The sequence below is a fragment of the Schistocerca nitens genome, chromosome 4, assembly GCF_023898315.1.
Source record: "Schistocerca nitens isolate TAMUIC-IGC-003100 chromosome 4, iqSchNite1.1, whole genome shotgun sequence".
Taxonomy (NCBI): Eukaryota; Metazoa; Arthropoda; class Insecta; order Orthoptera; family Acrididae; genus Schistocerca; species Schistocerca nitens.
In genome coordinates, this window is record NC_064617.1 from 669689607 (window position 1) to 669833785 (window position 144179).

Genomic DNA, 144179 nt, shown 5'->3' on the forward strand with positions numbered 1-144179 from the left:
TGTTGTGCTTTCACAGTTCCCTAAATCACTACCAGAAAGTGAGCTGTAATCATTCCTGGACCTTCCCATACGTTAACACCAGGTGTGACGCCTCTGTGTCTCTCCAAAACAGTAACAGAATGGGACCTCATCCAAAAGTTCCCACCGTACTTCCAGACGCCGGTCATCCTGGTTAGCGCAGAATTACGATTCATCACTGAACACAATACGACGCCATTCATCAGCTGTCCTTGTTACCCAGTCACAACACCAGTCCAGACGCAGCAGTTCGTGTTTAGGTGTTAAGAGATAGCATACACGTGGAACGCTAATTTCCTAGTCCTGTTGTTGTTAGTTTCCGAACAATGGTGTGGAATGACTCGGGATCTTGCAGGGAGTCCATTACTTATTCTCGGATGGCTGGTGCGGATGTCAAGAGGTTACGATGTGCTGGGTGCACAATAGCCTACAGCATTCCCACGTTGTGATGGTCAGAGATGTTCGATCGGAGTGTTGGGGACTAGTTCGCCTGCCCTCGAATTCCCACGCAGTCTAACATCGGGCTACTGTAACATCCAAATGTTTCACAAATCTGGATAAAGCACGATTCGACCTTCCGTCCAAAGGAGACCCACAAAGAGGCCAGCTGCTAATAAGGATCTCGCGAACAAGTACGCAGCATCCCCGTGACCTTCACAGAGATAATGCAATATTTAATGCAATTCACACACCTTATATACCCTATCAGTCGTAGTACCGTCACTAGAAACATGTAACACAAATGTACTCTGGTGGCCGTTATACCTGCCATTTTCATACCTGCCAGTGGTATGGACGTGTACGAAGCTACGATGACGTCCGACCATGTCTTCAGGGTATTCACTTTTTTCTCTGGCAATGTATATATTTCTTAGAACTATTAAATGGAAGATTGATACTTTTTTGCTGTTATTCTTTCTCGTACGTCAAATTACTCTTCTTACACCGCCTCCCGACTACCGTTTAATCCCTGTAAATTTGGTGTTATAAATATTATATACTAATATTGGTGTGAAACAGTTTTCACGTCGATTCTGTTAACATCCTGAAATCAAGACAACCATGCGACTGGATGGAGTTCTAGACCAACCGGACCTCATTGAGAGAATCAATAACCATCACGTTGCTCACAGGACGAAGTTTTGAGTCGAATGTTGCTTTATTTTTTATTGTGCATTAGATAATACATTACGGTATTTAGTTCGTACGTAATTTTGATAATGGATATCTAATGATCGTAGTATGTATTATTATTATTATTATTATCATCACTTTTTTGTTATGCCCTTGAAGAGCGCATTTAGACTAAACTTCATGTCCATTTCCCTGTTGTTTTCTCTTTGTTCTGCCAAACTTCCCTCATTCGTGTGCTGTTTCTGCTTCCGTTCTTCGGTCCACTTTAGGTCCTGTGGTTTCTTCGGCATCTCTTTTTTCCTGTTCGCCCAGTGTTCCTTCATCCTCTGGATGTGTTCTTGTCGTCTCTGTTCGGTCCATTCTGTTCGTTTGTTGTGTGGTGTCTCTTGGGTTCCTAATGAATGTTTTTTTTTTTTTTTTGTATTGTTCCCTGGGTGCCGTTGAGTTGTTCCGTGTCATTTCTTACTTCATTGATTTATTTGTTGTTTTTCCTTGTGCTAACCCAAGCCAAGATCTGTCTCGTTATCCTATATAATGCCATTCTGCTGAGGTGCCCGTAAAACTGTAGTCTTAGTTTCCTGATTTGGTCTATTATTTCACTGTGTGAACGTATAGTACTTACCTTGGCCTGTTTATCCATACCCCGTCTTTTTGCGTCGCCCCGAATATTTTCCTGAGTACTTTTCATTCCGTTTTCTCTATCTATTTGATTCATGTCTGTCCTTGTACTACTGTTGTCTCGGCTGTATATAGTGCGTTTCTGGTAGCACCACCGACGCGTAGTGTCGCAGCTTGGGATTTCGTGATATAGACAGTTTGTAGGCCTTCTTTAGTTTCGCACTCCTCTCTTCATTAGATACCTTGAGTCGTACGCCTTCCTGAAGTAGACGAAGATGATGGTTATGTTCTGTGTTGCACTATCATCTTAAGGTTCCATATCTGTTCAGTACACGACCTGTGTCTACGAAACCCAGCCTGGTATTCGCCAATCAGGTGGTCTGTTCGCTTCTCTAATCTATTTAGCAATGCTTTCGAAAATATCTTATATGTGACAGGTAACAGAGAGATGCCCTATAGTTGTTTGGGTCCGACCTATCCCCTTTCTTGTGTAGAGGGTGTATTAGTGCTGTGCGCCATTCTTTCGGTATCTCTTCTGTTTCCCGTATCTGTTCATGATGTTGTGTATGTGTTCTGTGAGATCAGGATCTTATAGCATCCAGAATTCCTCGATGACTCCATCCTCTCCTGGTGCTCTATTGTTCTTGAGGTTCTCAATGATTCCTCTTACCTCTTCTATCAGTGGCGTTTCGCTGTCTGTGTTTGGTGTGGGTTCCTCTGTATCCAGTTTGTCTGTTGGTGATTCTGCGTTTAGAAGTTTCTCGAAGTACCTCGCTAGGAGCTTACGGTTGTTCTTGGTATTGGTCTCTAGTGTACGTATAGTTTCGATTGAAAGTTCCTTTTTCTTAAATCTACGGGTAACATTCCATTGAATTTTGTCAGTCAGACCTGTTATACAACGTTTCCTTTCTTGTGTGAGTTATTAATTACAATGCTCACCTGTGTCCGACTACAAATAAGTCTATTGACCACATCTTTTGTGCTTTCATTCATTGCTAACTAATTCAGAAGGCGGAAATCCTTTCAATGTGATGCTGTTGCTCTAACTTTCCTGGTGATGTACGAGTATTAGTGGAAAATGTTATTGAATCAAAGAACCGAGAAGAGGGAGGTGTAGAGACGTAATACAGGATCCGATTGGGAATGAATTTATAACATACCGTCAGTGACACTTTCGGGCCGACGCTTCCTATTCTTTGCGATGAGCTATTGGCTAGTTTTTCTATCTAGCTTGTCAGCAACATGGCGACTCATGGAACAAAAAGGCGATTCTTGAAGTGAGCGGCTAACCAAAAACAAAACTCCGCTGAGTAGAAAAGTCGTCTTAAGAGTATAGGACAGTCTCGGTAGCAATCCAAACCATAAACGTAGTACAGGCAACGTCAAAACTATGCCGTTAAGTAGCGTGTAAGTGAAATTTCAGAATTTAGCAAGAGACTGGCTAGCAGTATTTGCGGCTTCCTCGCGTCATCAGGACACGTGACACGCTTGCGGCAACGACAGCGTTTCGTGCAGGAGCAAGCTGAGGCCGGAATATGTGAACCGAGTATCTCTGAGGTGCTCTTTGTATCGATACTCCGACTGGACGGGAAATACGAATCACTGACGGATACTAAATTAGGGAACCACTAAAGAAACTGGATCTGGATCGCGAGTTGAGTGCGTGATGTCACAGGCGCTATACCTTCTCTTTCGGCCATTATAACAGGTGCTACGTTAGTTAATATGAAACTAAGTGTTATTCTCTGCATATTGGTCCTCAACATAGTAATGGTTTGCCAGCCTTTTTTGAAGAAACAAAAACGAACTGTAAATTGTGTGTATTTGTTTTGACTTTCGGTAGAAAAATCGAGGGAGGGTGGAAGGAGAGTGAAGGAAAGTCTTCAGACGTATGTTAATAAGGGAAACTGAGAATATCAACGGACAGAGAAATACAGTGGATGACGTCAAGGTCATACACCGTGGTGCAGTTTCGCTTGAGTATTCGCATTGTGGGGTTGGTAGCTGGAACAAAATTATAAGGTAAGGAATATTATAAGATAACGAAAGGATAGGTTGTAAAATGTGTGGAAGCAGAGTCCTTACATACGTTTCAAGAAAATCATCCATACACGTTACACTAGCATCGAAAGAGTCCCTGATATCAAAATCTAATATCTCGAAAACTAAGATCGGTAGGTGAATGTGATAAATGGTATGTTTATTACGGAAGCTGTAAGAGGTTTATATAGAGGTTATACGAAAATGTCGGAATAGATCGAAAATCTGCTAGAAGATGGCGATGTAATCGCAATGCATAGTGCCTATAAACAATATGCTGCAGCTCAGAGCGGTCAGATTCACGGATGATGCGTGAAAGGCGGTTAGTGTACAGAAAGAAGAGGTTGAAATCATGTATACCATAGAATACAACAGGTTAGAAAACAGTCCTGGTCCGCAGCTCGTGGCCGTGCGGTAGCGTTCTCGCTTCCCGCGCCCGGGTTCCGGGGTTCGATTCCCGGCGGGGTCAGGGATTTTCTCTGCCTCGTGATGACTGGGTGTTGTGTGATGTCATTAGGTTAGTTAGGTTTAAGTAGTTCTAAGTTCTAGGGGACTGATGACCATAGCTGTTAAGTCCCATAGTGCTCAGAGCCATTTGAACAATTTTTTTTGAAAACAGTTCTGCGGCAACAGTAACGTGTTTCACACTCGATATAGCGTTCCAAAAGAACCCGATGAAAAAACCATTCGCAAGCTCATCGCCAAATGCCAACGGACAGACTGCGTGGCTGATAATCCAGTGGGTAATGTCGGAACCAGGTAAACTGTAGTTACTTCTGAAAATATTGCCACAGATTCTGGAATTATTCAGCAAAATCCTAGGAAACCAGATCGAACAATTACAGCAGAGACTGGTTTGAACTATTCCAGCACGCATAAAATACTGTGGCAGCACCTACACAAGTTTTCATTCTAATTGCAAAGCCATCAGGACATACCTACAGGAGCTGTGCAGTAGAGGACTTCGGGAAGGGGGGAGCCCAAGACTGGTAAGCGCCGGACAGAATTTTTAAAATTAGTAAGCACGAATTGTTCTGTTTTCTAATCCGATACGTAATTTCTGAATTATTTACCTGAAGATAAAAATCCACGCCTTGAATTAAATTATTATTGTTAACTTTCAATGCACCAAATATACTAGAGTCAGACACAACTTTTTTGAGAAATTAAGAGCGAATTTGAAATAGTGCGTGTTTGGTTTGATTCCCGGTAGCAAAAAGGGAGGGTGGTGTGAGAGTGGCAGGGACTCTGCAGACGTATGTTAATACAGAAAACTGAGAGTATCAACGAATTGGGACATATAGTTGATGACGTCAAGGTCATACACCGTCGGCCGGTTTCACTTCACTGTTCGGAGAGGAAGAGCAAAATTATAAGTCAACAAATACTATGTTAGGTTTTAATAAGTACTGTCCCTACATTCGTTTCAAGAAAATGTTCCACACACACTATAACTCTTCAGAAGCTACGATTTACTTCCGGAGAGAATGTCGTACATAAAGTCGCTCCAGAGGAGCAGTGGATTATGTTGCTGGCAATTCTCAATGAACAGGTGTTCACAATAGGCTTTTACCTGTGTGAGCCGATTATATAGGGTCCAGTAATTCTGGACATGCACCTATTATATTTCAATGTTGTTTTTGTGTGAATAATGCCATCTAGTTCGCTTAACACATTTCTAATTTAAAATGTCGTTTATCAGATCAAAACTTATAACTTGTAAAATAATTTTAAGTGTCAGTATCAATGTAACATGTATCTTACCGGTACGATCTGTAACTAGACGGCTTTATCCAAAAAGTATCCACAATGATCACAGATTCATTTGGGAAATTTCTTTCATTATTAATAAATCTAATGACCACATTCTGTCGACCTTTTAATTTAAAACCCAGAATACTGATGCACTATCGGCAAATACACTGTAACCTATGACGAAGAAGTCTGTTAAATTTATTAGTAGATCAGAACTGTGTCAAACCGGGACTCTAACTCGCAACTTTGACTTTCATGCTATATGCTTTCACGGTTCTATTTGTTGTTTCTAGTTTCTAAATGAATAAAGAGACAATAAATTCCGTTACGATGTGAGCATATACAGAATGTTAGAAACAGTCTGAAAAGCTTGTAAGGATGTTGCAGGGTGGGTTGTGCTGAGACATAATCGTTAAGAAATACATTCGTTATGTTCCACCGGTTCCGAGTTAATTGGCATTGAAGCTAGCCAATCAGGTCTCAGCGCGAGTAAATTCAAGGGGCCGCCGGATGCAATTACTTTAAGTTGTTCTCATAGCGTGGATTCCTTACTGTCGTTCTACGTCCAATTTCCTTAATCTCTTGCTCGGTTTTAGGAAACCAAACGAAGAACATGTTTGGTGACATCGTCTCAGCGGGGCGCTTAAATTTGAGAGCGCAGCGTCCTGATTGGCTAACTTCAATGTTAATTAACTCGGGAAAGGCGCAAAATATTGAATTTTTTTCTTCAGAACCCACCCTGTAATACCTTTACAAGCTTCTCAGACAGTTACAGACCGTCCTTAATAAAACATAACATAACAGAAGGAAACAAATTTTATATGGGTATAGTAACCTGTTTACTTTTTTGTTTATTTTTAGGCACCATTCTGGCAGGTTTTCATCGACGCAAACATTTTTTTTCCTGCGTATCAAAGAACAATTTCACTATCATGTGCTTTGGATAACAGTATTTCAACAGTACCTGTATCTCATGAGTTTTCTTCAGCTAACTGGTAGCGTCCAAGTAACGTTGTGTAACGAGCTTGAGGGCATACTGGTGCTAGTGAGAAATGCAACACAAAAGGTAAAGACACAAAGAATATGAAACTACAGGACATTTAAAGTTGATCATAAAGATGTACTGGTTATAAGTACCAACGTGTTCTGAATGAAATACGTTGAAAATTCGTTCATAAAGTACATAACGAGTTGTAGACGAACGCTTACCAATTTGTATCACTCCCTCGTAGCATTTGATGTTAACAGAAGTTCAGTATGCCCTTTAAGAAGGTATTGCAGTTCGATTCGTGAAGGGGGGTGGTGGGGGAGGGGGGGTTGGGATGGTTGGGATGGAGGGGATGAGAGGCTGCGACGTAGCAGCTTATGCCCAAGCCACTGAGTGCTGTGTATCAGACGGATTCTGAAGTAGAGCGCAAATGTACGTATAAACGAGATCATTCTATAGGATTCAGAGTATCTGTTAGGAGATTATTTCCTAACCCTTTAATTTTAATCTGTGAAAATACCAGTGTATGCAGGATGTTAACGTTCTAGAATTGTTTAGAAGAAGAGGAGGCTAACAATTTGTTGCAGGACACTTGAAGATCAAGTCTTCAAACTACCACAAATTAACCCACAAAATTCTCCTAAGCTACAGCTCATGCGCGCTGTGCGAGATTTTCGGTATCTCTCGCTTTCTGTGTGCAAATTATTGGTCCCAGTGAAAACATGAGTACAGTTTTTTTTTTCAGTGCGAACTTGGGGTAGATTAGTGTTGTACTGAAATACGTTTCCGCTATACGCCGCGTTTGTCGAATTATTCAAGAAATACTTACAAAATTTACCTTCACATTTTACCCCCACACTCACCCTCGACTGGTTAGGCTCTCTGGTCTCTTGTTCACAGAGCTTCCTCCATCCCCCACAAAATAATTTGTGGCTTCACGAGTTAGTTATCACATTCGAACTTTGGGGTCATCATTTTCCGGACTGTTATCACGCCTCCGGCTTAGCTGTATAGTTACAAAATATAGAATTGACGTTTGTGTTAATTTTACCTAGAAGTTTTGTGAACTTTAACTGCATAAGACGAACGATTAAATCGTTTTATTTGTCTGGTATTATAACTACAAAACTTCCGTGCTTCTAGTGATTAAAAATATCGAATTACGAACGTAATTAATATCTGTGTAACGTGTACGACACTTTTTTTCCCTTTTCCCACACAGGAAAGTTCAAGTTATTGATGTTAACGAAGTAGTCGCCTGAACCGGTGGCGTAATAGACCAGACAATAAAGACCGGAAATGATTCTTGTAGTCACAAATTCTATACAGTGGCAGGATGGAATGCCATGACCACCACACTACAATTTTGATCGAAGGTGGGTAAGTGTGGGGCTGGGGGTCCATTAGAAAGTCACTTTTGTACGTTATTCAGTGTACAATTACTTAATATACAAACCCACACGGAAATACAAGATCATCTAAAAATTGGCCAATGATGCTCACCAGCCGCTGGAAAATGCAGGAATTTGTAGCATTCTATATACCTGTGGGGTGGTGTACGTGGTACTACAAAAATAACGGTCAAGAAAGACTAGAAGAGCACAAAGGCAATTTCAGAAGAGGAGAGAGTGACAGATCAGGTGTTGTGGAGCATCTTTACAGCCACGCGACCACCACATTCATTTTGATACTACTCAAGTTCTGGCAGTTACAAGCGGATACTGTGAAATCTTCAGGCTACAGAGAGACCATAGAGATTATAAAACGCCACAGGAATTCTAATAGGAGGCGGAGGGGGTGAAACTGAATGATATCTGGATTCCGGCGCTGAAGAACACCGCGGAAGCGGAGTTTTGATGTAGTCAATAGCGAGCTAGAATGTGAATCGGACATTCAAAGTAGCTACGATCCCCCTTGAAAATGTCCTCCGCAGATGGGGACGAAACGTTAGTTTTAATGTGAAATCCTTTGGACCATGGCATAATAGGCCGGAACACTTTATTTGTGAGGGGAATGACTGCCTACTGTTACTGCGTTTTTTGACGCCAGCAGCAGTGGCGACGATAAAAAAAATCGTGTCTGTCTCAATAGCGCAGCTACAGCCAACAGAATCCATAGAATGAAATTTTCACTCTACAGCGGAGTGTGCGCTGATATGAAACTTCCTTGCAGATTAAAACTGTGTGCCGGACCGAGACTCGAACTCGGGACCTTTGCCTTTCGCGGGCAAGTGCTCTACCAACTGAGCTACCCAAGCACGACTCACGACCCGTCCTCACAGCTTTAATTTCTCCAGTACGTCGTCTCCTACCTTCTAAACTTCACAGAAGCTCTCCTGCGAACCTTGCAGAACTAGCACTCCCGGAAGAAAGGATATTGCGCAGACATGGCTTAGCCACCGCCTGGGGGATATTTCTAGAATGAAATTTTCACTCTACAGAGGAGTGTGCGCAGATATGAAACTTCCTGGGAGATTAAAACTGTGTGCCGGACCGAGACTCGAACTCGGGACCTCGGGACCTTTGCCTTTCGTGGGCAAATGCTTTACCAATTTTTTTTGTTCCGTTCCGGTACTTGGAATCGAACCCGGGCCTCCTGGGTGAAAGCCAGGTATCCTAGCCACTTTTTTTCCAACGCCTTAATCACTTTTTTTTCTGGATTCAGACTCAAGAGTGCTAACCCTTACACCATTTTTTCTGCCACTTTTTTAACCCATTTTTTCTCTTTTTTATTCAGAAAATTGTGCACTGTCACACAACGCATTAATCATGTACAGTAGTTGTCCTTTTTTTTTTTTTTTTTTTTTTTTTTTAGGAAGGTCAGTGCGTGGTACACGCCGCACTGGCAGTGGGGTCTCTTCACGGCCACGGCACTGCCCCCTGTTGGGTCATAGCACTAAGTGTGCAGAAATCTTAACACAAAACTCCCATTCTCCGATGTAACAAAGACAAAGAAACCTCTTCTCTGAGTAGAAACTGAACACTGGTAAAACTTAAAAAATCTTATTGAATCACACAAACACTTTGGAAGTCGAACACGAGTAATTCTGAACAAAATGTTTTGAGAAAACTCTTCGTGTAACACAGAAGTTTTGGAAGCAAGGTAATACTAAATAATAATAAGAACACAAGTGACTTCTAATTATCTTCTATACGTTCTCGTTCAAGGTGTTGTAGTGGGTCCACATATTTAACCGACACCCATTCTTTCAAAAATTATCTTCAGCATGTTTCCGTAGTGCTTCTTGTGGTTGTGATACATGCTGATTTTTGCGTATTCACACTTTATGTAAAAGTGGAATTCTGTCTCGTCGTCCGACCCAAGTTTGTTGATGACATAAGTAACATATTTTCCCAGTAACCAGCTAATGGCGTTGGTTTTTAATTCCGGAAAGTACGTCATTTTTGGTCTCAGGAGGAGCGATGGCTTTATATATTCCGTCGAGGATCTGGTGAGAAAGGCGATTTGTTGCCTGATCTGCCACACACCGTTGGGTGGCTTGCGGAGTATGAATGTAGATGTAGATCCAATTCCAGTTATTCACATTGCCGCCACAGGTGAATCTGTGGATGAGTGTATCCACCAGATTGCATTTTCCACAAAGGTGTGTCTGGTTTAAACCGATCCCAAATAGTCTCTCGTTGGTGCTGATGAGATTGTTAACTGTTTTCTACCGTGCGAAAATAGCGTCTGTAGATAGCCCGGCATAATTGATGTTCCGCCATACAGCTTTCCAGTCACAATTAGGGAATTTCTTTGCAATTTTGTTTCTGCCCTCATTTAACTTCCTTTCAAGTATGATGTCGCGCGCTGTGATACATGTGTTGCTTCTGATTTCGTCACTCAGATAACTTCCTTCCAGGAAAAATTTCGTCACATACTGCAGACGGGCATTACTCCTTCGCACATCAGTCAGTGCTTGCAGGCTATGGGGTGTCACAGCCTAAAAGAGCTTTGCGGTTATACATTGTGGAAGTTCTCTGAGTATATCGAAAGTCCGTTTGAGGAACAGACCAGACGCTTTATTTCGAATATCCACCAAACCGAGGCCCCCGTTTCTGACATCTAGTATAACAGTAGTCGCACCAACCCAGAATATGTCTCCTCGCCATAAATAATTGGTAACAGTGGACATGATCCCTTTCGCTACTAGTTTGGGGATTGGAAATACTTGCGCAGTGAAATACGCTTTAGACAAAATGCAGGGGTTGATGAATCTGACTTTTTGCACCTGGTCCATAGTTCGATGGATGTTCTCCATTACAGCACCATAACTTTCCCGCTAGTTTCCGTCCTGTTAAAACCAGCCATCCTCATCGGACATGCCATTAAGGTTATTCCCAAAGTCTTATGTTTGTTGTCTTGTTTTGCCCATGCCAGTCGGAGGTAATCTAGGCCCCTCAGATTCAATATTTTACTTTTGTTTTCATTTGTTGTCGCTCCCGACGCTAGACAATACTTTTGGATTTTTCTTTCCAGTGTAACTATCTCCACCTTATTCCTTATTACAACACCCACGTCATCAGCATAAGCTCGTATGACACTTTTCTCACCACTCAATGTTATGCCTGTTAATCTAGCGTGGACAGTGCGGAGAAAGGGCTCTAAAGAGACGGAAACTAAAAACATAGATAAGGGAATGCCCTGTGGAACCCCTCGCCTTATCTGAATGGGTTTAGATGTTTGGTCATTGATTGCTATTTTCGCATTTATACCTGTTGCAATATTTCTTAGCATGTTGACAATCTGAGGGGCCAACAGAGCTACCCAAGCACGACTCACGACCCGTCCTCACAGCTTTAATTCCTCCAGTACCTCGTCTTCTACGTTCCAAAATCACAGAACTTCTCCTGCGAACCTTGCAGAACTAGCACTTCTGGAAGAAAGCATATTGTGGAGACATGGCTTAGCCACAGCCTAGGGGATGTTTCTAGAATCAGCGCACACTCCGCTATAGAGTGAAAATTTTATTCTAGAAAATCCCCTAGGTTGTGGCTAAGCCATGTCTGCGCAATATCCTTTCTTCCAGGAGTGCTAGTTATGCAAGGTTCGCAGGAGAGCTGTGATGTTTGGTAGATAGGAGACGGGGTACTGGCGGAATTAAAGCTGTGAGGACGGGTCGTGAGTCGTGCTTGGGGAGCTCAGTTGGTGGAGCACTTGCCCGCGGAAGGCAAAGGTCCCGAGTTCGAGTCTCGGTCCGGCACACGATTTTAATCTGCCAGGAAGTTCAACAAACTTCATTATTTGTCTGCGAAAGAATTTGTCGTCAGCATGTTACGTGAGCTGCCGCCATTCGAAAGGGCGGTTGGAACAACAACAGAATTGCGACCTTTTAATGGGACTGAAATAGTGTATATAGGTGGCTGGAGTCAGTAGTAAACGAAGGGGTATCATCACCAGCATTCTCCCCTCTCGCGTTGGCATGGAGGATGACGAAGTTTTCTTTGTTAAAAGTGTTAATTTGGAATAACTTAAGTATCAAAATAAAAATGAATATTTGATCAGCTTAACGCATATTTCCGTGCTATCATCATAACTGAATTATATGAATGCATGGTGTCTGTTCTTTTGGACAGGTCCGTAAGAACACACATCACACGGAATCCGCACCTGTGATACTGAATGTGGAGGGGGGAGAATCGAAACGAAAGGGAAGGAACTGATGATATCAGCTGCATCAGGGTTTTATGCGGAATCGGTGGCGACGAGCGAAAATATGAGTCGGTTCGGGATTGGAACTGAGGACCTCCTGCTCACTAGGCGGACATCAGCGTGATGTCTGTTCTTTCGGGCGTTTCCCAAAAAGCAGATGCCACGCATTCATATGATTGATTCGCCTCGGCGGGTAATGAACACACCACCGTCGTAGCGGATGCACAATATCGTTCGACCTCCGGCGGGAATTTCAAATTAGGGAGCATGGAGGATATGGACAGGGACGGCGCGCGGGTGGCGCTAGGTGGGAATGTGGGTCAGCCGGGGAACGCGGCGAGATAGTCCGTGCATTTACGGTTAACACCTTGTCGAATGGCGCTGTAGTTGACGCAAGCTGGAGATCCTGGGTTCGAGCTCAGGGCCGGCACGCATTTTCTCTCGTCGTTATCTGATCCACATAAAATCACGGTGCGGCTGACATCATCATTTCTTTTCTTTCCTTTCCTTTCCCCCCTCACAACCTTCACCTTCAATTAACATAACTGAACATTCTTCTTCCGCACCTCCTTTAGGTGCCGCGCTGCCACGAACAGCGCATGTTAGCGTAAAGTAGGGACCACCCACTTCAATAGGCAACAAACACTTCTCTCGCCTATCGAGAAAAGTAAAATGGTCGTTTCCCCCTTCCCACCCAATAAATAATTCTAAGTGCGAGATGGCGGACGCTACTAGCACTTCCCCTGCTATCACCCGCAGCAAGACTGCAACACAAGAGGCGCGAGGATCGACTGCACCCGCCGAAACTCGCGCCCCGCCCGCTACCGAAGGCAAGGGAGCGGCTGGCGACGCTCGACAGCTTGGCGCGAAAGCGCAAAAGCAGCTCGAGTCGCGCCGGCTAATCACCGAACTTTTCGGGGCGGATGTCTCTCCCACCAAAACAACTACACTTAACATCACTTTACACCCACCTGTCACTGGACAGTCATGTACCATACTCCCACCGGCGCCGCAGCCTCAAGAGACCGAGGCAGCGGCGGCGGATGTGGATACAGAAAACCACTACACAGAGCCCTGGCAGGTGGAGGGCCCAAAACGCAGACCCAAAAAAACACCAGCACAAACAAGCGAGCAACCAAACTAGCTAGGCAACCGAAAGGCGCTGTTGCCTACACCCACTAGCTCATCTCAGGCTAGCAACATTAACACAAAACAAAACGCAAACACAGTTGTGGCAAACAACAACAAAGCACACAAAGCCACAGCAGTGCCCACACAACACAAGACTGGTTTCCCCCCAGTTGTTATACAAAACTATGGGAACCTTAGTGCCCTTAACACTGCATTCGCGGCAAGGCACATAAACAGCACATTACATGCAAAGTACTCGGGGGATAGGGCCTCACTGTACGTTGCCACAGACAACGAATATAATAATCTTCTGACCTTCCTCAAAGATCGGAAGATCGAACATTACACGTACAGAACGCTGGACGAGAGAACCCAGCAGTACGTGATCAAGGGTGTGGATCCCAGTACCCCCAACGAGACAGTACATGCGGCCCTTTGTTATCTGGGATTCGACTGTGCCTCCCGGATGACAGGGTTCCGCACACACGCACCGCTACCACACTACATGGTTGAGTTAGCCGACTCGGCTGATTCCCGCGCCATCCTGCAGATAAAGAGCTTTCTGCGGATGGACGTACGTGTAGAACTTTACGAACCACCCAACGTCCCCCAACAATGCAACAACTGCCAGCGGTTTGGCCACTCGGCCTTCCGCTGCGGCCTGGCAACTCGCTGCCGCGGATGCGCTGGCAACCACAGATCCAACACTTGCACACAAACACAACCAAACCAGCGACGCTGTGCCAACTGCGGTGGGCCCCATGCGGCCAACTTCAGACAGTGCAACTCATACAAACAGGCGCTGAAGCGAAAACAAGACAAAAGCAGGGTACTGTACGACATACCACGCCCAAGGCCAGCGCCGAATCCAGTAAGGAACGGCGTAACGTTTGCCACGGTTGCACGCCCTGGCGGAACGGCACAGGCTGCTGAACCTCAGCGCCCTACACACACACGTGAAACAACCGCTGCAACAGCCAGACAACAGCCACAGGCAACACCTGAAACCCAAAAAGCATCGGTACCAACACCTATGCCCCCAAACAACACGACCCCACTCCCGGAAATCACGTGCTGCGAAGAAACGCACCATATACAGGAAAACACACCCACACAAGAACCCCCCGAACCCCAAGCCCAGAGGAGGAATAGACGTACACGCAAACACAGGGCGGGGAACACAAAATCACCACAACAGGCCACACAGCAACAACAGATCAGCAACACACAGGAAAACAGTCAACAAGACACCGAGACTGTAACTCACACTGCCATCCCCCTAACCACAGAAGTAACACAGGCGCCACAACCCCTGTCACAAAGCACAAATGCCGCTCCTAACAACACACCAACACCCGTACAAGCGGCCGCTAACTCCACAACAGCACCTCATGCTGCCACACCCAACACCAACACACCACCTGGGGGAATACTGGAAACACTATTCCCCCGACACACGACCGTTCAAATCCTTACCAAGGTGCTGACGGCCGTCACTACACTCATCACCCAGCTCATGAGCGCCGAACCCGGGCAATACTGGGCTGTCATACACACTGCCATGACAACACTCTTTCACACTCTTACATGAATAATATGCCACACCCGGCCCATAACGCAGACCCGCATACACTATCACAGATCCTGTTCTGGAATGCAGACTCGATCCACAACAAAAGGGCAGAATTCGCCGCGTTCATGGAGCGCAAGGGAATCCTTGTCGCGCTACTGAGCGAGACTAAACTTAAACCGCACAAACAATTTAACTTTCCTGGCTATTGTGTCTATCGTACCGACCGACCAGGCGACGCCGTGGCAGGTGGAGCTGCAATCGTCATACACAAAGACATTGAGCACACAAACATGGAGCTCCCTGAACTGGAAAAAATCGAGACTACGGCCGTCAGAGTCAAGTTCAACGGAGCCTACACCACACTTATATCGGTATACAACAGCCCTGTAGGCATCTCAACACGCGATATCAGCACATTACTCAACATTTCATCGCGAGTAATAGTCGCTGGAGATCTGAACTCAAAACACCCAGAATGGAATTCACGCATACGAAATCCCAACGGCAAAAAACTGTACGAACATTCGCTAGGCAGAAACTACATTATACTAGCGCCGACTGAACCGACGCACATTCCCTATCAGAGGGGACACAGGCCAGACGTGATAGACATGGCCCTCATCAAGGGCATTACAGCGGCACTCAACGTTGCTGTTGAAAACGATCGCCCGCATCTCGTGGTCGTGCGGTAGCGTTCTCGCTTCCCACGCCCGGGTTCCGGGTTCGATTCCCGGCGGGGTCAGGGATTTTCTCTGCCTCGTGATGGCTGGGTGTTGTGTGATGTCCTTAGGTTAGTTAGGTTTAAGTAGTTCTAAGTTCTAGGGGACTGATGACCATAGATGTTAAGTCCCATAGTGCTCAGAGCCATTTGCACCATTTTTTGAAAACGATCTGCCCTCAAACGACCAACCTGTAATACTATACATTGAGGAAACACTGCAGCACACGGAACAACGCAAGATGTTGGACTACGGGCATGCGAATTGGACATTGTTCAAGCAAACGCTTGATAGCCACATCCCACCTATACACGAAATTAACGAAACAGGACAAATTGACGAGGCAGTAGAAACCCTCACTAACGCCGTCCGGGACGCAATGGCAGGCACCATACCTGATCGCACCTCACAACAACGCAGTGCGGCCTTGCCCCTGGAAATCCTGGGCCTAATCTCAATGAGAAATCGCCTCAGGAGACAATGGCAGCGCACCAGGCGTCCATACTTCAAACGGCACATTAACAGACTACAGGACATCATACACGATAAAATACAAACACATAGAACACAACAGTGGAATCAAAAACTCGAAGGGCTGGACACAGCACGACCTGGCGTGTGGCAACTAGCCCGACACTTCACCAGGGAGAAAATATACACCCCAACGCTTCAAGGGCCTGACGGACCTGCATACTCAGCGGAAGAGGAAGCAGAACTAATGGCTCGAACACTCGCAGCGTCATTCACACCGAACCTGGTACCATCAGATCCAGTGTTCACACTTGCTACTGACCAAGAGGTTACACGCATTCTAGCCCAACCATCGCGCGACGACATTCGACATGCTAGCACAGCCGAAGTCTCCTGGTCTATAATGCATTCCGCTGCTAGGAAAGCCCCTGGTCATGATGGCATTCAAAACCGTGTCCTCAAAGAGTTCACGGATAAAGCAACTGAGTACCTAACACACATAACGAATGCCATACTAAAACACCAACACTTCCCCGCCTTTTGGAAGACGGCCAGGGTCCTGCTGTTCAGGAAGCCGGGGAAAGACCACAGCCTCCCACAAAATTACCGACCCATCAGCCTTCTGAGCTCGCTCAGTAAGATTGTTGAGAAGTTGATTCTCAAACGCATCACTAGGCACTGCATAACAAATGACATCCTGAGACCGGAGCAGTTCGGATTCAGGAATCACCACTCCACAACACAACATCTCCTACGGGTCGTTGAACATATAACCATGGCTTCAACATAAACAAAGCTACAGGGTCAGTGTTCCTGGACATCGAAAAGGCTTTCGACCGTCTATGGCACAACGGCCTCATCCGAAAATTCAGCGACGCGGGATTCCCTGACGGGCTGCTGCGTCTAATACACTCATACCTCATAGACAGGAGTTTCAACACTGACGTGCAGGGAAAACAATCAACACGACACGGTATACACGCGGGAGTACCCCAGGGAAGCATCCTAGGGCCCCTACTGTTTAAACATCTACATAAACGATCTCCCAACCACACACAACACAATGATGGCAATCTACGCGGATGACACAGCCATCCTTGCGCAAGATTGGAAACCATCAAACATTACGTCACGCCTACAGACTGCACTCAAAGTGGCCGAGCCTTGGTTGGAGAAATGGCGTGTTAGAGTAAACGTCGACAAGTGCGAAGCCGTTCTGTTCACTAGAAGACCGAAGCAACTGCGCAAACACCGCTACTGCAGACCAATAACTCTACATGCTCGTCCAATACGTCTCCGAGAGAAAGTCAAATACCTCGGTGTCTGGCTGGACCGAAAATTACTCTGGGGGGACCACATACAACACATGACCAACCGAGCTAGCGCGAGGCTCAAACTGCTCTATCCTATGCTCAACAGGCGTAGCACTCTGAACAGAAGGGTGTCGAGGTCCATGTACATGAAACTTATCCGACCCGTGATGACGTACGCAGCTCCTGTCTGGGGATACGCTGCGCCTACACGCCTGCGCCGTCTGCAGCTCATACAAAACAAAGTACTCAAAATCATAAGCAATGCTCCACGATACACACGAATCGCGGACCTTCACCGGGAATACCGACTTGGGACTCTCACGGAGGTAATCCACAAACTCACCACAAGACTATACAGAAACTCCAGACATTCGCAGAACCCGTTTATTCTGAATCTCGGGAACTACGACCACAACCATAGATGGAATCATAAAAGACCAAAAGACATACTTGTAAGGACATAACATCTATGGCCAAGCATACGCAAACATAATGGCACAGGCGAGCCCCTGTTAATCAGACGCCATTACTGGATATCCAGCTGAAATACACTGTCGAATAACTGGCACCACACAGGGAAGCCGTACCGTACACTGCATGCAAACAAGCTCCACACATCCCCCACACAGTAAGATGATCTATGGCCGATCTCCCACTACTGTATAACGATCTTGATTGTTCAAGGAATGTAGCAGCTGCAGCAACTGGGACACATCGCCATCGTTTGTCACGGTAATGATGCATGATACCTATACTAACAAATCCAACCTTGCATGAGCTATCGCAGCTAGTAAGCCACTACTGCTCTTACTACCCATCCCACTGTCGCAGAGGTTTTTTTTTCCCACGGCATGAGCCATGGCACTTTTTTCCCTCTGCTCTTCTAATGGCTACCCTCACTCGCGTTTCGTCCACTATCTATCACCTGATGGACCGTGTTAATGCGTAGCCTTACCCAGAGGTACGGACAACATCACAGCCCAGCATCCTGTGATCCACTTACTAGACAACTAACATGTCTACGAAGGAGACAGTAGAACTTTTGGTTTGGTCACCACGTTGGTGCGGGCGTGGAGGGGCCCCATCTCTTTTTTTTTTTTTTTTTTTTTTTTTGTCCGTCAGCCAAGCGTTCAGAAACAGCAGCACCTACCTGAGATGCGGCTGGGTTTTACATGTCGAATAAAGATGCAAGGCTTTGATAGGAATCTTCTGTGGAAAAAAAAAAGAAACGAGGAGTAGCAGCAATTCTTTGCTTCACAGGAACTGCTCCTCTGAAATGTATAACTTTTTTTGAAACAACCTGTTCTGTAATATTCCCAAATCCAGCTCACACAGGACGCCATTCACGCTACATATTTTGTAGTATGTTTCTGTCCACCGGCGACAACTACGTCGTTTCCTTAGTCTGTTTATTTCGTAGATTATTGTTAATGCAGCACCACATACTATTAAATCTTTCTCTTCGCTTGTTGTAGCGTAGCTCTCGATGCGAATACGCAATGCGAAATGTTTGCTGCCAATCCAACGAATACAAGTCTTGAAATATTTGCGGCTAGTGTAGACGGCGACGCGAACAATGTTGCAAAATTTTGCGGAACAATTTGCAAACAATGTTGCCAACAAACTACGGGAAGCTCTCGGTCAGCACAACGATGTGTGAGTTTACTACACTCTGTGCATACATTACCTGACGTACTCGTAGATCCACAGTGCCTCCTTCCATTCGAAGTGGTAAATGCCGAGTGACAGTGCTGTTCATGCACACATTCCAGTGGTATTATTTTATATATCTAGACAGCGTGCAAATTTCTTACTACAGCACCATCTCTATCATTTGCCAGAATCCTAGCACCGTAAATCATCACAGGCAGCCGTGTGGAAGTGTCTTCTATCGTATTCCATGTGAAGCACATCACCTTCGTTTCTTGTCTTACTACACTATGAGTTATCATAGCCATTATCTATTATTTCCAAAACTCTGCGAATAGTGGTATACACCAGCTATCTGAGAAATTTATAAAAATTACTCATATGAACTGCAGAAATATGTTGTACCTGTAAATAGTAATTGACCGGTTCGATGTTTATCATAGGTAATTTCTACATGAACGTCTCTGTAAACAGCATTTCTCTCCATCCTTAGTCCCTATTTGCCGTTCAACTCATAGCCATGAACGTTTATAGAAGTCGAACACAAGGCTTGAATTTAAAAACGTATACATTCAAATACTTTTTAAGAATAGTTCTTACAAGATTAATGGAACGTAACAAAAGGTTTATACAAAACTACCGTGTTTAATTCCACATAAATTGAAGATATACATGAAGTCAACATTCCATAGACATATATAATACAATAAAATTTATGTTTTCAATCTACTCCAGTTCTCATTAACATTCAGTCATTTTCACTGTTCATAAAAAACTCCAAAAATCTTCTAAACCATGACATCAAGAGTGTTTCGCTGCTGTTGATTCTTCGTCCATGTACACTGTTTTCTTGCTGGACCATACTGAAAGCGATCACCTTAGACTCGTAGTTCGCGTTGTCACATGATGTGTCATCGTTCTTTACGGAAATCCACAACAATTTATACTTCTGTGTTAGCGTGGAACTTCCGCCTATGCTCATTCAGTAAAGTCATTGCAGCATTAAATGAACGAAATGTGGAATTAATTGTGGAAACTCCAAAGTGCATTATAACTGCGTAGGCTTCCGCGCCCAGAGTCAGTTGATACAAAAGTTTTCTGAGTATCGTGCCGCGTCATAATGTAAAAAAATTCACTGGAGGAACCGACGTTTCTGCCACGGTTGTAATGGCTTTCTTCTGCGTCTACTGGTGCCTCTTTTACAATATGGCGAAGTAAGATACTCCGAAAACTTCTGTGCTCCTTGCATCTGAATTCCCCTTAGTTTATCAGTATCACAATCTTTTGACAGGACTCCCTGCATATAATCATATTGTTTTAATCGGAAACCGGTTTCGAGACGCCGGAAAAAGAGTATACTTAAGGTAAATCCAGCCAACACAAATTCGGCCAACACAACGCCAGCTTGTAATTTAAAAACGGTGGTTCGATACAATGATATGTTAATGGTGAAAAATAATTTATCTTTACGAACCAAGTTTGTTAGGTTATACTGTTAAGAGAGATAATATGATGTCAAGAGGTATCGCCTTTGTACAACGTACTGATACATGAAAAACTGGTGCGAAAGTAAGCAGCATCAAAGAATGGAAGACCATCATTTGGGTGTTAACTTCGCTATGTCTAATTATACGCAGAAGCAGAAAATATGTACTAACGTGAATAAACAATGCGCTAATTCCATGTTATATAGCCATGCCACTACAAAAACTGACATATATGACTGAGATAGGCGGGAAAGAGCCCTGAACTATTTTACAAAGTAACCACTGCGACTGAATATACCTTAACAACACAGCCTGTTTCAATAAGGATGTTACTTCTTTGCAGCAGAATGTACGTTTTTGTGGCACCTCACAGAGCCGGTTCTGGTGTCTATTTTTCGAATCACATTTCAAACCGTTAATGACACAATTACCGACCTTATTCTGTTTGCATCGGAGCCAATTGTATCAGAATGACAGCTTTCACTGTCACTCTGTGTGCTTGCTTTGTGTTTTGCTCAGAATAATCGAGCATTGCGACAAACATGAAACAGTGTTCTTCCCGTGCAAAGTCGATTGTGTCCAGCAGAACTATAGCCATCGAGAGAGAAGAGTGGTTTGTTCAGACAAGCTGACCAGGAATGCGTAACAAATTCATAGGTCGTTATCAATTATCACACGATATATGGAGACCCAGTTTCAATAACGGTTCGACAAAGTCGGACTGATATTCATTTTCGACTACTTGGCGCCAACTGAGAGTAAACATTTGCATAATGCAGATGAATAATGGTGCAAAAACAAAAATTATAGATGCTCATTAAGTGTTTTGCAAGAGGTCTTCTGAAGAAATGTTAATCATGTTGGATAAAGAAGAGGATGAAATACTACCATACATCACTGGAAACTTCTGGATTTTCTGAACCATTGGTATCTAGGTAATTAGATATCTCAAACTAAAAACGTTGCACGGCTTCACCTGACACCATTTGAATTACACTTCCGTCGATTTATTGAGGATTTCTTTTTTAATTACGCCGACAGCTTACGTTTACAGACCTCAAAGCAAAAGTGTTCGCCGAAGTAAAACACATAATGTCCTGCGGCGAGTATGGAATTGAAGGAATTTTAATAGGTAAATTTCACGAATTAACAATGCCTATTGCCCAGAACCTTAGGAAACTGTAAGGAATTTTACTTTACTTTAAAATATGTCACTGTCAGTTATTTTACAAAGCATTAATGCAAGTACCGGCTCTGAGAGTTATCACAATAAATTTACATGAAATGCCAAAGCTGTCCTGAAGCACCATCGACAATCCACCAACTGCTCTTCTGCAGCAGCACTGTCTGCATCACAGCAGTGAAGAAAACCTGTAAAGCTTTCTCTTTTCTTGTAAGGATTAAGTATCACAATCGTCTTCTTCCACAAACGTCGCTTGTGTCTCAGCTCGCTCTACAGTACCATCGGTGACCCTTGCGTTCGCCAGCTTTTGCAGGTCTCCTTTCACCAAGTTTTGTACTTCTTGGGAGCTAGCAGAGACCCACGCCGTAACCACAGCTCGACGAGAAGCAGAGCAGAGAGGAGGCCGTCAGATGGGCGTGTGCCTGCCGGCCGGGAGAGTGCCGCAGTGCCCCGCGGTCAGGAGCCCACGTAAGTGCAGTTGCCGGCCGCGCCCTCCAGGTTGGCACTGGCGACGAAATCCTCTCCCGGCGTCACGGCTGCCAACCGCCATTTATCTCGCACCTGCAACAACATGGGCAATTTAAGCTCCTATCTGTGCCCTCCTCGGTGGAAACTGGGATGACGTTCTCTTCAGGAGTCAGGTTCGCCAACTAAATTCTCTCATGTCTCTGCAAAAACGTACTGTTACGTCTCGCATACTTTGCTCTGACAAGGAATCAGTAAGTGGATCGAAATAGCATATCCAGACACTCTGGGATGATGATGGCATTGAAACAGAGGATGACACGCGTAAAGCTGAAATACTAAACACCTTTTCCCAAAGCTGTTTCACAGAGGAAGACCGCACTGCAGTTACTTCTCTAAATCCTCGCACGAACGAAAAGATGGCTGACATCGAAATAAATGTCCACGGAATATAAAACTGAAATCAGTTAACAGAGGAAAGTCCACTGGACCTGACGGGATACCAATTCGATTCTTCACAGAGTACGCGAAAGAACATGCCCCCCTTCAAATAGCCGTGTACCGCAAGTCTCTAGAGCAGCGGAAGGTTTCAAATGATTGGAAAAGAGTACAGGTAGTTCCAGTTTTCAAGACGGGTCGTCGAGCAGATGGGCATAACTATAGGCCTATATCTCTGACATCGATCGGTTGTAGAATCTTAGAACATGTTTTTTGCTCGCGTATCATGTCATTTCTGGAAACCCAGAATCTACTCTGTAGGAATCAACATGGATTCCGGAAACAGCGATCGTGTGAGACCCAACTCGCTTTATTTGTTCATGAGACCCAGAAAATTTTAGATACAGGCTCCCAGGTAGATGCCATTTTCCTTGACTTCAGCAAGGCGTTCGATACAGATCCGCACTGTCGCCTGATAAACAAAGTAAGAGCCTACGGAATATACAAGCTGTGTGGCTGAATTGAAGAGTTTTTAGCAAACAGAACACAGCATGTTGTTATCAATGGAGAGACGTCTACAGACGTTAAAGTAACCTCTGGCGTACCACAGGGGAGTGTTATGGGACCATTGCTTTTCACAATATATATAAATGACCTAGTAGATAGTGTCGGAAGTTCCATGCGGCTTTTCGCGGATGATGCGGTAGTATACAGAGAAGTTGCAGCATTAGAAAATTGCAGCGAAATGCAGGAAGATCTGGAGCGGATAGGCACTTGGTGCAGGGAATGGCAACTGACTCTTAACATAGACAAATGTAATGTATTGCGAATACATAGAAAGAAGGATCCTTTATTGTATGATTATATGATAGCGGAACAAACACTGGTAGCAGTTGCTTCTGTAAAATATCTGGGAGTATGCGTGCGGAACGATGTGAAGTGGAATGATCATATAAAAATAATTGTTGGTACGGCGGGTGCCAGGTTGAGATTCATTGGGAGAGTCCTTAGAAAATGTAGTCCATCAACAAAGGAGGTGGCTTACAAAACACTCGTTCGACCTATACATGAGTATTGCTCATCAGTGTGGGATCCGTAGCAGGTCGGGTTGACAGAGGAGATAGAGAAGATCCAAAGAAGAGCGGCGCTTTTCGTCACAGGGTTATTTGGTAAGCGTGATAGCGTTACGGAGATGTTTAGCAAACTCAAGTGGCAGACTCTTGAAGTGAGCCGCTCTGCATCGCGGTGTAGCTTGCTGTCCAGGTTTCGAGAGGACGCGTTTCTGGATGAGGTATCGAATATATTGCTTCGCCCTACTTATACCTCCGTAGGACATCACGAAGTAAAATTAGAGAGATTCGAGCGCCCACGGAGGCTTTCCGGCAATCGTTCTTCCCGCGAAACATACGCGAGTGGAACAGGAAAGGGAGGTAATGACAGTGGCACTTAAAGTGCCCTCCGCCACACGCCGTAGGGTGGATTGCGGAGTATAAATGTGGATGTAGAATAAAATACCTTGTAAACAGAAACAGTGTAATATACACTGATATATTTTCCCATTTTCTAGATTATTTTTGATTAGATTTATCGTGTTTCTAACATTACGTTTAAGAGTACAAAAAAATTGTATACAGGCACAAGTCAGGAGCAAAAATGTGCCCCGATTATGGGACAGGTTTACGGATATCATACAACACAATAACGAGCAATAAAAGCACACTACCAAACTTTTCAAAATAAGTTTTGCTGGCTTTGGAAAACAATAAGTTTTTAACGAACTTCCACCTGCTGGCGTAATACAGTCATTATAGAAATCTGAAGGACATAAAAAGCAGACTTTCACTGGCAAAAAGGGAATTTCTGGCCAAGAGAAGTCTGCTAGTATCAGAGGTCTTAATTCGTGGAAGAAATTTCTAAGAATGTACGTTAGGAACACAGCACTGAATGGTAGTGAGACATGGACTTAGCGAAAACCGGAACAGAAGAGAATCGAAGCATTTGAGTTGTTGTGCTACAGATGAGTGTTGAAAATTATGTGGACTGATAAAGTGTGGAATGAGGAGGTTCCCCGCAGTGGTGGCGAGGAAAGAAACCTAAGAAAGTCACTGGCGCGAAGAAGGGACAGGAGGATTGGACATCTTTAAAGGCATCTTGGAATAACTTCCTTGGTACCAGGTAGAGTTGCAGAGGATAAACGTTGTAGAGGAAGACACAGCTTGGGACACATCCAGCAAATAATTGAGGTTCGAAGTTGCAAGTGTTACTTTGAAATGAGAAGGTTGGCACAGAAGTGGAATTCGAAGTGGGCCGCATCAAACCAGTAAAAAAGATACAGAGCCCATTTTGTGTGTATTGTGAATTAAACTGGGGACCTACAAAGGACGGAGAGGGCTCGTCCCGCCATAGCCCTCAGTGGTTCACAACCTCACAACAGGCCACAGCAGTCATCCCACCCCACCTCTGCCCCACACTGAACCCACGGTTATTGTGCAGTTCGGCCCCCAGTGGACCCCACCCCCGGGAACGTCTCATTTCAGACGAGTGTAACCCCAATGTTTGTGTGGTAGAGTAATTACGGTGAATGCGAACGTGGAGACAGTGTTTGTGCAGCAATTGCCGACATAGTGTAACTGAGGCGGTATAAGAGGAACCAGTCCACATTCGCCGAGGTAGATGGAAAACCGCCTTGAAAACCATCCACAGGCTGGCCAGCACAATGGACCTCGCTGCTAATCGGGCAGGTGGATTCATGCTGAGGACCGGCACACCTTTCCGATCGGGAAGCAGCGCGTTAGATCGCGTGGCGGGCTCACTGAACCCTTTCTTGACTTTTTTTTGTTAGCGGTATCGTTTCGAGCAGTAAATACAAAGCCAATAATCACCCTCTTCATCAAACTGCTGAAGATTGTAAGAGAAAGGAAGGAAAGCTAGATTTGACGTTTGTTGAGACAGGAGTGCTTAGTGCTTGCTGACGAACGCCATGGAAGGACTTGTCTGTGAGAGGCGATTGAGAGGAAGGAAAAGATACGAGACGATATACATAAACTAATCTTCTTCTGAGCAGACTTCAGAAGGCCCAACGGTACACACCGACAGACGAGTCATCCTCAGCCGATAGGCGTCACTGAATGCATATATGAAGGGACACATGGTTAGCACACTGCTCTCCTGGCCTTTGTCAGCTTTCGTTACTGGAGCCACTCCTCAATCAAGTAGCTCCTCACTTGGCCTCACAGGGGCTGGGTGCACTACGGTTGCCAACAGCATTCGGCTGCAAAAACGGTCACCCATCCAAGTGCTAGCCAAGCACGAAAGCGCTTTATTTCGGTGACCTGACTGGAACCGGTGTTAACCACTGTGAGAAGACTGTTGCCTACAAGACGTAATGGCAAGTGGAAATTATGAGGCCTGAAGAGGGCGGCAGAAGATAGGGGAGAATGGAGAGTTACCATGTGGAAATCTGCCTTTGGGCAGAACACTAATGATATCAAAAGTATACTTTCAGAAAAGTTACTGTGTTTTAGCAAATTAATTCGTTTAAGGAAGACTGTTTTTTATTCACTGCCAACAAGGGATATTTTGCTATCCACATTGTACCTTGTTCTAGCTTTTAGGAATTTCTCGCCCATTTTAGTCCTTACCCTCAGACAATTAATTCTTCCAGCTTGAGATTCATTAGATTCAAATAGCCTTCATTTTTTAGATAGCGTTTTCTTTTGCTGTTGTCTTAAAGTTTCTTCTACTAGGCTATCAGTTAGGTTAGTTAGGATAGCAATGGTAAATAGTGTGTAAACCCGTCCCAGCTGAACTGAGTAAACGTCCCCCGTAGCAATGAGTGAATGATTTTTTAAACTACAGTAGTAACTTTCAGGCCTTCAAATCATGCTAATGTATACTGAAAAGAAGAATAATCTGCTGTAAACGAAAACCTATTTATCTGTTCTCTGTTCTAGCAAGTATGGTGACTGATAGCTTTGACATTTGAGTAACACAGTTTGCTCAATGTGCACAAAAACACAAATTTACGGTTCCATGCCGCTATTCTTTTTGATTCGCTACAACAATGAATTAATAACAAATGGTAATCATATATCAAAAGACCCATTCTCCCTCCGCACCAGTTCAGCAACTAGATGTGAAAAAGGTACTGCGGTTGTGTCATTTATGTGGTGATGATGATGAGTCCCATACTTCTTTACAGAGCGTAGGGGAGCGACGCGGGAGACCCCCGCCGCCTTACTAGGCAAGGTCCTTGTGGAGGTGGTTTGCCATTGCCTTCCTCCGACCGTAATGGGGATGAATGATGATGATGAAGACGACACAACAACACCCAGTCATCTCGAGGCAGGAAAAATCCCTGACCCCGTCGGGAATCGAACCCGGGACCCCGTGCTCGGGAGCGAGAACGCTACCGCGAGACCACGAGCTGCGGACGTCATTTACGTATTAATGTATTATATTTCGGTGAACATAACAGTGTCGGCATATAACATTGTCATTAACGAAATCATTACCATTAAAGGAAAATAAATAATTCGTGATTATCAGTAATTAAAAACAAAGCCATGATTGGTATCTTAGCTGATCTTATAGGGTGTATGTGATGCAGTGTAATTCTGTCTGGTGAATTCAGTTATTCAATCGATATGGAGCCATTAACTTTCTTTAGTGGCCCTGAATCTGTAATTTCAACTTGGATATTTTTCCAAAGATTAAATACATCTTAGATTACGAAAAAGTCAGATCTATTGTGGAACGGTACCACCATATGTTGTGGACTTCAGTCCAAAGATTGTTTGATGCAGCTCTCCATGTTACTCTATCCTGTGCAAGCTTCTTCATCTCCAAGTACCTACTGCAAACTACATCTTTCTGAATCTGCTTAGTGTATTAATCTCTTGGGCTCCCTCTATGCTTTTTACCCTCCACGCTGCCCTTCAATACTAAATTGGTGTTCCCTCGATGCCTCAGAACATTTCCTACTACCCGATCTCTTCTTCTAGTCAAGTTGCGGCATAAACTCCTCTTCTCCCCAATTCTATTCAGTACCTCCTCATTACTTACGTGATCTACCAATCTAACCTTCAGCATTGTTCTGTAGCACCACATTTCGAAAGCTTCTTTCTCTTCTTGTCCAAACTATTTATCGTCAATGTTTCACTTCCATACATGGCTACACTCGATACAAATACTTTCAGAAACGACATCCTGACACATCTATACTCGATGTTAACAAACATCTCTTCTTCAGAAACACTTTTAAAAAGGTTCAAATGGCTCCGAGCACTATAGGACTTAACTTCTGAGGCCATCAGTCCCGTAGAACTCAGAACTAATTAAACCTAACTAACCTAAGGACATCACACACATGCATGCCCGAGGGAAACGCTTTCCTTGTCATTGCCAGTCTATATTTTATATCCTCTCTACTTCGACCATCATAAGTTATTTTGCTCCCCAAATAGCAAATCTCATATACTACTGTAAGTGTCTCATTTCCTGACCTAATTCACTCAGAATCACCTGATTTTATTCTACTACAGTCCATTATCCTCCTTTTGCTTTTGTTGATGTTCATCTTGTATCCTGCTCTCAAGACACTATCCATTGCGTTCAACTGCTCTTCCAGGTCCTTTGCTGTCTGTGACAAAATTGCACTGTCATCGGCATACCTCAAAGTTTTTATTTCTTCTACACGGATTTTAATTCCTACTCCAAATTTTTCTTTTGTTTCCTTTACTGCTTGCTCAATATACAGATTGAATGGCATTGGGGATAGGCTGCAACTCTGTCTTACTCCCTTCTCAACCACTGCTTCCTTTTTATGTCCCTCTACTCTTATAACTGCCATCTGTTTTCTGTACAAATTGTAAATAGCCTTTCACTCCGTGTATTTTACCCCCACCACCTTCAGGATTTTGAAGAGAGTATTCCAGTCAACATTGTTGAAAGCTTTCCCTGAGTCTACAAATGTTAGAAACGTAGGTTTGCCTTTCCTTAATCTAACTTCTAAGATAAGTCGTATGGTCAGTAGTGCCTCACGTGTTCCATCATTTCTACGGAACCAAACTGATCATCCCCGAGGTTAGCTTCTACCAGTTTTTCCATAAGTCTGTAAAGAATTCGTGTTAGTATTTTGAAACCGTGATTTATTAAACTGATAGTTCGGTTACTTTATCACCTGTCACCTCCTGCTTTTTTTTGGAATTATTATATTCTTCTTGAAGTCTGATGGTACTTCGCCTGTCATACATTTTGCTCACCAGATGGTAGAGTGACATATAAATGTGATACTCTGTTTGGTAAATTCGTTGCGCCTTATAAGACGGCATCAACTGAAGCACCGTTGATTATGATCTGTAAACGAAAATTTCAAACGATTCAACCTATAACTCATTTAAGATACACCCCTTAGCAATGCGCAACTGACCACTTGATTTCAGGAGAGCGGATTCGCCAGCATAAAAGGAGGCGTTAAGTATTTTGTTGTTAGTAGAGAATCAGTTAACTGCCGAATGTGTCGGTCAAGAAAGCCCAACTGCTAACTGAATGTCACCCGAGTAACAAATCCATCGACCTCTCTAAAGCGACTTAAGTTGACTGTTGGTGTTGGGATTGTGAGGTGGAGACGTGAAGGAACAGCCACAGCCGAAGCAAGATCATGCATAACTCGTGTACTGACGGAAAAGGAACGTCGAGCATTGCGGCGGCTGGTTCTACAAAATCACGTGAAGCCAAAGGAAAGTACCGCACTCGTGGGTTCCAAAATGCCACCAACAGTCCAGCTATCACAATGCTGTTGCGCAGAGAGTTAAGTCGCGCAGTTCATAAGCCACGCGTTTCTGTATATGGTGCTAAGTGATGCTTGAGATGGGGTAAAGAGCGATGTCACTGGGTGGATGGAAAAACGTCATTTCGAGTAATGACTCACGCTGGCAAAATCAGATGGAAGAGATCAGGTTTGGCAATGAATGGGGAACACAGGTGTGATGGCAAAAGTCAAATATGGAAGAGTTGGTGTGACGTTAAGGGTGCAGTTTTCGTGGTTAGTGTGTGGACCCTATTTGCACTTAGGAAAACGCTAAATACAAAAAAACATGTACACATTTCACGGCACTGTGCACTGCCTACAGTAGAGGAAAATTTCGGAGAGGATGATTTTCTGTATGAGCATGATAAAGCACCCTGTAATAAAGCAGCATCTGTGACACAATGGTATATTAATAATAACATTGCTATTGACCTGCCAAGGGTTCCGATCTGAACAAAACTGAACAACTTCGTGAGAATTTAGACAACAACCTAGCTCCAGACCCCAGCATACGACATTACCACCTTCTCTGGTATCTGTTCTTGAAAAGGAATGGGTAGCTGTTCCTCCAGAGATATTCAGACAAGTCATTAAAGGTGACCGCATCGGATTTGAAGACGCTGTAAAGGCCGGGACCGAGTGCACCCCTTGTCAAGTGACGAGTATCTGGAGCCTTTTGATGAGGTAGCGTATGTTCATATCTTTTGGAAGGAGAAACAGCATTGGTCGTATTTTTTTTTGTTTTATTAATCGCAAAATCGATTTTCGGTCACTTAGTGACCATCTTTGGTGCTGTAATATATAATTTAAATTGGTAGGCACTGGTGGCAACAGGCTTACAGCGATCACATAAACTGAATTTATATATTACAGCACTGAAGATGGACACTAAGTGACCGAAAATCGATTTTGCGATTAATAAAACAAAACAAAAAAAAATACGACCAATGCTGTTTCTCCTTCCAAGTACACCCATTATCTGGTCGTGGTGCACAGGACACTCCATGGAGTCGCCAATCAATAAGTTCATATCTTTGTTACGAGTAAAATTAAAATAAGATAACTGCAAATGTGCCCTTACTCTGGTTTTGGTTTCATCTTTAGACGAGCAACTGAAAAGTGTTACGTATATTGACGGCAAAAATTAATCGCTAATATTAAAATATTAATGGATTCTATATGTCACTGAGAGTAAAGTTTGCTTTGACAATTTATGTATCTTATTTTTATATTTACACACATCAATACAAGTATTACGTCACCTCGTTACGGAACCTGTACAATAAATTGGAATAGAGATCAACATCAACATCATTTCCGCCCTTTTTATTGCTCATGAAAACCACTCATTGCGTGTTGTACTACCATACAGCGATACCTTCAGAGGTGGAGGTCCAGATTGCTGTACACACTGGTACCTATAATACCTAGTAGAACGTCCTCTTGTGTTGATGCATGCCTGTATTCGTCATGGCATACTATCCACAAGTTCATCAAGGCACTGTTCGTCCAGATTATCCCATTCCTCAATGGTGATTCGGCGTAGATCCCTCAGAGTGGTTAGTATGTCACGGTGTCCATAAACAGCCGTTTTCAATCTATCGCAGGCATGTTCGATAGGGTTCATTTCTGGAGCACATGCTGGCCACTCTAGTCGAGCGATGTCGTTATCCTGAAGGAAGTCAATTCACAAGATGTGTACGATGGGGGCGCGAAAAAAATGTTCAAATGTGTGTGAAATCTTATGGGACTTAACTGCTAAGGTTATCAGTCCCTAAGCTTACACACTACTTAACCTAAATTATCCTAAGGACAAACACACACACCCATACCCGAGGGAGGTCTCGAACCTCCGCCGGGACCAGCCGTACAGTCCATGACTGCAGCGCCCATGACCACTCGGCTAATCCGGCGCGGCTGGGGGCGCGAATTGTCCTTTAAGATGAGTGCCTCGCCAATATGCTACCGATATCGTTGCACTGTCTGTCGGAGGATGGGATTCACGTATCGTACAACCGTGACGGCGCCTTCCATGACAACCAGCGGTGTACGTCGGCCCCACGTAATTCCATCCATCCCAAAACATCATGAAACCTCCACCTTGCTGCATTCGCTGGACAGTGTGTCTAAGGCATTCAGCCCGTCCGGGTTGCTTCCAAACACGTCTCCGACGATTGTCTGGTTGAAGGCATATGCGACACTCATCAGTGAAGAGCACGTGATGCCAATTATGAGCGGTCGATTCGGCATGTTGATGGCCCCATTTGTACCGCGCTGCATGGTGTCGTAGTTGCAAAGATGGACCTCGCCATGGACGTCAGGAATGAAGTTGCGCATCATGCAGCGTATTCCGCACAGTTTGAGTCGTAACACGACGTCCTGTGGCTGCACGAAAAACATTATTCAACACGGTGGCGTTGCTGTTAGGTTTCCTCCGAGGCATAATCTGTAGAAATCGGTCATCCACTGTAATAGTAGCCCTTGGGTGGCCTGGGCGAGGCATCTCATCGACAGTTCCTGTCCCTGTGTATCTCCTCCATGTCCGAGCAAAATGCCTTTGGTTCACTCCGAGACGCCTCGACACTTCCCTTGTTGAGAGCCCTTCCTGGCACAAACTAACAACGCGGACGCGATCGAACCGCGGAATCGACCGTCTAGGCATCGTTGAACTACAGACAACACGAACCGTATACCACCTTCCTGGTAGAATGTCTGGAACTGATCGGCTGTCGGATCCCCTCCGTCTAATAGGCGCTGCTCATGCATGGTTGTTTACATCTTTGGGCGAGCTTAGCGACATCTCTGAACAGTCAAAGGGACTGTGTCTGTGATACAATATCCACAGTAAACGCCTAATTTCCGGAGTTCTGGGAACCGGGGTGATGTAAAACTTTTTTGATGTTTGTATATGAGAATAATATAACTTAATATTCATTATTTTGAATTATTACTGAATGTGTAGTGACACATTTGTATTTATTTTAGTACAGCTATGCACGCGAACTGTTATTCTATGCGCTCTTCGTCAGGAAGCATTGATGAGTCCTCTTTTACAGAGGTATGTGAAATCTGATGCGCTCTAGTAAGTATTAATTACGAGTTAAATAATGTTAATTATGAATTTGGAGACTTTTATAACCACAGATTGACGTAGACGTGTTTGACTGTGGGGAATATTTCACAAGGTGGATCGTATTGCACCACAATGGTCAAAATCACGCTGCAAAGCTGCAGTGGCTATAGGTGGGTTCTTAGTGCACAAACTGCAATATTCAGCTTACGTACCACAGAATTATCAACACGAGCTCCAGGCCAACAGTCATTTTATGTAAAGATTCTTATGAAACATTAGGAAAACTTGCTGACTAACAATCCCGAAAATATACACATCATACGTGCAACTGGATTAATGCAAGGGGCAGTAAAATGAAAAGAAAGCAGACGGAAGAAAACAAGTCAACTGTTAATTATTTTAAAAGTAATCGTGATTGCTGTTAATTCATTCATCCCACTGTAAGAGAAGACGATCAATACCCTCTTGGAAAACTGTTTGCACCAGTTTGTCAGAAGGAAATCCATAGTCACCAATGTCTTCCTTCGGAGCTCCAAAGATATGGATGAGGATTGTATGAAGGACGCGTAAGGGGTTTCCAGGTCTCTTTTACATTCTACTCGAAACAACGTTAGCAACATTTGGGTGGCGTTACATATCTTAAATAAAGTCCCGACCTCTGCGCATGACATTTCCTAATTTTTGCAGCCTTGGTGGCCGTTTATATGCTTTGCACGAAGAGGAGTGCGCGTGAGTATAATCATGGTCCCGTAGGCTATAACTAATATGTTTCCGTGAAAAAACTGACCGTGTTGCCTGCAGTGGGATAAATATATCAAGAGTGACGGTGATTACTCCTGAAGTAATACACACCTAACTTTCCCATTTGTTTCGTTTTTATTTGACTGCTCCTCCTTAGTGATGTCGTATGAAGCAAAAATGGTGGGGGAAGACACGTTAGAATTAACAGAACAAGTAATTATGTAAGTAATTACCATTTGGCTTTGAAGTAATAACAGAAATTAGATTTAATATATGTAGTATAAAGCATTGTCTGTATAGTGTGGGGAGTCTCCGGTTGCCACAGGGAGTCTTATAGTCTACCATAGTATGAACTTGTGGGGTGGTCTGCCAAATGTCTGAGGGTTTGTTGCTCTCTGCATTCAGGTAGAGGGAATGATAGCTCAGCACACTGGTATAAAATCTGCCGTGTTGGATTTAAACTCGATTTAAATTCACTGACCACATTTTTCATCGCAGGTTAGATCCTGGTGATTTTGTGTGAAACACGATACTTAAGATGCTCCACATTCTGAAATAAATAGCAGTAAATTATAGGGGAAGGCGGGTATTGTACAATACGTACAAGGACCAAAAGGAAACAATAATAATGGAAGATCGAGTACGACTCCCTCGGATTAAAAAAGATGTAAGACAGGGATGTAGTCTTTCTCCACTACTATTCGACGAAGAAGCAATGACGTAAGTATGTAATGAGCTATGTAATTTGTGCAGAATGTGGACTGAAAGTAAATTGAAGGAAGACGAAAGTAATGAGAAGTAGCTGTTATGAGAACGGCAAGAGACTTAATATCAGAACTTGGCTTCTCAGGGTAGACGAAGCTGAGGAATTCTGCTACCTTTGGAAGAAAATAACACATGCCAAATGAAGCAAGATGGCACAAAAAACAGATTAGCACAGGAAAAGAAGGCATTCCTAGCTGTTAATCTCAAACATCGGCTTTTTTCTAAGAAAGAAATTTCTGATAATGTACGTCTGGAACACCAAATTGTGCGATAATGATTTATAGGCTGAGGAAAAACTGCATGAGAGAAGAAACGAAGCGTTTGAGACGTGTTGCTGTAGAAAGATAAGGTAAGAAATGAGGAGGTACTCCCCAGAATCGGTAAAGTGGGGAGCATGTAGAAAACTCTTGACAAAAAAGGGGGCTAGGTGGTAGGGCAATGGTTGAGACAGCAGGCAACAATTTACATGGCACTAGAGGAAGCACTATGTGGAAAGAATTAAAGTGAAGACAAAGAGTGCAGATGCCACTGAGAAAAAGAGCACAAGAGAGAGATTCATGCATTATCACAACCAGTCAGAAAACTGATGACATGAAAAAGCGTGTCATATTTGCAGTTCAGCCCTTCCTTGAATTCATGACTTAATAAGGTAGAACTCATTGTCTACAGCGAACCTTGTTGTTCGTGCGGTTCTAGGCGCTCCAGTCCGGAGCCGCGCTGCTGCTACGGTCGCAGGTTCGAATCCTGCCTCGGGAATGGGTGTGTGTGATGTCCTTAGGTTAGTTAGGTTTAAGTAGTTCTAAGTTCTGGGGGATTGATGACCACAGCAGTTGAGTCCCATAGTGCTCAGAGCCATTTTTTGAACCTTATTGTTTTTATTGAAGGTTGTCTAGAACGGAGTCCAGTGGTTAGCATCATTGGTATCTTACGAATTGAGAGCTTTCGTTATCTACGATCTTTTTTTACTCGTTTCTGAGGAGCAGTTGAGGAGGTGGATTGTGGTGTAATGCTAGTAGCTACTTCATTTGATAACACCAGCAGTTCCTGTTTCTTGGAAGAATCCATTACACTACGGCTGACCGATCTCCCCCGCAATATTCTCTCTCCCAATGGTGCAAATCCCATAGCCTAAGCCAGAATACTTTGTGAAGTTTAGGAAATAGGAGAAGAGCGGCTGGTTGAAACGAAGCTGTGAGGCCGGGGCGTGTCTCGTGCTTGGTTAGCTCGGTCCGTAGAGGCAAAAAACGCAGGTTGCTAGGAAATTTTATTCTCATGGCGTTATTTAGGTGGACGTTTATTTTTTGTCTATGTGGGCTACTGAACAAAACTGCCTCGCAATATTCTGCGTCTGCAAAGACAGGCACGTGGTGTAAAAACGCTATGTGGATACTGATGCTTCCAAAGTTGTACTAAGTGGCTTTTGGCAGAAGCTGTTTCTTGTTTTCAGTTTTCGGCTGTTATTGTCAAGCATTTTCTGAAAGGTAAGGTTCTGTCAGTGGTTAGGCCCAGGCTGTTAGGTTCCCAAACTACATACTGAATTTTTTTCAGGCTGCTTTTCTATTTAGGGAAATGCAGGAAACTTCCGTTCCTGTGGCGCTAGGTTGGAGTCTCCATTTGCGAAAGCACTTTCTCACAATGTCTAGATCCACCTTTAGGATTTCTTCTGACAGCTCAATTACTGATCTAGACCATTTTGCAGGTATCCAGTCGTTGGCGAAGCCAAACTTCTTTGATTTAGTTTCTGGAGTCTCAGCAATGTACAAGCCGAAAAAATTTGAAACAAAAACTGACCAAAGTGGTAGATTCATTTTGGATGCTATGACTTATTCTCACAATCAATCGTTCAGCATTCTTTCTATTATTGAACAATACCTCTGCAAAGAGATGAGCGGAGAATCTAGTTTATCATGTTTTCCTTCAACACTGTGTCTTAGGTCACCAACAGGTCAACAGACGTAGCTGCGATTTTTTCTTTGAAATCGTGCCGCAGTGTAGGTGCTGAGTGGCGGAAACGTGATCTGTGCAGCTTCGTTTCAGCCCAATGGCAGTGTCTTCGACCGGTATTTCTTCAGGTAATGTAGCGATTCTAGTATCTTGTAGATTACACAGATAGCAGGGTTGGCCTTCTCGTGAGCTGCCAGGTTAGCGATTACTTTAGAGGTAATGTTCTTTGTTGTATAAGGGGCGATCAAAAAGATTCCGTTTGACTGCGTTGCCGCAGTGTGTATGAAACGAAGCGCAACTACGATGCTGGTATATAATCACCGATATTTGTGAAAGGGATTGGTGTGCCATTTTGTACTTTTAACGTGCGTGCAGTAAATGTAGAAACGTAAATTATGATGACGTTATTACCAAATGCGTCCAAACTGGACCAACGTGCTATTATTCTTTTCTTGGTTTCCTAAGGACAACACTGGTAGACATCCGTAGCAGAATTAAGAATGATTATGGGGCAACATTTGTGTCGAAAAGCATCTGCGACAGAGGGTGCTGCAAATTTTGTGACACCTTAGTTACACAAAATTCAAGCGGAAGACACAAGAGCACCCCCTTGCGATCATCGCATCTTTGGCCCCTTAAAAAAGGCGTTGAGGAGTCGACGATTCCTGTCTCATGAGAATGTGGAGCAGGCAGTTTCAGACTTCTTCACTCAGCAAGACACGGTGTTTTAACAAATGGGTACCTTCAACCTACTGCTTTGGTGGCAAGATTACCTCAATTCTGACGGGGATTTTGCCTCATTGGCATACCGACTCGGGACTGCACGGCGTTCAAACGGAAACTTTTTTATCGTCCCTTACATATTGCCGCTTTGCATAATCTCACTGAAAAAGTGAGAATTTACACGTTTCTGTAGATTCCATAGTTCATTAGGAAGTCAGGGTTGAAACTGTCAAACCCTGCAGTCTCCCAGGCTTCACTTCCTTAAGCGATGTCGAAGCGTTTCCGCAGGTGGAAGGACGAGATGCCTGAGTTTATGTGGCTTCACCTTTAGAATCCTGAGTTCTAATTTCCCCTTCACTCTATGCTCTCTCTCTTTTGATGCTCTGGATGTCGCAACTAGATGTGCAGCAACGTGTTTTTCATTGGCTGTTGATTTCGCATTTCATGTCAGGGTGCCACTCCCTGCTTCCCTTAATAACGACCATGCTTGTCTAATCAATGTCTGGCTACTCAGGCTTTATACTGTCGTCGTCAACTTTTGCCGTCTCGCTGCATCTACTCTCTAAAGTAGTTCTTCTACTATTCCTCGATCATCATTTTAGATGAATTTTTGGTACAGCTCCTCACTGTTTTGGGACCAGCCAGGGATGTATTATCTTACTATCGGCTCTTGGTATACAGAGTGCCCCAGAAACCACCGGCAACGCTTAATATGTTGTGCGGTAAGGCACACAGATCGGTTTTCAAGAAGAAACCTGTGTCCAGAAATGCACGGCTTGGCTTTGAACAGCGGCGAAGTCTGAGACGCATGGGCGTTGCACATTATGTTAAAAACCCCAACTGAGTAGCACATCGGGTTGTCTGCATTACAAACGGGCTTCGAACTGCGTACCTCCTACGTAATGCAGAACCGACATCAGCGGTGCTAAGTCTCATGCACATGAGCCAATAATATTGTGGTTGTTATTAAATGCAACAAAAAGTTCACTGTTACCAGTCACCGTTTTATTTATTTCCACGACGCGTTTCGAAGGTTTAAACCTCCATCAACGGGTGGATTTACATTAGTAAGTATTTTATTTGTGTGTGTGTTGTGTTACGATTTTTGGAGGAACTTGTGGCACTGCCTAGTGGAGAAACGAGACGCTATTTCAGAACATGGTTTAGGATTACTTTTGACAAAAAATTAAACTGATATCTAATGGTAAACATTAAATAAGTAAACTACAGTACCTTCAGTGATCACAGGTTCCTTTTGCTGTCGTAACACATCACATGTATACTGCCACATTTGTAAACAAATATGGCGTCTGGAATCAGCTGGGTGCAAGGTTCGTATAGCAGAAGTGAAGACATAATCGCAAAGTGCAAAGAATATACGTCATAACAATATTATTACAGAATAATTGCTTTAAGCATTTAGCGGTGATTGTTTTGAGGTGTCAAATATATGTGTGTGTACTTCAGGTGGTATATAAATCCAATTCTGACAAGTTAAAACAGCAAACATTCGTACTCGTTTATACAATCAGGTGAAGTGTTAAAATGGCTTAAACTTCATACTTATTGATAACAATTAGGTGAATGTTACAGACTATAATTACAATGATCATATTGGCTACAACAGTAAAATCATACATACATTACACTCTTTGATTGGGGTTAATAAACAGATGTGAAGTGTGGGGCTGGAGGCAGAAGGAGAGGTAGAGAGAGAGAAAAAGTGTGTGTGTGTGTGTGTGTGTGTGTGTGTGTGTGTGTGTGAGAGTGAGTGAAAGGGAGAGGGAGAGGGAGAGAGAGAGAGAGAGAGAGAGAGGGAGAGAGAGAGAAAAGAGTGATTATATGAGAGGAAACATTTACATGGGAAGGAGTCTTAAGATTGCATGGTGCATATATTAGCTGCCTAAAGGTTGGGGTAATACATTGGTTAATGCTTTAAAATATGCAGATAGATATACATTTTTGCCAGTAGTTGATGTACATACAGTTTTAAGCTGACAAGGGGAACAAGCTGTTGGTGTGATGAATTATCTGTGAATGAGGTCAATCTCTTGTAGTCTTGGCAGCTGTCAATATTTATGGTAAATATTAGGTGTGTGTGTGTGTGTGTGTGTGTGTGTGTGTGTGTGTGTGTCTGTGTGTGTGTGTGTGTGTACAAGTGTGTCTGTCTGTGTGTGTGTGTGTGTGTGTGTGTGTGTGTGTGTGTGCATTTTTATGAGTGTAGGCAGTTGCTGAAAACGGAGATGATACTATTGTAAATATTGTCATTTTTGTCATTTAAGATACATTCTGGTTGTTTCATTTGATGTTTGTATATTTGGAGTGTTTCAAGGATGTCTAGTTTTCTGCCTTTTGGTTGGATGTGTAAGATGCTAATACTTGTGTTGTTAACATAGTGTTTTGTATCATGCAGGTGGTAGCTATTGCTGATGTGTGATATTTTTTGTTTTTTAGTGGTGCCATGTGTTCCTTGAACCTAATCTCAAATGATCTGCCTGTTTGGCCTATGTAGAAGCAGTCACAGTCCAAACATTCTATTTTGTACACACCTGTGTGATGAAGTGGGTGTCGTGTGCCGATGTCTTTGGACTCTCCGTGGACTCGAGCAGTAAAGTACTCCGCTGAAGTTACAAGTGTGCCACACACTACTCTTCATACTGCGTTAACGAAAATAGCACACAGGTGTTATATCTGGTGACCGTGCTGCCCGTGGATCTAATCCATCCACACCGATCCATCGACTAAGATGTGCGATGCTGAGCTGAATCCGCATAACGACATCAAAGTGTGCTGGAGACGTCATGTTGCAGCCACATGTCCATCCGAACATTCAGTAACACTACAACCAATTGGTTAGGCACAACATGTCTAATAAATGTGAGGTAGGTCAGTCACGTTGGTCTGTTTGGCAGCATATCGTCCAGCGATATGGCCACAAATTATTCCGGGCTGGAAGTCAATACTGACCTTGCATTGGTGATTTTGAATCGCCTCCGCACGCGGATTTTCGTCCGCCCAAATATGCGCCATGTGCGGTTTTAGTATACCGTGGCTGATAACTGTGCTTTCATCCGCAAATAACACCAAGCTCGCGAAATGTGGCTGCAGTATACATTGCGGTAAATAACAATGTACTTGCTGTACCCGTCCTGGGTATCCTCCTCACGTAAAGCATGAACTTCCCGCAGATGGTAAGGATGCAACTGGTGTTTATGGACGTCACGCCACACAGCACTTTCACCCGTTTGGAGCACCAGTGAGACCTGCCAAAAGCTGGTGGCAGTGTACACTCCCATCATTGTCAGCTCGTCCTCCTCCACCTGTAATGTTTGAGCCGAGGGGATAGCATTCGCATGTACCAACCACAAAGTGTTACCACTTTACTGTACAGTGGACACACTTCATGCAGAAAATATCTACGCTCAACCTTTCGGCTTCTCTGAGGTGTCTCTAGATGGCCGCGAACGTGGAATGATGTGCGGTAGATCTGTTTGGATAACGTTTCGCGTGCAATCTTCCAGCGGCTCTTCCATTGCAGTCCGCTTTGCCGTATGCAAGCGCCATGTCGGTCATTTCCGCAGCACTGCTGTAAACAACGTTACTCCACTGACAGACCACACTAGGTCTGCACTAGGATGAGCAGGAGGGCTGTGTGGAGGAACGCAGCGCGTGTGCAGGAATGTTATTGGGCTCAGAAAAGTTGGTCGCAGCATCTCGTTCTCAGACTTCGACGCTCTCCACCGTCCAAGCCTTTCGTTTCTGGATACGGGCTCCTTTTTAAGAGCGGTCAGTTTGTCTTCCCTCACCACATATTAACGCTGTCTTTTTTATTCTGGTACAACCTATATACTTGTTGGTAGTGCTGAAAAATCTTTTGTAGTTTCATCCTAAGCGTTTAGTTCCGTAAAGAACTTTGACCCTCTTTAGATTCCCTTGTGGGTGACGGATGTACTTGATTAGAGGGATTTGTGTTCCTATCTCTTTTATTACTTTTATGTGTTGATTATGTGGGAAGACCTCAATGACTTTTTTGAGACTCTTAGTGACTAGTCAGTGTCGTTAGCCAAAACAAAAGATAGATCACCATTGTCTGTGCCCATCTCTGCAGCTGACTTAAAAGTTAGTCTCTCTGTAGAATCGAACACAAGCGACCGATATTCGTCCACCGTCCCTTCTGCGTGGGTTCCCATTATTATCACAAGCTCTGTATTTCTCAGTCTTCAGAAATTGTGCCATCAGTGCAACAGCTTTTCGGTGACGGGGCAGGAATATTTCTAATCGGGAGACAGTAATGTATTATGGTAATCAGAATCCGATCGCCAGTAACGTGACACAGAAGTTAGTAACGACCATTGCTTAACGACAGTAAATATGCTGTACGAAAGAGTACATTTTATGTTGTATCTGTACGGTAGTTGCTGCGTAAAAGTGACAGCTCTCGACACAATGTTCGATGCAACGCGATTTAACCAATGACTGCTATCTCTTTCTCAACACTCAGTACCAATCATTTGTCGTTTATCGCGGCGGTAACAAATGATTGCTTCTCCTCAACGTTGTATTCAAAGGAATATCCTTATTCACTAATGCCGTATCAGTGGGACACTCGTTAAATGTACTTAGACTACGATCACGAAATACACTATGTGATCAAAAGTATCCGCACACCTGGCTGAAGATGACTTACAAGTTCGGGGCGCCCTCCATCGCTAATGCTGGAATTCAGTATGATGTTGGCTTACCCTAAGCCTTGATGACAGCTTCCACTCTCGCAGGCATACATTCTATCAGGGTCTGGAAGGTTTCTTGAGGAATGGCAAGCCATTATTCACGGAGTGCTGCACTGAGAAGAGGTATCGATGTCGCTCGATGAGGCCTGGCACGAAGTCGGCGTTCCAAAACATCCCAAAGGTATCCTGTAAGATTCGGGTCTGGACTCTGCGCACGCTAGTCAATTACAGGGATGTTATTGTCGTGTAAAATGTTCAAATGTTTGTGAAACCTTATGGGACGTAACTGCTAAGGTCAGCAGTCCTAAGCTTAGACATTACTTAATCTAAATTATCCAAAGGACAAACACACACACCCATGCCAGAGGGAGGACTCGAACCTCCGCTGGGACCAGCCGCACAGTCCATGACTGTAGCGCCCCAGACCGCTCGGCTAATCCCGCGCGGGTATTGTCGTGTAACCACTCCGCCACAGGCCGTGCTTTATGAGCAGGTGCTCGATCGTGTTCTAAGATGCAACCGCCATCCGCAAATCGCTCTTCAACAGTGGGAAGCAAGAAGGTGCTTAAAATATCAATCTAGACCATCACATAGGAATTCCAAACTGCATCAGGATCCACAACAAGTACTACGAAAGTTAGGCGAGAGGTGAGAAAACTTGGATTTCATAGTCCAGCGGCCTGTGCTGTGCTAGTTTCACGCAAATCAACAAGAGGTGCAAGCCCCCTCCATGAAAAACACGACCATACCAGAACACCACAATCTCCGAATTTTACTGTTGCAGTACACAAGCATGCAGATTACGTTCACCGGGCATTCGCCATATCAAACCCTGCCAGTGGATCGCCACATTGTGTACTGTGATTCGTCACGCCACACAACGTTTATCCACTGTTCAGTCGTCCAATGTTTACGCTCCTTATACCAAGTGAGGCGTCGTTTGGCATTTACCGGCGCGATGTGTGGCTTATGAGATGCCGCTGGATCATTAAATCCAACTTTTCTCACCTCCCGCCTAACTGTCATAGTACTTTTGGTGGATTGTGATGCAGTTTAGAATTTCTGTGTGATGGTCTGGATAGAAGTCTGCCTATTACAGATTACAACCCTCTTCAAGTGCCGGCGGTCTCTATCAGTCAACAGACGAGGCTCGCCTGTACGGTTTTGTGCTGTACATGTCCCTTCACTTTTCCACTCCACTGTCACATCGGAAACAGTGGACCTAGATATGTTTAGGAGTGTGGAAATTACGCGTACACCAGACTACTTCCGTGGAGAGCCCCGTTCTGCTCTCAAGATGTCTAATGACCACTTATGTCGCTCATATGGAGTACCTGGCAGTAGATGGCAGCACAATGCACCTAATACGAAAAACGTATGTTTTGGGGGGTGTCCGGAAACTTTTGATCACATAGTGTATATCTACGCAGAGTTGTAGCGATGAAATGGAAATATCAGGCAGCTTCCGACCCAATCACAAGCAAATCGTAAAGCCATAGGTCACAGGATGACTGCACACAAGAAAGTAGCGACACAGCAGGATCGTATTCATGGACAATTGGACTGACTTGGCGTTACCAAGGTATTTCCAAGGTTATTTCGAGTACGCTGCAAAAGTTTCATTAGAATGGCCTAACACATCCTCCATATTTTTAGAAGCCTGTAGTAAGACATTTGTGGCCGTAAATTTGCTTCAGGCCAAGAGGTGCAAGCCTGGGTATCATCTTGGATCCGTACCGCAAACAATTTTCCATGAAGGCACTGATCGTCTTGTGTCATAGTGGTATGAATGTACTAACATTTATCATTTTACTTACTTTTATCAACGTGTCTCGATTTCATTTCATTGTCATCTTGGTGTCTTAATACAGGCCATATCTTCCTGTACATTCTTATAGTAGATTCTGAGAGAAATATTTTCTATCATTCCACTAACATTAAACGCACGCTCTCCAGTTCTGTTATTTTCAGTTCTCTTCCATAATCCACGATTCCCTCCCACAGAATCCAGTGCTCCAGACCTATAATCTCCGAGACTTAAGTTAAGGTGTATGACTCTTTAATAGAAGATAGCATTTCGTGAGGAATGCTCCTTGTGTGTGCTACTCTGCTACTTGCATGTTGCTTCGTCCGTCACTCGTCACTACCCTTCCGCGGTAACAGAATTCATTTACATCATTTACTTGGTAGTTCCCAGTTTTTATCTTAGTTTTACACTAAATCCGTTTCTGCTATTTCCATATTCAACCGATCATGTAATTCCAAGTTAATGCCATCGGTTAATCCCTCAAAATGGTTCAAATGGCTCTAAGCAATATGGAACTTAACATCTGAGGTCATCAGTCCCCTAGACTTAGAACTACTTAAACCTAACTAACCTAAGGACATCACACATATCCATGCCCGAGGCAGAATTCTAACCGGCGACCGTAGCAGCAGCGCGGTTTCGCCCTGAAGCAGCTAGAACCGCGCGGCCACAACGGCCGGCGGTTAATCGCTAATCCTTTATATTCTTTCACCTGATCTTTTATCTCATTTATGAACCTTTCTTTACATTTACTATTTTTACTATTTCTTCAATATACAGGACATACAATATAGGCGAAATATTACACCTCTGCCTTATGCTGCTTTTTATGTGGTCATTTTCGTCTCAGTAAAACACAAGAAAATAGAAGTAACTGGAACAAACATCTCGAAAGAATGAGTAGAGACAGATTACTTCCCCAGATAAGGTTTAACCCAGCTGGTGGTAGGTGCCAAAGAAAATCAGGGAAGCTATGGCTATGGTAACAGGCGAAACTAATAAAGTTTAATGCTTGAAGTGAAGATGATATCCTATTATATTAGTTTTAAAGTACTGAATCAAGAGCGTGTTTGACAGACGGGTAGTACTCCGGAATTGCTGGCCATTCTTTTTGCTGGACGCCGAGGGCTGTAGAGCAATACATGTTTTAAGTGGAGCAATACCTTATACGCTGCTAGTGTTTGGTAACTGCATGGAATATAATCGCTCAATGCAGAACGTCGTAATGCGTTTGCTAATGTTGCAGTTGGCTCTGATTGACGTCACGGATAGGACGAAAGAAGTTGTGTGGAAGCGTATCCAGTAATAAGATAAAATTGCTGTCACCTGCAATATTTCTGTACACATGGTCATGATTTATTCCTGAGATATTCTTGAACGTGTCTGTGAGAAACTTCAGCAACATTACTAGACTTAACTATGTGATGCCAGTATTTACTAACGTTATTACGATACTGGGTCGTATAAGTACTCTGAACTTACTCGTCCAATAACGAACAATCAAGAATAATTCCCAGCCACTCATACAGATAACTAACCGTTTTTAAATATACAGTGCAAATGGTTATTTTATTGAAGAATTTTCGCTATCATAAGCGACTGTATTGCTAAGCTTGTGAATGTTACTCGAAACTCATCTTGGTACTTACGTCATTAACATTTTCACTACCTGTTTCACTTTGGACAGTAAGTGACTCCGACATACGTACCGCCGTAAGGTGAGTGGCTGGCATAAATAGTGTCGTGTTGTGATTGGACATTTACGAATACGGAACTCCACCACCAACGTTTCATTTTGTAATGTGCCGCGAACGAGTATATATGAAGATGGTATCTGTTCTTTGGGACATGTCCAAAAGAACAGATACCATCTTCATATAGTTAAGGCTAACCGGCCATTGACCTTCTTCTTCTTTGCTGTATGTACACGCATTGCCCGATCTCTTACGGGACTCGGTATGATTGTCTTCCGCGAGTAATGAGCGTAATGGGCAAGGGCACTATGAATGTAGTGTGTGGACATTAAGTTGGGAATGTTGGTCTCACGGGGAGCGTGCAAGGGATAAATCCCTGCAGTCCCACTATCCTCTGTGCCCTCAGTGGCTCAGATGGATAGAGCGTCTGCCAAGTAAACAGGAGATTCCGGGTAAGAGTCCCGGTCGGGGCACACATTTTCAAATGTCCCCGTTGATGTATATTAACGCCTGTCGACAGCTTAGGGTCATGATTTAATTACCATTTCATGAACGAGTATAGTCTATGCAGTGGAATATTCTGACAAAACACCACCGATTCACGACGAAAAGCGCTTACAAAGAGGTAAACAAAATTATAGGTACTGGATGGAAACGTACGATAGTTCTACTAAAGACTACCTCTCACCACCAAAGTCATAGCAAAATGCGCGCTATCACAGATCGATGTTGTCGTCTTTACAGTGGCATCGACATGCAATACTGTAGTGTAGCCAGTACTAATTAGTAAGTTGTAAGCTCCCAGCAGGCATATGACTGGCGGGATGGTGATATGTGCGAAAGAGTAAGACCTTTGAAAGTCCGGCCGGCCTTTGTGACCGTGCGGTTCTAGGCGCTTCAGTCTGGAATCGCGTGACCGCTAAGGTCGCAGGTTCGAATCCTGCCTCGGGCATGGATGTGTGTGATGTCCTTAGGTTAGTTAGGTTTAATTAGTTCTAATTTCTAGGGGACTGATGACCACAGATGTTAAGTCCCATAGTGCTCAGAGCGATTTGAACCATTTTTTTTGAAGGTCCTAACAAACGCTGGTTCCTACTCTGTTTACCATGATATTGGCTTCCACTGTTCGAAACCCTTTATGGATCGTTGTCTGTAAACCATGTGATGTACAGTGAGACTATGGGCAATATAGGGCTTGAATAATTCCATTCGACAATAAATTGTGGCCTTGCTAATGCAGATGGTAGGGAATGCAGTGAATTGTTTTATACTGTTCTTTTGTGTGGCTAATCTAGCTACATGGGTGTGGACGCTCCACGAGAGGTGCTAGCTTCTCGGCTAGCTGTACATGCACTGCCAACAGCAGCAGTGCTGTCATAGGACTATTCCTCATCGGCAGTCATATACTGCCACAGCTGATATCCTACCACGTCGCAATATAGGTCGTAGCATGACTGCCAGCAGACAGATGTGTCCTGTTCTGGGCTTTACACATGCAGCATTCGACGGACCATCAACCTGAGCCACATATTGCTGGTCTGTTGGTACCGTTGTATTACTAGTATCCACTGTTGTTCGGTGCCACTGAGCTTTCACCTGCTCATAGGTTTCACCTTACCACAGCTTCTGCAGAATCGACATAGCAGCTCACATCGGGCTCATGTCGAGCCAACACAGTGGCTCTTCCCAGGCTTCTATCAAGCCTCTGATATAGCGTCCTGCTGGGCTTGTACTGCTGCTCTCCGTAGGGCTCCAGTCGAGTCGGTACCGCAACCTCACTGGCATGCTGAAAATCCAACGCTGTACCACACACAGTGCTCCAACTGAGAATGCACCATGGAACCATGATGGGGTTCTGCAGCTCCATGCCATGCCATGCTCCTGCCGAGGTGGCACCACAGCTTCACTCTGTACTTACGTGACGCCCGCAGCGTAGCAGCACTGTTGAAACCATGACCCTGCCTCATTATGGGCAAATGTAGAGCCCACGCCAGAGCGTCATTCTGGACAAATGTCGAGCCCACGCCACAGCAACACTGTGGGCTCCTGCAGCAACACTCTGAGTTCCTGGGGAGCATATGGGTTCCTAGGGAGCCTGCATCACAGCAACAATTTGGCCTCCTACTGGACCCATCCACGCATCACTCTGCACTCATGCTGAGCCTGTGGCGATGTACCATTCTGGGCTCCTGCTGACTCTGCACTACAAAATCGCTACAAGTTTCTGGTGAGGCAAGCATCACTCTGAGCGCCTGCTAAGCCCATGTCTGCAAGGCCACAAATCGCTCCAGGCTCCTGCAGTTAAGCAGCGGTCTACGCTGTGCTCCAAGCAGGGCCTGCAGAACTGAATCCAGCCATGCTGCAGCTGAGCCCGAGTCACAGAGTCACGCTTGGTTAATTCCTGCCAAGAGTGCGCCATAACATCACTATAGTTTCCTGGTGGTTGTGTGCCACTGCATCACATAGCCTCCTGCTGGTCCTGCGGTACACTATCATTCTGTACCCTGGCTAGCTCACATCACTGCATCACTCTGGGGTGCTGCCGCTCCCATATCACAACACCGCTCTGGGCTTTTGGTGAGTCACGTTGCAGTACACTCTGTGCTCCAGCCAAACCCCTGCAACCCGGTTCTGTCATGCTGCAGCCAAGCTGAAGCCATAGCATCATTCTAGGCTCCTGCCGTGCCTGTGCCATAGCATCAGTCGAGGCTGCAGGTGCGCCCACAACACGAAATTACGACAGGTTCATGCTAAGCTCACGCCTATGCCACTAGGACTGGCTGGTCAGCACCATGCCTACCGGAAGCACTGAGTTTTATGTACCAGATGCCATATTATGTATCTTTTACCTCGGTTTCTGCAAAAAACAGCTATTACTCTTGTGCTGCACTTGCCACCAAGAAAGAAAAACCTCCTGATCACGGTTTTTATTTGCAGAATTAGATGTGTCACTAACACTATCACATTAGTTGTAAAGTTGTGGACAAATGCGTGTTCCAACATATCGAGATTTAGGTGTGAACATTTTGAGGACGTCAGATTGTGTAAGTAATAGTCGGTAACATTAACAAGCTATACAAATTGGGATGAACTCTTAAAACCAGTAGTATCGAAGGCTAATCGAAGATTTACTCGCAGGTATGTTGGAAGCATTTTCGGAAAGATCAGTGTGCCAAGAAAATAAATCACATACAACACATTAGTACAACCAATTATAGAATGTTTAAATGTGCTTCACATCTTTAGTATGTTGTATACAAGCTATTTTTCATATTCTGAAACAAAGCTGCTGTTAAATTGTTAAATCAAACTTTATTCACTTGCTACTAGATCCGACTTTTCCTCATCAACTGTCAAATCAATCATGGATTTTTGGCATATACCTTTTTGTGTTACGAACCCAATCAGATGATGATGAAAAGTGGAAACCAGTCGTAAATGAATCTTTTAGTTATTAGCAACCTTTAGTGATACCCTATCAAGTTCTTATCAAGTAGGCATGGCAACTGAAGTAGAAATAATTCACAAATGAACTGCTAGGACAACAGATCGACATGGTTCATATAAGAGTGTAGCAAAGATGCTTTCCGAACTTGAACGGGATCTTTCGAATGTATTCGAGGATAACTGTCAGCCATTCCGTTGACAGCATTGTACGTCGAGCTTAAGGACCATAAGAATAAAAAGGAATAGGCCATGTAGAAGACATACACACCCTCATGCTCCCGTCTCACAATACGTGATTGGAATAGGACCGAAACTCGTCAATACTGGTATGAAATACACTCTATCACACATCGTTTCAGTGTATATATGTAGATGTAGTACGAGAGATGTAAATAGTACTTGTGTTGGTTGTTGATATAACAACTGTACGGGGACTGTTAACAGGAAAACTGAAATCTCCCGTTACTTACGTTCATATGCAGAACTTATAAGACCCCCATCCTTCCTGATAAATCCTCGAACACTCGGAAAAGAAAAAAAAAAAAAAAAAAAGAACACCCATGTGTGCCCCTCTCATCTCCCATGGATAAAAGTTCTCAGCTGCCAGGCGAGCGATATTTCAACAAAGAGAACGCCTGCTTTGCCGAGGCGCCGAGGGTTGTTTAGGATTAACTGTGAGAACAAAAGAGTGGCGGAAAATTAATTCATTTGCTCTGCCCTGGAACTTTGTTTTCTTGTCATGACTGATGTATAAACACAGCGGCGGCGTAGGGGCCGCGGCATTATTTAAATTCCACGCATACACAGTTCCGTATGCGTGTTTCGCCCCATACATGGTCGTCTCGAATGCAGAATCCGCGTCTGTGACCATCAGAGGCTTTATCTCGCTCGTTAGAATGTTATGTATGTTTAATTACAAGCTAATATTTAATCAAAAGATTGTAAAGAAAAACGTAATGAATATGTATCCGCAAATATAGTATTGTAAGTAAATAAATATCCACTTTGACATTATGTCCCTTTATAAACCAACGAAGAGAGAATTACCCAAGCAGATTTAGTAACGTAATTAAATAATTATTAAATACTGTTAAATAAATTTTTAGTGTGAGTTTGTCCTTTTGTAAATAAATGGAGAGGAGTTTCTGGAGAATATTAAATAAAAGTCATCATACTACGTGACCTATGGGAGTACATAGACAAAATAAGAAAAAAATATTCTCTAAAACCTGTTACCAATGTCAGATGCTCTGTCAGAATTAAAGAGTAATTTTTTCTTGAGATAAGAATTTCAAGAGTAAAGAAGCGTAATGAAGATCCCGGAAGACAAAATTACAGGTGATGGACAGTCCTTCCACATCCCCAAAAACTACAAGCAAAGCAAATAATATAGCGTCCGCATTTTCAATAATATAAATAACTGAACACTCCTAATAGCAATGTGTACTTTATAAACAAAAGAAGACAAATTATTATAGGATGTCAACCAAAAAGTTCCATGTAGCCTGCGTTATGTATTTACACCTACCTACACAATATCCTAAGAAATATTCTATTTAAATCGTATAATCTTAACTAAGCCTGACATTTTTAAGAGTTTACTAAATTTATTGGTACATCTGCGAAAGAACTGCGGAGAGAGGGGCGGGTTGTTTTTGGATTTGTGTCTGCTAGTCCAAAATTAGTAGTTTTATGGCAACTTCCTCGAAAAGCTCGTCATAATATCTTCATAAATTTATGTATATAGTATCAACATAAACACTCTACAAGTGACTTCGCATAAGCGTGCAAGAGAGTACATAAAGTGAATACGAGAGCCTACGTCTCGTATATGAACAGTATTTGGAGTCAAGGGGAATCTACTGTCTGTATCCGTTCTTACGATCCCTAACATCGATCGCTCAAGGAAGCCTGTGAAACTGTACGGAACCGTCAGGGAGTATTTCAAAGGGTGTGACAGTCATTGATACGACGAATGCATAAGTCTTTAGGAGCAAGAATTGGACATTTAGAGCTTTTACTATGACTTTATGTGTTGATGAGCTCCAGTCGACAGAGCTGCAAACTTTCGTTTATAATCTCGAAAACGAAGGGCTTTTGGACGCGTGTTAATGTGACCTTTGGAATAAGGAACCTGTCCCCAAGCTTGGTAAAAGTATTAGCAAATATCATATATACATTTTTACTTCTTATTACGACGTCCTCGCGAGATACACCGCGGGGTTATATAATTGTTGCTCCAGCTTCATAGAGTTCTGGTTGTCGAAATTTTCCATATTCATGTAAGCAATATCGTCCTTCTGTCCTATATATTCTTATTACCGTTCCCTAAGTAGCTCAGCTGCATTTTTATATGGCTGTACAGACTTTTACGTTTAGAGTAACACGTTTTATAACAGGGCAGAATACAACATTAAACAAAGGCGAATTCACTGTATTTGCCGACATTTATCTGAAGACTTTTGTCGTCTCTAGTATTGAAGTATAGTGCTTACAACATTTTTTAGTCACCTCTTTGAAAGAGCACACCGGTCTCTTTGGAGCGAAATGAAATCCTCTACTTTACAGCTACACTATTGATGAAAAACTGATAGAAACAGTATTTACCTTAAAACATAGTAGTAACTATCCGGAGCGACCTTATGTGGAATGACCGCATAAAACAAATGACAGGAAAACTGATGCCAAACTTAACTTCATAGGAAAAAGAGGAAATCTAACCCATCCCAGAAGCAGTATTGTTCATTGATCCGTGATTATTACCAGGTAAAACTAATAGAAGACATATGGAAGATCCAACGAAGAGTGAAGAGTGGCGCGATTTGTCAAGAGATCGTTTAGTCAGCGCCAGAGCGTCACAAAGATTTTCAACAAACTCTGGTGGCAGGCGTTACTAGAGAGGCGTTTACATCACAGAGGTTTACTATTAAAGACAAGAGACGTATAATGTATTACCTCCTCTCACATACACCTCGCAAAATGAGGACAATGAGAAAATACGAGGTATTATAACTAATACAGAGCCTTACCGGCAATCATTTTCCCTACCCGACTTTCGCTAGTGGGAGAGGGTAGAGGGAGCTATGTTAGTAGTGGTGGTTTCCAGAGTACGAGATACATAGAGATGAGGATGTGGAGCTGGCATCAAACGGGCAAGTGACGCTGTATCGCTGACGTAAGTGTTCTCAGTGAAGATTGCCTGGAACCAGCGCAGTAAGGTGGGTCGACGTGGTGACGTGACAGAAAGACAAAAAGGAGCTGTCGTGTTAAGACAGCGTATGGTTCGCGGGAAGAACTACTGCCGGAAAGCCTCCGTGAGCCATCTAATCTCTCTAATTTTACATTCGTGATCTCCTCGGGAGGTATAAGTAGAGGGAAGTAATATATTCGATACCTCATCCAGAAACACACCCTCACGAAACCTGGACAGCAAGCTACACCGCGATGCTGAGCGCCTCTCTTGCATAGTCTGCCACTTGAGTTCGCTAAACATCTCCGTAACGCTGTCACGCTTACCGAATAACCCTGTGACGAAACGCGTCGCTCTTCTTTGGATCTCTATCTCCTCTGTCAACCCGACCTGGTACGGATTCCACACTGATGAGCAATACTCAAGTATAGGTCGAACGAGTATTTTGTTGCCACCTCCTTTGTTGATAGACTACATTTTCTAAGGACTCTCCCAGTGAATCTCAACCTGGCACCCGCCTTACCAACAATTAATTTTATACGATCATTCCACTTCAAATCGTTCCGTGTGCATACTCCCAGATATTTTACAGAAGTAACTGCTACCAGTGTTTTTTCCGCTATCATATAATCATACAATAAAGGATCCTTCCCGTGTAAGGCGCTGCAGTCGTGGACTGTGCGGCTGGTCCCGGCGGAGGTTCGAGTCCTCCCTCGGGCATGGGTGTGTGTGTTTGTCCTTAGGATAATTTAGGTTAAGTAGTGTGTAAGCTTAGGGACTGATGACCTTAGCAGTTAAGCCCCATAAGATTTCTCACACAAGGATCCTTCTTTCTATGTTTTCGCAATAGATTACATTTGTGATGAGTGTCACACCTTGCCAGTGACAATCGATTTCAAACCCTACAGGAATTGCTGCTGTCAAGAATGCAGGTTTAATGCAACCAACAGCCGAGAGATTAATGCGAAGCAAACTGCATGCAGTGGATGTTTGGAATCGGGTACCTCACTAAAGGTCATTATAGCAGCACATAGACCTGCTCATCTCTAGCTAGCCAAACAACACAGAAAAAGAACAGTGGCTGAATGTAGGCGTGTTCTGTGGTCTTGTGGTCTGACGAGAAACGATTTTGCCTCTTTTCGGAAAAGTTAAATAACGACACAGTGGGGAGTCTCATCAGCAGTCTATGGAGCGTGTAGTTCAGGCCAGAGTGTGGTGTGAACAGTGCCGTCTCACAAGATGAGAACAGTGATATCTACAGGTGTGAACGCATACGTAGTTTGATTGACGAACACTGAGGCACACTATCTGTGGCGCCTGTTTATGAACCACTTACAATTCAAACTCTCCATAGCACCCAACCTCAGATTTAGTGGTACGGTGGCTTAGTGGATAGTCCGTCAAAAACTGAACACAGATCAAGCTTGAAAACAGGTAGAAGGTATATTGCGCTGCGAAAAAAGAAGCAAAACCGATACATTGAACGTTCCAAGCTCAAGATGTGCAGCATCGAACATATTTGAGTAGCCATGGCGCTGTGGTTATGGTTACGGTGTTAGACTGCGAAGGTAGAAGATCCCGTAAAAATCCTTACGAAGTGTCCGGCCAGACATTGACGTCTCTGTTCACTCTTTTGAAATTTGTGTCTGTGTCGTGCTGCAAGGTCTTTTTGCAATAGCGAAGGGTAAGGAAGGGACATCCAGACATACGTATCTCCTATTTGTTCTACATATGTACCGCAACTTCCGTTTTGTAAGTTCTGACTCTTTCAGTTCCTTTGTTGTAACATAGTTCACACCCGGTTATTCGTTTTTTGTTTTTTTTTTCCATTCCTGTGAGAGGTTTATAGGGCAATACACCTGCTCTGACTATTCATCACATTTACTTGCATCGGTAATTACATTCGTACCAAATTACTCATATACTGTTCGCAGCTCGTGGTCGTACGGTAGCGTGCTCGCTTCCCGCGCCCCGGTTCCAGGGTTCGAATCCCGGCGGGATCAGGGATTTTCTCTGCTTCGTGATGACTAAGTGTTGTGTGATGTCCTTAGGTTAGTTAGGTTTAAGTAGTTCTACGTTCTAGGGTACTGATGACCATAGATGTTAAGTCCCATAGTGCTCAGAGCCAATTGCCAACTCATATACTACACCAATAGTCCGCCCCGAATTTCGAGTACCGCTTGGGATGCGACAGAGACCGGACATTCCGGTACATCCACGTTACCAGCCGAATTGGCCGTGTGGTTCTAGGCGCTGCAGTCTCGGACCGCGAGAACGCTACGGTCGCAGGTTCGAATCCTGCCTCGGGCATGGATGTGTGTGCTGTCCTTAGGTTAGTTAGGTTTAAGTAGTTCTAAGTTCTAGGGGACTGATGACCATAGATGCTAAGTCCCATAGTGCTCAGAGCCATTTGCCAACTCATATACTACAACCAATAGTCCGCCCATAAATTCGAGTTCCACTTGGGATACGACAGCGACCGGACATTCCGGTACTTCCGCGTACCTGGCCGAAGTGGCCGTGCGGTTCTAGGCACTGCAATCTATGACCGCGAGACCACTACGGTCGCAGGTTCGAATCCTGCCTTGGGCATGGATGTGTGTGATGTCCATAGGTTACTTCAGTTTAAGTAGTTCTAAGTTCTAGGGTACTGATGACCATAGATGTTAAGTCCCATAGTGCTCAGAGCCATTTGCCAACTCATATACTACAACCAATAGTCCGTCCCGAAATTCGAGTTCCGCTTGGCATGCGACTGCGACCGAACACGCCGGTACTTGCGCATAACAAGCCGAAGTGGCCGTGCGGTTCTAGGCGCTGCAGTCTCGGACCGCGAGACCGCTACAGTCGCAGGTTCGAATCCTGCCTCGGGCATGGATGTGTGTGATGTCCTTAGGTTAGTTAGGTTTAAGTAGTTCTAAGTTCTAATTGACTGATGACCATAGATGTTAAGTCCCATAGTGCTCAGAGCCATTTGCCAACTCATATACTACAACCAATAGTCCGCCCCGAAATTCGAGTTCCGCTTGGCATGCGACAGCGACCGGACACACCGGTACTTCCGCGTAGCCGGCCAAGTAGCCTTGCGGTTCTAGGCGCTGCAGTCTTGGACCGCGAGACCGCTACGGTCGCAGGTTCGAATCCTGCCTCGGGCATTTATGTGTGTGATGTATTTAGATTAGTTAAGTTTAACTAGTTCTAAGTTCTAGGGGACAGGTGACCATCGATGTTAAGCCCATAGTGCTCAGAGCCATTTGCCAACTCATATACTACAACCAATAGTCCGCCCCGAAATTCGAGTTCCGCTTGGGATGCGACAGCGACCGTACATGCCGGTATTTCCGCGTGCCCGCCCGAGTGGCCGTGCGGATCTAGGCGCTGCAGTCTGGGACCGCGAGACCGCTACGGTCGCAGGTTCCAATCCTGCCTCGGGCATGGATGTGTGTGATGTCCTTAGGTTAGTTAGGTTTAAGTAGTTCTACGTTCTAGGGGACTGATGACCATAGATGTTAAGTCCCATAGTGCTCTGAGCCATTTGCCAACTCATATACTACAACCAATAGTCCGCCCCGAAATTCGAGTTCCGCTTGGGATGCGACTGCGACTGGACGTGCCAGTACTTCCGCGTAACCAGGCAAAGTGGCCGTGCGGTTCCAGGCGTTGTAGTCTAGACCCACGAGACCGCTACAGTCGCAGGTTCGAATTCTGCCTCGGGCATTAATGTGTGTGATGTCCATAGGTTACTTAGGTTTAAGTAGTTCTAAGTTCTAGGGGACTGATGACCATAGATGTTAAGTCCCATAGTCCTCAGAGCCATTTGCCGACTCATATACTACAAACTATAGTATGCCCCGAAAATCGAGTTCCGCTTGGATTCCGACAGCGACCGTACATGCCGGTACTTCTGTGTAACCATCCGAAGTGGCCGTGCGGCTCTGGGCGCTGCAGTCTGGGACCGCGAGTCAGCTATGGTCGCAGGTTCGAATCCTGCCTCAGGCATGGATGTGTGTGATGTCCTTAGGTTAGTTAGGTTTAAGTAGTTCTAAGTTGTAGGGGAGTGGTGACCTTAGATGTTACGTCCCACAGTGCTCAGAGCCATTTGCCAACACATATGCTACAACCAATAGTCCGTCCCGAAATTCGATTGCCGCTTGGGATGCGACTGCGACCAGACGTGCCGGTACTTCCACGTAACCGGCCGAAGTGGCCGTGCGGTTATAGGCGCTGCAGTCTGGGACCGCGAGACCGCTACAGTCGCAGGTTCGAATCCTGCCTCAGGCATGGATGTGTGTGATGTCCTTAAGTTAGTTAGGTTTAATTAGTTCTAAGTTCTAGGGGACTGATGACCATAGATGTTAAGTCCCATAGTGCTCATAGCCATTTGCCAACTCATATACTACAACCAATAATCCGCCCCGAAATTCGAGTTCCGCTTGGGATGCGACAGCGACCGTACATGCCGGTATTTCCGCGTGCCCGCCCGAGTGGCCGTGCGGATCTAGGCGCTGCAGTCTGGGTCCGCGAGACCGCTACGGTCGCAGGTTCCAATCCTGCCTCGGGCATGGATGTGTGTGATGTCCTTAGGTTAGTTAGGTTTAAGTAGTTCTAAGTTCTAGGGTACTGATGACCATAGATGTTAAGTCCCATAGTGCTCTGAGCCATTTGCCAACTCATATACTACAACCAATAGTCCGCCCCGAAATTCGAGTTCCGCTTGGGATGCGACAGCGACCGGACGTGCAGGTACTTCCGCGTAACCGGCCGATGTGGCCGTGCGGTTATAGGCGCTGCAGTCTGGGACCGCGAGACCGCTACGGTCACAGGTTCGAATGCTGTCTCGGGCATGGATGTGTGTGATGTCCTTAGGTTAGTTAGGTTTAACTAGTTCGTAGTTCTAGGGGACTAATGACCTCATAAGTTGAGTCCCATAGTGCGCAGAGCCATTTAAACTTCCGCGTAGTCATGACGCCGCAAGCTGTATTTATAGAAATTCTTGGATTGTGACCTGTTATATTCTCAGTGCTTCTTCACTACCGTCGTACACACGCTTCTTAATTCACTCACAGCGGTCTCGGCCGCTCATATGGTGCAGTTATGGCTCTCAGTGTACCCCGTAAAAATACTCTGTGTTTTGCATTTAAGAAATCTTCCAGGTATGTGCAACCGAGTTCTCTAGAAATCCATGCCTGGATAGTAGGTATTATTGGCATCACGTCCGACCAGGTCCACACAGCATATTATGACATGGAGGAATACTATTTCTTTGTGAAGTTTTCAGATCAGATACAACTGGAGAAAATTTTGGTGAATACTGGTGGGAAAGCAGAGTTCCGTCATCGTGATCAGTCGGTGAGTACAGTTTCCATGCCGGCCGCGGTGGTCTAGCGGTTCTGGCGCTGCAGTCCGGAGCCGCGGAACTGCTACGGTCGCAGGTTCGAATGCTGCCTCGGGCATGGGTGTGTGTAATGTCCTTAGGTTAGTTAGGTTTAAGTAGTTCTAAGTTCTAGGGGACTTATGACCTAAGATGTTGAGTCCCATAGTGCTCAGAGCCATTTGAACAATTTTTACAGTTTCCATAAGTAACGCTGACATTGACTATGAATAAGTGCGAGTGTTCAAATTTGCCACCTGAGGTTGAGAATTGTTTTCTTAGAGATTCCCTTTGCAAATACGGTGACTTCCGACAGATTAGAAACGAAAAATGGTCGAGCCGTCACAAACTCCAACGTTATAGTGGGGTTCGGTCAGATGCCAAGGCCATTAAAGTCAATACCCCATTCTTTATAATGGTTTGTGGTTATAAGGCTCATGTCATTTACGATGGCCGGCCGAAGTGGCCGTGCGGTTAAAGGCGCTGCAGTCTGGAACCGCAAGACCGCTACGGTCGCAGGTTCGAATCCTGCCTCGGGCATGGATGTTTGTGATGTCCTTAGGTTAGTTAGGTTTAACTAGTTCTAAGTTCTAGGGGACTAATGACCTCAGCAGTTGAGTCCCATAGTGCTCAGAGCCATTTGAACCATTCATTTACGATGGACAAGTAGACACTTGTTTTATCTGTAACACGAATGGCCATTTACGAGGTGATTGCCCGCGGCGCATTTTCGTAAATCGAAACAGTCTGCAACAACGAGAGAGATTAACATTGGTTGATGTCCTAACACAAAATAAAGATGCTTTCTGTGATTGACTCCCAAACAAGTGCGTCTGTGTCAGAGGACAACGATCTCGGTAAAGGCACCTTCCCACCCTTGCCTCCGAAAACCGTGGCCAGTCACCCCTTAGCCGCCGGCGTTGCATTATCTGTAGGTAACAAACAACGCCGTACTAGTGACGGTAGTGGCTCCGGTGACCAGGTCGTAAAAAATCTAACCGATGACGCGGAGACACGGGCCTCCACACAGGACACGCATATGTCGGATGGCTCAGTTACCAACCGCCAAATTCACATTGGAACAGCCGTCGCAGAAACTGTCAATACGAGTGCAGTCGAGTGTTTATAGCATTCCGTTGCGATACCGCTTCTCGACTCGCCACAGGTGGTCAACATGGAAGAGGCGGAAGTCAGTCAACTGATTATCGTAAACACAGAGGATGATGCACGTGGTGTAGAGCATAACATAAACACTCGCCACCTCGGAACTGCTTCCAAACAACGCGAGGAACCGGAAAGCTGTATACAAACAGCCAGTGCAGCTGCAAACAAACACACTGAGCCTACTGCAGCCACGTCTTCAGACTTGCCGTCATCCGTTCTGAAGCAATGACTTTCACATACTGCTTACAGCCATGACTCGCCAACTCCGCCGTCTTTTATGACACTTCGGACGACTGTGCGACGGTAAAATATAGTTAAATCAAATGACTCCGTTGCTAGAAGTAAGCCAAAAAGTAAAGTCAATGCAAAAACTGGTAAAAAACCTGCGGATGTAGGTTAGAAGTCCGACAGTGAGATGGAATGGGCTTCCTTCGCCTCTCAACACCCACACGTCTCTGACGATCATCAGTCATGCTTATAAGTTTTGGTCCCTGAATATTAGTAGAGTTAAGACAGATTTAAAAGTAGCTGATATAGTTCTGTTTCAGGAAGTGTATCAGGATTTGCAACAATCGTAAACACCGCGGCGGACGAGAGTACAGGTACGGCCATTCTATCACGAGACGGAATCCAAGTGAGCAATATCGAAATTTTGGACTCCGGTGGAGGCATAGCTTGCCAAATTTTTGATGTCACCGTCGTCAATATCAATTCTCCGTCTGGAACGACTCTAAAATCTGAAAGAGCTAACGTCTTTAAACAAGACATCATCTACTTGTTACCTCGCAACCAATCTCAGTTGATAATTAGTGGTGATTTTAACTGTGTGATCCACAGGAAAGATCTATCGCCAAACTTAAATTACTGTAGGGAACTACATGATCTGGTGCGTCACCTGCAGCTGAAGGATGCGTGGGAAATAAAATTTTCTACCCTATTAAAGTACACGTACCTTACCTCCACCGTATGTAGCCGTCTACACCGTTTGTACATCTCTGAGAACATGTGCCAACATGTTCTGGACGCCGATGTCATTCCAGCTAGTTTCTCCGACCACTGCACCTTTGTGTCACGATAAATCTGGTCAAACAGCATAGTAAATGGCATAGCATTCCGTGGAGCCTAAATTCTTCTATTCTCGCCGATGCCGCGCTACGAGATGTCTTCTCCAAGACAAGGGCGGATTGTCTCAAGCAATGCTGCACATATCCGAGCAAGATAGCCTGGTGGAATGTTGTGTTCAAGTGGAAATTGCGATTACTATTAAAAATCTACCGTTGTCAATGCGCGCAAGATGTCAAACGTACGATTGATTTTTACCAGACAGTTCTGCGAGAGTTGTATTCGACTATGTCACAAACCAACACGCGGCTGGCGACCATCAAACAAATAAAGGCGAATCTTATAGGCATAAAGAGAACGCCGCTTGAAGGACTGAAGATCAGGTCTAAGGCAAAATCGCTTCAAGAGGACGAACTTTCATCGCTGTATCACCTCATAAAACATCGTTCCAATCGCAAGCGAGCTTTTATCGGGGATCTGGACACAGGTGATGGACTCCGTTTGAGCCGACGGAGTGATATTCTTACTGCAGCTTACCGGTACTTCACGGATCTGTACTCGCAATGCGATACGTATGGTGATGACGGCGGCGATATCGTGCGTGCTCTGCCCCCCGTAGTCACGCCTGCGGAGAACTCGGCGGTCGTACACGATTTTGCTCCAGACGAAGTCCTTGGACTGATTTCTGGCTCGCCATCGAATGAATCCCCAGGCCCTGATTAATTGCCACGGGAATTTTATGTGCATTTCTGGCCCATAATCGGACATGCATTTACAGATTTTCTCAATGAAGTGATGCGAGGGAGTGACGTGGCGGTCGAAATGAATTAAGGTCGAATTGTACTGATATCAAAAAGCAAACAAGGAGAAACCTTAGATAACTTCCGACCGATTACTATACTCAGTTTTGATTACAAAACCTTTGCCACAGCACTCAACAGTAGATTGTCTCCATTAATGAAGCAAGTGATCAAACCCTCAATCAGGCTTCCCTGGTTGCACTATTATGACGCCCCTTTCGGAATATACAGATATAATAGCAATAGCTTCAGTCACTAACGTGAATCTCGCATTGCTGTTTATCGACTTTTGCAAGGCATTTCATCGCGTCCGCCCCGAGTACCTCCTACAGCTACTGTAGCGGTTTAGTTTTGATCAACGGGTTATTAATGTCGTGCAACATTTCGTCCCGTGCAGTACAAACAAAGTCAGCGTAAATGGACAGCTTACTCAGCCCATCGAGATCCAAAGAGTAGTGCCGCAGGAGAGCCGTCTCTCCATGATGTTATTTGTTTCATCGCTAGAGTCACTCTTACGCTCCATTCATGACAAACTTGCAGGCCTGTCGATCGCCGGGACGTCCTTCGTGGTTCGTGCTTACGCCGGCGACGTCGAAATTCAAAAATGGCTCTGAGCACTATGGGACTCAACTGCTGAGGTCATCAGTCCCCTAGAACTTAGAACTACCTAAACCTAACTAACCTAAGGATATCACACACATCCATGCCCGAGGCAGGATTCGAACTGCGACCATAGGAGTCGCGCGGTTCCAGACTGTAGCGCCTAGAACCGCTCGGGCACCCCGGCGACGTCAAAGTGTTACTGCGCAACGACGGAGACGTATCAACGCTCAAGACCGTGGTAGACGAGTACTGTCGTGCTTGAGGTGCTAAAATCAACGCCGATAAATGCACCTTTGTCAACATTCGGGGATTGGACGCAATTATTGCACCTTGGGCGAATCGTGTCGAAGCCCACAAAACACTGGGGATGATTATCAACAAATGCCCGTTAAAAATGAATGCAAAAAACGGGAAGCAGGTCACCAGTAAAATTCAAGGTGCCATCTATGAAAACAATTGGCGGTCCGTTGACATTCTTCAACACATACGACTCCACAGCAGGTATATAGTCAGTAAAGCGTACTATGCGGCCCGAATATTTCCCGTCCCCAAGGTGCAGGCCAAACACGTGATGAAAATCTCTAATAGATTTATCTGGCAAGAACATCTGTTTAAAGTGAAATACACCACGCTGACGTCTTCCAGACTGGCCCGCCGACTCAACATGCCTGACATTAACTGAAAGTGTACGGCGTTATATATTAAACGAATCACCCACCTGTTGGACAAGGAACCTCTCAGCGTAATCAGTTGGCTCTTCCGAACCTTACAACCCACCGATATGCACCCACCCATTTATGTAGGTAAAATGCATTACAAACTACGACATGTCAAACAGTTTTTTTTTATTGAAGTAAGCTATACAGGGTGTTACAAAAAGGTACGGCCAAACTTTCAGGAAACATTCCTCACACACAAAGAAAGAAAATATGTTATGTGGACATGTGACGGAAACGCTTACTTTCCATGTTAGAGCTCATTTCATTACTTCTCTTCAAATCACATTAACCATGGAATGGAAACACACAGCAACAGAACGTACCAGCGTGACTTCAAACACTTTGTTACAGGAAATGTTCAAAATGTCCTCCGTTAGCGAGGATACATGCATCCACCCTCCGTCGCATGGAATCCCTGACGCGCTGATGCAGCACTGGAGAATGGCGTATTGTATCACAGCCGCGCACAATACGAGCACGAAGAGTCTCTACATTTGGTACCGGGGTTGCGTAGACAAGAGCTTTCAAATGCCCCCTTAAATGAAAGTCAAGAGGGTTGAGGTCAGGAGAGCGTGGAGGCCATGGAATTGGTCCGCCTCTACCAATCCATCGGTCACCGAATCTGTTGTTGAGAAGCGTACGAACACTTCGACTGAAATGTGCAGCAGCTCCATCGTGCATGAGCCATATGTTGTGCCGTACTTGTAAAGGCACATGTTCTAGCAGCACAGGTAGACTATCCCGTATGATATCATGATAACGTGCTCCATTGAGCGTAGGTGGAAAAACATACTGACGAAACTAAAATGAGCTCTAACATGGAAATTAAGCGTTTTCGGACACATGTCCACATAACATCTTTTATTTATTTGTGTGTGAGGAATGTTTCCTGGAAGTTTGGCCGTACCTTTTTGTAACACCCTGTATAGATGGAAACTATCTCACGCAGGATTTACCAACGACGCACCTGTTACTAAAGAGATGGACATCTCCTATAGTCCGGAATCCCTTTGAGCTTAAATACCCGAGTGTTCATTGGAAAGCAGTTAGGGGCAACATAAGTGTAACCGTCCACACTGCTGAGGCGGCATCCACATGGTATAAAGTGGTAAACGATGTTATCCTCACTAATGAAAGGTTGCATAGCATCGGTTTATGTGACACTGATAAATGCGTCCGCTGTGGTCTGGTCGACACCTTACGCCATCGCTTTACTTGTGGCGATCATCTCATTAACTGGAAATGTGTGCAGCAGAGGCTGGGCCTGATTACCAGCAGCACCCCAGCCAGCCACTGCGCCGACATCCGGCTCTGGCCGGAAAGGAAACATTTTCCCGCTACCAAGAACAACACCGTGATGTTGCTGTTAGCGTAGTGTGTGACATATACCATCATCCATAGTGAAGATAATCTCTTTAGTTTCGAGCCTTATATGAGAACGGCACATTGGAAGATGAAACATTACCCAAATGTCAGGACGATGTTTGGTAACATGTTGGATATAGTTTTTGAAAAACAATGCGTAGGGTAATTCTCGATGCTGGTAAGGGCACAAATCACGACGATGTAGCGGACAAAATATACAATGAATAAGGAGATACACCAGTTCCCATGACTGCTCCCAATTTCCCAACAGTGTTTATTAACTTCATAATGACGTTTTCCTTAATTTATGTTGCCTGTGCATGTCTTTGTTATTAGTTTGTATACTCCCATGAACCATGGACCTTGCCGTTGGTGGGGAGGCTTGAGTGCCTCAGCGATACAGATAGCCGTACCGTAGGTACAACCACAACGGAGGGGTATCTGTTGAGAGGCCAGACAAACGTGTGGTTCCTGAAGAGGGGTAGCAGCCTTTTCAGTAGTTGCAAGGGCAACAGTCCGGATGATTGACTGATCTGGCCTTGTAACAATAACCAAAACGGCCTTGCTGTGCTGGTACTGCGAACGGCTGAAAGCAAGGGGAAACTACGGCCGTAATTTTTCCCGAGGGCATGCAGCTTTACTGTATGATTAAATGATGATGGCGTCCTCTTGGGTAAAATATTCCGGAGGTAAAATAGTCCCCCATTCGGATCTCCGGGCGGGGACTACTCAAGAGGATGTCGTTATCAGGAGAAAGAAAACTGGCGTTCTACGGATCGGAGCATGGAATGTCAGGTCCTTAATCGGGCAGGTAGGTTAGAAAATTTGAAAAGGGAAATGGATAGGTTAAAGTTGTATATGGTGGGAATTAGTGAAGTTCGGTGGCAGGAGGAACATGACTTTTGGTCAGGTGATTACAGGGTTATAAATACAAAATCAAATAGGGGTAATGCAGGAGTAGGTTTAATAATGAATAAAAAAATAGGAGTGCGGATAAGATACTACAAACAGCTGAGTGAACGCATTATTGTGGCCAAGATAGATACGAAGCCTACACCTTGTAACAACAACAACTGTACATATAATAATTTTTTCTTCTGATTTTCGCTAAATTAGTGTAAGCAAGGTTTTAATTTCATTTCTTTTTCTTTTCGTGTTATTATGTTAAAGAAACTGTAAACACATTTCGATGTAAATTTTAATATTTATGTTAATTTTCAAGTAATGTTATAATAGAAATGAAGTTTTAAATAATGTTGGGAATATTGTAAGATGTGAAAGTTGTAATTGTACGCCTGGTCCATACGTAGGCAATATATTAGGATATGTGGAATGTAAAACCTTTGGTGAATACCCTATCTGTAGGGGAGCGGTAAAAGGTGGATGGCAGGCGAGCGCGGAAAAATGCACACGGGCGCGGTACGGCATAACGGGCTCAGTAGTCAGTCGGAGTTGGGCATCGGTCTGAGGAACACGTTCCGGATCGAGGAGGCTATCCCGGAAAAAGTAGTTTCATTTGAGCCTCGGATGTGCCGTTTCCGACGACTATACAGCATGGCTATATCCAATAGGCACTGAATTGAAAAGGATTACAACGCCAAGAAGAAGCAAAGTGTCGATACAGCAAGAGCCATAGCTGTGGTTGTATGTGTGCTGTGCGCCTCGCCATCTCGCTGCCCGCCAACCGCCGCATCGACTTGCACAGGTCAATTCTTTACAAGTGTATCCGTATGGACCAGTGTTAAATTTGTTCCTAACTGTTCAATAATAACTTGACTTTTATCAGAATTGCCCTATTAATTAATGATCCTAATCACTAACCTGGACAGGGTCCTTTCCGCATGTTGTGCAATCCGAGTGTCCACTTGTACAAGGGAAAAACTCACGTAAAGCCTAATTAGGCTGGCGACCGTATTATTAATAATTGGTAGCATCTGCTGCGTAGGTTTCTTGTCCGTATTAACGTGTAGTTGCACTTTATGCTAGCTTGACGTATCATTGTTGTTACTGACTGGGTATAAGTCCGATTTTGCTTCCATTCAGGTACACGCGGTCATCTTATTTAATAAAATCCTTTCTTAGAAGGTGAAGCCCGTCAACTTATCATAGTACAGGCTTTAGAGAATTAACGTACGCAAGAGCGGGGACGTTACAAGTGGCTTCCCGGTGACAGGACATCCAGTTGTTGTCGGTCTCAAATTGAAGTGAATACCGAACAGTGGATGTTCAGTGGCTCGAATTGTAATAATATTTAGTAAAATAAATTGCAGTGAACGTCAAGTGTAGTAGTGTGGTGTGATTGGCATTCAGTATGGACAGGAAAGTAGACACGGTAGATGTGCCGAGCGTAATGGAAAATGCGACTGTCAGTAGCAGGAGTTTACGCGGCCAGATAATAGATGGCGTTAGCGGAAGATAATTGGCGTACATACAATATCATGAACACGTTAACGAACAGATTGAAATGTCGAGATCGCATCCAACGCAGCAAGGGATAAAACAGGAAGTAGAGGGTGACTTTGTAGATGATAGTGGGTATGTGAATGAATCCACTGACATGTTTGATTCACCACAGATAAAGAAAGAACCGAAAGAAACTTCTGAAGTACGATCGGAACACACAGATTCCGTAGAACAAAACAGTGTGAAAATTTTGAGCATGAATGATTTATTTGAACAATTAACCAAACAAATTGCAAGACAGAGCGAGCAGCTCAAAACACAGAATGATCAGCTTAAAACACACGTTGACGGGCAGCTAAAACACAGAGTGATCAGCTTAAAAATTAAGTCAGTAATCAAGTTAATCAGCTTAAAACACACGTTGACGAGCAGCTTAAAACACAAGTTGGCCAGATTAAAGCACAGGTCGAAGATCAAGGAATTAAAATTAGTAAACAAATAGAACAGGTAGAACAAAAAGTGGGTAATTTAAGCTCTGTGGTAAATACTATGAAATTTTAAATTGACACAATTAATAAAAATATGGATACTATGCAGGAAGAAATTGGTAACATTAACAGTAGGTTCTATGTTGAAATTCTCAACATCCAAGAGAAAGTAGAACCTCTGGTTGAAACAAAAGTAGACAAAAAAGTTTTCGGTCTTAAAACTGAAATAGTAAACGAATGTCAACACGGAATCTCACAGTTGAAAAAGGCAATTTCAGACACTGAAAGAGATTTAGGTGAGAAAGTTACCGGATGTGTACAAAAATGAGAACAAAATTCTTCGAAAATTCAAGGCAAAATTTTCGATCTTGAGAGTAGAATTAAAGATAGGCCTGGTGTTGTCCATAATGGCACGCCAATTACGAAGCTGTTAGAAGGTGAGGAACGCTTCGATCCCGCCAAGAAACATAACGGTTGGCATCCGTTACATTTCATTAAAAATTGAAGGAGAATATTTCCTGAACACTTGTCTGATCAGGAAAAGATAAACGTTGTAATTAGCGCGCTTAGCAGGTGACGCTAAGCGCTGGGGAATTAATTTGAATACCGAACGAATGACGTTCGAAGAATTCAAGCAAAGGTTTACGGAAGAATATTGGTCCGAACAAAAACAGGATCATTTATGGCGCGAGTTTATCATGGCCAAGCTTCATGATAACAGGGGCAAGAATTCTTTGAAAGATTTCTGCGAATATTGGTACCGAAAATTGACACATTTAAGAGGAAGAAGATCAGATTCAGAAATTATCTGGGAGCTATATAAAAAGCTTCCAGAAGATTCAAAGAGATACGTGGGAAGCAATCATCGCAGCTTCCAAGCGTTTCTCGAAAGGGTCGAAGACGAAGACCATTGGCGCGAAAGTCGTGCCCATTATCAAAATTTTGGTAACCGAAATAACCGTAATAATGACGAAAGAAATGATGGCGAAGGGTTTCGCGTCAATATGATACAGAGAGGTAGAGGTAGAGGCAGAGGAAGAGGAAGTTATCCTGGTCGCGGTAGAGGGTACACCGCGCAAAATGATAACGACACGGGAAACTAATTTCCGCGAACGTTGCGGGCCAAACGGAAGCGGACAGTACATATCGGCCCCGATTCAAGAAAAATTACCGAACTGACAGTAAAGTAATGAGACAGGTTAGAGACAGGCGTGGAACGACGCAACGTGTCGTTGCGAAACAAGCGTCAGGTGCGCGCCAGAATGAGTCATCTCCGCCGCACAGAGTGCTACTTGTTAACAGGCGAGTGGAGCATCAGAGGGCAATGGCCCGGCCTAGCAGAACAGCTGTTCCGAGAGAAGCCGCTAACAAGACGGCAGCATTAGGTACGAACATAGCCGTAAGAGCTGATGAATATATTACGAGTGATAATCCCGTGGCGAAGGAAATAATAGATGAAACTGTGAATACACAGAGAGGTGCGGATAGCAGTGTTTGCAATGAAGTAAAAGGCGAGAATGAATTAGCAGAAGTAACTAATTGGCGTGTGCAGATCGACGATCTGTACAAGGGCCTAAAGCAATGTGAGTGGGAGGATTTTAAGAAGGAGTATGAGGCAAAGAAATTAATTAGTAAAGAAGGAGATAAAAGGGACGTCGATAAGGTGGCGGGGCCCGAGTTTAAAGAGGAAAGAGTAAATAGCGCCGCGCAAAGTGCGCGTGCTGCCGATAGGACAAAGGTGAAAAATAGGAAGGAATTGGAGGACGAAACCCTTAGCATTGACGAGGAAGTAACTTCTGTTAACAATCCGCCAATAGTACAAGCTGCTACCGAAAGGCACCATGGAGAAGGGGCAGATAATTACCTAAAAGTAATTGAAATCCACGAGGATTACACTGAATATGAAGTAACAGTGGATGTGAGTAAAGCTGATGATGAGGTCGTTTTGCCAAAAGAGGAAATTGAATTAAAATTAAAGCCTGACGAAAGTGCAGAGGGAGAACTTAATGCCTGTCTCAGAAAAGCTTTTATGTTAGAACCTGAGAGCGATCCAGAATGGTCGGATTCTGACATTAGTTCAGATGATGAAAGGTACGCAAATACAGACGAAAATGAATATACTAACTTTCCCTATTGTTCAAAAGTAGCGTACTTAAGTGAATCTGGCACTGAGGAAGATAGTAGTGATGACTCTAGTGAAGATGAATTTTTAGGTGTAGACGAAAGTAAATATACTTTTACTGAAAGAGGGTATGAGAAAATTAGTGAAAATTTTCCAGAGCAAGTAACAGTTAATAGAAGTGGGCAAAAACCGAATGAATTATTCGGTAATGAAAAACAGGGGCATAATTTGCAGGAACCTCCAGATGATACTATACTGGGGCACGCCTTAATAAATGTTTTGAAGGAGTGTGAATTACAGGAACAAAAAGAACCACCTGATAAAATGATAGCAGAACAGGGAATGTTGTACCTTGCTAAAGACTTTGAAATTTCAAAACCTAAAAAGCCACCTGATGAAACGAAACGTTGACAAGATCTGAATGGCTTAGTGAAAGATGTAGAAAATAGGAGGCCTAAAAAACCACCAGACTTAAGTGACTGTTTTATGAACCCTAAAAGACTACCTTGTTAATAAAGAGGCTGGGGACCGGATACTGTATTTGTATATATTATTAGTATTATGCATGACTTTATTATTACTGTATCTCAGTGTTACCTGAAAGTGAATTATTGTTTTGTTGATTTAGAGTCTGGGGCAGACTTATATCGGATTTTGAGAATGTCATGAACACATTACATCATGAAACTACTAGGTTCCCACCGGAAGAAATTTTGTTAGGCAGCCGAAGTAAAAGTTTAATTGAGGAAAAACTAGAGTTTCCACCTTGTACAAGTTTGGGGTTGAGTCAAAAGAAAGAATTAGTCAGGAAAAGGGCAAAGCAAAAAGCTGAATCTAGCTCTAAAAGACATGATAAAAATCTGAAAGTTTCAAAATTTAAAATTGGGGATTATGTTCTTTTAAAAACCCACGAAAAATCTAGTGAACTGAACCATGAAATTTCCAAATTTAAATATATTTATAATGGACCGTATATAATACAGAACATTCAACACGATAATGCTTACTACCTGATCTACCCGAAATCCAAAAGACCTTTAGGTGTAAGAAATGTTGTGGACCTGAAACTGTATGTTCCTAGGAGTGAGTGACCTAAGTACACTCAGAAAGCAATTTGCAGTAAATGTGCTGTATCTTACGCTGAAACTAATTTCGTCCAAATGTAACAAATCTTTGTAAATGTATGTATACCATTGACAGTGTGCTAATGTAATTATGTGAGTTTCAGATTACCAAATTCACTATAAAAGTAAGAATGTATGGAGAAAAGGACTGAAAATGAAAGGGTAAATGCCGAAAACCAAAGTGAACAGTAATTGAGTCATAATATGAAGGACTGCCATACACCAATGAGGGCAGATAAATAGTCAATGGAGAATTATAAGTGTGATACAGGAGATGAGACAAAATGAGGTGAAAAGGACTGCCCAAATCTGAATAATAGGCAGCAAATATGTGTAGTAAATTTTCTAAACATTATTGTGTGTGTTTTGTTTAGTAAGTAAGAAAATGGACTGCCATTCAATGCAAGCAGCAACAAATTGTCTTATTGTGTAAACAGGTATTTGCATTCGTTTTTGGTAATTAAATGTTTGTATTCCAGATTTTGAAATTATTTCTTTGAGGAATTTAGTAAAAATGAGTAATTTGCTATTTTAATAATGTTGTGATGGGAGGTTGGACTGTGCAAAGGGCACTGAAGTAAATGACAATTAAATGTTCTTGGTATGTTAAAAAGTATAGATCTATATAATGTGAGTGAAAGGAAGTATGTGGTATAAAAATTTTGGACATTCACGTAAAGAGTCAGAACCACTGTATAAATGTATAATTCAGTGTTCCCATTAAATTTACACTTTGTGAAATTTACTGGAAACAGGGGCATGTGTAACAACAACAACTAACTGTACATATAATAATTTTTTTCTTATGATTTTCGCTATATTAGTGTAAGCAAGGTTTTAATTTCATTTCTTTTTCTTTTCGTGTTATTATGTTAAAGAAACTGTAAACACATTTCGATGTAAATTTTAATATTTATGTTAATTTTCAAGTAATGTTATAATAGAAATGAAGTTTTAAATAATGTTGGGAATATTGTAAGATGTGAAAGTTGTAATTGTACGCCTGGTCCATACGTAGGCAATATATTAGGATATGTGGAATGTAAAACCTTTGGTGAATACCCTATCTGTAGGGGAGCGGTAAAAGGTGGATGGCAGGCGAGCGCGGAAAAATGCACACGGGCGCGGTACGGCATAACGGGCTCAGTAGTCAGTCGGAGTTGGGCATCGGTCTGAGGAACACGTTCCGGATCGAGGAGGCTATCCTGGAAAAAGTGGTTTCATTTGAGCCTCGGATGTGCCGTTTCCGACGACTATACAGCATGGCTATATCCAATAGGCACTGAATTGAAAAGGATTACAACGCCAAGAAGAAGCAAAGTGTCGATACAGCAAGAGCCATAGCTGTGGTTGTATGTGTGCTGTGCGCCTCGCCATCTCGCTGCCCGCCAACCGCCGCATCGACTTGCACAGGTCAATTCTTTACAAGTGTATCCGTATGGACCAGTGTTAAATTTGTTCCTAACTGTTCAATAATAACTTGACTTTTATCAGAATTGCCCTATTAATTAATGATCCTAATCACTAACCTGGACAGGGTTCTTTCCGCATGTTGTGCAATCCGAGTGTCCCGAAATGAAGATTTAAAATTCATGTAACTAAGAATTACGTGCAGAACTATCTATGCTAGAAAGATATTTAAAGAACTTTGTTGTTAATGAATATTTTGGTAAATAATAGACCTGACAAATTTTGAAGATAATGTTGAAAGTGGTTTAGTAATGAAGCTTAATTAAACAGAAACAAAAATCATGGTAGATAAATGAGGAATTAATAAGACAAAAAGAATAGTAACTCATATTTTGTAAACCTTGAGTACTTAATGCTTTCAATAGTTAATAGTTTCAACACAGTGACATTAACAGTTTCAGGGTCCCCCCTCCCCCCTTCAATCTCTTCTCTTCTATTCATTTAAATGCTAAAGTGCACTGAACCGATTTGACCTGCAAAGTTAAAGTCAATAGAAAACCTAAATTTATCAGTGTTTTTTCCTTATTAAGATTGACATTGTATGTGTGTTTCAAAAGTGCTATTTCTAGGGCAACCTATGCCCGATTTCAGTTGGATCAATAGACAAAATGCGGTGTGTAGTAATCATCGTAGTGTAATGTTGTGTATTTGTAGCTTGTCCAAATCAGTACAGAAAGGGAAAATACTAGTTTAGTAGAATTTTCTGGTTCTAAAGTTTTCCATATAATGCAGTATTACTACGTGTGGTTATGTTTGTACGTACATCCACTTGTGCAAGGGAAAAACTCACGTAAAGCCTAATTAGGATGGCGACCGTATTATTAATAATTGGTAGCATCTGCTGCGTAGGTTTCTTGTCCGTATTAACGTGTAGTTGCACTTTATGCTAGCTTGACGTATCATTGTTGTTACTGACTGGGTATAAGTCCGATTTTGCTTCCATTCAGGTACACGCGGTCATCTTATTTAATAAAATCCTTTCTTAGAAGTTGAAGCCCGTCAACTTATCATAGTACAAGCTTTAGAGAATTAACGTACGCAAGAGCGGGGACGTTACAACCTACTACAGTAGTACAAGTTTATATGCCAACTAGCTCTGCAGATGACGAAGAAATTGAAGAAATGTATGATGAAATAAAAGAAATTATTCAGATAGTGAAGGGAGACGAAAATTTAATAGTCATGGGTGACTGGAATTCGAGTGTAGGAAAAGGGAGAGAAGGAAACGTTGTAGGTGAATATGGATTGGGGCTAAGAAATGAAAGAGGAAGCCGCCTGGTAGAATTTTGCACAGAGCACAACTTAATCATAGCTAACACTTGGTTTAAGAATCATGATAGAAGGTTGTATACATGGAAGAACCCTGGGGATACTAAAAGGTATCAGATAGATTATATAATGGTAAGACAGAGATTTAGAAACCAGGTTTTAAATTGTAAGACATTTCCAGGGGCAGATGTGGACTCTGACCACAATCTATTGGTTATGACCGGTAGATTAAAACTGAAGAAAGGTGGGAATTTAAGGAGATGGGACCTGGATAAACTGAAAGAACCAGAGGTTGTACAGAGTTTCAGGGAGAGCATAAGGGAACAATTGACAGGAATGGGGGAAAGAAATACAGTAAAAGAAGAATGGGTAGCATTGAGGGATGAAGTAGTGAAGGCAGCAGAGGATCAAATAGGTAAAAAGACGAGGGCTAGTAGAAATCCTTGGGTAACAGAAGAAATATTGAATTTAATTGATGAAAGGAGAAAATATAAAAATGCAGTAAGTGAAGCAGGCAAAAAGGAATACAAACGTCTCAAAAATGATATCGACAGGAAGTGCAAAATGGCTAAGCAGGGATGGCTAGAGGACAAATGTAAGGATGTAGAAGCTTGTCTCACTAGGGGTAAGATAGATACTGCCTACAGGAAAATTAAAGAGACCTTTGGAGAGAAGAGAACCACTTGTATGAAAATCAAGAGCTCAGATGGAAACCCAGTTCTAAGCAAAGAAGGGAAAGCAGAAAGGTGGAAGGAGTATATAGAGGGTCTATACAAGGGCGATGTACTTGAGGACAATATTATGGAAATGGAAGAGGATGTAGATGAAGATGAAATGGGAGATACGATACTGCGTGAAGAGTTTGACAGAGCACTGAAAGACCTGAATCGAAACAAGGCGCCCGGAGTAGACAACATTCCATTGGAACTACTGGCGGCCTTGGGAGAGCCAGTCCTGACAAAACTCTACCATCTGGTGAGCAAGATGTATAAAACAGGCGAAATACCCTCAGACTTCAAGAAGCATATAATAATTCCAATCCCAAAGAAAGCAGGTGTTGACAGATGTGAAAATTACCGAACTATCAGTTTAATAAGCCACGGCTGCAAAATAATAACGCGAATTCTTTACAGACGAATGGAAAAACTAGTAGAAGCCGACCTCGGGGAAAATCAGTTTGGATTCCGTAGAAATACTGGAACACGTGAGGCAATACTGACCTTACGACTTATCTTAGAAGAAAGATTAAGGAAAGGCAAACCTACGTTTCTAACATGTGTAGACTTAGAGAAAGCTTTTGACAATGTTAACTGGAATACCCTCTTTCTAATTCTAAAGGTGGCAGGGGTAAAATACAGGGAGCGAAAGGCTATTTACAATTTGTACAGAAACCAGATGGCAGTTATAAGAGTCGAGGGACATGAAAGGGAAGCAGTGGTTGGGAAGGGAGTAAGACAGGGTTGTAGCCTCTCCCCGATGTTATTCAATCTGTATATTGAGCAACCAGTAAAGGAAACAAAAGAAAAATTCGGAGTAGGTTTTAAAATCCATGGAGAAGAAATAAAAACTTTGAGGTTTGCCGATGACATTGTAATTCTGTCAGAGACAGCAAAGGACTTGGAAGAGCAGTTGAACGGAATGGATGGTGTCTTGTAGGGAGGATATAAGATGAACATCAACAAAAGCAAAACGAGGATAATGGAATGTAGTCGAATTAAGTCGGGTGATGTTGAGGGTATTAGATTAGGAAATGAGACACTGAAAGTAGTAAAGGAGTTTTGCTATTTGGGGAGCAAAATAACTCATGATGGTCGAAGTAGAGAGGATATAAAATGTAGACTGGCAATGGCAAGGAAAGCGTTTCTGAAGAAGAGGAATTTGTTAACATCGAGTATAGATTTAAGTGTCAGGAAGTCATTTCTGAAAGTATTTGTATGGAGTGTAGCCATGTATGGAAGTGAAACATGGACGGTAAATAGTTTGGACAAGAAGAGAATAGAAGCTTTCGAAATGTGGTGCTACAGAATGAGGAGGTATTGAATAGGATTGGGGAGAAGAGAAGTTTGTGGCACAACTTGACCAGAAAAAGAGATCGGTTGGTAGGACATGTTCTGAGGCATCAAGGGATCACCAATTTAGTATTGGAGGGCAGCGTGGAGGGTAAAAATCGTAGGGGGAGACCAAGAGATGAATATACTAAGCAGCTTCAGAAGGATGTAAGTTGCAGTTGGTACTGGGAGATGAAGAAGCTTGCACAGGATAGAGTAGCATGGAGAGCTGCATCAAACCAGTCTCAGGACTGAAGACCACAACAACAACAACTCCAAATGACTCTCTGTGTAGAGTTTGGACGGTTGTGAATCAATTGACACAACCGCAATTCTACTTAAGACAGTCAATTATATTTTTTTGCAATTCTATTTCTTTTTAAAAATGTGAGTGATCAGCGCGGCGGTCTGTCATGTCAAGGCGCCCGGAATCGATTTCCGGCTGGACCGGAAATTTTCTCCGCTCAGGGACTGGGTGTTGTGTTGTCCTCATTATCATTCCATCATTGTCGGTGGAAGGCAACGGGACACCACCACTGGAATCTCTTCTCTAGACGCTCATGCGATGGACCTCTCTGACGAGGCTTCCCCCATGACAAGACCTGCCGTACGCCAGAACACTTAGTTCTTTTATAACCAATATGTACTATGGCAATTCACAAAACTAAGGAGGGAGAACAGACAAGCCAATGACCGAACGGAAAGTTCATGGTTTTGTGGGAGAGAAAAGTAGGGCACAAGGGACATTTGAACATGGATCACCCGCTTCGCAGACCAACACCGTGAACGCACAGTGACGACCCCGTTATCCTTGCAATATGCTCTATGTTGCACATCTTGCCACTGGGCCATTTTACCACTAAATCTGAGGGGGTGCGATGGGGAGCTTCGGGGCTTCCCTGTTAGTATTTTAAGAGAGCTTTTCCATTTTTTACTGAATGTGTCTGAAAGTGGCTTGATTTATATAAATTTCCTTGTTCGTCTAAGAATAACAACACAGCGCTCCCCCCCCCCTTTTTCTTGAGTTTCCATTTTATATTTCCAAGTACTTCAATGAATCGTTCATTGCTCTCTTCGTTCTGATTGAGGTCGCATCTGGAAGCACTTCTGCACTAGTGAATGCAATTTTCTTGTTCTAATTGGAATAATAAGAACTGTAAAGAATCGTTTAACTTTCTTTACGTAGTTTCCCACGTTTTTATTATACTGAGGAATTAAAGTCAAATGTGGCAACTGTCACTGTTCAAGAGGAAACTAGGGTAGAGTTGCGTGATACATTAAACTTAGTTTTGATTTGTAATTTAAATTTCTTATATCTCCCTTTTTGTCAGAACTTGTACATATTTTTCTTACATTGCAGTTTGATGGTTTTATTAGGTCACGTGGTCTAGAGTAATTTTCAGTAAACAGGTTTCTCAAACACAACCATACAAATCGAAGCTATTCAGTAACTTAGGATTCAGCACAAAATCAGTTTGTCTTAAGAGAAAAGGAATTAAATTAAAATAAGAGTTGAAACGGATTTCCTACATTCAGTCTTCACTTACAATTCAGCACTTGATTCAGAAATACTCTTTAATCCATATCATAATTTGCTCTTTTACAACGAACTATTAACTGATCCTTTCGAAATATTTGTGCAATCCAACAAAATAAAGATTTCATTGCCTTTTTGTTGTAAGAGGCAGTTAAATATTAATAGAGGTCAGTTATATGTCACATCACAGCTGATCACCTAGTTCAAAGGCTTGTAACCCTATAAAAAGTGTCTGCGACTATTTGGAGGAGCGAGTGAAACGTGTTTCCCAACATTCTCGCAATTTAATAGCCCTTCGGGATCCAATAATCAGTTTCAGTTTCAAGCGATACGTGAAACTTTTCGCCATACGCGTGAATAGCGAGATGGCGTAAAATATCAAATTGCAGCCACGGTGTAACATTTATGTTTTTCTGTGCTTTAAAGTGAATGCCAGCCGGCGACGATCGTGAGCACATGACAGATTACGTAACAACCTAATACCCACCAAAACTCTATATGCAACACTACCGCAATTCTCAACTATGTAAGACTGATGTATGTGAGTTCACATTTTCATATTTGTTAATAACAGATCGGTCATATAATTGCAGATGAGTAGCTGAATATACTGTATAAAAAAAACCTCTGCAATAACACACAGAAAATACACCGGAAAACGGCAACAAATGTAATAACTATGCGGTGACTTAAAAGTCAGCAAGATCATATAAAACTATTGACATAATGCGTTATCTAGAACCAAGCAGTGCACATGTAACAACGTTCGGTAATGTTTGTAGCAATGCAGAATTTGCATGTTTTAGAATAAAGAAAAACTCACTGACGATGGCGATATTGCCACACAAATTAGTTTAGGGAAGAAAATGAAAATAAAACGGAAGTGTTTTGTATCAAGGCGGACCCAAATTCCCATACTGAAGGAAGTTATATCTACTTTTCGCCACCGAGTTAGGGTAACTGTCAAAGGCAGAGACGATGTTGCACGGCATTAGTTTCCTGTACAAGTACGAGTAGTTATTTCTTCAGTGCTTTTATACTTCATTAATATGTTTAAAGTTCTGAAACCCTCCTCCAGGACTACTCAGAATAAATTTTGCGAATTGGAAATACGGATTCTCCTCCTTTAGCACTGACGTATATATTTTCCGATACTCCTATGAGAGACGTTCCGAAATTAAGTTTCGTCATTGTTTCGGAAAGAGAAGATGGTACATCAGATGACACAAACAAACCCCATATGACTCACAACCCATTACTGGTTCAACAACGGAATGCGCTTCAGCGGAGGAGGGAGGAGGGATGAGGCATCCGCAGAGTGCGGAGAAGGGAGTGTAGCAACAGACCGTCGTGCTGAAGTTAACATGAGTACACATCACGATGGCAGACGGACGTATACAGGCAACGTCGTCACCAATGGAAGTATGTGCTGTTATCTGGGATGAATGGGCACTTGGAGCTAGTATGATCATCAACCATGAATACCTACAGACCGTGTATGATGAAGAGGTTATATCTCATTAAGTGGTTGGTCGCTGGTGTTCCACGTTCAAAGAAAAAAGGCATAGTGTGGAGATTGAAGGTCAACTTGGGCGTCGCTCCACATCTAACAATGAAAACAACATTGTAGAGTACAGGTTATGGTGTCAGTAGAATTGCGGATAACTCTGTCAGACATAGTGTCTACACTGCGTATTGGCCATCTTCAGGCACATCACCTGCTGCATGCTATGTTGGATTACCTAAACGGTCTGTAAGACATTTGCCGAGAAATGAGACCCTCGGTAACAAGAGTGGAAGAATGGGGGTCCGCTTCGATCACTTCGTGTGGTACGTGCGAGAGGTAAATGAATTTCTCTTCAGTATCATCACAGGTTGTGAGAAGTGGGTGCACTACCTACACTAGGACAAGATCGCCTCAATTACGCGGAAGCATCCAGGACCATTAGTGACGAAAAACTTTATTGTTACCCTCCCCAGGAAAGGTTTCGGCCACAGTGTCCTGAGAGGTGAAAGGTGTGACTCTCCTTCATTTCCTCCAGCAAGGAGCCGTCAATGTGGCATGCTGCTGCGACTCCCTTACCACATTCAGGTCCGCTGTTCGACAAAAGAGACCAGTGCTCTTGAGTGAAGATGTTGCGCTCTTGGACGACAACGCAAAACCACACACAGCAAGGCTCGTACCGGATCAGATTCGCCACTTCAGGTGGGAGAGATTGGATCGCGCGGCCTTTTGTGTACATAGTAGTTCCACATAGTCAGCGCGTACACAACTTTCCCACTAGAGCGCGCCCCGCTAAACACAACAGCGCACACGCAGAGCTCGTCCGTCTCCGCACTACGAGATGGCGCTGCCTTAGAGACGGACCAAATTCTGCTTCCGCCGATCCGCGTATTAATATGTAACGCAACCAATGAGATTGCTGCTAACGTAAAACCTTTTCTCCTCGCAGATCACACTCGTGCAGTGATACCTGAATGCGCGAGGTATTATAACGAGTGTACAGACCTATGATTAGTCAGTCTGCATTTGTCTGCACCAGTCTGCATTTGTCTGCATTTGTCTTTACCAGTCTATAGTCAAGTTTCAGTCTGCACCTAATAAGATTACCATGATCCTGTACTTAACCATGATGATAAATGTATAGACACTTTGCCAAATATCAGAGACATTTGAGAATAAGATTAACGTACCAAGGCCAAAGGAACTTAAGATTGTCAATTGTAAATAGCATCCAGAATCAAGTAACGTAAGGTTTATGCTTGCTACTATTTTAATAAATGTGTGTGAAAATTAATCAAGTTCTGTTTAAAGTTGGTCACTGTCAATCTGCTACTCTAAGTGTGCAAGTGGCATTCCTGTCCTCTGACCTAACGGCAGAAGATAAACACTCCACGAGAAAACCACGAGACATATGGCTGACACTTGCCTACTTCGTTAGAGGGAAAAGTCAAATAATGTGATTTTGTGTGTACCGAAGGTGTTACAGTACGCCCACCACAGGCCTACAACTCCGATCTTACCATATCGGACATTCACCTGTACACTGCATTGAAACACGCCCTCTCAGGAAGTAACTTTCAAACTAATGGTGAGATGAAGCAGGTTATGTGGCAGTTTCTTGGACTGTAGGGCACCGAGTTTTACCACAGTGGTTTCTTCAAATTGACTGCACACAACGACCAATGTCTCAAAGTCGGTGGCGACTATATTGAAAAAAAAAAAATAAATAAATAGGATGTATAGTTCATGATGCAATGATGTATTTCTTTTTGGCAATAAAGTTTCCATGTCCGAAACAATAACGAAACTCCCTTTCGGAACGTAAATAGTATTATTGAACGGCTAATATGGTGCATGGTCGTCCTATCCAAGTTGCAGGTTGCCTATCTAAAGGCTTCCAGAGGCAGCTGAAATTTGATTTTCAATATTTGATATAATTTAAGGATTTAAAATTCAGCCATAACCTATCCATCAAGAGGTATAATCTTACGTTAAAGATTTAAGACAGAAAACAATCACAGTCACAAACTACATTGATATGCTGCAGCGTGTAAGTACCAGCACTACATCAACCAGCACTTGAGAATTGGAGCACTTAGTGACTCACGAAAAGGATGACAAGAAACTTCCTTATCACTAGTCGAGTCGCAACGCATTTTCCAGACACTGTCTACATGTAGAACTAAATGTACCTACAAAAGTGTATCACAGTGCGACAAATATTTCAGGAAGTATGACGTCTTGAACGAGAGCACTTACCGACTTCTAACAAATTGTTTTCACAATCTGAAATCTTTTCTAAACTCACCTCACTTACTTGCTTAACGTAATTATTTAATACATAAACACTTTTCTAAAATAACTAATAGTTCAAATCAAATGGCTCTGAGCACTACGGGACTTAACATCTATAGTCATCAGTCCCCTAGAATTTAGAACTACTTAAACCTAACTAACCTAAGGACATCACACAACACCCAGTCATATCGAGGCAGAGAAAATCCCTGACGCCGCCGGGAATCGAACCCGGGAACCCGGGCGCGGGAAGCGAGAACGCTACCGCACGACCACGAGCTGTTGACAACTAATAGTATGTGGCTGTTTTATTCATGGGATTCGAATTATTTACGGAGATGGGGGTTTCGTAGTACTAAATAATGTCGTGGTTACTTGACAGTGCCAGCAGGAGATTAATATCGTGTTTAAATAAATGTAATCTACTGGCAGGAGAAGTTTTATTTGCCCAGATCCCGTAATTACTTATATGGACTATTAGTTTTGGCAGATTTAATTGTCATCTGCAGATCATCTAGAAACATCAAACATTATGCCACCCTAAATAGTGCACTGTCATCTAATCACGTACATAAAGGAGCTCTATTAGTTGGATTGGACACAAGTAGTAAAAACGTAATTCGGTGTAGAGTCATACATCAAGTAATAAAACATAATTCTGGTAACAATTCACTAACTATTTCAGTCATCATCACTATTATATTATTATTACTTGACGTATGACGCTACACTGGTGTGTCCTATCCAGCGAGTTGAGCTCGGACGGACAGGACTAGATGAAAGTGCACTGCATAGAGTGGCACAATGTTTGATGTATTCAAATGATATGCACATGGCAATTAAAGTTTGCCGAAACTAGTACTCCATTATGTAATTACTGCGAAATGGGTAAATAAAACTTCTCCAGCGAGAAGAACATATTTTTCCTAAATAATGTTGGTTTAATAAGTATACTGAACCTAAAGGCCTCCTAGAGAAGAATTTCGTCGAAATTAATGAAACTCATAATAAAGTTTATCAGTCGTTGAATGAAATGTAACGCATAAAGATTGCACTTAAAACATTAAATATACCTTAAAAATGCCGAGGATGCTGTGTGTGGTAGCTGTTTGGAGATGGACAAAGGAAATGACGGCAAGTTCGAAAGCTAGGTGATTAATTAGAAAGCAAATGCCAAGCATTCTACATGGCTAGATTAGCACCATGACTGCACAATCGGTGGAGGTGGTGTTGTTCTAGTGGGAGCGCAGACCGCGTACTAACCTGCTCGACCTGGCGGAAGACTCTGAGCAGGTTGAGTCCTGCCAGCCTCTTGACGTCATCCTCACTCCAGGACGGGTCTTCCAGCAGTGCGGCCAACAGCTGCGGGTACCTCGACACGTCCTCCAGTCCCGTCGTCGTGCTGCTGGACACAGCACACAGTCACACACTTTTCTCCTCTAAAGCACTTACTGACATATTTTATTATCATGTCCACTTTGCTCTCTCGTCCGTCATTTGCATCTAGCAAGCAGGCAAAAGCTACTCGTCATTTACTATTAAATTTTTGCAAACAAAAGACCCAAAAATTAGCGGAACACAATTTTTTTGAAGGGTAGAGAGAAAAATTTTCAACTATTGTGAGAAACTACTGTGCAGTGCAGCAGTGTACTGTAAGGAAACTATTCAACCTAGATTTACGTACTTGGGTTTCATCATTACTTTTTCTGTTCAGCTGGAAGCCTGTTGACAGCTGCTAATAGTGTACAACTGAACAATGTTCAAGAACTGTGGATGAAGGGCAACAGGCGGAGTCCATGTTCCTAAAGTTCCGGAAGGCATTGAAGAAGATACGAGCATATGGAATAGGTCCAAGATATGTGAGTGGTTTGAAAACTTCTTAAGTAACAGAACCCAGTACGTTGTCCTCGACGGAAAATGTTCATCAGAGTGAAGGGTATCGTAAGGAGTGTCCCAGGAAAGTGTGATTGGACCGCTGTTATTTGCTATAAACATAAATGATCTGGCTGACAGGGTAAATAACAATCTGCGGCTGTTTCCTGATCATGCTGTTTTGTACGGGAAGGTGTCGCTTTTGAGTGACTGTCGAAAGATACAAGATGACTTAGACAACATTTCTACGTGTTGGCAGCTAGATCTAAATGTAATAAAAAAAATAAGTTAATGCAGATAACAAACACGTAATGCTCGAATAAGACAATGTCTGTGTGCCTGTTTGGCACAGTTACGTCTATTAAATAATTTGGCGTAACATTGCAGAGTGATGGAACGAGCACGATTGTGGTAGGGACGGCGAATAGTAGACTTCGGTTTATTGGGACAATTTTAGGAGAATCCAGTTCTCCTGTAGAGGAGACAGTATATAGGACATTAGCGCGACCCATTCTTGAGTTCGTCCGTAGAGGAGACCTCATATAGGACATTACCGCAACCCATTCTTGAGCTCTGCTCGAGTGTTTGGGATGCGCACTAGGTCGGATTATAAGAAGACATAGATGCAATTCAGAGGTGGGCTGCTAGATTTGTTACCGATAGGCTCGAACAACACGCAAGTACTACAGAAATGCTTCCAGAGCTCAAATAGGAATCCCTAGACAAAAGACGACGTTCTTTTCGTGGAAGACTATCGACAAAATTTAGAGAACTGGCATTTCTAACTGACTGCAGAACATCACGAACATAAAAGAAATTATGGCTCGTACGGACGCATATAGGCAGCCCTTTTTCCTTCGCTCTATTTGCGAATGGAACGGGAGAGGAAGTGATTAATAGTGGTGCAGGGTACCTTCCGCCATGCATCGTATGGTGGCTGGCGGAATTTGTATGTACATGTAGCTGTAGATCTAGAAATTGTTGTATGTACAAGTTTTATTATCCTCTGGTGTTCTCAGAATTAATATTGCAGCCTCTTCTGAATCGGTCAATATTATCAACCATAAATTCCATGATCGTATAGATGTACAGTAATGGTAGAGTTACATATCATAGACACCATAACAATAGTCTACAAGAAATGATCAAACAGATATGGTAGCGCACTGTAACCGCTGTTTCCTGGACTTAGACCATTTTTGGTGAGTGCTCCGAGTTGTCCCAAAACGTATATATAGAGTGGAAGTAAGTGACGTCTTTGCACTTTTGAGTGTAAGGGAGAGAGTGGCGATCATTCTTACTGCGTAGATAGGAGCATTGAGTTCCTGAAAAGAACCTCCGTGGAAGCTTTTCATGTACCTCACTTCTAAGAATTTCGATTACACTAACTGCGTGACCACAGAGAGAATAAATTTAGCTTTTGCATAGGTTTTGTGTCGGAATCTATGAATTGCGTTATCTTGCAGTTAGGCGATAATCTGTTCTCTTCAGAGAAGAGATGTTAATCACTATCCTATTAGCTAGATAATTTACAATACATTCGACCTATTTCACGACAAAAATGGTCATCTGCAAATAGACAATTGTTGGAGCATTTGTCATTTTTAGTGGCAGATAATTGCTATGAAACGTGTCCCAGAAATTTTGCGACAAACTGACAAACTTCGAGGGTTTGTAGAACAGCCTTGAGGAACTAACCGAGGATAGCAACCCAAGTCCGGAAATGTCATCCAGGGACACTAAAGAGGAAGTTATAGGCGCCGGCACCTACTACTAGGTCACTCCATCGACACCAAACGTGACTTTGTACGATGACGGACCACAGAAGGAACATCTCGCAATATTGTTTTTTATTCAGTGATCACCACTGATTGCCACGACCGCCAGTGGAGAAGATGCTGCGTAAACAGGCCTTGTCTCCTACGAAGGAAACACACTGTTGCCTTGCTGGACGACTGTTTCACTAACATACAAAATGGGGACACCCAAAAACCTCTGTCCGTAATGGTACTGGGACCAGGGAAATGTGTACCACTAAAAGCGGCGATATACGACAGACCATGACTCTGAAGCTGTTGGTCCTAACAGCCTCGTCATTGTTAATTAAGCTGATATTGACCACGAACGTAGCTGAGGTTAGTAACGACTGAAGTGTCCAGCGAACACATGTCGCGTGGCCTCCACAAATCCTTAAAGGCTGATCAGCGGACACTGCGAGTCATTTCGTCGTGGATTGCCATATGAGCCACCAGGAATATCATTGCTACCTGGACTGACAGGGACAAATGTGCAAACGTACGGCACAGAATTCAGCAGGCGACGACCGACAACACTTCCAGTGACTTCCCATGAAGTTATGCCATTCAGTGTACTACTGCCGCCTTCATCCTCAAATAACTAATAATTAACCTAAGAACCTGTAAATCTTCGTCAGCGAACAGTGAAGTAACTTCTTGAGATTGTGGAGGGGGGGATGCGGAGGAGGCTTCAGTGGATCATGGACCCATAATCAGGGAGCGAATAAATCGTAGGCAGCAATGGAGAATAGACTGAAGAGTCGCCAATGGTATTCCCTTCCCAGAAAAAATTCATAAACCCATATTCTAAAACCGTTGTCCGAAGCTCGGAATAATCATCACCTGAGGGGAAATAGACAATTTTCTGAGGTGTAAAAACAATTGCGTTAAATTATGTATCGGCCAAGAAAATAAATTATTTTTAAAAGATCATTGCTATTATCACAATTTTGTAAGAATGAAAAACTGATCGTATAAGTTACCAATAATTACATTTTTTTTTCAAGTACTAACATTAAAGCAAGGTTATACCTACGTCCACTGCGCGCATTCTTAGCACTTTGTACCATGCAGCGATCACAGTGAAATGGAGACCTGTACATCTCATATGTTTAAATATCTTATGAAAAGGTTTTCTTCAAGTTTCAAGTAGTCCTTGTACTAGATTAGAAATTGCTTCATTATTCACTTTGCTACATTAAATGAATTAATTGAGAGCACAATGTAACATTAAGAATCTAATGGCTGCTACACTGATGTAGGGCCTACATTGCATTATTATTATTATTATTATTATTATTATTATTATTAGCAGTAGTAGTAGTGATGGTGATGGTTGTAGTGGTAGTGGTAGTGGTCGCCAACGGCCTGCAGCAATGGTAACACCGGTTCTCTTCAGATCACCGAAGTTAAGCGCTGTCGGGCTTGCTGAGCACTTGGATCGTCTGGGTCTGCCGAACGCTGTTGGCAACCGGGCTATACACAGCCCTTGTGAGGTTAACTGAGATACTAGAAGCTACTTGACTGTGAAACAGCGGTTCCGGTCACGAAAATTGATTACGGCCGTGAGAGCGGTAGGCTGACCACATGCACCGCCATACCCGCATCCGGTTACGCCAATCGACTTGGGAGGAAACGGGGATACGTAGTTACTATTGGGCCTTTCGAAGCTTGTTCGGGGTTTATTAGTAGTAAAAGTACTAGTAATATTGGTAGAAGTGACAGTAGTAGGTCACAAAGCACTGCCAGTCTGAATTCTTCCAATTCCTGCCAGTTCAGAAGTAAAGAGTACGCAGTCAAGTGATTTACAAACAGTTGGCCTAAGTGTAGTGCAGACATTTTAATTTTAAATGGGGGATGAGGATGTGCGTGAAGCAAGTGCCAGTAGGGAGACAAGTGGCGCAAAGTTTCTTTCCCAAAAGGGAATTGTAGGTAGCATTCTCGATGTACTGAAAATTGCTTCTTCATTATATAACGAAAGGTTGTTAGGAACAAACAGTACCAATTCGCTCACTAACTCATTAGTGTGTTTTCTGATAATACACCTACTACAGCAAATGTAGTTAACCTTTCGTCATTTAAAAATGAAAGTGTTCAAAAAAATTCTTTTCCAATCTAATGTTTAGTTACGAGTTAATGCTGATGATGGCGGTGGGCACTAGCTAATATCTGATAGCACCCAGGGATACCGGACTCAGAAAAGTTGGAGACCACTGTTCTAATGGGATAGTGTTCATCCTCTTTTTGTGACATATTATGTACAATATTTTAGCACATTCTCAAGGTACGCAGCCCACGTATATTAATATATAACGAAAGAAATTTCCCTTGATAACTGCTTTAGGGGAAGCACTGCAAAGTCACAACAGGTATTAATTGGTAGTTCTGTAGGTATCCAGTAATTCAACATGCAAAGAATTTTTAAAATGAAATTTTCTCTTAGATTTTGCACTTAGCAGTTTGTTTTTGATCTCCACGACGTTCTGTTTTACAGTAAAACTATCTAAATGTAACGTGCGAGCTGCCTTAAATTCTAGTGGCAACAGTCCTTTCAGCAATACTCACTGGCTGATGCCGTCAAAACCAGCACCAAGGCCCACGTGGTCCACCCCAGCGACGTCACGCACGTGGTTGATGTGCGCTGAAACAGAAGGTCACATACCTGTAAGCAGTCTCTGCAAACAGATGTTTGCAAACATTTATCCACGCTTTTTGAGGGTCGATTGCACATTATGTTACTATTGAGAATTATATCGTGTAAATACAAGGTACGTCTGAAAATTCGGTGAATGGTCTTAGAAAATAAAGGAAACAAGAGGTACAAAGAAAACACCTTTACTCGCCTTCAAATTAATCACAATTCACTACAACACACTTGTGACGTCGGTCGTTAAGATGTTGCAAACTGTCAACAAACCATTTTTGGGGAATCGTTCGAAGTACCGTGGTCACGCGTTGTTGGACACCCGCATCATTAGAAGAGACTGGACTTGATGTCACCAATACGATGCGGAGACCTAGTGGCAGTCAGTGGCGTGGATATCATCGTCTTACCCGCGTCCCAAGAAAAGTCAGCCCACAAAATCCAAGATCAAGACGATGTTGATCGTCTTTCTCAACCGCAAAGACTTGCAGTCTCATGAATTTCAACCCAAGGGAGGCGGGGAAGACGATGAAAACACTGACTATCGCTTGGCCCCATGATGCCATTGGTAGCACCATATCTCATCTCTTGTAATGATGCGGGTGTCCAACAACACGTAACGACGGTGGTTGAGCAATTCCACAACATGCGTTTGCTAACAGTTTCCTAACGGTTCACAGTCGATGTTGGAAGTATATTGTATCTCATGGTGATTAGTTTAAGTGCCAGTAAAGGTATTTTATTTTCTGAGACCATTCACTGACCTTTACAGACGCACCATGTATACTTATGAACAGCGTTACGCAAAAATAAAAAATAAAATATGAAACTTGTTTTTTAGTTAATTCACATTTTATATGAAGGCCTTATTCCAGTAGTGGTACAAGTCCATTATTGTTCATATTCAGATACAGAGTCCTAAAGTTAAATGGGGGCTGAAAAATATGTAGTTTAGATACCAGAAATATTCAAGCATATGGCTTCTTGCTAGATACAAACCTTTCTTTCTGTTTCTTTGGATCATCGATTTCAGAAGCATTATAGGCAGAAAAGTGGAGGTAATGGACTTGTACCACTATTGAAATAAGCCCTTTATATTTTACAGCCTTCTGTTAGGTCTAGAACATACTCATACGTATTAGATAGTAAGTTCTTGGTTTTATTCTTCCACTGCTAGTGGAGGTATTTCGGGCATAATTATTTTATTTCTTGTTTGAAGCGAAATAAATGAAAGTAAGTTGATATCTCGTCCTATTCAAACCCCAAATCAGGAATGTGATGAAATTGGTCATTTCCGGGTTAGATTGTGTTGCGACTTGTGAAATGAAAAGACTATGCAGGATGAAACTATGTTCGCAGACTCTGATACCACACGCGGTTTCTTGCACAAAGATAGAAAATAGTCTGTCACACAGTTACATCTTTTGTGTATTTTCTGTAGAAACCGGACGTACACAAGAGTCGCTGTCTGCCAAGACTGTTATCACGTTTTAGGTACTTAAGTTCAATTCCGACATTATAAAACCGACATACCCAGTCATTTCAGTGTCTTGAGGCTGGTGTTAGAGTAAGCAGGGGATTATGATCCTGGAACGTACGAGTACTTTTTTATTATTTTCTAATTTTCGCTTTCATTATATGGTGTACGGCTTCTTAAACATTATATAGCTATTGTAGCATATCTCGTACGAAATACGTCTGATTAGTGAGTATTAATACTTTAATGTAGTATGTTTTTGTTACTCTGTTTTCAGGGCCGTATTGAGCCTTTAAGTCTTCACACTTTTCCCAAGCCACACTTCATCTTCACCTATTCATTACACTCAACTTTCAACGTTTCTCACCTTTGCCCCCAAACCAATACTTTTCATTTCGTTTTTGGTCTGCTACACGTGACCCTTTCTTTTAATACTCATTTCGGAATCATCCTAGGTAGGCCGTATCAACTGTAAGCACCACATAGTCACAAGATTTATCAGTATTGTTCTACTACTACTTCATCTATTACATTCTAATCAAGAGGCCGATAATCTTGAATTAAGGTACTTGCCATAAATGTGCATGAAATGCTGCCAAACAGACATTTTTAACGTCCAGTTTAGACTAAAAATACGCACAGGGTTGAGATAATTTTGTATTGCTAGTATGCATGGAATCACGTCGAAGAGCCAGCGCGTGTCAATGTTTCTTCACTCTGTATATGTGGAAGTAAAACTATCACCATTAAATTTGGTAATTACTGTACCCTTTCGCCATTTACTTCTCTCAGTCTCCCTTAAGACCAGATTACGTATAATCTTTTGTACTGTGTACCTCACACGTGTCTCCTAATTATTAACGATCTTATTAGAGAACTGCTCGACCAGTATCCATAATTGAAAAGCTGCCTCAACAGAAAAATTTGGATGGCAGTTTTGAAGGCAGACTAATGAAGAGTGAAGGGACAAAATTCATTAGCAGTATTGGCCGGGATGAGCCCCAACGTGATAAACTCATTTCTCACCTATGACGTCAGTGATGTTGGCGGCTGCGCTGCAGGTGATGAAATACGGGTACAGGCTCAGCATCACCACTCCGCCATTCATCGCCTGCCGGGGCAGAAACAAACAGTTCTCAGTACATGAACTTCTACAGTACTCTATAAACAGCTTTCGCAAGCTTTTTGATAGTATTGGCAACTCTCTATTTCATACACAAGTGAATTTGTTTGCACTAAATGTAGCATTAGAAATACCATAAAGTACATCGAAATTTTAGAAACGTTAAATGTTTCTGGTGAGCTTGCTGTGAGTAAAGAAAGAGGTTACGACTAGTATAGACTTTTAGGAGGAGGCTGTAGACTTTGAATATGATGAGCGACCTATCCATCCGAAGACGTCATCAGCCCATGAAATCGTTGGACAAAGTGCAAGAAATGATTATGGACGACAGCGGAATCAATCAAAGAAGACCATGATGATATAGGAAGTTGGCACATTCCCTGACTTTTTTCTTATATTTTCGATATGAAACTTGCAATAGTACAATATTTTCCATAATTGTTGAATTTAAAACCAATACAGCTGCAATGTAACTTGCCCAGGAGTAGCTAGATGAAGTCACCAATGCCAGAAAGCTAGTGAAAAGGGTCACAACAAGTGATGAAACTTGGGTTTACGGATGTGATGTCAAAAATAAAGCTCGGCTTTCTGTGTGGTGCCTGTTCCTTCAGAATGTAGCTATGACACTAAGTCACGAAGGAGGTATGTGACGATGTTGGACAATAAAGTGCAGTCAGAAAAACGGTGAATAGGTCGCGGAGCAAAAGTCATTCACTGGATGCGTCGCTGAGCAAAGGTCATTCACTTGATGCAAGTTCACTTTATTATTCCAGCTATACGCGTTTTGGAGACTGTCATAGTCAGATACCCCGGACCTTGATTTTGCTTATAGATACAAAAGTCTGCTTACGATTGTTACTACTCCAACATGTATCTTCATGTCTAGGTACAACATGACATTCCAAAATATCTGATGATGGCAGTGTCCGACACGGTGATACTAGAATAATAAAGTCAGCTTGCATATAGGCAATGATTTTTCCCTCAGTGAACTACTGAGCAATCTGCGGGCTGCACATACTGTTCTTTTGGACCTGTCCGAAAAGACTAACAACATTTATTTTTTATCCTGCAGTCGTATACACACATGACCGAAATTAAAATTCCGACATTAGTCGTAATGGGCACTAAGTGAAAAGTCGTGTCGGACCTGGAGTCCAACAGGTATTGCCCGCTTTGTGCCAACTGTCCCATTAACAGCTTCGGGTATCCGAGAGCGCTTCCCTTCCAACCAGAATTCCCAACTTATCGCACACTACTTTCGTAGTGTCCCCTGTCTGTTACCCTCACTGCTCACAGAATCATGCTAGTTTCCGCAAGAGGTCAGACAAAGGTGGTTCAAATGGCTCTGAGTACTATGGGACTTCACATCTGAGGTCATCAGACCCCTAGAACTTAGAACTATTTAAAACTAACTAACCTAAGGAAATCACACACATCCATGCCCGAGGCAGGATTCGAAGTTGCAACCGTAGCGGTCGCGTGGTGGCAGACTGAAGTGCCTAGAACCGCTCGGCCACAGCGGCCGGCGTCAGACAAAGAGTGCCTCTGCACTGGATGATCTTTAATTGCAGTCAAGGCACATATATTCGGACATGTCCGAAAGGACAGATATAATACATATAAATACAGTGAAAGTGCAGCTGCACTGGATGATCTTTAATTGCAGTCAAGGCACATATATTCGGACATGTCCGAAACATCAGATACAACACATACAAATACAGTGAAAACTCTGACAATATGAAGGGCAGGATCGTAGAACATGTGTTAAGGCATCAGGGAATAACCTCCACGATACTAAAGGGAAGGAGAAGACCGAGATCGGGACATATCCAGCAAATAACTGAGGAAGAAGAAATGAAGAGGCTGATGCAGAAGAGGAATTTGTGTCTGGCCGCATTAAACTAGTCAGAGAATTGAAGCCTAAAAAAAAAAAAAAAAAAAAAAAAAAAGAGACACGTTAACCAGCCTAATATGGTGACTTCAGGTGAACGTGATGGTGGTGGATAGCGATCACACAACCTTGTCTCCAAAGTAGACGACAAAGCTTCAATAATATTGAGATCTGGTGACTGTGGCGGCCAGGGTAGATGAGAAATTTCATGCTCGTGCTCACAAAACCATTTCTGGACATGCGAGTTACGTGAAGATGGGCTCTGTCGTTTTGGAACGTAGCATCTCCACTGGAGAACAAACATTGTACCATGGGATGGAGCTGATCAACGAAACTGGTCGTGTAATCCTTGACTGTAATGTGACCTTTCACAGTAACCACGGGACCCATGGACTACGCCGACATTACTGACGAAGTCATCAACTCAAACCCTGTCATATTTCACTCGGGAAGTAAACTCGGCCGAAGCTGGACAGGGTATGGAATAAGCTTCACGCGATCAAATGACTTTTTTCCCCTGGCCCACAGTCCAGGTGTTACAATTTTGGCATCACGTTTTCCTGTTATACCCATGTGTATCATTTTAATGTGTGTTTGTTCTGTCCCTAGCTCTGTTAGGGTTTTTATAACTCCTTTGTAGCAGACTGAATCAAATACCTTGTCGCATTCGAAGAGGACGAATAAAGTAACGTTGCACGCTCATTAGTTTGGCTGAATGGAAGCGGCCTATCGTGTTGAATCCACTGAGGTACGATACCTATTTTACTAGCTAAGCTCTAGCCAAAACACCTGTAATGTTCTTCTTTAGAATCTTCGTGAAAAGCTTGTGCATAGCACATAAAAAGCTAATGAAATGGAAGTTGGTCCAGCGAAATATGGCTATTTTCCAAACTGATGGTATGTTACCATCCTGCAGCCTATTGTGAAGATGCTAACTAACGACTGTTTCGTTTCTAACAGTTCCAATAGCTGAAATACGATGACTTGCCGTTGTGCTCTGCCTTTCCTCACCTGCTCAATAGCCTTTCTACCTTTGACTGAAAAAGCTCTTGGTACATAGGTACATCTGCTTTTGTTCTACCAATGTTGTGTTTAGGCTGCGGTAGATGTTGCAGATGTACTGGAAAATGTTTTCTGTTTCCATTATTCGCCTGTTGTTTTACATTGCTGTTGATTATATCCTACCTACCTTTAACGTCTGTTTAACTTTTTTTGCCAGATATTCTGCTTTACTAAAGTTTTCTTTATAGATTTTCGTTGAATTTATTTTCACCTTCCATTTTCTTCTGATAGTCATGCATTAAGATATTTTACTTAAATCGTTTCAGTTTTGAATTGTCATTGATTTTTCAGTAGGGCTTTAGTATTACTGTTCCACTTTCGTTATGGTCTGTGATTCCTTCTATACCTGTTATTTCCGCAACTCGATATTTTATCATGAATTGTCTGGTTGAGTCTCTATGGTGCTATTGATTCAGGCTGCTGGTTTATCTCACTTCACTGTTCAGTACTAAGATTTCTTTCTTTCAAACAGTTCCAACATTTGGTGTTTGGGGTTTATGATAATTTTACTAGCCACTAATCTACGGTCGCGTCCAGTGTTGAATTTATTTTGAATGGAGACATCACTGACTGTTTGCAGTTTCATCCTTAACGTCGTGGTTAATGCTTCCCTGTGACAACTTTCTGGTAGCTGTCCCGGGCAATCAAAATACGAAACTACGGAAAATATGTAATACCATCACTAAATGGATTATTCATCATTTTAATTCATTCACAAAATTAAAGGGGTTCAATGAACGATTTTTGATTGTATTTCCAAAGTAAGTAAGGAAGATACCCTTCGCAGGAAATTAAGGTGTAAACGCGTTTTAATGTTTGCAAGGCTTATATGTGTCAGTACAATACTATCAATATTACAGACACGTATGTCTTATAATAAATTGCAGACATTATTCATTTTGTCACGTCTGGCTTTGTAAAACTTTAGTTGCTCAAGGGAACGTGTAGAGATCATCGTCACTTTTCGAACACTTCTGACATTGAAAGAGCAAACAGTTAACTTTATTGCTGTTGCCAAAATGAATACAGACTTTTGGTCATGTCATCTCCTTAGAAGGGTTGCCATTTGGAGAAAGCGTATTTTTTTTTTTACAATAGAGGGTTATAATTATTTTTGTATTGACTAAAATATATTTTTGTAATTTTTCATAAAACCTAGTATGGTATACTTCTTTCTTGTATGAAAGTTTATTATTAATCACATAACTGTGTCGTCTTTCATTACCATACATTAGCAGGCAAAATACTGGAAATTTTTACGCAGGCGTCACATAAATGTCACCGTAAAAACGATTTTATTTATATTTATGACACAAAGAGAGGACTACGTCTCGTAAAAGTCGAAATGTCACGACCTAATGGAATTCCGGTGTTACGCGTTATATCTCCACAATATGCGGATGTCGCCAGTGTGAATGAAAGCAAACGTAGTCTAAGGAGGTGCCCGACTACATTTTTGATCGAACTATTTCTGTCTTAATAGTCACAGTACAATGGCGAGCGAAGAGCGGATCACGCTGCATGTCCTTGACTACATGCTTGAACGACGCTTCATTTAATAGTAAATAGTTGTCCTTCAGCTTTCAACTCGATAACCTTGCTGTAGGTCTGATACTCAATCCAAAAAGTAAAATAAGAATTAAAAAGAAATGACATGAGTTTTTCGAGAAAGTTTCCAGTTGATTGATGCGATAATAGTTTGTGACTAATTGTAAGGTAGTTCTTGATGCCGCTCGAATATTATGGTTAAATCTAATATCAAGCATGCTACCTGTCTGTCGTAGCAGTAACTATGGTTTGCCTGTTTCTGGATTTGCTGCTACGTTAATGATGTCTTACTTCCTCCAAGATTTTACCACATTAGTCCTAGTCATCTTCGTGACGCTTCGGGCGTTGATCTCGTTTCTCATTTTTTGGATTCGAACCAAACTGTGCACTGCACATTCTGCGCCCCGCCATTGCGATCATTTACCAGCGTCGTCAAAGAATAAAACTCACAGGCGTTTGAAAACAATCTGAAGGCTATACAGTACCGTAAAAAAGTTGCACGTAGAACATCGTAAGGCAATGTCCTTCACCAAAATAAGCTATGACAGGTGGAAATAAGTACAAAGAGAGCACTGAGTCTTTTCGGACGTGATTTGCGTACACTGAACGCCACGTCTCATGCATTATTTAAATTATTACCTATGCCCCGTCCCATGAATACGGCCGGCCGCTGTGGTCAAGCGGTTCTAGGCGCTTCAATCCTGAACCGCGCTGCTGCTACGGTCGCAGGTTCGAATCCTGCCTCGAGCATGGATGTGTGTGATGTCCTTCGGTTAGTTAGTTTTAAGTAGTTCTACGTCTATGGGTCTGATGACCTCAGATGTTAAGTTCCATAGTTCTTAGAGCCATTTTTGAACCATTAATACGGCGTGTGTACCACGAACCTGATAATGTCCAGTTTTATTTCATGCTGTCAGATAGGACAGTATTCAACGAAGGCCGATGTTGTTCGCCGGTTTCCATTAAGTGTTGCATCTATGTTCGTTACACCTTTGTTTTAACAGTTGTCATAGCCTGTAAAGTAAACTACTTGCGTGGTCCAAGATTATCTTTCATTGATATTTTCCATATATTCCACAGATCTTCCGGAATCAGCGCCTGTGTTTGGAAGATTTCCGAATCCGACTTCTTGTTCCTTAATGTCGACACTCTCAGTAGGCAGCAATGACCTGTCTTGTATAGAGAGAGGTGAAACTGTTCTTTCCAGAGAATCGGTTACAGCTGTCCTCTCACTGGAAAAAAATAGTTCCCTTTCATGGCTCACCACTCATCATTCACTCACGTAAATTAATGAAAGGACGTCATTTTGCCATTGTAATTCAGGCAGTTATACCTGTATTTTTATCTGACGTATTCCTGTTTTGAAATGTCATAGAAAGAGAAGTAATACGTTTATGTTAAGTTGGCAATAGTTTCGAGATTTAAATGATCTGCATTTCATCCGCTGCAAAAATTCAAAATATTACAACAAAATCCTAAATGCTTTTCAACAATAGGCAAAATTTTAAAGCTAAGGCTAATTATGGTTACGTTTTCATACTTTTATTGGAGACAAATTACAATTTAAGAACAGTAGCATAACTTTAATTAATCTAGATATCTGCGGCCAGTATGACAAAATATGTGCCTAAACCGAAAAAATGAATCAATATTATGATTTATAAATAAAATTTGGTCTATTTAAAGTGAGTCAGTTTCCTCTCTTGGTACACATTGTGTTGCTTTTGAATAGATACACTCAAAGCGCCTAGACATAGAGGGTTACATAATACTGTCTGAACCAGTTGTTGTAACATTGGGACGGAAATTGTTTTGATTACCCACCAGTTTAAGGAATCGCTGTTTCTATTCAAATATGACTCAGATAAATATCTGTCTAGTTCGACTATCACTACACATGACAACCTTGGAAATGAGAAAACCCACTGGACAGCTGGTAATATTTCATCCACAATCGCAAAGGAATGTAGTCTGTTTGTACCTTCAAGGACAACAGAAGTTATGTCTTTCAAAGGCCAGAAGCCAGTTCCCATAAAAATAATTATAAATGGTTAGAATACAGGAAGGTTAAACTCGTTCAGTCTCATATGAAGTCTTATCTCAGTCATGACAGAATTGGACATACAAAAAATGTAGAAAGATTTAATTTTATTAACACAACAATGTCTAGAGCCCTCAGAACTAAAGTGTGAAACGATAATTTACCCAAGTTTTACAAAATCATGTCAGAACCAATTATGACATTTTAAATAGTACTGTGGCAGTACGAAAACAAAACAGTAGTGAAAGAATACAAGCATTGGAGACGTACTGCTAAGAATAATATCTGGATATACAGTTTCTGAAAGGAGCATGTGTGCTGATATCAGGGAACAGAGAGTGAAAAAATATGTATGAAGAGATTAAGGAATACACGAACTACTGAATGGACTATATCAAAAGAATGGAAAATGGCAGAATAGTTGAATTATCGATGAATTATCACCTGTTGGGCATAGGGCCTTGAGAAAGATGGAGCAAAGGGTGAAGATTAATAACTACAACCAAGAGGATGTAACAGTCAAATGATTAATACATAAAGATGAAAGGAAAAGACATCTCATAACTGTCCTGAAAGCATTAATCTGATTATTTTAAATATATAAATGAAGTATGTGTGTGTGTGTGTGTGTGTGTGTGTGTGTGTGTGTGCCTGTGTGCGCATTGTCATATATGTAAAAATAATTATGTGAATATATACTCTTTTATTTATATATATATATATATATATATATATATATATATATATATATATATATATATATATAACATCCCCCCCCCCCATGAACCATGGACTTGTCGTTGGTGGGGAGGCTTGCGTGCCTCACTGATCAGATTGCCGTACCGTAGCTGCAGCGGAAATTGAGGGGTATATGTTGAGAGTCCTGACAAGCGTGTGATTCCAAACGAGGCGTAGCAGCCTTTGCCGTAGTTGCAGAAGCAACAGTCTGGATGATTGACTGATCTGGCCTTGTAACATTAACGAAAACTACCTTCCTGTGCTGGTACTGTGAAGGGCTGAAAGCAAAGGGAATATACTGCCGTAAATTTTCCCGAGGGAATGCTGCTTTACTGTATAGTTAATTGATGATGTCATCCTCTTGGGTAAAATATTCCGGAGGTAAAATAGTCCCCCATGCGGACCTCCAGGTGGGAACTACTCAGGAGGACATCGTTATCAGGAGAAAGAGAACTGGCGTTCTACGGATCGGAGCGTGAACAGAGAAGAGGGATATCGATTTCCGACGTCTTGGCTGCCAGTAATAACAGCGTTACTAAACGGCAGCTCACGTGAAGCAATACACCAAAGGCGCGCGTGAGACCGCAGCGGTCGCAAGTACATAGAGTACTGGCGCGCCTAAGCCGGCGCCAGAAAGCAGGAAAACAGCGCCATGTCACAGCTGCCGCCTGGATTCCCATTCGCCGATTTCCACCCATCACATGCACTATTGCAAACAGTAATCGAAACGTGGGGTTTCCACCAATGAAAAGAAATAATAATAACACCAATAAAGACTTTTAACACCCCTCCAGTTCGTCCTTAATAGCATATCAGAATTACGTAACAGTCACGGCTGCAGGTATGTCAGAAACGAAATTTTATCATTCAGCAGTAAACAAAAACTCCCTGAAGAACGTCACTTGCAAAAGGGACCGAAACGTCGTTAGTTCTACATGTTGACAATGCGGTCACAAATTAAGAAAAAATTACTGAATGTGACAATGGGCGCGGAAGCATATGTTTACGTAAGTCCATTTTACAATTTATAGTGCATGGCAAAGTTGGTGGTGTAATAGCCAGTCAATGCAGAAAAAATGTGGAATATGGGAAATGAAATGAAATGATGGTGTGGCACTGATGATCGAGAAGTCGCGCCCGAGGAAGTTCGGCCGCCGGGTGCAAGTCTTATTTCACGCGTCACCAGAATGGATGAATTGCGCATCGGTCATGATGAGATGGTAATGAAAATAACGCAACACCCTATCTACTGGCCGAGAAAATCTCTAACCTGGCAGGGAATCGAACCTGGGCCTGCTGCATTGTAGCAAGCACGTTACCACTCAGCTAAGCATGCGGACGAATACGGGAAATAATTTGTCTCGTTGCACAGTTTTGTACAGCGGTAGGACGGAATGCCAACAACAATATATTAGAAATAATGACTGTTGAGGGATGATTGTTGGGGTGGGGATACATTTAAAAGCAATTAGCCTTTTTCTTGAATAACATGAAAGTTACGGCTTCTACCGAAAAAGTATCCCAGTACAAAACTGAACTACATTAAGTGTCCTACAAAAAGAAGTACTGCTCATTTTTTTCTCTAGGGCTAATATTTAGCGTAGAGCGAAAGAATTATGAAAATCCTGCATGATGTGGTTCAAATGGCTCTGAGCACAATGGGACTTAACTGCTGTGGTCATCAGTCCCCTAGAACTTAGAACTACTTAAACCTAACTAACCTAAGGGCATCACACACATCCATGCCCGAGGCAGGATTCGAACCTGCGACCGTAGTGGTCGCGCGGTTCCAGACTGTAGCGCCTAGAACCGCTCGGCCACTCAGGCCGGCCTGCGTGACGTGCATGTGCTGTATCTTTGGTAATTTTTATACGGCACTTTGAGGGCGTTTCCTGACTTGACAGATCGCGAGCTTATATGAAATTGTTGTTTCTTGAGTTTCCATACATCAGCGCTCAGTATGTGACTTGGGCACTGTTGCAGCAGCCTGACGCAGGATCTTCATTCCGCTCACTAACGTCTCCACAGAAACATTTCGGATCAGAGGATATAACGCTCCTTTTTTGCGAGTCACTTATCACTCACTCCTTAGAAGGATCTGTCTCTTGGAAGTAGTTCAGAAGCGGATCACCCATCTCTACCCTTTCAGGGCATGGGCGGTCTGTTGTTCTGAGTACTATTTTCCTTTGGAACCGTCTCTCAGGTGTCGTAGATCTTCGGCGAGGCTTCCTTTGTCTCATATTGTACGCGTTCAATATACATGCGATCCACGTACGGAACTTCACAGTGATTGTTCATAAAGGCTTTTTTCAAGCAGACGACTGTCGGAATGGGCCAGTGAACACCGACAGAAGTAGTTTGGCTTATTTCTTGTACATTTTATGTGAACAAAATTATGAAGAAAGTTATTTTCCATATTCTGTGTGCATTACCTCTTCCCTTTCATAGCTATAGCCAGGTTTCTATTTTGTGTATTTATAGGTCTACTGAATTTCCAGTTCCACTGGAAGAAGCTGTATTGAGATAGCTACAGAGTCATCAGTGTAAGCGTATTCTCCTTTGTGCAAAGCTTACGGGTACTGCTACATTTCCTGTTCTTAGCGTTTGCAAATGCTGTCTGGCTACGAATGGATGCATAGCCGATCTGTTTACAGCATTACCGCTCACTCTGTCAATAATAAAATACAGGATGGTTATAATTGAACTTACGCTACTTGAAAAGGTTTCCATGTAAAACGAGTGATAGTAATGGAATGAAACTTTGCGGAAATATTTGCAATGGCATAAGGAAGGGAAATAATGAATAAACCGTTGAAAAGAAACACATTTTAATTTTCTTATGGGAGTGTAACATTCGTTAATTGCGTACCATGTTTACGTTCCAGGTCAGAAGTGTTCAGTATGACTGCCATCTCTGTTGTAATCGCGACCGGAACGGTCGCGGGGTGGCCGAGAAAGCGCGGTGGGACCAAACGGAGAGCGGCCCGCGAACAAACAGACGAACGGAAAGAACGGACACGAAGCAACGACGGACGATCGAGAGAGACCTTACGACGACAACACGCAAGAAGCAGCCTGGTGACAGAGACAACCAAACGAATCCAAGACGTCCACTAGTAAGGAAAACAAACAATGATGAACACGTTGTCTGTTGTCGAGGCGATATGTCAAGACGCACGCACCGATTAGACTCACTGGCTGAGCGGGAGGCAGGCGATTAAATACATGATCGACGGCGCCGCTATTTGGCGCTGGGACCACGTGTTCCACTGTGGCGCCCTCAAATTAAACATGGGCCAGGTGGCGCACACCGACACGGCCTACGGCGCGATCGTGCGAAGATGGTTCAAATGGCTCTGAGCACTATGGGACTTAACTTCTAAGGTCATCAGTCCCCTAGAACTTAGAACTACTTAAACCTAACTAACCTAAGGACATCACACACACCCATGCCCGAGGCAGGATTCGAACCTGCGACCGTAACGGTCGCGCGGTTACAGACTGTAGCGCCTTTAACCGCTTGGCCACCACGGCCGGCGATCGTGCGAAGACCTCTAGGGGTATTCCACAAGATTTCGGGATTGCAGCCGGATCTCATCGACTTCTATCCACGATATTTCGGCTGACAACCTTACATCCATCTTCAGGCGAGTGTTTGACACTGACTATTCGGCGATGTTGAAACCAACAGTCTTCTGGCGGTACGTGGACGATACCTTTGTAGTGTGGCCTCACGGTGAAGAAGAGCTTTCACGGTTTTTACAACATCTGAATTCCATCCACACAAACATTCAGTTTACGATGGAAGTTGAAAAGGATGGTTGCCTACCACTTCTGGACGTCATGGTTAAACGCAGGGTAGATGGGTCATTGGGGCATTCTGTCTATCGAGAAACCACGCATACGGATCTGGACCTGCAGGCGTCAAGCTGTCATCACCCGTCACAAACTATGGGCGTCCTTCGAATGTTGGTGCATAGGGCGCATGTCGTGTCTGATAAAGACAGCCTTGCAGACGAATTAGAGCACTTGAAATCGGTATTTCAACATAATGGATATTCTGCACATCAGGTCAGTACTGCTTTAAGGAAGAAAAAAACGTGACCACCCACAAGATCAAGAGGATAAGGAGGTGTTTAAGTCCAGAGTATTTCTCCCATATGTCGGGAACGTTTCATCGAAAGTAGGCAGAATTTTAAAGAAACATCGTGTGAAAGCAATCTTCCGGCCACCAAAGACTCGAGCTCTTCTGGGCTCAGCCAAGGATGATCTGGGATTACGGAAGGCTGGAATTTATAAAATGCCTTGCGAGTGTGGGAAAGCCTAAATTGGTCAAACCACACGCACAGTACACGACCGCTGCGTTGAACATGAGCGCCACACTCGCCTTTTACAGCCCAGTAAGTCGGCCATAGCCGAACATTGTATTTCCACAGGACATACTATGGATTATTCGGCCACGAAAATCTTGGCCCCATCGAGATCCTTCTGGGATTCAGTTGTGAAGGAATCCGTGGAAATACGTTTAGCGGAAAATCTCATTAACCGTGATGGCGGCTTTTTATTGAATAAGGCCTGGGACCCGTTGATTTCTTTAATTTCAACGAAAAGAAAACTTTTTATGGCTTCTGACATGTCGAGCGACAAGTAATTTTAATTTGAGTATTTTTGGCATTTTATTGTTTTGGACACGTCTGTGTGCATGTTTTACTTTTTTCACGCACTCGTTTGCGCTCCATAGATGCAGTAATATTGTAGAGGGCCTTGGAATCGACTGGTGGCGCGCATGCTACGGTAACTTGCGCATGCGCGCCTGCGGCACTTTTACGTATAAATAGAGCGACTTGCACTAGCAATCTCCAGTGTCGAACACTCGCCTGAAGATGGCTGTCAGGTTGTCAGCCGAAATATCGTGGAAAGAAGTCAATGAGATCCGGCTGCAAGCCCGAAATCTTGTGGAATATTCGATACGCCGGGAAAATTTCAAGAGTCACACCTCTAGGGGTCTTCGACGCCCATGCCGTCTGGCACGTATTCCATATCCGCGGATCCAGGATCTCCACCCATGACATTGTGGAACCGCACTATAGATACCATTTCACAGTGGCTGGCAGCAGTTTTCGAACGGTTGACCGTGGATTCTTGAGCTGGCGTGACACACGTCATGGACTGCTCCAAAATCGAACATTGCGACCGCGCTGGGTAACCGCGCGGTTAGGGGGGCCATGTCACGTCCCCTCCCGCCGGAGATTCGAGTCATCCCTCGGGCATGGGTGTGTGTGTTGTCCTTAGCGTAAGCTAGTTTAAGTAGTGCGTACGTCTAGGGATCGATGACCTCAGCAGTTTGGTCCCTCAGGAATCTTCACATATTTGAACATATGAAAGAGCATTGTGCCCAGAATTCTCAGCAATGTCAGCCGTAAGCTCTTAAACAATCAGAATGGTTCAAATGGCTCTGAGCACTATGGGACTTAACATCTATGGTCATCAGTCCCCTAGAACTTAGAACTACTTAGACCTAACTAACCTAAGGACATCACACAACACCCAGTCATCACGAGGCAGAGAAAATCCCTGACCCCGCCGGGAATCGAACCCGGGAACCCCGGCGTGGGAAACGAGAACGCTACCGCACGACCACGAGCTGCGGACTCTTAAACAATCTGTGTCGCTACTGGTCGTCGGCTTTTCCCAGGTGCAATTCCCTAATCTTCACTTAATTCGCACTTCCGAATCATGTTCTTCAACACCAGTGCGGAAAGAGGACCTCTTTGTTGTTGTTGTTGTTGTTTCGATAAAACAGCTTTACGAGTAAAGCCTTACTCACCCTGCCCAGACCCATGTTCACTGCATGGAACTGTAAACAGACTGATGCTTACTTTTCAGCACTACAAGGCAGTACTGGCACCGCCGCCTAACAGCAAGTCATGGCAATGACATTACTAATAACTCAGATCCTGCCGTACACAATTCGCAAATCATTCCTACGCGAACGGTAGATAGTTATCCGTCTCCACTGGCCGAAGTAGCGAAAGTTTAACTATAACCACACTGTGTATTTGGCTGTACCGATAATACTGATAGCTTCATGGTATATTAACGTTCTTTCGAGCGGCGCTTTAATAAGCGCTAATGTCAGACTGTCATCAAAATTGCTATCGATATGAATTACTCTGCTACGAATTCCTTATTTGGTTGTATGTAGCTCATGAATTTATACAGTGAAAAACCAGTCGCACCCATTCAAATGCTTGCTAAATGTATTTCACCTATATAAACTTTCACAAAAGCTCATGAAACCACGAATTGTGTTGCCCTTGTTAACACCAGCAACACAGAAGTCAACTAACTAACTTTTTTTAACAGAGATATCAACTCATTTTTTCCTGTAGCAGAGCAACAGTAGTTCTCGATGACACAAACACGGGACTAACGTGTGAAAATGTCACCATGTTTTGCCAAAAGTGCTAGGACATGATAAACCGACGTAGTTCAAATATATTCTAATGCCATCCTTGCTGAAATCCTACGCTATATCAGTTATTAAACATTTTATGGGAACATGCGTATGCATAGACGGTACGACGTGCAACGAATTGTGCTGTCAAGAAGAAAAACGATTCAAACCAGTAAAATAGACCAGAAATTTCGGCTTTGTATTTATGCAGTGGAGCAGACAAAAAAGAAAATAAGAGTCTGTGCGTGGCATATTGCAAGCAAAGAACGTAACAGGGGACGTTGGAAATCTGGGCAGAGAAGTAGACGCCTGGAAAGTAAAACACGCACGCTGATTTGCGCTTTCTCAGACACATCTCTGTAACTCGCAAAGCTATTGGAAACTGTAAATAGCCTGCCGGGCATTAAAACTGCTACTTCAGCTTGACATAAACGTCTGGATATGGAAACGACTAGCAGCTCAGCGCAGTCGCACGGTGTAGCAAGAGGAGCGCGATCTACATTTTGCGCATACCTTAAAATAACATACAATGTCTCTCTTTAAGCAATCGTACCTAAATATGGGTGATTTGTGGGAATGTCGTGTTATGCCTCGTGAGAGAAAGAATTAATGTCTACCAGCACGTGTTGGATTTCGAGATCCAGACTGAGAGTATCATTCTGCAATATTCTTACTTGCATTGTTCGGGATCGCTGGACTGCCACGTGAATACAGTATCGATGGGCTGAGGACGGCTATACTCAACGCTAGGCAGGATCTGAACAGCAACACGTTACTAGCGCCGAGAGGACACACATACTGAGTTTGCTGGGTCGTTAAAGTCATACAGCTATTGACGTACCTTTATCAGGAAATGAACTATTTAGCAGCAAGACCAGTACACACACGGACAGTGTGACTGTTTTTGGACGACTGCTGCTGCGTTACATTATGACATGGGAACAGAGAATGGCCCGCCGACAGTAGGGTGCACAACGAAAACACTTTAGACAGGAGCGGCACCTCGTCATCTGCTTATACGAGTACCGGTTCTGTGTGCAACACTGCGATGAAGGTATATGTGTGTGAGTCCGTAACTAAATGACGAGCATGTGGGACGACCGTGTGGAGGACCCGGATTCAATTCCGAGTACTGCCAGAGAATTTTTTCTTGGTGGTACGACTGTAAAGGAGTATACTCAGCCTCGTTGTGACAGCAGAGGAGCTACTTCAGTGAGAAATAGCGGCTCCTATATCTGGGAAACTGGCGGTTATAGATTGCTTGTGTCCATTCTAAATGCTGTAAAAATTATAAGAAAACTGCTAAAAACTGTAACATGTACATAAAATAATTTTAACAAGATTTTCTTAGCTATGAAATCATCACGGATTATCAGCCGAGTGCCGTCGTCTTCTAGTTGCAACGTTTCAATGGATTGCGTATCCATCATCTTCAGGCGAAGTGTCGGGATGTTGCCTGCCGCGCGCCTTTGTAGCCGCAGGACCGGCATCAGATTTCGGCTGGCGACCAATCACGTGCCAGCGGAATCGTACCGGGTGCTTGGCGCCACCGGTGGTGTGGGGAGGGAGGGGTGGGGGCACGCGAGTGCGGGCGTCGATTCCCGGTGTCTGTTCATATCAGCGTCGGCCGCGGTCCCCTTCGGATCGGAGCGTTCTTGCCGAATTTTCCCTTATTGCCGGATCCCAAGCTGTCCTGGGATGGTAACCATTGTCTCGCTTAGTTAAATTTTCGTGCAGACGTATCTCTACCGCTTCTTTTATCACCGAATCACAAAATCCACGGACGCTGCGTAACTTCTTTATGCAATCGCAAGATTTTCTTATATTATAAAATGAAGCATATGGGTATCGTGTTACGCAATGTCATGTGTTCCAGTGGAACACCATGATTTAAATTTTCAGTTCATCACAGTTAATACATTCAAATATTGAGAAGAAAGACAAGTAACATTTAAACCGCCAAAGAGAGACCTGTGTAAAGACGTATGTTTCACATTGTAGATGATGCCTGAATCAGTGGTATAGCTTGTGGAACATCGTTACTGTAAAAGGCTGTGTATATCGTACCATGACATTCTACCACTGTCAACAAGCATAGTCAGGCACATCTGTTAAATTTATCGTAATTACGTGCGTTGTGAAAGTTTTGGACATGGTTAATATTATCGCAAAGGATCAACGCATGAAACTGAAGATATGTATTAACTTCGTTACAGGAATGGATTAAGATATCCTGTTCGAAAGAGGACTTGAAGAATGTTGCTGGCCAAGTTAATGAACTGACATTTTTTGAGTAATTTAAGCCTACAAACAATATGCGGGAAAGGAATTGTAGCTGTCTGGTGGACTAATTCCTACTACAAAATGAATAACATAGCGAATTCAATCTACGTACCCGTTACTTGCAATTGCCTTCAGATTTTATACATCGTGTTTCTCATTAACTGTAATCAGTTTTCACATGTATTAAGTTAATGACAAAACTCTGCCCTAAGTGTCTGTTACCCAGGAATAGAATACGATGAAGCCCTACGGGAAGACCCATCGTTCGGAACGTTCTCCGCTTCGAAAGAATTTGCAAGTAGACGCTGAAAGATATCTCTGCTCCGTTGGCGTAATTCTGTAAAGATGGAAAATGGAAATTGTGGTGAGAGGACGCTGTCTCGTATGCGGCACTCAGTGCTTCACACAGGCACATGCTCGCGCACACACATAAACACGCGGACTCGCTGCCACGTATACGTATCGCCTCTCGGCCAGCGCTGTGTCATAGATTTCCCGGGGGACAGAGCGACTTCCCGGACTATTTGCGGGAGACCTTACCGCAAACAAAACGAACAGCGCTTGGAACGCACGCAGTCTTTCCTTCCTCCGGCGTCCCTCTTACCCGGAGCAGCGCCGAGGCGCCGTACTCGTATAGAGCCGACGCCGGGGCGGCGGGCAGGGTCTCGTCTCCCCGGCGCAAAGATCGTAGCCGCCCGACGATGCGCCTTTCAGCGACGCAACCGCTCCGCTCTTCCGTCTCTCACTGGCTCGTCCTGTCTCTGCAGCCCACCGGTTTCCAGCATCACTCAGTCTGAATACCTCAGTGGTCTTTGATTAAAGTTAAAAGCTATTGCTTCCCCCAGCTTCGCAGTCTCATCGAATTACTCCGACGTCCAAGATGCTGATTTTGTTTGAAGTCAGACTCAGTCTGCCTGCGTCTTTTATGCGGGCGCAGTTTATTTCTGTGCGGGGAGTCTAGACCACGGATTTTTAGGTCGTAGGAAAGTGTGTTTTAGGAACCTAAAATAGGCTCCTTCAGTAGTTCATTTAGGTTATATAAAACCTAAAATAGGCTCTGGTTCAAATGATGCAGAGAAAATAAAAATAAATTAAAATACACAGTGTTCACAGTATGAACATCTCATTAGTCATTAAAACAAGGAGAATGAATATTTACACAGTTACAGAGCACAGCAATCTACAACATTAATGTTGAATATAATTCCAAATATTTTTGAGTTTCTGCAAGATAAAGATTTCCGTAAAAAAGATGACCATAGTTGGCTTCACAATAAATAACCAAAATCGTTTCTAGGTTTTCTAGTGAAAAACTGTGGCGCTAGTCAGTCAGAATCAATTTATACGCTGAAAAAGAACGTTCTGCATCAACAGATGTGACAGGAGCGCACTTCATTTTCGGCACATGTTGGACAGGAAGGCTGCAGTCAGGAGTGCTGGATTTTCCACTAAGTATGTTGGCAGCTGCACACAACTCCTTCAGGCCAGTTTTCTTCTGCAAAACCGTTTGCATTTTTGCCCGTACTTTTTCCCCTACTTCACATGGCGCTTCATTAATTTTCATTTTGACTTCTTCAAGCAAAGAAATATTGTCGTAGATAGGTCTCCCTGAGCCTTCTAAGTGTGAAATTATTCTTGCCATAAATGTGTAGTGGGCCCTAGTGTAAGATAAGTCCCGTTTTAAAGATGAATCTTTGAGTAACTCCATTGCTGCAGTTACGGATGCAGCATCCTCCGGTATAGTTTCAACCACCTTCTGGACAGCTGAGAGATGCGTACTATAGTATTCTGCTGCTATCAGCCACGTGCCCCAGCGGGTGACAACAGGCTCTGGCGGCAATGGGACATCTGGAAGCTGTTCTTTGAATGCCTGCATTCTTCATGGTGCCTTAACAAAAATTTTCTTCACCATAGATATTAATTTATTTACTTTAGGAAATTGTAGCCTTACTTGCTCTGCTATGCGTTTGATTCCATGCACTACACAAGTTACGTGCAGCATCAATGGGCAGAATGCTTTTAATAGTTGAAACGCTGCTATCATATATGCAGCAGCATCAGTGGCGGCCAGAAGTACCTTATTCTAATCCACTCCGTTTGGGTATAGCACCTTAAGCCCATTCTTCACAAACTGTGCTATTGTTTGTTGGTTAGTTTTTGCAAGCTGTTTTGAGTATACCAAATAAGCCCTGGATGGAGCATCTGGATCTAGCTTGCCAATAATCAGGTTAGCAATGTAACGGCCAAGACTGTCAGTAGTTTCATACACAGAAATCCATATACAAGATTCTCCAACATCTTCTCGGATTTTGTGCAATGCAGCATTGTAAGCTGAATCCACATAATTCTTACGTAAAGTTTACTCTGCAGGAATAGACTGATGGCAGTACTTCTCAAGAAAACCTCTGAAAATAGGGTTTTTTAGTTTCCGAAAGGGGATGTTTGCTGCCGCAAGTGCATAACACAAATCACTGCCGAACTTGTTTCTTTCAGAGGATTCACCAGATTTCAATTTAACCTAAAGATCCGTGATATATTTTTTACATATGAATAATAAAACACCTATAAAGAGTATTTGGTATTAACAGGGATAGCGATATAAAAAAATAAAAAAAGATCGAAGTGTTAGGCAAATACGAAGCATGAGCGCATATCAACTAGCCACTTTGCTGCACGCTGGGCAGAAAATATTTTTTTTTTCCATCTGTCGTATAGTGTGGAAAAACTTGAAGCCTCTGTCTTATATGATGAAATAGGCACTTTTTAGGATATTAAAGCCGAAATAGGCAAAAATAAGCACTAACGTCGAAATAGGCTTTTTTAGGTCCTATAGCATTAACGCTATTAAGTGTAAATAGTCATGAAACGCATAAGTACAAAATTTTATGCAAATAGAAACTCAGGGACAAAATAGGTTTTTATCTACAATCCGCGGTCTAGCGGGGACCGACCGTGGCAGAATGCAGTATATAGTACTCCACTGGGTGTCTCAAAGGAAAGTTTACTGCACAGTTCAGGAATTTACTTCTTGAAAGATAACGCCATTTAAATGCAACTCAGAGTGCCTACTGCACTCATTTAGACCATGATCAAAATTTTGCATGACGGCTCGGATTGTAGACACAGAGATCGCTGCCATTTGGCTACTGATATTTGGCAACGGCCTTGCCGCAGTGGATACACCGGTTCCCATCAGATCACCGAAGTTAAGCGCTGTCGGGCGTGGCGGCACTTGGATGGGTGACCATTCAGGCCACCATGCGCTGTTGCCATTTTTCGGGGTGCACTCAGCCTCGTGATGCCAACTGAGGAGCTACTCGACCGAATAGTAGCGGCTCCGGTCAAAGAAAACCGTCATGACGACCGGAAGTGCGGTGTGCTGACCACACGCCCCTCCTATCCGCATCCTCATCTGAGGATGACACGGCGGTCGGATGGTCCCGATGGGCTACTTGTGGCCTGAAGACGGAGTCCTGGCTACTGATATTTGCTTTCAGTTGCTCAAGAGATGTCGGATTATTGACTAACGCTTTACATCTGACACATCCTCACAAGAAAAAATCCACGGGGCTCAAATTTCGACTGCGTGGGAGCCAGTTTATATTCGTCCCTCCTGGAGTACGATCTACCAGGAAACCTTTCACGAACTTGCAGCATAGACGCATTGTATGTGCGTGCTGTGGCTCCATCTTACTGAAAACTTCTTCTTTAATAGCAAGAAAAACCAGTCCAAGTTGCAAATATTTTGTTTTTCATTCGATGACTAGTTTCGGGCCGAGACCCATTTTCAAATCAACCTACAGGGCGGTAAGCCAAATTTACATTCACACATGGTACACTTATTACCAAATTCTTAAGCATGTACCACACATACAGAACATGTCGTTTTAAACGTACATAATAAAGACTGAAATGTCATTTCCGAAGATGTCGAAAAAAGTGTAATGCACATTACAGTGCATACATATAACTCGCAGTTCACTCCTTCACCTGACGTAAGGAAGCATCGGGAAGGGGGCGCCCCATCAGGTTATAGGAAACCTTTTTATTTATTAAAACGTTCTACAGTCATCAAGAATACAAAATCCACATAACAGCCGTAGAAGTACTCAATAAAATAAATACTTTTTAAAATCTTTACCAAAAAGAGTCAAATAATTAAAATCACTGACCAATAGAACACAGCATCGCCACAAACGGCATGTATTACGAAATCCCGAGGTTTTCTTACGACAGAGGAAGGAGTATACTGCCCGTTACCTGTACGCATTACAATGTACATTACACATTTTTCGACGTTTTGCGAAATGCCATTTTCGACTTTGTTACGTAAGTTTAAAACGATATGCTCTGTATATTTAGCATGTGCTTAAGAACGTGATAATAACTATGTTGTGCATGAGTGTAAATTTAGTTCTCTGCCCTGTGAGTTGACTTGAAAATATCTCTAGGCCCGAAACGGATCATCGAATGAAAAATAAAACGTTTGCAACTTGAACTGGTTTTCCGTTCTACTGAGCAACAGAACTTGCTGCCGCAAGTTACTCTAGCGTGCTGAAAGTTCGTACACATCTTCTTTGATTATCATCAAAAATATTTTGCTACTTAGGAACCAAAAAGTCATTTACCATCGTCACATAACCTTCCAATATCACTGTAACTGCACGGCCATTCTCGTCCTCGAAAAACTACGGGCCTGTTACTCCACGCGTGGACATCGCTGCCCACACAATAACTTTTGTCGAATGAAGCGGTTTCTCATGCTTGTTTATTATTAGGAGCACTGTAATGCACTTTAGTTGAGATGAACGTTCAGATAAAACTGAGACTCATCAGAAAACGAAATGTTGTTAAATGAAGGGCAATCAGTCACATCACAAACGAACTGCGGCCTATGCCTCACATCTTGAGGCTTTAATTCTTTCACCAGTTGGATTTTTTAACTGTGCGGTGCAGTGATGATATATGCACATTTAAGGAACTTGAACGCTTACGAATTGAGAAGCTGGATTGCTACGAACAGACCGATTTACTCTTTCCACGGATTCGTCCGCTCTTGATGACCCTGGTCACCCGTATTTCTGTATGGCCAGTGTTTAACGGGTCTCTTCAAACGTTTCGATCCATTTCCGGATAAGGGGAACACTTGGAGCACCATTTACATTATGCAGTCCTGCAGTCCACAATCACTACAAAATATCCTCCGTGCTACAGTCGCCGAATCAACGTTTTTGTGAAATTCGGGCACACACAATGCGTGGTCCGCTTCCGAGAGGCGCTGCATACAGACTGAATTCCTAAGGCCAAGCAAGCAACGACGTACTCCTCACTCTCCTCCGATGTGCTGCGCTTTCGCAGAGAGCTCTTGAGATATAAGCTTTCTTTCGAGACACCTTGTGTCACGTATCATAATTACAGTTTTTCCTCTAAAGGTGCACCGCCTTAAAGTTTTCTATACCAGACTCTTTTTTAGTAATCCTCACATAACAAATTCGATAATAATGCACATCACCTCAAGTCAACAAGTCAGCGAGCGCACGCATTTGCCTGCATTTGTACAGTGACCATTAGAAATTAAAATTGTAGAGCCGCAACAAGTCGCACGTAACTTTTTCTTCATTTTACATGTCTCAAGCGACCAACGCGAGAACCTTCATAAATTACATCGCCGAGGGCCACTCGTTACAAACATTGGGCTGCGTGTGTTCTTGCTTTGACGCACACTAGGGCACCAAATGTCATCTACCACGTGGCCCGCTAAATCACGTGATCTGACTCCCACAAAGAATGTCAGAGTTTATTTGGAGCAGTGGGTGACATGTAGGAATCAACATCACCGCAGTTGGGTAGCTTTGAGGAACAAATTACCAATGAGTTCCTGCAGCTATACATGAAAAACATAAGGAAACTTGTTTACTCTCTTCCTCGCCGACCTGAGGTACGTATCAAAGCTAAAGGTGGTGCTACATGGAATTATAGTGGGAAGGGAGTGAAGGGAAGGGCCCAATTTGACCAATATGCTTAATATAAAACTGTTTAAACCAAACTTCGTTGATATTCCTTTATACCTGGAATATAGGAATCCTCACGGCCCCATACACGACTATTGAGCATTCAGCGTCTGGTGAACGTCCTTCACCAACAGAAGTAGGCACGCACTCGACTGGTTGGTTGGTTGATTTGGAGCAGGACGCCAACAGCGAGGTAATCGGTTCCATCTGATTATGGAAGGATGGGGAATGAAGTCGGCCGTGCCGTCCAAAGGAACCATCCCGTCATTTGCCTGAAGCGATTTAGGGTAATTACGAAAAGCCTAAATCAGGATGGCCGGACGCGGGTTTGGACCGTCGTCCTCCCGAAAGCGAGTCAAGTGTGTTAACCATTACGCCACCTCTGTGTGTCACGCACCCGACAGAGGTAGACGAGCAGTAAAGTGAAGTGTGCAGCACAGCAGTACTTGACGTCAGGACTATGTCAGCATACAAATACCTACAGTGAGACTGAAGTTTTGCTGTTGCCACCCTTCTTGAAGTATACCTCCTTTCTGGTTGTTTCCGCCGTCCCTACAGTTTCAGCAATTACGCTAATAATATGCCGTTTTACGACATTGCGCACACAATTACTTGTCTCCTATTTCACTGCTAAGGCGATACCACGACGATTTGCCTTCGTAACTTTCGACTAAGCAGTTTCCGCAAAAGGATTTGTTTTCTCAATCAGTTACATTACCGTGGTCCATGAGACCTAAAGTTTAAATCATCATCCCAGAACACCCCTGTTTTCTAAATGGTTACTATGGTTTCTGAAGAAAGAAAACAGTAGATGTTAACATAAGTAGTCTACACTTACGAGAGATATCGTAAAATACAGATGGTGCGGCTTTTCGGGTACCATACTAAGTACGAACGCCATGAAAAGCTTTGACCATACACTCTGTCGTACAAAAATTTGTTAACAAAAAAAAAAGTAGAAGTGACAACTTCTTCCAATGAAAAAAAAATTCAGAATGTGTAACACTACAATCTGTGTGTGTGTGTGTGTGTGTGTGTGTGTGTGTGTGTGTGTGTGTGTGTGTGTGTGTTTGTGTGTGTGAGTGTGTCTTAGTGATTATTTAATTGTCAGCCTGTTGCCATATTTTGTACTGAAAGTGTGAACTGTAATTGTAAAGCTGACTCGTTCCACACCATAGTGAGGGGCACAATTACGATCCATTTAGATGCAAATACGCCCTAATACAAAAAAGGACACACAACGAAGGAAGTATCGGAATTGGACGTAAATCGGTTGTCATGTTCACGTTCAATGATAAAAATTTCAGAAAAAAATTATGATATATTGTAGAGGAAAATCTTCACAAATTGAACAATTCAAACACGCGTTGGTCTAGGTCTGGCCCCTCGGCAAGCTGTTACTAGGTTTCGTACTGATAGACAGAATTTCTGGATGGTACCCTTCGGGCATGGCAAATTTTGTTCAAATGACGCGTTATATTGTCAAACTCCTGAAGTAGTTGGATGGCCCATCAGTCAATGCTCCAAACGTGCAAGTTTTGGGGGAGATTCGGCGATTTTTCTGGCCAAGGCAGGGTTTGCGATGCACGAAAGCACGCATTATCTTGTTGAAATGTAATTTCAGGATAGCTTGTCATGAAAGGCAATAGAACAGGGTGTAGAATATCCTCAACGTTGCATTGTGCTGTTATTTTGCCGTGTATGACAACCATGGGGATCCTGAGATGAAAAGAAATGACACCCCAAGATCATCGCTAATGGTGGTCGGGTCATATGGCGTATGGCAGTCGGGTTGGTACCCCACCACTGTCTGGGGCGTCTTCAGAGTGTCTTCGGCCTGCAATCCCGTTGACTGTAATACAACTCTCTTCAATGATGAGTCTGGCTACGAAGTGAACTGCCGATGGCCGGCGAAAACGTGTTGGGAGACACACAAGACTGCGGCAGTATACCAAACAGTCACCCGCCAGAAGTTATGGTCCAGGGTTGCATTTATTTCCATCGCAAGACCTATTTGGTTGTCTTCCGCGACACAATTACAGCGCAATGGTTCGTCACTATATTCTACAACCCTTTTTGTTGCGTTTCAAGGCAAGCCATCCTGGGCTTACATTTCAGCAAGTTAACACCCATCCACAGACAGTGAGTTTTTCTGTTCCTTGTCATCGTGCTTGCATTGTTCAGCAATGTCGCTCGATATCTTCCAAATTGAGAATCTATGGAGCATTATGGGCAGGGCCCTCAAATCAGCTCGGGATTATTACGATTTAAGGCCCCAATTCGACAAAATTAGGCACGATATTTCTCAGGAGGACATCCAACAGTTGTGTCACTGAACGGCAAACCGAGTAACAGCTTGCATAAGGGCCAGAGGCAGATCAACGCGTAATTTATTTACTCAATTTGTGGAGCTCTTTCTCTGGAAGAAATTATCCAATTTATCTGAAATTGTAATTATTTGTTTGTTTGTATATGTATGTCTCTTCTACCGATTTCCGCCCTACTCAGATAACTGCTTCGTGGTTCGTCGGTATTTTTCCCCTTAGAGCATAACGAAACTGAACACCAAAGTGCGGACGCGGCATTGGACTTGTGTGACACTCTTGTTGACAGTTTTAATTCTGCATCAGACTTCCGTTGGAGATGCGCAGAATAGCTTCTGTGTATTTAACATACATACCAAGGACCTCAGTACGTCGTCGGGCACGTTGCTGGAGCTGTTGCAGAGCGCGTAGACGGCGGAGTGCGAGAAGATGACGGGCGCCTGGCTCGCTTCCAGCGCGTCCTTCATGGTGGCGACGCTAGCGTGCGACAGGTCCACCATCATGCCCAGGCGGTTCATCTCGCGCACCACCTTCTGCAACACAGCAACGTCACAACGTGCTTCTCATTCGTAAATCAGCAGTTTATTACCACACAGAAACAAGGAACCCATGTAGTTTACGTATTTAATAATACTCATTTGTTTTGTTGAACGATTAATGTTACGAACGGATGTCATCGTTTCGGTTTTACTACGGGCTGTTCCTACATCACTACTTGACACGTGTCATTGTAGAACTATAAACAATACTTAGTTACTGTCCCTCCAAGCCCACCCGGTTAGCCGTGCGGTCTAACGCACTGATTTCCGGGCGGATTAGTTTCGAGGTCCGGTGTACCGGCTAGTCTGTGGATCGTTTTTAAGGCAGCTTTCCATTTGCCTTGGTGAATACGGGCTGGTTGCCCTTATTCCGCCTCAATTACACTATGTCGGTGATTGCTGCGCAAAAATTTACACCACAATTATTCTACCACGGAAATGTTTGGGTTACACTCATCTGGTGTGAGACGTTCCCGAGGGGGGGGGGGGGGGCGTCCCGTGGGGGGCCTAACCGCACTAGCCTATTGTAGGGTTGTGAACCACTGGGGGCTATGGTGGGGAAGAAGCCTCTCTGAAGTGTCTAGGTCCACAGAATACAATACAATATTGTCCCTCCAGTAATCACATAGCTTTTTAGACTCTCCAGCCATTCCTTTACTAAACTCGGAGAGAACGAGTTTCCGTAACACACTGGCTGGAGCGGCCGAGACGTGCAGACTGCCCTGGAAAGCCCAGCTCAGTAGTTCATAAGATCTGATTTGTTATTTCATTGGTACGAGGGACGTTCAGTAACTAATGGAACACATTTTTATCTCGGCCAGTTACGGTTGAAAAAATGCGGAATTCGGTGTGGGATATAGTGGAGTATTCCTGCTTTACCTCCTACAATTTCATAAATTTCCGATACCTGGCGGCGCTATACGTAACATTCAAATGGCGTCGGAAATGGAGGTGCTTTCCAAGCAGAGAACTCTCATTGAGATTCATTTCGAGGAAAACCAGAGCAATAATATTCATAGGCGTCAGCAGATTTTCTACGGATACCTGGAAGTGAACAAAAGCACAGTGAATAGTAGGGCGAGGCGTTTGTTATCATAGCAACAAGATCGCGTCAACTTGTCCGACCTTTCAGGTGCCGTCCGGTCGCATACCGCTGTCTCTCCTGCAATGGTGGAACGTGCGCACACTCTCATTCAAGGTGATCTATGAATCACAATCATACACGTCATGTACAACTGGATGTCTCTGTTAGTAGTGGTGAGATACTCGTCTATGAGTTGGCACACATAGGTGTATGACTGCTGGGTTCCTCGGAACCTAGCACAGGACCATAAAGGGCAGCGAAGGCGGAATTGTTGGAACTTTACGAGGCTATTCGTTACCATTATTTTCCAACGACGTCACAGGTGATGAAATATGAGTTTATCACTTCGAATAAAAATTTCAAACTCGCCCCCTAAGCAGATAAAGTAATGACGATGACGTTCTAGGACCCTGAAGGGGTTATTTGTTTGATGACATCCGCCATGGGGAAACGTCAAAATCGGGTGTGTATCGTGGCACCCTCAAGAAACTGAAGAAGTTATTTCAGCGTGTTTCGCCCCACGAAAATGCAAACGAGTTTCGCGCCACGAAAATACAAATGAACTCAACCTTCTCCACGACAACGCAAGGCCTCATACAAGTCTGCGCATCTGACGAGAGCTCACAAAACTTCATTGGACTGTTCTCCCTCATCCACGCTACAGACCGTATCTCACAACTTCCGACATCCTCTGCTTGGCCAAATGAAGGATCACCCCGAGGAAAGCAGTACGTGGGTGAAAGGGACGTTATTGACGGAGCAAAACGTTGGCTCCGACGTCGACCAGTACAGTGGTACTCTGCGGGCATGCAGAACCTCCCAGTAAGGTGGCGTAAGGCTGTCGCGTTGACCGGAAATTATATTTCGAAAATAGCCAAGAGTACAGTGAATGCTTTGGAGCATTGAAATCCAGAATAAAACCAACCAGACTTCAGAAAAAAGGTACTGTATTACTTATCGAACGCCCCGAGTTATAAGTCCGCATCGCCATTATTTCCAAATTTCCGTATTTCGAACCGTATTCGATAAAATAGTTCACGCCTTTAATGTAATTTCATCAGCATATATCAAGTCTTCTTTGTGGATTGTGATGTTTATGAGTTAGCTGTGGTCAGTTCACCCAAAGATGGCTGATAACAGGACGAAGTTAAGTGATGCATGGCTTGCTTATCTAGATAATATGAACGAATCACAATGGGACAATTTTACGGACGACTTCTCGGATGGCATAATGTCTACGAATGACCTTCAGGTGAGGCTTTGCGTGAGGACTTACACTACATTGATTACAATCGTCAGATAGAAGGCACTAAAACAACACTTATGCGTGGAAGTTAATCGAGGTACACTGTTGTTTCTGCTCAACGAGTAGCTGCGTTTGAAACAGTCTTGTAAAATTCTGTCATCAGTTCACCTGTCAATTTGTGATTTTTTTTCTTTGCTGAAAGGTGGAACCAAATTATGTATCTTCGAGACAGGAAGTTTATAATCGTTGTAGGAGGAGATCAGCTTTTCTCTCGAGATTTTATTGAATTTAATGTTTCTGGAAGTGTTGCGGCACATGTAATGTTATTTTTTTACAATCTCTGCATTGGAATGTTCTGGATCTCATTGCAATACAATGGCAGTCTGAACGAAATTTAACTAATTGTGCACCATATACATAGCTTCACGAGCTATAAATACATTCTGGGAAGGAATCACTGCACTGACAAGTCAATAGTATGGTGCTATGGACATCTCTTTACTAAACAGCCGCTGAAACTCGACAATGTCGTGAGTCTTTATGAAATCTGAGAATACAGAGTTATGATTCTCAAAATAAAAATCTACTGCAGCATGCCAGAAGAAAATCCATGCATCTGGAGTTGTTTTAAACCTGCTTGAAGAAAAGGTATATGTTTTACTGTTAACAAGTTTTATAATTGTGACGCCTTGTTAAAATTATTTATAAAGCCTACTTGTCTGGAACACTTCGCAGTAACTGAGAGCATAAACCAAAAGCAAGAGCTACTATGAAATTGAAGAAAGGCAGGTAGCTTGTAAGGAATTTACTGTGCTGTTATTTCTAAGTGGAAAGAAACAAAGGGAGTCCCTTCAGTTTTTAATATGTACCTTGCTATGTTTCTTTGTAGTCAGAGACTACAACAGTGGCATGTCTTGCGCTGAACAGTCCGATCACAGCTTTTCTCTGTAAAGAGCTATTAGACTGCCGAAATAGGTTGCTACAGATATTATTGAAATGTAAATACACAAAGAACGACTGCCTTTTACTTAAATAGTTGGAATCTATATCAAGCCTCTGTCTGCCACAGAAAAAACAGAAAGGAAATTTATTATCATGCTGTTATTTTTCTTGATGTAGAAATTTAATATTAAAAACAGGAAACGTCTGCACTTAACACAATAGCCGGCCGAAGTGGCCGTGCGGTTAAAGGCGCTGCAGTCTGGAACCGCAAGACCGCTACGGTCGCAGGTTCGAATCCTGCCTCGGGCATGGATGTTTGTGATGTCCTTAGGTTAGTTAGGTTTAACTAGTTCTAAGTTCTAGGGGACTAATGACCTCAGCAGTTGAGTCCCATAGTGCTCAGAGCCATTTGAACCATTTTGAACCACAATACGAGGTAAGTGCACGTAATTAGCTGCAGGCAATGTCTGTGTCGTTCTTCGTAAGGTCTGGTAACAAAAGCTTCCTTTTCTTCCTTGGAACTCCCCACTGTTATGCGCTCCCGAAACTCTTCAATAAAAATGTTCTATTCTATTGACTAAGCATTACTTTTTTTTTCAGAAAAGCCCTCTCTCCCTTATCAAATTTGATTATGACGTCTCCTGCGCTCGAGTTCAACATCTACGCTCATCCAAGTTCAACACGGTTCACAACATCTCCCTCAACAAATTTCTGGTGTACACATGCCATCTGTCTCCTCACTCTTGTGCATTTAAAACTAACGTCCTATGTGTTCTCCTTCAGGTAACAAGTTTATCTCTGTATTATACGACATTTTATGAAATTTTCCTTCTTCCTAGTACTGTTTTCCTTTCCATTTCTGTAATGTATATGACATCAAAGACTTTTAGCTCCTGTGGTGTGCCATTGCATTTAATTACTGAGGTGGCTCCAGTGCTTGCTTATCTTCACGGTAATTTCATTCGTGTGTGTATTTCTTCATCTATAATATTTCCATGTGTTGCACGCTGTTTCGGAAAACGTGTTTCTCTGTAATTTACAGGATTATAAGTGAAAAAATATTCATTTAGGCAGGTGTGTACCACGTTTAGTAGTTTTCGAAGAGTAACATCCACGAGTTGTAATATTTTACATATTTATCTGTACACAGGTGAATTTTATGAAGGTGGAACGCTCATTTAATCGAGGTGTTCGAGCGAGTCCACATTCTCCTGAGTACACAACTCAGTGCGTCATCTGCACGACAAGCTGGTGTCACGCAGCGACATATTCCTCTACACACTGTGGTCACGGTGATATAAACACGATTCCTTAAGTACCCAACAAGAGGGAATCCACTGGTGCTGGTGCCTTGGGAACCATTCTTGAGGATCACTGAGTCCTAACGATCTTCCAGGCAACCTGTTGTTGAACTCTTGCACAACGTAATGTGCAGAACGGCTTGGGTGAGCGTAGGGCTGCATCCACGGCCCATCCCTAATGTCTAGACTGACATTTTCAAGGAGGGCAATAAAACAGTCGACGATAAAGGCTCGGTACAACTCACCTGTGAGAGTAAACGCATAGTAGTATGGACTGATGATTTCATCTCCTACAATTGCACACAAATCAGTAATGGACTATCAGTTTTGGCAGTCGACATTAGGCATCCATCTAGTATTTTCTGGGGCCCATTGATGAATATTATATGGGTTCACTGTGCCATAGTTTGTGGATGTCCGAGTGAAACTACTTGTTTTCCGATTGAAATCGTTCCCCTTCAGCTCCTGCTTCGGTGGTAGGTGGTACGGGGGAAACTTGCGACAGAATGCTACTCACCGCGTAGATGCATACCTACACCTGCATCTACGTGGTTACTCTGTTATTTAGAATAAAGTGCCTGGCAGAGGGTTCAATGAACCTCCTTCAAGCTGTCTCCATACCGTTCCACTCTAGAATGGCGCGCGGGAAAAAACGAGCACTCAAATTTTTCTGTGCGAGCCCTGATTTCTCTTATTTTATCGTGATAATCATTCCTCTGTGTGTAGGTGGGTGCCAAAAGAATGTTTTCGCAATCGGAGTAGAAAACTGGTGATTGAAATTTCATGAGAAGGTCCCGTCGCAACGAAAAACGCCTTTATTTTAATGATTGCGACTCCAATTTACGTATCATGCCTGTGTCACTATCTCCCCTATTTCGCGATAATACAAAACGAGGGGCATTTCTTTAAACATTTTCGATATCATCCATCAGTCCCACCTGATGCGGATCCCACAACGCACAGCAATACTCCAGAATAGAGTGGACAATCGGAGTGTAAGTAGACTCTTTAGTAGACCTGTTGCACCTTCTTAGTGTTCTGGCGAAGAATAGCAGTCTTAGGTTTGCTCTAGCCACAACTTTATCTATGTGGTCGTACCAGTTTAGGTTATTTGTAATTGTAATCCCTTTGTATTTAGTTGAATTTACAGCTTTAAGATTTGTCTAACTTATCGCGTAACCAAAATTTTGCGGATTTATTTTCGTACTTATGTGAATAACTTCACACTTTTCTTTTTTCAGGACAACTGCCACTTTTCGAGCCATCAGATATCTTACCTACATCCTTTTGCAATTCTTTTTGGTCATCTGATGACTTTACAAGACGGTAAGTGACAGAATCATCTGCAGACAATCTAATAGGGCTACGCGGATTGTCTTCTATATCGTTAACATAGATCAGGGAGAATAGAAGGCTTATAACACTTCCTTGGCGAACGCCGGATATTACTTCTGTTTTACTCGATGACTTCCCGTCTGTTTCTACGAACTGTGACCTTTCTGACAGGAAATCACGAACCCAGTCGCAAAACTGAAGCGCTATTCCATAGGCACGCAGTTTGGTTAGAAGACGCTTGTGTGGAACAGTGTCGAAAGCTTTCAGGAAATCTAAAAACAAGGAATCGATTTGACATCCCTTGTCGATAGCACTCATTACTTCATGAGTATAAAGAGCTAGTTGTGTTTCACAAGAAAGATGTTTTCTGAATCCGTGCTGACAATGAGTCAATAAATTGTTTTCTTCGAGGTAATTCATAATGTTTGAACACAGTATATGTTCCAAAACGTAACTGCATATCGACGTTAGTGAGATATACCTCTTTTGCCGTGGATTACTCCTATTTCCCATTCTGGGTATTGATGTGACTTGAGCAACTATCCAGTCTTTAGTTACGGAACTTTCTGTGAGCGAGCGGTTGTATATAACTGCTAAATATGTAGCTATTGTATCAGCATACCCTGAAAGGAACTTGACTGGTATACAATCTGGACCGGTGGCCTTTCCGTTATTTAGTGATTTAAAATGCTTTGCTACACAGAGGGCATCTACTTCTATGATTCTTATCTTCGCAGCTGTTCTTGATTAATTCCAGTGAAGGCAACAACTGATATGATGATCGTACACTTCCATATCCCTGCATCCTGCTGGTCGTCTGTTACCGCCGTGTCTTCTCAAACTGTACGTAAAAACGGTATGCAGAACGGAGCTCTTCCAGCAACCATGGATACTTCATTCTGATTGTCTCTTATTTCGCCGAGAAGCAGCAACATGTCAAAGAACGCGTTAGATGTGTATTTCGTGGTGATCCACTTCAAAGTCTGTGGAAGAACGAAACTTGTTTCTTTAAACTGTACATTTTCACCTGCCTTGTACACGGCAGCGTAAGGAAACAATCTTCCACCTAAGGTACCATGACTCCAAACTGTGCATCGAGGAAGCTTATGGCTCCGTTACGCCACCAAATTTACATCACGTCCGTACGTTGTTTAGGGGGCACATTGAGTTGTGCATTGAGGAAACTGGGCACTCGTTTGAGCACCTTATATAAATTAAAGTTATGATACTAGGACATCCATCTCTAGGACATCTATCTCAACACAATCAGTTACGTACAACATGTAGCATCTACCCTTAAACTTTGAACGATACAAGCTCCGTAAGTATAATTAATACAAATTTGATTAACTTCTCATGGTTAGGATTCACAGTCATATAATATTTCTCTTCCCCCATGAACCATGGACCTTGCCGTTGGTGGGGAGGCTTGCGTGCCTCAGCGATACAGATGGCCGTACCGTAGGTGCTACCACAACGGAGGGGTATCTGTTGAGAGGCCAGACAAACATGTGGTTCCTGAAGAGGGGCAGCAGCCTTTTCAGTAGTTGCAGGGGCAACAGTCTGGATGATTGACTGATCTGGCCTTGTAACATTAACCAAAACGGCCTTGCTGTGCTGGTACTGCGAACGGCTGAAAGCAAGGGGAAACTACAGCCGTAATTTTTCCCGAGGACATGCAGCTTTACTGTATGATTAAATGATGATGGCGTTCTCTTGGGTAAAATATTCCGGAGGTAAAATAGTCCCCCATTCGGATCTCCGGGCGGGGACTACTCAAGAGGACGTCGTTATCAGGAGAAAGAAAACTGGCATTCTACGGATCGGAGCGTGGAATGTCAGATCCCTTAATCGGGCAGGTAGGTTAGAAAATTTAAAAAGGGAAATGGATAGGTTAAAGTTAGATATAGTGGGAATTAGTGAAGTTCGGTGGCAGGAGGAACAAGACTTTTGGTCAGGTGATTACAGGGTTATAAATACAAAATCAAATAGGGGTAATGCAGGAGTAGGTTTAATAATGAATAAAAAAATAGGAGTGCGGGTTAGCTACTACAAACAGCATAGTGAACGCATTATTGTGGCCAAGATAGACACAAAGCCCATGCCTACTACAGTACTACAAGTTTATATGCCAACTAGCTCTGCAGATGATGAAGAAATTGATGAAATGTATGACGAGATAAAAGAAATTATTCAGGTAGTGAAGGGAGACGAAAATTTAATAGTCATGGGTGACTGGAATTCGTCAGTAGGAAAAGGGAGAGAAGGAAACATAGTAGGTGAATATGGATTGGGGGGAAGAAATGAAAGAGGAAGCCGCCTTCTAGAATTTTGCACAGAGCATAACTTAATCATAGCTAACACTTGGTTCAAGAATCATAAAAGAAGGTTGTATACCTGGAAGAATCCTGGAGATACTAATAGGTATCAGATAGATTATATAATGGTAAGACAGAGATTTAGGAACCAGGTTTTAAATTGTAAGACATTTCCAGGGGCAGATGTGGATTCTGACCACAATCTATTGGTTATGAACTGCAGATTGAAACTGAAGAAACTGCAAAAAGGTGGGAATTTAAGGAGATGGGACCTCGATAAACTGAGAGAACCAGAGGTTGTACAGAGTTTCAGGGAGAGCGAAAGGGAACAATTGACAGGAATGGGGGAAAGAAATACAGTAGAGGAAGAATGGGTAGCTCTGAGGGATGAAGTAGTGAAGGCAGCAGAGGATCAAGTAGGTAAAAAGACGAGGGCTAATAGAAATCCTTGGGTAACAGAAGAAATATTGAATTTAATTGATGAAAGGAGAAAATATAAAAATGCAGTAAATGAAGCAGGCAAAAAGGAATACAAACGTCTCAAAAATGAGATCGACAGAAAGTGCAAAATGGCTATGCAGGGATGGCTAGAGGACAAATGTAAGGATGTAGAGGCTTGTCTCACTAGGGGTAAGATAGATACTGCCTACAGGAAAATTAAAGAGACCTTTGGAGAGAAGAGAACCACTTGTATGAATATCAAGAGCTCAGATGGCAACCCAGTTCTAAGCAAAGAAGGGAAGGCAGAAAGGTGGAAGGAGTATATAGAGGGTTTATACAAGGGCGATATACTTGAGGACAATATTATGGAAATGGAAGAGGATGTAGATGAAGATGAAATGGGAGATAAGATACTGCGTGAAGAGTTTGACAGAGCACTGAAAGACCTGAGTCGAAACAAGGCCCCGGGAATAGACAACATTCCATTAGAACTACTGATGGCCTTGGGAGAGCCAGTCATGACAAAACTCTACCATCTGGTGAGCAAGATGTATGAGACAGGGGAAATACCCACAGACTTCAAGAAGAATATAATAATTCCAATACCAAAGAAAGCAGGTGTTGACAGATGTGAAAATTACCGAACTATCAGTTTAATAAGTCACAGCTGCAAAATACTAACGCGAATTCTTTACAGACGAATTGAAAAACTGGTAGAAGCGAACCTCGGGGAAGATCAGTTCGGATTCCGTAGAAATGTTGGAACACGTGAGGCAATACTAACCTTACGACTTATCTTAGAAGAAAGATTAAGAAAAGGCAAACCTACGTTTCTAGCATTTGTAGACTTAGAGAAAGCTTTTGACAACGTTAACTGGAATACTCTCTTTCAAACTCTGAAGGTGGCAGGGGTAAAATACAGGGAGCGAAAGGCTATTTACAATTTGTACAGAAACCAGATGGCAGTTATAAGAGTCGAGGGGCATGAAAGGGAAGCTGTGGTTGGGAAAGGAGTGAGACAGGGTTGTAGCCTCTCCCCGATGTTATTCAATCTGTATATTGAGCAAGCAGTAAAGGAAACAAAAGAAAAATTCGGAGTAGGCATTAAAATTCATGGAGAAGATGTAAAAACTTTGAGGTTCGCCGATGACATTGTAATTCTGTCAGAGACAGCAAAGGACTTGGAAGAGCAGTTGAACGGAATGGACAGTGTCTTGAAAGGAGGATATAAGATGAACATCAACAAAAGCAAAACGAGGATAATGGAATGTAGTCTAATTAAATCGGGTGACGCTGAGGGGATTAGATTAGGAAGTGAGACACTTAAAGTAGTAAAGGAGTTTTGCTATTTAGGGAGTAAAATAACTGATGATTTTCGAAGTAGAGAGGATATAAAATGTAGACTGGCAATGGCAAGGAAATCGTTTCTGAAGAAGAGAAATTTGTTAACATCGAGTATAGATTTAAGTGTCAGGAAGTCGTTTCTGAAAGTATTTGTATGGAGTGTAGCCATGTATGGAAGTGAATCATGGACGATAACCAGTTTGGACAAGAAGAGAATAGAAGCTTTCGAAATGTGGTGCTACAGAAGAATGCTGAAGATAAGGTGGGTAGATCACGTAACTAATGAGGAGGTATTGAATAGGATGGGGGAGAAGAGAAGTTTGTGGCACAACTTGACTAGAAGAAGGGATCGGTTGGTAGGACATGTTTTGAGGCGTCAAGGGATCACAAATTTAGCATTGGAGGGCAGCGTGGATGGTAAAAATCGTAGAGGGAGACCAAGAGATCAATACACTAAGCAGATTCAGAAGGATGTTGGTTGCAGTAGGTACTGGGAGATGAAGAAGCTTGCACAGGATAGAGTAGCATGGAGAGCTGCATCAAACCAGTCTCAGGACTGAAGACTACAACAACAACATAATATTTCTAAAAGACATCATAGTCGCCGTTGACTGTTTAAAATATTTATTGTACAACTGCAAATTCGGCCTTATGGCCATTTTCAAGTAACACTGCAAAGTCACCTAAACACAAAAATACAAAAGTGAAGCACGGGGTGTATATGCATAATTCAGCAAACATTTCGTTAAGAAAGTAGCTCAATTATAACAATTGGAGATAAATGTTCATTACTTACATTCTGTTAGAATATAAAACTGACATCAGTACATGTCGTCAAAATGCAGCGTTTTGAATGTGAGAGTCCCACAAGATCCGACGAGTACGACACTTATTACATCGTAATATGTTGTTCAATACATACTGAACTGCTGATGTTATCATCGTTCTAATAATCTATCACACATACAAGTTCAGGTACACTGATAACATGTCGAGGTAAGTCAGTTGGCGCGAAAATACATTTACTAAAGATACTGCCTGTGCACGTAGCAAAGATAGTGCACACCAAGGGTACAAACTTATAAGCTTTATGTCGTAAAATCTTTCCATCTGTCGACATCATACAGCTTACTAAATAGTGCTATGATTGTAATGTGCAGTAGGATAGGATGGGAATATATATTTATAGCATAACAGAGGATAATACATGTGTTATCTGTTAATAAGCTCTCACATTGACTTCAGTGCTCGTAAATGAGATGAAGACAGAGCTCTGATATATAATACTTTGTATGCGTGTAAATTTTACGAATATAAATGGCGTAAAACGCTCGCCAGCAGTCCAGTTCATTGTGCAATACCACATATTCTGACAAAACATCACAATTCCTCTGCACAAATACATGATGCATCCTTCAACCAGGCTCTATTATAGCAAACAGGACTAAAGCATACTCCAATGCATTTTATTTTTGTATGTTTTATAAATGAAATATAGCCTCGACATTTCATTGTATCCGAAGCTTGTGATTTATTGTATCAATCTACTTCAACAGTAATTCGTAGAACTGTACAGTTGTTTTAGACGGTTACCGAAAACATTTTAAACAATTTCGATGGAATAGTATACATATTTACTTAGTCCTCGGGCATGGGATGTGTGTGTTGTCCTTAGCGTAAGTTAGTTTAAGTTAGGTTAAGTAGTGTGTAAGTCTAGGGACCGATGACCTCATCAGTTTGGTCCCATAGGAACTTCCAACTACCAATCTAGTTGGTGTGACGAATGGCAGCTAGCTCAAAATGTGGAAAAATATAAGTTTATGCGTATGTGCAGGAAGGAAAAACCTGTAATGTTCGGATGAAGTACTACTAGATTATTTAAATATCTGGCCGTAACGTTGCAAAGCGATAATAATTGGAATGAGTGTGTGAGAACTGTAGTAGGGAAGTCGAATGGTCGACTTCATGTTATTGGGAAAATATTAGGAGAGATTGGTTCACTTGTGAAGGAGATCGCATATGTGACGCTGGTGCAACCGATTATAGAGTCCTTGTCGAGTGTTTGGGATCCGTACCAGTTTGGATTGAAGGAAGACATCGAAACAATTCAAAGGCGGGCTGTCAGATTTGTTACCGGTAGGTTCGAACAACGCGTAAGGGTTACGCAGATGCTTCGGCAACCCAAATGGGAACCTCTGGAGAGAACGTGACCTACTTTTAGAGACACTATTGAGAAAATTTAGAGAAGCGGCATTTGAAGCTGACTGCTGGATGATTGTACTGCTGCCAACATACACTGCGCCTAAGGACCACGAAGATAAGATACGAGAAATTAGGGCTCATACGGAGGCATATAGACAGTCGTTTACGTCTGACTCTGTTCGAGAGTGGTGCAAAAAAAGGAAATAACTAGCAGTGGTACAGGGTTCTCTCCGCCACACACCATACGGTGGCTTGCGGACTATCTATGTAGATGTAGAGTGACGGCAATAATATTATAGAATAAAAGAAGACGTCTATTTACTTGGTTTATTGATCCCTAAGCAAGAACACAAAGCTAACTACATCCTTATCATTCACAGTCCACTGCGATCATGTTAGTCAAGTAGAAACATGATTATAAGTATAGTAACCTCGCCTGTGAGTTACATCCACATTATGGTGTCCACACGGGCCCTAGATATTCACATCAATCGCTTAAGTTGGTGTTTGGACCGATATATCTACTCCCACAGAACTTGAAACACTCTCAAATTCACTTCTTCTCATTCCTTTTTCTTCAACAATTAAATCTACTGTTGATACAACTGTTTAATACTTCTGCATTAAAGGCAATTTTTTAAATAATCTTTTATGATTTATTCTTTGACCTACTTCATTTTTCATGTTTTCTTATTTTACTGTCAAGAGATTCTGTGCATTATCATTCATGATTGTTCAATATATCATTATGTAATTGACAACACATGGAAAACTTGTCGCTCCAGATGAACTATTTCCTAGACTTAATTTCTGATTCGAAATTAGCTGTAAATAAGTACAGTTTCCTACAAAAGTATGCAATTAAGGACTTGGGATCTGGGTAAATTAAAAGGATCAGAAGTGGTCGACAGTCTCACAGAGAGCAGTAAGCAACGAGTGACTGAAACATAGAAAAGAAATAAGGTAAGTGCACCAAATAAGGCCATAGTTCCCAAAAAGGCCATGCCCTTACCCTTCATTTTAGAAACTTTCAGTCAGATCCGTTAAATGGCAGCGTCTACATGACCCGAAATAGCATCCTAGTGACAAAATGCTTCACATTATTCAGTTGCAGACGTGGAACTTGGAGATTTTTGCAGAGCTACTAAGGTAAGTTTTCCCTAAGCCCTGGAATAGTAAAATTTTGTGGTTGCTTTATGGATAGATGGTACCTTTGAAGCATATTTGTTGTAGATGCGAGTTTCCTGAGTTATTTTAAAATAGGATTGTTATAAATGAGAGAAACAAACATTGTATGTAGACCAATAACATTATCCTCGCCTTAGTTATGGGAAAACACCTCTAACATGAGAATAATAAGCTCTCAATCGGGATTATTTTCCAAAAAGCATGGTCAATAGCTCTGTCACCACTCAATGTAGCTGCAAAGTCCCGGAGCACGGGGATTTACCCCTTCAACCCCAATGTCATCCCTCCTGAGTAATTTGCTTCTAGTGAAACCGCTGAGGAAGAAAACCTTGCACCCACATAGACAGCAACCGGTGGATAGGTAATGGAGGTAATGGTGGATGGTGACTCCCCATGTAATGAAGAAAACACTCTTGATTTGCCTTGATGGATCTCAGAGGTAAGTTATGCCTGCAATAGATCCTGATGTGGTCAGTCTAGGTGATGAAGTGAAAGTCAACGAGCCGACCTTACTAGATCAATGTGAAGCCCTTCCTGAAATGGAATCCTCAGCCCTCTTTTCCTCATGTGGCTAGAGGTCCTTCAGCAAATATCTTAAAAACCCTTAAACGGAGAAAAGTCTCACCGAGGAGGATATAAGTATGAATTACAGAGGGAGGGGGGGGGGGGGAACAAAGTAACCTGGAGTCTAGTCTAAGAGGAAACTCGAGCATCAACTCCAGTACATCAAAAGACAATATCAAAAACTTCGAGCGAATCTCTCAACCAGGTCCCACCAACCTAAAACTGGATGCATCTACATCTTAACATTGTCTCTACTGCATTGAGAACTCGGCAGAAGATATGATTCACTGTTTACGATGTGGACAATATATTCACGAGCCTTGTGCCAGGAACGACAAAAGAGACACCGTTGAGAGATAATTCTGTCACTATTGAGATACAGTATGGTTCAAGTCTCTGAAAGTTTCAGTTTTCCTTATTGCTTTTTTAATGTATAATAAACTTTTTGTATTCAGCATCTCATTTTTATATACTTACACGTCAAGTTCCGTACGACCAAATTGAGGAGGAAATCTCCAAGGTCATGGAACGTGTCAGTACATGAAATTACAACATAAAAGTAATGGCAGATAAAATTAAGTGTTCATGAACCCTAAAAATGTCAGTCCATAAGTTTAAGTAAACGCAATCAACAATGCAATAAGAATAAGCTCTATTTTTCAAGGAACTCCTCGATAGAATAGAAGGAGTGACCCATGAGCAAACTCTTCAGTTTCGATTTGAAAGCCCGTGGATTACTGCTAAGATTTTTGAATTCGAATGGTAGCTTACTGAAAATGGATGCAGAAGTATACTGCACACCTTTTTGCGCAAGAGTTAAGGAAGTCCGATCCAAATGCAGGTTTGATTTCTGCCGGGTATTAACAGAGTGAAAGCTGCTTATTCTTGGGAATAAGCTAATATTGTTAACAAGAAATGACAGTAAGGGATATACATACGCCGGCCGCGGTGGTCTCGCGGTTCTAGGCGCGCAGTCCGGAACCGTGCGCCTGCTACGGTCGCAGGTTCGAATCCTGCCTCGGGCATGGATGTGTGTGATGTCCTTAGGTTAGTTAGGTTTAAGTAGTTCTAAGTTCTAGGGGACTGATGACCACAGCAGTTGAGTCCCATAGTGCTCAGAGCCATTTGAACCATTTGATATACATACTGAGAGGCCAATGTCAAAATACCCAGACTCGTGAGCCGGGGTCAACAAGAGGTTCGTGAACTTACACCACTTATTGCCCGAACCGCCCGTTTCTGAGCCAAAAATATCATTTTAGAATGGGAAGAGTTACCCCAAAATATAATACCATACGACATACGCGAATGAAAATAAGCAAAGTAGACTAATTTTCGTGTCGAACGATCACTCACTTCTGATACCGTTCGAATAGTAAAAAAGGCAGTATTAAGTCTTTGAACAAGATCCTGAACGTGGGCTTTCCATGACAGCTTACTATCTATCTGAACACCTAGAAATTAGAACTGTTCAATTTCACTAACCATATGCCCGTTCTGTTAAATTAAAAGGTCAGGTTTTGTTGAATTGTGAAACTGTAAAAACTGAGTCTTACTGTGATGTAGCGTTAGTTTATTTTCTACAAGCCATAAACTTTGGTCATGTACTGCACTATTTGAAACCGAGCCAATGTTGCAGACAACATCCTTTACTACCAAATCAGTAAACAGAAATATTTTAGAGTTACCCGTAATACTAGAGGGCATGTCATTTATATAAATAAGGAACAGGAGTGGCCCAATACTGATCCCTGGGGCATCCTCCACTTGACAGTACCCCACTCAGACTCCACATCACAGCCGTTATCAACATTGTGAATAATGACCTTTTGCTGCCTGTTGCTAAAGTAAGATGTGAACCAATTGTGAGCTGCTCCCCGTATTCCGTAATGGTCCAACTTCTGGAGCAATATTCTGAGATCAACACAATCAAATGCCTTAATTAAATCAAAAAATATGCCAAGCGTTCGAAACCTTTTGTTTAGCCCATCAAGTACCTTACAGAGAAAAGAGAATATAGTATTTTCAGTTGTTAAACAACTTCTAAAGACGAACTGTACATTCGATAGCAAATCGTATGATGTAAAATTATCAATTATCCTTACATACACAGCGTTTTCAATAACTTTTGCTAACACTGATGGCATAGAAATAGGTCTAAAAATATCTACATTATCCCTTTCTCCATTTTTAAAAAGCGGCTTAACTACTGAGCACTTTAATCGGTCAGGAAAGGAAAAATTACAAATATGGCTAAATACAGGGCTAACACGTGCTGCACAGTACTTTAATATTCTGCTAGACACTCCGTCCTAAACATGCTAGACACTCCGTCCTAAACATGAGAGTCCTTAGTCTTCAGTAATTTTATTATTGACTGAATCTCCCTCTTGTCTGTATCACAGAGGAGTATTTCAGACATCAATCTCGGAAAGGCGTTTGCCAAGAAAGTTATATGATTTCCTGTAGAAACTAAATTTTTATTTAATTCACCAGCAATGCTCAGATAATGATTGTTAAATACTGTACATCTATCTGATATATCAGTAACAGAAATATTTTTACTGGCAACTAACTTTATATCGTCGACCTTGTACTGCTGACCAGACACTTCCTTCACACCAGACCATATGGTTTTAATTTTATCCTGTGAATTAGTTATTCTATTTACATACCACATACTCTTTGCCTTCCTAATAACATCTTTAAGCACCTTTCAATATTGTTTCTAACGGGCTACTGTAGCTTGATTGTGACTACTTCTAACGTTTTGATATAATTCCCGCTTTGTTCTACAAGATATTCTTATCACACTAGTCACCCACCCGGGCTGCCTACTACTGCTAGTACCCCGTTTAAAACGTTCTAATGGAAAGTAACTCTCAAAGAGCATGAGAAATGTGTTAAGGGAAACATTGTATTTATCATCTATGTCATCGGCACTATAAATATCCTGCCACTATTGTTCCTTGACAAGGTTTAAAAACTTTCTCTTGCTGTTGGATTAACTTTCCAGCATGGTTTGTATTTAAATATAATATTGGTTTGAGTACAAAAGCCTTTTAGTGTTAAAATTTAATGCATCATGGTCTGAAAGGCCATTCACGCTTTTACTAACAGAATGCCCAATTAGTAATGAAGACTAAATAAATATATTGTCTATGGCTGTGCTACTGTTCCCCTGCATCCAAGTTCGAAAAAACGCAGTCTGCATCAGATCATATGAATTTAGGAGATCAACAAACATCCTTTTCCTTGAACCATCATATACAAAATTTATATTGAAGTCACCACATATAACTAATTTCTGGTACTTCCTACAAAGTGAATCGAGAACCCTCTCTAGCTTGAGCACAAATGCTCTGAAGTCGGAGTTAAGGGACCTATAAACAACAACAATTTGAAGTTTAGTTTCACTAAATTCAACTGTCCCTGCGCTACATTCAAATATCTGTTTAGTGCTGTGTCGTGATACGTCTATGGCCCAATGGAATACTGTTTCTTACGTACATAGTCGCTCCCCCACGCCGCAAGGAACTCTTTGAGAAACAGCCAGCTAATCTGTATCCCGGTAAAGGATGCCTCTGAATTGTCAAATTATTTAAGTGGTGCTCTGATATACCAGTAATTTCAGAGTCAACATCTATAAGCAGTTCACTAACTTTATCTCTAATACCTCTTATATTCTGATTAAATATGCTAATTCCTTCTCGACTTGGAAATTTTACATCCTCGGAAGGTGGGCCCTTAGTTAGAGGGACTTCCTTTAAGCAGGTATATCTATCAGCTAACTTCAGTCTAAAACAGGTGTAGCTCTAACACCGGCTACTACAGGAATTTTTCCATGAGTGACCCACCACCACCACCACCCAATACACTGTCACCTAGAACCTTAGCCAGCCTCTCTTTCCCATACCTATTGAGGTGCAGGCAATGCCTAGTGAAACCCGATCTGCTAACAGACCCAACTGGCACCACTGAGATGTGATCCATGCCCTCTGCTATCAGCGCCCTCCCCAGCCCCACGTTAACGTGCCTAACAGCCGCATTAAGGTGAGGGTGATCATGACGCTGAAACATTTACACGAAATACACATTAGTGCCACCAGTTTGAGTAGCTATCTTTACCTGGTCACCACCTACAGCATATTCTCCGTCGCTATCAAGATTGTTCCCTGCTCCACCCACTACCCATACCTGATGCTCCTTCGTAAAATTTCTACATAACTCCCCTATGCTGTCACGTGAGCCAACCCTCACTGCACCCTACCCATTCTTAGATATGGCCTTACTTGGGTATATAGGGTGCTGTTATAGAGCACCCGATGTAAACCAAAAAGGAGACCATTCACAACGGTTTTGAAATTTCGGTTTAGAATACACTCTGTATGACGACAAATTCGTTTCCTGCTAGTTAAAGAGCTATTGTAAAGACATGTGAAGTTTCAAGTTAGTCGGGACAGACGTCACATGCAATTAGGTTTCAACCATATCTACTATTTCACAGAGCGCTAAAGAAAAGCAACAAATTCGTTTTAAAGTTTTGGTAAGCTAGGTCTGGATGACGTCTGCCGTAACCTGTGTGGGACTCACAATTGTCACATTTGATAAATATACGTCTAGAGCCTCGTATTTTTTCGTTAGCCGTTATTGCTTTGCCATTCAGCACTTTCTGTAAGTTGGGTAAATTTCTGTTTTTTAGATATCTTTATTGCCTTTTACTTGCTTCATTTTGTATCTCTTTTGCATTTTCTCTTTTGTCAATTAAATTTAGTTGATGTTCTACAAAAAGAATAGAAGGCCTGTAATTTGTTGACAAACGTTATCATTACGTCCTGCTGCCAGTGATGATGTCAGCTTCTAAACAGGTGGCGCCACTGCTCTTGTACAAACGTAAACAACACGCTGAATTTCTTTGAATCTTCCCAGCAACGTGAGTTAGTTTTCACACACCGCCAATATTGTAGCCGCCGCTCAGGTTGAGACTGTTATCGTACATCCGAATTTCTACAGCTCCTTTAGAAACAGAATCCGAAGTTATAAAGGTGTGGAACAAGGTTTTCGTTCCATGAAATGCTTTTCGGTTTTTCTCAGTGAAGCTGAATTCAGCGACTGCAGATATCGAACGTGCAGTTCCTTTTAACGGTCCACTGCTCTTCACAGTGGTAGTACAAAGAATGGATGGAGTGTCCGTTGTAGTTGGTTCAGCACTGTCGAAGAATTATAAATCTCAGGGACTCTGAAACTAAAATGTACCGCGATTGGGAATAGCGTCTTCTTTATCTACTTATGTGGTTTAGAATTAGTATTAGGACTCGTCTTCTTAAGGCCCTATAGATTTTACTACATGTAGCACAGCTGAATGACAGCATCGCAGTATGTGAAACATCACGCTATTGTTCAATACTTTCCTCTTTCGTTTTCTGAGGACTCAACTTTATATTTGCAAAACGAGTTCCGAAAGAATCACTATGGGCGCATGATATATAATAGGCGCTATGTTTTCGACTTGCTTCCTATCTGCCAATAGTCTTGCGCCCTGCTGTGTGCAATCAACGGTTCCTGTTTGGCTATCTCCTGCTGCTTACAAATGACGCAGAAACATTTGCATTGCATGTAAAAGTGGAAGAAAATATTCAGTTACCTCACATTTCCTCGAATTAAAGCTTATGTAGTCGGTGGTCCCCTGTTTGTGGTTGGGTGTGTGTGGGGGGGAGTATTAAGAAAAAAATGGTTGAAATGGCTCTCAGCACTATGGGACTTAACATCTGAGTCCATCAGTCCCCTAGACTTAGAGCTACTTAAACCTTGCTAACCTAAGGACATCACACACATCCATGCCCCAGGCAGGATTCGAACCTGTGACCGTAGCAGCAGCGCGGTTCCGGACTGGAACGCCTAGAACCGCACGGCCACATTGGTCGGCGGAGTATTAAGAATTTCATTTTTGTGGTAGCCAATGTATAACTCAGTGGTCCTAAAATATACATTATTTAAATCAGGGACATTACAGTGCATTGGTATTAAGTTCTTGACTATAACGTGGCCCGGAGACAACATCTGGATGGCTTCATACGAGGAAGAATCATCGGGAATCTGGATGAATGACAAAGTGTGACGAGAATAACCCAGGAGTTTCGTGTTGCACACATCATTGCTTAAAGTGTATTGGGAACATTTAGAGCCACAGTCATTGCTGCACGTAGGAGAGGAGGTAACCGACCACGGCCAACTACAGCAGCAATTAAGCGCTACAGTATACATCAGGCATAAAGGGACCTACGACAAACAGCTGGTGCAGGCATTTGCAGTCATTCAACAGTACTGCGAAGCATACAGCCTCATGCTCCACGGTGGCAGGGTGACCGGATGGGCGTGATCTCTTTGTCCGACGACTTGTATGTTGTGTTTCGTTTCTCCCACACACCGGGGCACCGGTCGCGATGGTGTCAAAAGCTTAGGTCGCGGATTCGTCTGGGATGACAGCTGCTTCAGCCTGAGTAGTTATCCTGGACATACCCTCATACTGTCCTATTACGAGAAGCAAGAACACTTACTTCACCCACGAAACATTGTGTAACATGATGGTTTTCTTTTGCGGGAGAGGGGGGGGGGGGTGTGGAGGTGGTGCATGTGTTATGGTGTGGGGAATCACAAATTAGTGAACACGTTACACCCACTGGTCAACGTTGCTGTGTTATTATACTCCTCCATGTGCGTTCTTTCAGGGATGCATTTAAAACTGACTTCATTTTTACGGATGACAATGCGCAATCGCATCGAACAGAGCAGATGGATGAGCTCCTGTGACGAGCGGATATTCGGCGAATGGACTGGCCTGCCTATCACTTGACCCAAATTCCTTGGCGTAAATCTGAGATGCGTTGGGGGAATGCATTGAAAGATGTTCCACATGCATCAGTGACCATCGCGTAGTTTTTACTAGCGCTGGTGGAGTAATGGAACGCCGCACCACAAGACCTCCTTGCCAACTAGTGGCACCCAATGCCGCTAGCAGTGGTCATCTACGATATTAAGAACCATATCCTGCCTTTCTTAATGTCCAGGAAACCATATTAAATCACGAATTTCAGAGTGTATAGTCTTTGCACAAAAGTGCCATTTCTGTTCGTCTCTTTCTGTTCGTTTTCTTCTACCTTCTCTACTATACTGTAGCACTTCTTTCTGTGTATGGTGCAAGTTTCATCGAGCTATGTTACTTGATAGTGAAACATCACGTGATAGTCAATTTCATGCTTAGGTATTGCACACTAGTGTACGTTCCTACGCAAAAGTTTTTGCTCTTCGTGTTTTGGTTGATTTTCCGCCTGATTACCTCCGGCACATCTCTAATTCATCCACAGAAAATTTATTTAGAACTATATCTATTTTGTCATTGCCCATTTTAATTTAACGAGGACTGAGCTTTAATGCGGCTTCTTACTCAATGCTGGGGACACGATATGGCCGAACATTGGTGATGCTTTGGTTTTTATAGATACGAACATGTACTACATTATTATGTCGTATCATGTATGAGAAGAAAAACTAATGATGTGGTTGGGATTTAATATACAATTTTGGCACTAAGTCTCATTAACGACAGTTCTCAAAATCCATTTCACATTAAATAAGTTACCTCATCTTCATATCGCGCTTGTTATTTTTGTACTCATTGCTTACTGGCAAGAATGTTACAATAGCTACCTGGTGATTCAGGCAATAGCCTTTGACTTCACATAATTCCACCAGTTTGTGGACTCATTGATCACTGAAAACAATAATCACGAGAATGTGACAACAGCTACCTGGTGATTTAGGCGATAGCAGTTGACGTCACATGGGAAATTTCAGGATAGTCATTAATTCCTACTTAATGATAAATGTTTGACAGTTGCGTGGAATAGTAATCTCTTCTAAGGAAGCATTGCGCCTTGCAAATCTCTAAAGTTTAACGAAAATTACTTCGTTAATATCGTGTTGTTACACATTTGGAGATTTTGACAGCCTTTCCGCTGGGTGGTATAGATGAATAACATTTGATGGCTGCTCCTGTGGTTGACAGAGAAAAAATTAATCTCGAACGAACATTTCAGTTTCCTGCTTTCACAGTCCTGATTTACATATCTCCCCACGTATCAGAAACGTAACGATAACACTAAATAGGAACAAAATAATATCTGTGAATTTGGTTCATCTTGCTAGAATCTCACACATTCTAGTACGGGTGACGATCGTCTAATTCTTGTATGAAGTAGGTATTCTCTGTTTACATAGTTGATTTACCAATACGCAAAGTGCTACATCCTCTAAAAAAAGAATTTTATAACATAAATGAAAGGCAGAATAAGTTTTGATGTAAAAGGCTCAGCAGCTCTTCATTATCTTAAATTGGAAGCCAGATTGATAGAACGGAAGATTACTAGTTTTAATATCCGATTTGCGATGCCAGTGAGTTCTGGAAAGGTACACAAATAATCTTCGTATTCCGTACAGACAAAGCTGATTCCGCTGCGGAACTGTAAGCCTTACTGCTTTGTTTTCTCCCTGGCAGGAATTTAATTAAATACATCCAGCTCTATCAATGGTAAATATTTGTTTAATTACATATTGGGTCTCATATAAAGTAATTTACAAATATGTTCGTCTGCGGTCAAACCAAGCAATTAAAATATGCAGTATACGTTGATAGTTTCCATCCACCGTCAATATCGTGCTTTCGCCTATCATTCGCTAAAAATTTCATGCTGTATTACTTTAAAAAAGGATTCTTTAGTAATGAATAACAAATAGATTTATTTGCTCACAGTCCTGTAAATGTAAAATTGTTCAGCAGCTACCATTTCACAGTATATTTCCACATCACCTACTCCTTTCCATATACATATCAGTGTGTCGTTGTCCTTTACTTCTAATGTTCTATATATTCTTTAATAACTACACTTACTGATATGAAGCCCCCAGGGGCTCAGCATTCATTTGCTGAGTACGGGCTTGGCGACCCCGGGGTCCGGAGCTGGGGTCTAGTCAGTGCCGCCAGTCTCCTGTCACCGTAACCCCCGGACATGCTTCAGCGACCACCGTATGGCGCGGCGGTGGAATGTTGTTAGCTGCGGGGAATGGTAATCTTGGCTTGACCGCCTGGATTGCGAGGAAGGTCAACCTCTATAAAAACCCCTCAGTCTTACGGTGTGCTCCGCGCCTATAAGATGCATGGCTGTTGGGGTCGAACAGTCGCAAGCGGGCAACCTCTGGGGCACCTGCCGCACCCCAGTTGTATAAGGCTTACTCAGGCACGCGGGGCTCTGTCTGAGCGGACCTTTAGTTCCCTAGCTGCTCGTGGGACCGCAATGGACCCTTCGACCTCTACATTTCCCCCTACCAGTGGATTGGGTGGGCCACTGGTAGGAAAACACACCTCGTCGAAAAAGCGACTTCGTGCTACGACTCCTCCAGCGCCTGGTGTTGTTAAAGATTTATCAGACCGTCGTAACAGAGCACATGCTGATAATCAGAATGTCTTTTTGATTAATAAACGGAAGGAGGGTAGCTTTGAGAGGGTTTCTCCCTTTTACATCCACAAGGGTCTTGAGGGAATTGCTAGAACACTGAAATCTGTGAAGCGACTGCGCAATGGGACTCTGTTAGTTGCGACTTCTAGTTCCTGTCAAGTCGCTTCTCTTCGGAAAGCAACCTGTCTCGGAGAGTACGCTATCGAGACCGACCTCCACTCCACTCTGAATTATAGTAAGGGTGTTGTGACATGTAGGGACTTGGTGGATATCCCCACAGACGAGTTAAAATCTGAGTGGGCTGACGAAGGTATTGTTGACGTGCAGCATATTATGAAACGAGTCGATGGGGACCTCGTCAAATCCGACTCGTTTATTCTCACGTTCAGTTGCCCGAGACTCCCAGAGCATGTTAAAGCGGGGTTCTTACGTTTACCAGTACGGCCATATTTCCCCAACCCAATGCGCTGTTTCAAATTTCAGCGCTTTGGGCATACTACGTTGGGCTGCAATGGGATAGCCACTTGTGGTAAATGTAGTCAGCCTGCCCATGAAGCAGCCGATTGTTCATCGCCTGTGAAGTACATGAATTGCTCTGGGAGTCACCCTGTCTGGAGCCGGGTCTGCCCCATCTATCTCGAAGAACGGAAGATACAGGAGATCAAAACATCTAAGCGCATCCCCTATGGTGGGGCCAAGAAGCTCTTTAAGGCCATGCAACCTCCTGTGTTTTCAACATCTTTCGCTTCCGCTCTGAAAAAACCGGTACAAATGGCCACTGTTGCTACGCAAACGGCGGTTGCTATTGTTAGCACTAATACCAGCGTTTGCCAGTGCACTTGTGCTGCTGCGGTTGTTTTGCAACCTGCAGCTCTCCCCGCATCGTCGGACAAGGCCTTGGTTGCTGACATTTGGGTACTTCCTGCCTCTCCCCATATGGCGCCTTCTGCCCAGGCGAGTAAAGCTCCAACTGTTCACAATGCCCTGATCAAAGCCCCCCAAGACCAAGACGCCGCAGGTGAAGGTTTTGCCACCTCAGAAGACTAGTGAGGGTCGGTCCGATGACGAGGCCATCGTACTGTCTGACATCTCCCTAGGCTCATCATCGGAGCTGATGGACATTGATGTCGACCGTGGGCGATCTTCTCGCCCCAAGAATAAATCTCCGACCAGTGCAGGCTCTCCTCCAAAGCACAGAGGCAGGGTGAAAGTTCAGCCACCCTGATCACTGGCTCCCATATTACAGTGGAACCTGAATGGGTTCAGGACGCATGTGGCCGAATTACAACTCCTTGTACGAGAGTGCCCTTTGTGCTTATGTCTCCAAGAGACACATTTTCGGGCCACTGATGCTCCTTCTTTACGGGGCTATACCGTATATCGAAAAGATGATCTGACGGGGGAAAAGGCAAAGGGTGGTGTTGTGGTTTTTGTCCGTGACATGCACCCCTTATCTGAGCTCCCTCTCGTTACAGACTTGCAAGCAGTTGCAGGTGACCTTCTTGTGGGTCGGAGGCTCACAGTCTGTTCAGTTTACTTACCACCTCAGGATGCAATAGACTCTGAGGCTCTCACAGACCTTATTAGCCAACTCCCCCGCCCATTTCTTCTTCTGGGGGACTTCAATGCTCATAATATCTTATGGGCCTCTCCGACTACTTGCCCCAGGGGTCGCATTCTGGAAAGCCTCATGATGTCTGAAGAACTGTGCATCGTCAACTCTGGTGCTCCCACTCATTTCTGTACTGCTTCCGGATCGTCATCAGCTATTGACCTTTCCTTTTGCTCTCCAGCACTCGCGGATTCTGCTCTGTGGGAGGTTGCTGCTGATCTTCAATCTAGTGACCACTTCCGCCTTTGGATTCGCCTCCTGAGGCTGTGGCATTACCCATGCCGCCCCGGTGGCACCTCTGCAGTGCTGACTGGACACTTTTCAGCCAACTGGCTGTTTTGGAACACCGTGCCAGCGGCCACGAATTGGTCGACCATGTTACAGCCGTGATCTTCCATGCTGCTGAATTGTCAATCCCACGGTCATCCGGTCATCCCAAGAGGCGTACTGTCCCTTGGTGGACCACAGAGTGCCGCTCAGCCATCCGAGCCCGCCGTGCAGCTCTGCGCCGCTTCAAGTGCCGTCCCTCAGCTGACAATCTTGCGGCCTTTCGGGTGGCAAGGGCCAAGGCGCGGCGAGTGATTAAAGAGAACAAACGACGGTCGTGGCAATCGTTCCTGAACTCCATCTCCTCTCCACTAGTTCTACGAAAGTATCGGAAGCCATCAGGAGGATATCCGGGAAACTCAGCCAGCTACCTGTCACGGCATTGCTGCATCAGGGATGTCTCCTCACGGCGCCGAGAGACATTGCCCAGACACTGGCCATGCATTTTGCGGAATCTACCACCACTATTAACTGTGATCCAGATTTCCGCTACCGCACTGTCATCGAGAGGGGTCACTTTGATTTCCGGTCTCCAAATTCTGAACCCTACAACTGCCCCTTCACAATGTGGGAACTGGATTCGGCGCTGTCTGTGGCTGATGATACTGCGCCTGGTCATGATCAAATCCGGTCCAGCATGCTGCAGCACTTGTTGCTGCCATCCAAGGAAGCTCTCCTGAATTGTTTTAATAAGATATGGTTATCCGGCACGTTCCCTGACTCGTGGAGGGAGGCGATTTTGATTCCCCTCCTCAAACCGGGGAAGGACCGAACGCATCCCAGTAGTTATCGAAGTATTTTGACGAGCTGTGTCGGGAAGACGTTGGAACGCATGGTCAATCGTCGCCTGGTTTGGACCATGCAGCTCCTTAGCCCCACTCAGTGTGGCTTTCGGAGATGTCGTTCCACTATAGACAACTTGACCCTGCTTGAGGCGGCCATCCAACAGGCCTTCCTACGTAACCAGCATTGTCTAGGTGTATTCTTTGATATTAATAAGGCGTATGACACTGCTTGGCGCCGCCTTATCCTCAATCAACTCCACCAGTGGGGCTTTCGTGGCCGTCTCCCCATCTTCATTCGGTCCTTTCTTTGCCACCGCCTCTTTCGATATCGGGTTGGTAATGTGCTATCTGATTTCTACGTGCAGGAGAATGGTGTTCCTCAGGGAAGCGTTTTAAGTGTCACCCTCTTTGTCGTCGCCATTAACAGTATCACGTCCACTATCCGGAGTCCTGCCCGATGCTCCTTGTTTGTGGACGATTTTGCTGTTATCTGTTCTTCCTCCAGTCTTGTCACTGCTAGTCGGCAGTTGCAGCTTACGATAAAGCGATTAGAGGCATGGACTGCGAAGACGGGTTTTAACTTTTCTGCAGACAAATGTGTGAGTGTTCATTTTAATCGTTCTCGACGTCTTTTTACCTCCCCTGAATTGCGTCTGAGGGACACCATTCTTCCTTTTAGAGACACTGTGAGGTTCCTGGGCCTCATTTTTGAATCCAAGTTGTCGTGGTCGCCTCACCTTAAAGACCTCAAGGTGCGGGCCCTGAAGGCACTGAATATTTTGAAGTGTCTGAGCCATCGGTCCTGGGGAGCAGATCGGGCGCGTCTGCTGCAGTTTTATAGGGCTTTCGTCCGATCGCCTCTTGACTATGGTTGCACCGTGTATGGGTCAGCAAGGCCTTCGTATCTGAAGATTCTTGACGCAGTACACCATGAGGGTATCAGGCTGGCCACTGGTGCCTTCAGTACCAGTCCCATCCCCAGCCTGTGTGCTGAGGCAGGGGAACCGCCGCTCGCCATCCGGCGGAAACTCCTCATGGTGCGACGGGTGTGTCAATTCCTTGCCTGTCCTACCTTCCCTGCGTACCCTACCATTGCCCGACCGCCTATGGAACGTCTCTTTTCCAGTCGTCCCAGTGCAACGAGACCATTTGGGATTCGTGCCAAGCATTTGCTTGAGTCCCTTGGTGTGGAGCGTGTGGCCCCACAACGCCAAGGTTTTACCCGCCTGCCTCCCTGATTGCTCCAGAGGCCCAGCCTCCATTTAGACTTGTCGGAGTACCGGAGGAGCTGCATTCCAGCGTTTGTTTTTACTTCCTTATTTTCCGATATTTTACAGCTATATCCCGACCATGTACCAGTATTTACGGATGGCTCTAAGCGGGGGGACTCTGTTGGTTATGCTGTTGTTTTCCCTGATCGAGTCGTCAAGTTACGGCTTCCTGCGGTGTTTACCATCTTTGATGCCGAATTGTTTGCGATCTTGCGGTCATTGGTGCAGATGAGATGTGTTCCCGGTCTTAAGTTTCTCATCTCTTCTGACTCCCTGAGTGCCCTTCAGACCATGCAACACTTGTACCCAGCGGATACCGTCGTCCAGAACATCCACGATGCCCTACTCCACCTGCAACGGCAGGGGAAGGAGGTTTCCTTCTGCTGGGTGCCGGGGCACGTGGGTATTAGGGGAAACGAACTGGCGGATGTGGCTGCCAAAGATGCATGTTCCCTCGCTCAAGTTGTTGAATGTGCCGTCCCCCTCCATGCTGTTACCTCCCTCCTGCGTTTTCGTGTTATGCATCAATGGGAAGAGGAGTGGATGGCAGTCGGTGAAAATAAACTGCGTCTGGTCAAGGCCACCACGCGGCCATGGCGTACGTCCTACCAGTCCTGCAGGCGGGATGAGGTTCTCAATCGCCTCCGCATCGGGCACAGTCCCTTAACACATGGTTTTTTACTCCGGCGGGAGGACCCCTCAATCTGCAGTGCTTGTGGCGTCCAGATTACTGTCCGCCACATTTTACTCGACTGTCTTTTATTCTCTGACCAGAGGGCGGTGGTTTCTTTGCCACCGGATTTGCCCTCTATTTTTCAAGACGACGCAACGACTGTGGTTAAGGTCTTACGGTTTTGTGTCCTGTCCAATTTGTTGCCCGGATTTTAGAGAGAGGGTTTTAATGTGCTGCTGGGTGACTGGCTCACCCAGGTTTTAGGTAAGAGGTCCGCCAGTCACGAATACCTCCTTGTTTCCCTTCGGTTACTGTTCTCCTTTCCTTGTGTTTCCTTTCCTTTTTTAGTGCGTTTCTTCTCCTCTTGTTTTGCCTCTGTATGTGAGGATTTGGAACTGCGTCACGTCTGTGTCTTTTAGCCGTTCTCCTTCTTCGCTGTCCGTCTTAGTCCCTTCAGTGAATGTGTTCCTGTTTTCATGCGTTTGGGCACTGATGGCCACGCTGTTTAGCGCCCGTAAACCTCAAACACACACACACACACACACACACACACACACACACACACTTACTGATATGAAACACTTTTATCCGTAGAAGCAATGGGATTTTTAGAATTTTATTTTTCCACAGATAAACGAAATTTTACTTCTTCCTCATCGCTTGACCATATTCACGGAATACTGTTAAAACTCTGGCTGCTAATGCAAGCTGTACTTCTTCATTCTGCTCCTACAGCCTAATGTCTGAACTTGTGGCGCTGTTGTAACCTATCATTTCCGAGCTTATAGAGACAAGTGTTTTGCAGTTCTAATTATATTATCTGGAGTTTAGTCACGGCTCCATCCTCTAAATAAAGAAGAAAGTAGCGGTAGAATAGGCCCCAACAGACGGCTCAGACGCAGACCCTGGAAAGTGATCTCCCGCGCACTTTAGACGTAGATTTACATACAAATTTAAGACATTTGCATACGTATTAAGGGAATAATTTAGGCTGTTTACATTATATACATATTTAATAGTGCCGGATCTACTCTGGGAATTAAATTTTTAAGTTATAACTTTCATTCCCTTTCGAAACTAGTAAAGTACATATTGCGCATAGCGATCTTAGGCCTATTTTTCGGGTACACAAGTTTTGATTTTTAATATTAGTTTAAGTGCATTACGTACTATATTAATAGTATACACGTATATTAGTGTTCCACGTGACATTAGTGAACCTTTTGATCTGTAGTTAATAGAATACTACTGTTATTGCCTAGATAAATTTTGTAAAAATATTGTAAACAACTATGAGACAAAAGTGTTTGAGCTGCCATAGGAGAGTTAGTTCTGGGGTTCTGCGCAGCTCTTAGGGGGAATGTAGTGGCATGGGAATTGGAGAAGTAAATGGATCTCTTCCATGGTATTGCAGAGTATGTTCAAAGGATAGGAAAATAGCTGAACAGGAGGGGAAGATTAGAGCCTTTAAGGTTGAACTAGATAGTGTTATGGAGAAACTGATAAGGTTAATGGGGGAGAAGGGGGAAGACAGGTTGGAAGTGGTAGCAAGGAACAGGGTCCACAAAAAGAGAACAGTATCTGACAGTTTCATCATTGGCACAAGCGATAGATTTGCCATGCTACCTCAGTCAAATAAGGAATAGGCTCAAGTAGATGTAAGTGTAGTCAGCACTCAATAGACTTTCACTACGAAATCAACTGTTTAAAAGAAAGAAGAAAGTAGGAGGAAAGTTCTGTTGACAGGTAGTAGCCATGGAAGAGGTGTGGGCTAGATCTTGCAGGAAAAATTAGGTGACAGGTACCAGGTCACAAGTGTTTTCAAGTCCAGTGCACGTCTTAGCCAAGTGATAGAGGATGTAGGATCATTGTTCATGGGTTTTACAAACTAGGACCATGTTGTGGTAGTAGGTGGAGCGGGAAACAGTTTTGATAGGGACCAAGCTACAATACTGAGTGTGACCTGCAACAGCTCTGTCACGAGCGTCAAAGTGGAGATAAATCAGCTGCTTTGTCAGGCATACCTACTTTGTCACGTGTAGGTTTGGTTCCTGTTGGTAGTATTGGTAGTTGGGACATCACAAGAGATGACCTGCATCTCAGTCGGAGAGGGAAGAGTAAACTGGTGGGGATGATAGCAAAATCTTTAAGGCAGGCACTGAAACTCATGGCAGTGCCTCTTATTTGGGCTAAGATAAGTGTCCAGTCATCCAACATTGACTGAAATTAAGCTTAATGAGAAGCTCAGACAGGTAGGTACTAGGGATGTTAAGATATCACAAGACACTCATAACAGTATAGTGAAAAATAATGTTCGTATGTCGCAAGATTCTCATAAAGGTACAGTGAAAAATAATATTAGTATATGGCATCAGAATACCATGGGATAAAAAACAAAGTAGATGAGCTTGTTGTTTGTAAAAAATTTTGAAACTGAGGGTGGAATAGATTTACTATGTTGTCTGAATATCTTATAGTCACAGGTATGGAAATGGTAAATGTAAGCGGATATAAGCTTTCAGCACATGTAAGTAGAGACACTATGGAGAGAGGAAGAGTTGCCATTTATGTTAAAATCTGTCATAGTGCGAAAAATTTCGAAACTACAATATTGTGTGTAGAGCAAAATATAGAAGCATGTGCTTGTGAGCCTAAACTAAATAATGGTACTTTTATAATTGTAGCCATATGTAGGACCCCACTGGGAAATTTTCAGCCGCTTTGGAAAAGAATAGGTTCTTTGTCGTGCTATCTGTCAGAGAAAGGGAAGCAAATTATTGTTTGTGGGGATTTCAATGGAGATTTTCTGAAAGAGTCAGATAGAAAACTTGACCTTGAAGTATTACTTGGTTCTTTCAATTTGATGTCAGTTATTGATTTTCCTACTCTGGTAGTACAGGAAAGAAACACACTGATACGTTATGTTTTTACAGAACAAGACAAATTTAACCTAATAAAAACATCTCTTATTAATAATGGTCTGTCTGATGATGATGCACAGCTAATGACAGTATAGGACATAGCTTCATACAATAATGCAAAACAGATTCCAGAATAGTGTGTGCAATTAATGATTTAACAAATGAAAATTTTAGAGAAAGCTTGCAACAGTTGGACTCGGATGAGGTGTACAGGGAACATGATGCTAATTTAAAATGAAACCTATTTCATGATACCTTTGTGAGTATATCTGAAAACAATTTCCTTAAGAAAATAGTGAAATATAATTGTAAGAAACTACCTAAAAAGACATGGCTTACTAGAGGGATAAAAGTAGGTTGTAAACAGAGAATGGATATGTATCTTATAACTAGGAGC

At 43.1% G+C, this 144179-nt stretch overlaps 1 protein-coding gene and 1 pseudogene across 1 annotated transcript; one reads left to right on the top strand and one right to left on the bottom strand.

Moving 5' to 3' along the window:
• Positions 1-21806: 21806 nt before the first annotated feature.
• LOC126252495 (dipeptidase 1-like) lies at positions 21807-117552 on the bottom strand. Its single transcript, XM_049953390.1, has 6 exons — positions 117535-117552; positions 112534-112710; positions 87720-87804; positions 85138-85213; positions 80168-80306; positions 21807-22293 (listed from the first exon to the last, which is right to left on the bottom strand). Exons 1-6 carry the CDS (start codon positions 117550-117552, stop codon positions 22189-22191), a joined length of 600 nt encoding a protein of 199 aa, XP_049809347.1. The 3' UTR covers positions 21807-22188.
• On the top strand, positions 106998-107114 carry LOC126253919 (5S ribosomal RNA; annotated as a pseudogene).
• Positions 117553-144179: the final 26627 nt, after the last annotated feature.

Coding starts and splice junctions, on each gene's coding strand:
- LOC126252495 (XM_049953390.1), bottom strand. Junction 87,805..112,533: donor ACGACGTACTGAGGTCCTTG/GTATGTATGTTA, acceptor CTGCCCCGGCAG/GCGATGAATGGCGGAGTGGT. Junction 85,214..87,719: donor CAACATCACTGACGTCATAG/GTGAGAAATGAG, acceptor CTTCTGTTTCAG/CGCACATCAACCACGTGCGT.